The 105,135-nt window shown below is 37.5% G+C and overlaps 5 protein-coding genes and 1 long non-coding RNA gene across 9 annotated transcripts; 3 read left to right on the top strand and 3 right to left on the bottom strand.

Annotated features, from left to right (window-relative positions):
• Positions 1 to 44,537: 44,537 nt before the first annotated feature.
• LOC126371790 (uncharacterized) lies at positions 44,538 to 54,007 on the top strand. Its single transcript, XM_050017144.1, has 10 exons — positions 44,538 to 44,902; positions 45,076 to 45,285; positions 45,560 to 45,672; positions 45,941 to 46,049; positions 46,455 to 46,604; positions 47,118 to 47,235; positions 48,125 to 48,307; positions 49,089 to 49,176; positions 49,700 to 49,935; positions 50,049 to 54,007. The coding sequence occupies exons 1-10, from the start codon at positions 44,817 to 44,819 to the stop codon at positions 53,925 to 53,927; spliced, it is 5,172 nt and encodes a 1,723-aa protein (XP_049873101.1). The 5' UTR covers positions 44,538 to 44,816; the 3' UTR covers positions 53,928 to 54,007.
• Positions 53,999 to 55,280, bottom strand: LOC126371819 (zinc finger HIT domain-containing protein 3). The gene is made up of 3 exons (XM_050017185.1): positions 55,125 to 55,280; positions 54,819 to 54,967; positions 53,999 to 54,356 (listed from the first exon to the last, which is right to left on the bottom strand). Exons 1-3 carry the CDS (start codon positions 55,184 to 55,186, stop codon positions 54,175 to 54,177), a joined length of 393 nt encoding a protein of 130 aa, XP_049873142.1. The 5' UTR covers positions 55,187 to 55,280; the 3' UTR covers positions 53,999 to 54,174.
• Positions 55,281 to 56,103: 823 nt separating this feature from the next.
• LOC126371823 (uncharacterized) lies at positions 56,104 to 56,800 on the bottom strand. Its single transcript, XR_007567086.1, has 2 exons — positions 56,545 to 56,800; positions 56,104 to 56,253 (listed from the first exon to the last, which is right to left on the bottom strand). It is a non-coding gene; the product is annotated as an uncharacterized LOC126371823 (long non-coding RNA).
• Positions 56,801 to 58,105: 1,305 nt separating this feature from the next.
• On the top strand, positions 58,106 to 59,073 carry LOC126371818 (uncharacterized). The gene is made up of 2 exons (XM_050017184.1): positions 58,106 to 58,675; positions 58,992 to 59,073. The coding sequence occupies exons 1-2, from the start codon at positions 58,106 to 58,108 to the stop codon at positions 58,995 to 58,997; spliced, it is 576 nt and encodes a 191-aa protein (XP_049873141.1). The 3' UTR covers positions 58,998 to 59,073.
• A 288-nt stretch (positions 59,074 to 59,361) lies between these two features.
• Positions 59,362 to 64,014, top strand: LOC126371795 (uncharacterized). 3 transcript variants are annotated; one of them, XM_050017153.1, is made up of 3 exons: positions 59,420 to 59,560; positions 60,000 to 60,122; positions 60,701 to 64,014. In XM_050017153.1, exon 3 carries the CDS (start codon positions 60,713 to 60,715, stop codon positions 63,212 to 63,214), a length of 2,502 nt encoding a protein of 833 aa, XP_049873110.1. In that variant the 5' UTR covers positions 59,420 to 59,560; positions 60,000 to 60,122; positions 60,701 to 60,712; the 3' UTR covers positions 63,215 to 64,014. The 3 variants fall into 3 exon arrangements, with proteins under 3 accessions (XP_049873109.1, XP_049873110.1, XP_049873108.1); XM_050017152.1 differs by having other exon boundaries at positions 59,362 to 59,479; positions 60,000 to 64,014; XM_050017151.1 differs by having other exon boundaries at positions 60,000 to 64,014.
• An 892-nt stretch (positions 64,015 to 64,906) lies between these two features.
• Positions 64,907 to 100,498, bottom strand: LOC126371802 (beta-glucuronidase-like). 2 transcript variants are annotated; one of them, XM_050017162.1, is made up of 13 exons: positions 100,267 to 100,498; positions 83,120 to 83,386; positions 81,311 to 81,493; positions 72,746 to 72,915; positions 71,178 to 71,320; positions 70,466 to 70,659; positions 69,839 to 69,985; positions 69,180 to 69,352; positions 68,794 to 68,937; positions 68,203 to 68,287; positions 67,797 to 67,973; positions 66,547 to 66,685; positions 64,907 to 66,273 (listed from the first exon to the last, which is right to left on the bottom strand). In XM_050017162.1, the coding sequence occupies exons 2-13, from the start codon at positions 83,381 to 83,383 to the stop codon at positions 66,092 to 66,094; spliced, it is 2,001 nt and encodes a 666-aa protein (XP_049873119.1). In that variant the 5' UTR covers positions 83,384 to 83,386; positions 100,267 to 100,498; the 3' UTR covers positions 64,907 to 66,091. The 2 variants fall into 2 exon arrangements, with proteins under 2 accessions (XP_049873119.1, XP_049873118.1); XM_050017161.1 differs by lacking the exon at positions 67,797 to 67,973 and adding an exon at positions 67,073 to 67,249.
• Between the last annotated feature and the right edge of the window lie 4,637 nt (positions 100,499 to 105,135).

Genomic DNA, 105,135 nt, shown 5'->3' with positions numbered 1-105,135 from the left:
CTTTTATATGCTTGTTCTTTTTTTACTTTTTTTTTGCTTCGTTGTGGCCATTTTAACCCCTCTGAACTGATTATGATTAAACATCTTGATTGGTGATAGTGACAGATGATCAAAGTATTCATGCTCTATCATAACGTTGGAATGGACATAATCTCTCAGTCGGTTTTTCGAGATGCCTGGTAAAAAAGTTTACAAAAAGATTTTATGCAATAAATAGTAATAGTTTAATTTGTATTCTAAAAATATTACTAAAGTGATCTATACTGGGGACTGTATCTAAACGCCGACTCAGAGGGGGTCTCGACAACATGTTACTCTCAGAGATAAAGTTCTATCTATGAATAATTAATCATCGTACTTACACAAAAAAGAGAATAGCGGTATTTTTAGAATTAAGAGGAATTGATATATTACAGCGGCACGTGTAAGACAGAATAATAAAAAATATTACAATGCCAAAGTTATCTTGTGCATTTATAGGCCTATTTGTTATCACTAATTTGAAAGTAGTCTTCAAACAGCCTTTGTGGTCTAGTGGTTAGAGTGTTAGGTTCACGATCTGGAGGTCCGGGTTCGATTCCCGATGGGGACATTGTCGAAATCACTTTGTGAGACGGTCCTTTGTTTGGTAAGGACTTTACAGGCTTGAATCACCTGATTGTCTGAAAAAATAATTGGATTCACGTAATGTAACGTTGCACGTAAAAATACCTACACCAACCCGCAGTGGAGCAGCGTGGTGGAGTATGCTCCATATCCCCTCCAGTTGATTGAGGGGAGGCCTGTGCCCAGCAGTGGGACATATATAGGCTATTTATTTATTTTTTTATTTATATGAACCTGTCTATAGATGAATAATTACTTAAAAGTTGCTTAATTTGTAATTGTTTATATCGAAACTGGTGCCGATTCCAGTACATCTAAGTTTATTTTAAGTTATACCTGTCATTTTCTTATCCGCCGAAAAGGAAAGGGACGGGCAATCGACAGGTATAAAATTTATGGAATGCACGTCAATTTTGGGCAGAAATGCAAAAACCCTTCTAAAAATTTATATTGTCCAATAAACCGACATAATTACGTTGACAGCACAAGTGAATCGGATTGCATATTAGCGAGATGCCTATTTTATTCGCCCGCGTTATTCTTCCATTTTAAATGAACAGTTGTCAATCATCCGTCCCTTTCCTTTTCGGCGAATAAGAATATGACAGGTATAATATAACTTAAAATAAAATTTGGAGGTGTCTGCAAAGAAGCTTTCCTCTGTAACTTTATAAAATCTTTTAAATAATCTAGTCCTTTACCATAAATTTCTCGATTCAAGCAGATCGTAGAAGGGAATAGTACGCGTATCCCACAACACACAATATACCTAACATAAGCTCACGGCTATATTCTAATTGGGGTAGTCAGTGGTACATCCTTCGCAGGATGAACTAAGTACCCACACCTCACCGAGCTTTCTGTTAGACCAACAAGATAGGTGGTGAGAATATTCCACCGTTACTTTATTCCGTTAGGTTAGTTCGGTATATAATTGGGTACCTTATACTGTCGCCGAATACTTGACTGACATTGCTTATCTTGTTCACCTTGTCGCAAGGTTCGTCTATCATACGAAAATAAATTGTTGTCGCTAACTGAACCGACGACTAAACAATAACTAGATGTAAGGAATGTCTGCATTGTAGCTGTTTTACAGGTATTTCTTCATCAAATATGAGCTTCATGGGTCCAGTATAAATTATATTAGGCATTTTTTTTTGACGTGACTTATTGTAGATTTGCCGCAGATAGCATTAACTACTTGGCCGGACAAATGGGGAGCGCTGAAGGCTCTCGCCCGGTACAACGTTTAAGACAACAGGCCTGAGGGTGCCCAGTTGGGCGCGAACCTCAGCTCAGGGCGTCGTCTGAGAGGAAAAATATTTGAAAGAATTAATCGACCCTAGTGGGTCGATAGCGATAAGCGCTGAATGAGGGAAATCGTCGACCACGCCGGCGGGGTCGGTATCGGGGACCTGAAGTATATAAGGCAAAACTTACTACATCTTCATCACATTGAGGTGCTCAAGAGCTGATCGGCTGATCTGGTCCATACGACCAAACGAGGAAAAATATTTGAAAGAATTAATCGACCCTAGTGGGTCGATAGCGATAAGCGCTGAATGAGGGAGGCCAATCTCCCTGATCAATGCCCTCGCTTCACTACTCCAAGGACCAGTGTTAACACCTCCTACTTATTCAGTTAGTACTTGATAATAAAATGGCTTGGTTTCGAGACTGAAATTGACTACTTACTTATATAAGGTCGTGACCTTACAGTCAATTTATTTGTCAATAGCATGTTTTAGTCTACCACATAATTTAATAATCTTTTTTCAGATAAAGTTATCATTTTAAAATTGTTATAAAATTATCTTTCCAATTTAGTTGTGTATAATGTGTGCAGCTATTCCGATGATTGATTTAATATTATTAGTTCTACGGTTACGAATAGAGACAAAATATCTTAATGACAGATTGTCGCATTGATGTATATTGGTGCTGATTCCTGTACACACCATCTTATTTTATTTTAAGTTATACATGTCATTTTCTTATTCGTCGAAAATGAAAGGGACAGGTAATCGACAGGCATAAAAATTATGGAACACACGTCAATTTAAGGCAGAAATTTAAAAACCCTTCCAAAATTTTATACTGGCCAAAATCCGACAGAATTAAGTTGACAGCACACGTCAAACGGGTTGTATATGAGCGAGATGCCTATTTTATTCACCGGGGTTATTCATTTATTTTAAAATTAACAGTTGACAATCATCCGTCCCTTTCCTTTTAGGAGGATAAGAAAATGACGGCAGGAATCGGGGCCAATATGGTACTATAATAACGGTTACCGTCACATTTGATTATCGTGAACGTTCTCATTCCGTGGATTCTAGGTCCCGAGATGACCACCGAATTTCGTATGATAGGGATCACTAGTGTTGGTCTAATAGAAAACTTGGTAAAGCATGGTCAGTTGATCTTACGATAGACGTTCTTCTCATTAGTCCAATTGGGAATATAGTAGTGTTATGTTGCAATTCTTAAGTCACTTTTTTCAGCATGGATTTTCAAAGCCTACTTTCTCTCTATCGTTTACAAATGTACTTCCCGTATCGTCTGCATTGGAAACTGGCCAGCATAAGCCGGAAACGCGATAGGCGTAGGGGGTGTCTAATCAGAGAGTATGATTTTTGTACATTCCATCTAAATATACTCGTGACGGACCGTGACGTGCGCTGACGCAGCCCACGTCAGATACTGAATCACGCGCCGCACACGCAACGCCTTCGTATAGCCTAAGCAAAATGATACAATGACCGCTATGGAACGGTTGAGAAGAAAACATCAAGGAAATACATACATATATAAACTCACGCCTATTTCCCATCGTGGTAAGCAAAGATTATGGAAATCCATTTGGTCAAGAAAATAAGTATTAGTTTTAAATTTGTATTTAGTAACAAAAATAGCGTTTCAATTCGATAATAAGTACAACTGATTAAAAATTTAAAACAAAACGCGACGCCTTGTATCGAAACGTCACGCGTTCCAAATAAGTTGCAACCAATTACGACACTATGCGTTTCCGTGATCCTTTCATGAATATCATGGCGCTAAGTATGAAATTTGTTAGTCCCTCCTGAAGATGGAGTAGAGCGACAAGGCCAATGTGGCATTTCACTTTAGGGGTGAAGTGTTTGTGTAAATAAGTCTGATATTGTCTACTTGGTAGATAGTTATTTGCGTATCGACGTTTGTACAGGTGTTCGTTGTCATGGACTTAAAAACAAGAGAGTCTTACTGGAAAAGTAGAGCTATACACAATGTAATGGTTATGTTTATCAAAACTCAACTCAGTATCTGACGGACTGATTTTAGAATAAATTATTACTTATCATCATTACTTATGTAAGTAATATGAACTTATGTAGGTTATAACATAACAAATAGTCTATTGCACACACAGGTAATACAAAAGAAAAGAGAAAAGGAAAGAGTACAATAGGCGGCCTTATTGCTGAGTAGCAATCTCTTCCAGGTAACCTCTGAGTATATGGAGATAATGAGCATTATTTTCAAAAAAATAAAATACAATCCTGAGTAAGTACATCATAATATTATGCTAAGTTTGAAAATGTTTAAGTATGTCAAAATTGTACGCATAAGTGTACTGTACCTTCTTAGCTATCATGAAAAGTATATAATTAGATTTATTTATAATAGATGTAAAGAAATTAACACGTGTCCACGTGTTTATTAGCCGACTCAGATTGACAGATGAATTGGATATTTAATAATTAATTGGTCTATTATGGTACTTACCTAATTGTCGTTCGTTGTGAAGAGAGGTGACAGGTAAATCGTTACATCTTTTCTTTGAAGTTGGACAAAATTATATTCGTTTTTTAAGCACAAACGACCATTCAATAGAAACAAATGAAGATACATACAAATGGACATTTATGTAAGTAAGTACTTATTTAAATCGATTTTTCTGATTTTATCAAGAATAATTCGTTAATGTATTTAAGTACCTATTTAAATAATGTAGGTACCTATATTCGCATGCCAAATGCGTACTGTAAGTTTACCGTATTTTTCACTCTTTAAGTAAACTGAAAGCAGATCAAAATAAATTCTTTCGAATGGTACGGTCACGAGTACTAATATGTATACACTTTGAAACCATGTCACATTTTTTTTGACAAAATAAACCGTAATTCTCATTAAATGACAAATATGATAGTGCGATAGGGTTCTAAAGTGGGTACATGATATTTCTCATGACTGTACGCGTTTTTCAAATTATTATTTTAGGTACTTATATATGAAATAATATATGATTTAAATATGGAATTATTGCACAACAGATATAGTCGATTTTTGTTATGTTTTGAAAAATTCTGAGGACGTTATAAGAATTCGGCGTGTAATGTTACTGGATGGCATTCGGAATTTTAAAATTAACAACACTAAAATCGACCTTCAAAAATAATGTTTGGCAAAAGTGAAATATAGACAGTGCGGTGCGTACGATGCGGAAGAATTTTGATCTGCTTTTAGGAAGTATCCCATATTGTTCTCGGTGTTTGCGTTACTTCTTTACTGTTGTTATTTTAAATAAAAGATTAAAAGAATTTTAATTTAGAATATGTCGTTTTATTGCGAAAGAAAACCACAAAGAATAATGACAGCTCACAGAGATTCTATACTAGTGTTGTAACTTAAAAATTGTGTTGTTGTATGTTAAATTATCTTAGCGGTAAAGTTTATATTTTAATTACAATATTTACATAACAGGGAACATACATATAATATAATAATACTTGAACTGGAACTTCGTATTGTCAAATTTGTGTTTCCGTATTATCCTGTATCCAATAAATGATTAAAATAATTTAAAAAAACTCGATTGATCATAATTACTGAACTTATAATTCTCCACGTATCTCGTCGTCTTCAATAAATGCATCTTTTGTCTCGACTGCATATCATAAAGTAAACATGGAGAGTTCATTATCAGATAGCCTGCTCTCCAGCGTGATAATCAGACTCTGCTACAACTACTACAACTAATTATTACTTACCTATAATTATTTATACCACTGATAAATTGAAGATTACTATTATAACCAATTCTAGATTGGTTATTGTTATTACCTACTTATTAGATTTTGTGATTGGTTTTACCATATTTGGTTTATTATCGATGTTGTATCTTTTGGATAGGTGCTGGTAATCTAATATTTAGTGCTAGGGGTAGTCTGGCAAAAAATATGAAAAGAGTTTTTTTTAAATACAATTTGTTGAATATAGATGTGCCTACCACATACCTACTTAGCTTCATTTATTCGGAGATATATACTTACTTAAAGATTATCTTTTTGTGCTGTTCGGTGTTTGCTACGCATTGCAAATCTAAATGCCTGTAACACATAAGTTTGTTCCAACAAAAAGAAAGTGCATATATAGATCTTGTAAAGGAAAAAAGAAGTAAAAATCACGGGTGTATAGTGACGAGGAGACTCGTGTGCGAAGGTAGAGTGCGAAAGGCAAACGCGTTGGTCAAAGGCACGGAACCGGCGCGTGAGTCATTGTCAGACAGGACTCGCGCTCCCGGCTGCGAGGTTACTAACTATGCTCTGAACTCTGAATAAAACTTGTTACAAAGAGCAAACAGAAAATAAGACTATGTTAAATTATACTATGGTGATAAAGCCGAAAAATTATGTATGAATTCATACATAAATATTTAATGAAATGTATTATTTCATTTGAATAATGTATACTCGTATAACTTACGACATTAGTATCAGCCTATCTTCCCATTTTGGTACTTTTCCTATCTAAATAATACCTACACTACACCTGTATTGCAGGTAAGTACGTGTACAGTTTGGACCTACGTACATATGTGTGAGTATTGCAATCGAATACAATTCATCACAGATGGGTAAGTACATATAACTTTAGAGGTGATTTTGTTTTTTGGAAAACCTAACTGATATTAATAACAATTTGAAAAGTATGAAATATTGAATTAAAAAAACAAAGTGCTAAAAAGAAACCAATTCTTTAATTCTGCATTCACCGGAAGAATATAATTATTTTATGATGAATTCGATGCACGTCTGTTTTCGTGCTAGCATTGTGTACACGGTTTCAGACGGGGTGTTTAGTCACTGCGCGGTTGTCGACAGGTCTCGACTTGAAACTCAGAGGCGATCGGCCTCGGGACCCTCGCGATAACCTCTCTCATTTATATCTTGCCACTTTTATAGCACTAGTGACTTTTTCAAAAATGTTATATTATAGGTAGGTGCTTCAAAGTTTTCAACGCACTACTGAATAATGATATGACTGAGTTTGATAGTCATCATTAATTTAAGAGCCAGGCTCTTCTTGGTGTAGCATTCTCCATTCTTGCCTTCTCTTTAATTTGTTCCATGTAAGCTCTGCTTGGTCTTCCCCTTCCTCTCTTTTCTTCTATCTTCCCTTCTATGATGTTTTTAATAGATTCGTCGTGTTTTATTAAGTATCCTATAATCGTCCTCAATAACTCTCATTATTTGTCTTCTTTCTCTTACTCTTACAAGCACTTCTTCATTAGTAACCCTTTCCGTTCAACTTTTTCTATCCAGACCTTGATAATACCAAACTCTAAATTTAAGTTCTGAGTTGAGTATTTTCTATTGTGAGGTCAATGACCGATCACATCAATTCTTCTGTCAGGGGAGTTGAGTTTCAAATCCTCATTTACAGATGAGTTTTCATATGCGTTTAAAACGCTCTACATTCCGTTTTTCTTCATTTACAAATGCAAAACAAATTATTGAACATAAACACGAAGTAAATTATAATTACACACTAAAAGTACAATAAGTGGCCTTATTGCTAAATAGGGATTTCATCCAGACAACCTTCCATTTCTAAAAAGTAGGTATAATTCCAAGATTCTGCAACGTACCGAGTATCTACTATACCGCTGCTGTCTTGGTTTTTTTTTGTACATAAATTAATGCTGGATGAAAAATAACATTGTTATTCATGAAAAACTTTACAGTTTCATCATAAATATTGACACTAGGTAGTTAAGTGGTATCGAGTGAATGACCTTTAGAACAATAATTGTAGTCAAGCACATTCTCAACTGAAACAGGACTCTTTATGTGGAAAAATGTAATTTGACTAAGTTCAAACATTTAGAAGCTATACCTAATAGGTACCTACATAATATAAAGTCAATAGATATAAATATGATTTACATCTAGTGAAGTTATTTATTATATCTAATATTTAAATAAAAATGCACCTGTTTGTAAATATTTTGTCGTATAGTTAGGCACATGACGAACACCGTTCATAGAATGTCTTGAGGAAAATAAACAAGTTGAATTTTCCTTAAATAATGAGAAACGCACTTCGTGTAATTAAACATATTGCATGCGTGATTTCGTTTCGGTGTTGCGAAAGATTCCGTTCGTTATTTTTAGTTCTAGCTTTCCATTTTCAAATCATACCTAGGTGTCTACATGTCGCGGCCATGTTTAAATAAACTTCTAACTACTTTTTAAAAGTTGAGTAAGTATTTAAAGGAATATCAAATAAGGATAACTATTATTAGGAATGATAAGTATTTTCTATCATCGAGTCATGTTATTCGGAATTGGTTAATAAAGTGTTATCAGTGGCAATGTCGCAAAGTTCAGCGGTCGGTGCGCGACGGCGCGGGCGCAATCGCCGGTGACGTCACACGTATGATACACGATTGTTTCTATGGAAAGTCTGCCATTCTCACACAAACTAAACAATTTAACGATCGACACTCTTGACCTTTCGACTACAAAGCCGCGTGCCGGCAGCCATCTTGTAATAAGTGATAGCACATGGTTAAACTTGCTAATTAGCCAGACTCAAGAATAATTATGTATAATAATCTTCTTTGACAATTATTTCACAACTCTTATGATACTAGTAACTTAACGTTAGTCAAATTTTACATGTAGGAGTCAAATTACTATCCACGTTTCGCGCCCGCCACTGTTTGAAGTGCGAGTCGTATTACTTTCTTCGGCAGCCGATTGCCGATGATAATGGCCGCCGGAATTATTTATGACGGAAGGCGCTTACGTCAGAGGAAGCACTTCTTTTACCCATTCCAGCGGGCGAGAGGGACAGATAAAAAGAGAAGCGGAAATGCTCGTCCGTCTGTCAATGCGGCGACAATGTCGTGCTATTTGCGTTAAACGAGCGATTTATTTCAGTCGGTCGCGGCGTGAACGTCCGCAGCGGAATTTCGGCCGTGAGGAATCCGATTCCGTTAGCTGCAGCGAGCGAGCCGCGGGCGCAGCCGCCGCCGGCGCGCCGCCGCGCCGTGTAGGCCCAGATACGTGTTGCCGGGCGCCGCCGCCGCCACCGCCGCCGCTACCGCGTGCCAACACCCTCGTGCGACAATGCCACTACTCGTATAAAAGGAAAATTTCAGATATCGCTGACTCATCCTCATGTTTGACTCTCTATAGCAACATTTTTCTAACGACCGTCCTAAACTTCATCGCAAATTACCAATCGCGTCTAATGTGTTAAAAATTTGTCAAAACACTTTTTTGCATCCTCTTACCTTGCGGGGAGGTGATCATCCACATACGTGAGGAAACGCCACACAACGCGCGGCCGGGGCCGGCGGTCACTCACTGCATTGTGCACAGTAAAATCCGATAGTAAATCACACTGAAACGTTGGCGGCGCGGGCGGCCGGCGGGCGGCGCGGCGCGCGAACTGCGCAGCCCGAGCGTCGAGCGCGCGCTCACGGAACTGACTGCGCCGGCGCTCCATTTGGGTCACTGTCATATCGTGGTGGGGCGGATACACGTTCGCCACTGAAAAATTAGCGAGTCGCGAACTCGCGAATATGTTTCACCGACGCGGGCGTTTTCCCTTCGCCTCGTGCACCAATGCGCTGGCGGCGTTCACTCTTGTTCCCGCGGATTTCGGCGGCGGCGCAGGCGGCGCGGCGCGCGCGTCGCGACAGATCCACGGCTCTACTGTATCTCTAATGCGGCCGGCGGCTCTATCTCGTCTGCTTCAGCCTCGCTTCACCTTCGTCTCGCTACGTTACGTTTTAAATACTTACTTTTATTACAGACAGCTTTTTAATTAGTTCATACTAGAAGAGCTACATATTTAATTATAGATCTACTTTGAAATTATACCTTAAGAAGACCTATGGAATATAAAATACATAAACAGAATGAACAATCGTCAGGATCACATCAAGATTAAAAATAAGTACTTACTTAATAACAACAAAGACCCTTTCTTATAAAGTCTCGAATAATAAAAAGAGAGCGTTGAACCATTCAGTTCTCTGTAGTATGTACTTAAATGAAGTCATAGAATAATGTAATTCTTCGTATGGAATGGCAAGTTCTCCGCGTCCCACCAGCGGCTGAGCTAGGTTTACCTCACCCCCTCGGTCTTACGTCTCGGTCTTAAGATTAAACTTCAATTATACGACCGTCAGACATCACACACACAGCTGCGAGTGTACGATAACGTCAATGTGTAGTGTCTGTGTAAAATGAGGATTTTTCTATATCTAATAAGAAGTGTCTGCGGTGTGATGGGACGTAAGTTCTGGTGCAAATTACCTTACAATTAATATATAAACACAGGTATTTTGGCAGCTCTTGTCAACTTTGAAACGCTTAAAATATTTTGTCCTAATTTCATTTGGCCGAACCTCGTTATCCTAAAATTTTATAAGTAACTATTATTATAGCCGAACTGATGTTTTAGCATTAAAATTAGCTCTAATATTCAACGTCCTGAAAGCATACACTACTAATCCACTGTAATATGTATTTTGAGTCCTGAGATTTCATTAGATATTCCAGTATCTACCTAATAAACATAAAATTGTGTACCATTTATTTCTTGTAGTCCTTTGGAACATAAGTATTGAATGCAGTAACTATTTGGGCATCCATATTAAATATCTTAGCACTCACAGGCGTGTTGCCTTAAATTTTTTACCAAGTGAGTATGGAGACCTATTTCTTCGGTGAAGTAGTTAATGCCATCTGAGGCAAATAAAACTGAATCCACAAAATTACACATACCTGCATAAGAACACGTCTATTTCCTGTCAGGGTAGACAGCACTTGCTCCCATCCTGACACATCTCTTTTGCTAATTCATCATCGGTTTATACCTAGGTACTATGAACCTGGGTGTCTAAAAAGATTACATTGAAGGTATACATTTAAAAAAGCAATAGAGCAATTTGAATTTGCGCATAAAAAACTAAGTGCGCAATGTCAACGAACGCCAAATAGCAAAATCTATTGATGTATAATATGACACAGGGATTATGTCATGTCATTTCCAACAGGATGGACATTTTCTCCAATATTACTTTTCATCGTAAAGTTCATCATATCCATCTTAGAATTCCTAGAACATCCTATCAATAGTGGCTGGAAATTGTCTTTCATTGCTTGTGGCTCTGCCCATCCCATAAGGGATTACAGGCGTGAGTGTATGTATGTATTTATGTATGTGAAAAATCTTGATCATACATTCTTCTTATACCTACTACTTACATTCTCCTCATAAAGTAAGTAGGTAAGTATGTTTAATCTTCCTTCAAAATCATAACTATTCAATTTCCCCATACAAGTCATTGATCCGTCATTAGGTAGTTGTCTAGCTGACATACATTGTTAGGAGCACGTTTGGAGTTATAATTGAACATTTCCATTCATAAAATGCGGCGCCACATCGTCTCCGACTGACCGGCCGCGGTCGGAAGTGGAGCTAGGAGACTCTACTGGAGAAAGTTTGTAAACAAAATATTCAGACAAAAATATAGAACACCCCGGGCCTTATGCAGACGCAAGATTCCACCTAGTAGTACACCTATGCCATAGTCACGAAAAAAAGACAGACGTCAAACCGCTAACTTGTTGTAGTATAGAAGTAAGTGAAGTAGAATATTGATGGATGATTAAGTTGGATTATTTAAATTGAAATTTTCAAAAAAAACTCAGAACTTTTGTCAAAGTACTTACTTACCTTTAAATTTTTTTTTATAAGTTTTACACAAAGAAACTTACAAAATTATGAACGAGATGATTCTGCATAACTCTACAAAATTTTGTAAGTACTTAAAAGTACTTTCTCCTCATGCCATTTACAGTCAGCATTATTATAGCGCGTGGCTCATAAGTTACAGAAGAATATGTACACAGAGCGATCGAATACTACTTATACCTTGTATAATGTTATCATTATCAAGACAAAAATTGACCCAATGGCAAGAGTAGTTGTAATTTTGTTTCCTAACGATTTGTACAGTCACAAATCGTCACGAAGATTGTAACTCCACTAGGGATCAAACTTATCTTTCCTCCATGGCGTGAAAGTTCTATCGACCGCGTACCGGCGCGGGCTCAGCCGCGGCGATTACCGTTGTTATGAGAAGCACGTCTAATATAAGGTGATTGATTGATGATCTTGTCAAGTAAAACAGCAGCAGGATCAATGCATAAGACGTTTTTTTTTCTAGGCTATCGTATCCCACTGCTGAGCAAAGGCGTCTCCTCTCCTCTACCGCAATTACTTATCCGGATGATTTTCCAGTCCCCTTCAAAATGGCATTTTTTTTTCTTTTTGACGTGACTTATTGTAGATTTTCCGCAGATGGCATTAACGGAGTCAAAACTCCGGTCAAGTAGGTTTTGAGGCATCCAAATCGTGCCTGTGTATTGGAAACATGATATTAAAATGTTACTCAAAATTCAAATTCAAAATTCAAAAATATCTTTATTCAGTAGGTAACATAGTTACACTTTGAATCGTCAATTTTTATATAACGAACGTCTCATCTACCTAAAACAACTGCAGCTTCTCACAACCTGTATAGCCGGGGAAAAGAAGCTGCAAGAAAAACCTCTGCACAGGGCCCTAGACGTTCTTTAAAAAAATAAAATCTCTCGACTTTATCCGTGTGGAATTAGGTCAAAGTATATTAGGTAAAAGTACTCTACATCCGTCACAGGATTTCGATCTTGGGGGTTAAAAAGGCCAAATCAAAACAAAACTCGAAAAAAAAAATCATATAGCAATATTGCTTTTCTAGATGAATTGCTTTGATGCGGCTTTTTAACCCCCTTATCTAATTGTTTGGCAATTTTCACCCAAATCGGTCCATCGATTTTGATGTGTAATAATAACAGGATAGTTACTAAGTAATAGGTAATACATATTGTCAAGATGTATGTTTATTGTACAATCATAAATATAAAAAGATCTAAGTACCGCACGGTGTAAGTCTTCTTCTTATCGTGTGGGTTGTGAGGTGGAATACCAACCTCATCAACCCTGGTGTCAGGGTTATTACTGAGCCGCCAAAGGCCCCTGACATGGCTCTACATACTTACATCAGTAAGTAGTAACCGGGACCAACAGCTTAACGTGCCTTCCGAAGCACAGATCATCTTACTTTCGGACAATCAGGTGACCAGCCTGTAATGTCCTAATCAAACTGGGGATCACAAAGTGTTTTTTGTGATATGTCCCCACCGGGATTCGAACCCGGGGCCTCCGGATCGTGAGCCCAATGCTTAAACACTGGACCACGGAGGCCGTTATGTTATGATGGTGTAAGTGGTAACAGATTTTTTCGTTATGATCTCGCGATGCGGCCGAATAGAAAATCTACGACGTTGACCATGAGTATTAGTTATTTTATGTTTTTGTTCTAGCATTGTTGAGCCAACCGATGGGCGATTGATCATCTCGGTATCACTTGTTCTACAAGACAGGCCTTTTGTTACTTATCTACGGCTACGGCTCGTATTGTTCTGATAATTAGTAATTTTGTGAGGTCCATTGCTTGATTGAAAGTTTTTGAAAGGTTGGTAAGTGTTTGAAAGGTTTAAACGATGAACTGGCGAGAGACGCGTGTTTATTTTGAATAGCTTTTGTTTTTTGGCATATAGTCAAATGAGACTGAAAATATATTTATTTTTACTATTAAAAAACCTTAGATTAAGAATAAAAAAGAGGTATTATTATTAACTGATTTTGTTGAGAGCTGATGCATAAAGTAAGTTAAGTATATAACAAAGTTTGTTAAAAGCCCAATGAAAGAAGAAAAAAGAACCTTGTAATTATACGTCATCAGGGTTCCCCCTGTAAATAAATAATTATTATTATAATTAAATTATTATTATAATTAATTAAATAATTATTTACGAAATGATGATTTTGTCGCTCATCCTTTTTAGCTTGACTAATAACATTGGGACAGCAGTGGGACATTGATTAGGCTACAGAAAAAAAAAATAACATTTTATGTTATACCTAGATAGCTATACTTTCAGAAATACAAATGTGAAGTGTTAGTCTGCTAACATTTTTTTTATCTACTCTCCCTTGTGACTGAGTAAATTAATTAATAATGCCAGAAATATTTCGCTGCCAAGCAAATTACTAGTTTGAGTAAGTGAATATCATAGAATAACAAAATTCCGTAATATTATGTTTATTTCTCGACATTGGTATGTCGTGGCTACTAGTTCTTAATATAAGAGTAACAAAAGCGAATTTTATTTATAGTGATGACTGGTGCACGTTGATGTCTTTTGTATGCCACAAGAGAGCGAGTTCAATCACTCCGTGTGCTTATAACGGCCTCCGTGGTGCAGTGGTTGAGCGTTGGGCTCACGATCCGGAGGTCCCGGGTTCGAATCACGGTAAGGAAGAATCCTAAAAATCACTTTGTTGTCCTTAGAATCCAGATGAGATTGGTAATCCACCTTACAACTCACATGATAAAAGAAGTGTGTTTATAACAAATAATTTAAGTAAAGCATTTTTTATTTAATTATAGGATAATAAAAATAAAAATAGGAAATGTTTAGATGATTCTTGTTCATTGAAGAAGACAATCACGATAGTGATGGTAATGTAACACAATTTTAATTATGTTATTTATAATTAATAATATGTAAAAAGATCCGGGAATAAAAAAGTTTTAAACCATAATGATTAAATATATAAAAGTAAAACAAGGACAACACAATGTGTATAAGTAGTATGTATAAAATAATTAGCTAATCTTTTTTCACACCCATCACTATGGCAACGGGTTACAAGACAGGTTCGTGGCAATAAATTAATTACAAGTGTAGACTCGATGTCAGTCGATGGGATTACAAATTATGATATGACAACTAACACACCCATTATCTGTACCGGAGAGGCCGCATTCCAGGTACCTGCGTGACTGCTGACTTAGACATACACACACACATACACACATTCATGCCTGTAACCCCTAACGCGGTGGGCATATCCACCAGTAATCAGTGATGAAGTCCTAAGATGGATATGAGGCACCATGCCATGACAGGGAATCAGCTCGTCGTCCGTATAAGTAAGACAGTTCTTTGTGTTAGAAAATACACAATCCCTTTGTGGGATTCCATGCCCGGGATGATAGGCAGCTGAACGAGTTCTATGTTTTTTTTATGTGCTCCTAGTCCAGCGTAGAAGCTGCTGACGTATGTCCTATTCATATTATTCCAGTAAACATTCCAGTCCATCAATTGAATCCAGCGCTGGAGAGCCGTGATTGCCCAGTTGGTAGAACGCTTGCCTCTCACTTTGAGGACGGAGGTTCGAATTCAGCGCAGACCTAAACCGATGATTGCCGATTTCGTTTTCGAATTCATGTTTCGATCATAAATGATTATCACGTGCTCAACGGTGAAGGAAAATATCGTGAGGAAACCCACATTCCCTAGAAATTAATTTCGGAGGTATTCGGAGGTAGGTGCCCTAACCTGTATTGGACTGGTTTTCCCGTTGCGGGTTGGAAGGTCAGACAGGCAGTCGCTTCTGTAAAAAACCGGACATGTCAAAGCTTCAGGTTCGGTAAGCGGACCCTGTGAAAAACGGGATTATGCTAGGGTGATGATGAATTGAATCCGGGGTTTAAACATAAAAATGTATCAAACTGACAAACGGAATAACGTCGACATTTATATTGCTATTAAGTACATTAATAGACCTGAGGTATACTTAAAAATAGGTACTTAAAACGTCACTTAATAAAGTTAATTAATGCACTGTAAATTAACATTTATAAGTTCATTCAATGATTCCCAACTTTATTGTCGTGACAATGACGGCACCATATTATTTTTCTTGAATTATGGCCAATATAAATAACATGTGTGGAGTGGAAAAGTCAAAGGGAGGCTTTTGTCCAGTAGTGGGTTCGAATGAGCTCATCATTATTAATTTAAGAGCCACGCTCTTGTCAGTGCAGCATATTCCATGCTACTTTTTTAGGGAAAAATAGGGCAGTGGAATGAAACAGTGGATAATGGAGTGGTTTTGAATAAGCTAGATAAAGTAAATGGATATAATGTCGGTCGGTTCAGCTTATTTCTGATACAAATGTCTTCTAGCAGATCGGGAGGATTGATTTTGAAAGTTGGAACAAAGTTAAAAGATCTCTTTACTGCCATTGGTAGAGTATAATGAGTATAATATTCATGCTAGTGTACAAAAGTTTTATTTTCTTCAGTTTAATATATTTTATTAAGATGCTTCTAATAAGTACATAATATACGTTTAGTGGTTGCAGTTCGTTTTCAACACTTTGCGTCACATAGCAATTTGTACAAGTTACAAGTTCTTGGTAAGTACTTTGGTCTTTATTCATATATCATATTCAAAATATGAGAACAAATGAATTCTATATATTTTATTCAATAATGCATTGATGGGGCTGCCGCGTTTCTGCAGTACCTCGAGTATGTTTGCGTACGCGCAGGAAGATTGCTTCCATACTCCGCAAACGGTGCGCGGCGACGCACCGCAGAGTGCGTGCCACCACCAACAGCATCCTGGCTGTAATAGCTGAGAGATGGGACAGTAGCTTTATAAAGCCCTGGACTTATCAGTATCTAAGCGTGTGACATTATGGTGTTGACTTATTGTAGATTTTAAGTAATTTATTTTCTTTTGTTTTATCCCCATTTAATATGGATGTAAAATTGTCCGAAATAAGGAAATCAGAAATCAGAATAATTTATTCAACGTAATTATCATGGATAAACTTCTTGAAGGTGTGTATGTGTATATATTTATGAATATATAAATATATTTATTTACGGTATTTTTTAGTTAAGTTGGTATCATTATATGTTTATTGCACCATCCCGTGCTCCAATGCATAAACTTCTTTCACCCTAAGGTTTCCTCGCAGAAATTGCTGTTTAGCAATAAGGCCGCTTATTGTGCTTACATTTATTCGTATGTTTATGTCCTGTGTTACTTCAATAAAGTTGCCAGTATTCTACTATGTGTATATATCTGTCATTATTAGTGTCGGTTGAGAATGTAGTATGAAGTAATATTGATTATTTGCAGCAATAATGATTATTCGTTATTAACTAGGGGCTGGTTTTTACTTAGGCCTGTTTGCTATTGAATAGGAGTCCTTTGCTTAATAATGTACCTACCTAATGGCATGTATCGCTTTATTGATTTTGATATTTATTTGAATAAAGTTGTTCTTTTTACGAAGTTCATTGCTATTTTACAACACTTATATACATATTTTGTCACATATTTATAGTTCACTCTCCTTTCTTTTTTAAAACTTGTTTTGGCTTTTTTAGTACCTAATTATGGTTAAGTTATAGATTTCGTGCTACATAAAAAGTAGATAAACAGCTTTTGATTTCATTATGTGCGGGAAATTAAGATTTGTTTTACGATTCATCTTTTTTGGGGTTATGTATACGTTTTTACAATAAAATACCATAATATTTTAAATTTGTCAGAGAACAAATTTAAAGCTCACGTGAAGCTTACTTTATGTAAAAAAGCCTATTATAAGATTAATGATTACCTAAATGATAAAAATGTCTGGTATTGAATGTGTTCCTCTAGTTATTAAATAACTTGTAATGTACCCTCATTGGTTTAAAAGATGTGTTGCTGTTGCAGTTTCTTGTCATTTCTTCTCCTCAGCCATAACACCTTGCGAAATGACGTAAATTCAAAATGTTACATTGACCTTCAACAAGTTTATCCATGATAATTACGTTGAATAAATGATTCTGATTCTGATTCTGAAAGTCAAAATATTATTCTTAAATAAAACTATCTAAAGTTAAACAAGTTATCTTGTAAAATACATGATTGGCCAAAAAAATCGACTCAAGTTCTGTTACCGGTTATTTGGAAAAATACTCTGCGCAAATGATTATTTGTAATACTTACTTATTATTTACAATACAAATACGCTTTATTGCACCAAAATAAAAAGAAATACTTAATTACAAAAAGACTCTTAACTAAGTACATGGCAAATGGCGGCCTTATCGCTACTTACTTTAATTTTTTGACACTGGTCCACTTCCCCTTTCAAATTATAAGTAGTCATTATTTTTTGTAGACAGTTACCTATATAAAAACAGAACTAGAGTAGTGTTTTTGTCAATCAGTGTACCTAGTTACTCAGACATGCTGGCGTGTATGCAACATTTATAACTTAACTTAAATACCAGTGCAGAAATGCGTTCCAAGAAAATTACTGCAAAATGTATACGCTGAAGCAATATATATCACAGAACAACTTCAATTACCTAATTAACAAAGAAGTATAATGCAATATAAAAACTCACCACCTGTTGCCGCTGTAACAATCCTCGTTGAAATTCATGTCTCCTTGAAATAGATAGAAAACTGGTTTTAGAACCTCACTGAATGTCCACAAAAAACCGTAGGCAGCCACTAGCCGGGCCGAGCATCGCCGTGTTATGATCAATGTACAGTGCCACCCGAGTCATTGACGCGTCTGTTTGGCAACACATTAAGAATGACGCAGACTTTGAAAAAAAAGCGCGGCAAAATGATGGCTGGCTGGGCGGGGCGCGGGGCGGCGCAGGGCGTAGCGCCCTTGGTCCCGCCCCCTGACTCATGCGCCGGGTGCGACGTGCGCCCGCGCACAAAGAACCGGCAACTGACCTAATCTCACCCACATTCGACTTATTTTAATTACCTCAATACGTGCTGATAATTTTATAAAGAATTCACGTTTAAATCACGCTTGGACTGAGGCCAGGAAGAAACTATCAGGGGACCATTACAATGTGTTGCAGCTGGATGACTCATGATAAACCTGTCTGAATCTAGTCAGACACATCCGTGTCCACTTGTTGATACTCGTTTCGATTAAATGAATGTGCCCAAATTGTATTGCTGTTTGCTATAGCTAAAAGAAAAGACGCGTGGAAAAAATCGGGTAATGTAAAAGTTGTCTAGCAGGTATTCCGAGTAGTTAGTGATGATTGTTGATATCAGATTAGAATTAGAATGTCACGCACGGATAGAAGGCTTTTGGCAAGGACGAATTGATATCGCATTTAAATATTCTCCTCTTGTCTTATTTATATCTAGCGTCTATTTATTTTAATGTTAATTTTTTAAATTATAGTCTTTTAAAAAGAGATCTGGCACACAATAAAAAGAAAACACGTTTGGACGTAATAATATGTTCTTTATAATATTTTATGACATTGGAATTATTTTTGTTTGCTGATGAATAATTTAACAAGTCCGTGATGACTTATCTTGTGCTGCTGAATTACTTTGTTCTTTATTGTGAGAAACAAAGAAAAGCTGTAAGAAAATTTAATAATTGTAAATACTAAAACAAACTACTGTCTGTTGTGTGTAGTAAGTAGCCGTTACATGAGCCATGTCAGGGGCCTTGGGCGGCTCAGAATAACCCTGACTAGGGTTGGTGAGGTTGGTAACACAACTGACACGAATGAAGAAGAAGAAGGTAAGATAATATGCAGCCTACTTTTTACCGACTTCAAAAAAGGAGGAGGTTCTCAATTCGACCGTATATTTTTTTTTTTTTTTTTTTTTATGTTTGTTCGGGCATATCTTCGTCGTATATGAACCGATTTTGATAATTCTTTTTTTGTTTGAAAGGAGATATACCCAAGGGGGTCCCATGTCAAGGAAGTCAGGATCTGATGATGGAAGACCAGAGAAATCGAGGGGAATTTTCAAAAATCGTAGGAGCGACTAGTGCGTTTGTAAAGTCATATTGATCAAATCGCTCTTTAGGCTTCGGGAAAACTTCCCGACCTTCGAAAACTGGTCAGCATCAGGGAGACACCCTATGGCCTGGCAAAACTATACAACCTGGAGCAATTTTTCTTTCACGAAACGTATTTAAATCTTGATCAAATCCAAACGCCGGTGCAAAAAAACAAAATGGCGGAAAAAAAAGATGGCCGCCATACAAAATTTTGTCGATTTTGGAAGAAGCCCCTTTGGGTAAAAATAATGTATGGGTCGCTTACTCAAAACATCATGTAGAGTACGGAAATACTTTCTGGTCACCAAAAACTGCTCCGCATCAGAGAGATACTCTACGGCCTGGCAAAACTATCGCACGTGAACCAATATTTCTTTCAGAGCACTTATTTAAATCTTAGTCAAATTCCATAGCGCGTGAAAAAAAAAACAAAATGGCGGAAAAACAAGATGGCCGCCATACACAATTTTGTTTTTTCAGAAAATGTCTCGGGGTATAAAATATATATCGGGGTTGTGATCGAATCGTCATGTTAAGTATGGAAATACTTCCCGATATTCGAAAACTGCTCCGCATCAGGGTGACACCCTACGGCCTGGCGAAACTATCGCACCTGAACCAATTTTTCTTTCACGAAACCTATTTAAATCTTGGTCGAATTTAATGGCCGGTGAAAAAAATACAAAATGGCGAAAAAACAAGATGGCCGCTATACAAAATTTTGTTTTTCCAGAAAATGTCTTGGGGTTAAAAATGATGTATAGGGTTGTAATTGGAACGTCATCTTTGAAAACTGCTCCCAATCAGGGAGACATCCTACGGCCTGGCAAACCTATTGCACCTGGATTTTGTTTGTTTCCACGACACCCATTTAAATCTTGGTCAAATTCTGTCGCCGGTGAAAAAAAACAAAATGGCGGAAAAACAAGATGGCCGCCATACGAAGAGGGACAGTTTCGAATAAACAGGACACGCGAGCTGCTTTAGCAGCGAGCGAACCACGCGAAATCTACTGTATCTACTATATGTGTGCGTGAGTGTGTATGATAGCAGCTTCCACTGACAACCACATGTGTGTATGTGTGTGTGGGTGTGTGTGCGTGTGTACGTGCGCGTGTGCTCGTGTGCGTGTGCGCGTGTGTGAGTGTGTGTGTGTGTGTGTAAACATGTTCATCAATAATAATTGTGATCACTACTAATCATATATTATTATATATCAATATAAATCAGAAAATCTGTCTGTCTGCATCCTTGCTCAGTCTAACCATCACTTAAAATCGTAAAATAAAATAAATTTTTTAACAAAAAAAAAACCGACTTCAAACGCAAAACTAAAAAGCAATAAATAAATTTACTTCGCACAAAGTAATTAGTACGTATTTTCAATTAGTTAATTAATTTTATAAATCTGAAGTCGGTGCCAAGTAAATGCTACAACAACCCTACTACAATATCAAATTACAATGTACACACAATATTGTTTAATACCTAGGTATATCAAAGCAATTACAAAACAATGTCAAACAAAAAATTACAAAACAATCAGTATTGAAAAATATAAGAATCGGTACTTCGTTGTAGCATTTCCTTGGCACCGACTTCAGATTTATAAAATTAATTAACTAATTGAAAATACGTACTAATTACTTTGTGCGAAGTAAATTTATTTATTGCTTTTTAGTTTTGCGTTTGAAGTCGGTTTTTTTTTTGTTAAAAAATTTATCATAAACTAAGTTAACTTTACAGTTAATGTTCAGCGTTGATGTCTTTTGCATCTCAGAATTACCATGTAATACTTCCGGTTAATCTATCTATTGGTCCCAAAGTATTTATCATATATTTAGGCCTACAAATTAACCAGGCACTTGACAATGTAAATCCGGATTTATGACAAACATATCAGTGATTGCTTGGTCAACAGATTAAAGGCGATGTGATAACGTTATACCTATCTTTATAGATAAGACTAGATGTCGCGTGGTTCGCTCGCAGCAAGCTGCTCGCGTGTACTGTATTAGTTCGAAGCTTTGTATGGCGGCCATCTTGTTTTCCCGCCATTTTTTTACCGCGATAGAATTTGACCAAGACTTAAATAGGTCTCGTGAAATCAAAAAAGTTCTAGGTGCTATAGTTTTGCCAGGCCGTAGGGTGTCTCCCTGATGCGGAGCAGTTTTCCAAGATGACGTTCCGATCACACCCCAATACATCATTTTTACCTCTGAGACATTTTCTGGAAAAACAAAAATTTGTATGGCGGCCATCTTGTTTTTCGGCCATTTTGTTTTTTTTTCACTGGCGATAAAATTTGACCAAGACTTCAATAGGTCTCGTGAAATCAAAAAAGTTCTAGGTGCTATAGTTTTGCCAGGCCGTAGGGTGTCTCCCTGATGCGGAGCAGTTTTCCAAGATGACGTTCCGATCACACCCCAATACATCATTTTTACCTCTGAGACATTTTCTGGAAAAACAAAAATTTGTATGGCGGCCATCTTGTTTTTCGGCCATTTTGTTTTTTTTTCACTGGCGATAAAATTTGACCAAGATTTTAATAGGCTTCGTGAAAACAAAAAAGTTCCAGGTGCGATAGTTTCACCAGGCTGTAGGGTGTATCCCTGATGTGGAGCAGCTTTCGAAGATCGAAAAGTATTTCCATACTCAACATGATGTTTCGATCACATTCCTCATACATCATTTTTACCCCGAGGCATTTTCGGGAAAAACGAAAATTTTGTATGGCGGCCATCTTGTTTTTCCGCCATTTTGATTTTTTTTTACCGGCGATTGGATTTGACCAAGTTTTAAATAGGTTTCGTGAAATTAAAAATGTTCCAGGTGCGATAGTTTTGCCAGGCCGTAGGGTGTCTCCCTGATGCGGAGCAGTTATCGAAAACCAAGAAGTATTTTCAAACTCAACATGACGTTCCGATCACATTCCTAAACATCATTTTTACCCCCGAGACATTTTCAGGAAAATTGAAAAATTTTTATGGCGGCCATCTTGTTTTTCCGCCATTTTGATTTTTTATCACCAGCGATTGAATTTGACCAAGAATTAAGTAGGTTTAGTGGAAAAAAAAAATTTCTATGTTTGATAGTTTAGCCAGGCCATAGGGTGTCTCCCTGATGCGGAGCAGTTTCTGAAGATCAAGAAGTATTTCCATACTCAACTATACGTTCCGATTACACCCCCATACACAGTTTTTACCCCCGAGACATTTTCTGGAAAAACAAATTTTTGTATGGCGGCCATCTTGTTTTTCCGCCATTTTGGTTTTTTTTCACCGGTGATTGAGTTTGACCAAGATTTAAATAGGTTTCGTGAAAACAGAATCGTTCCAGGTGCGATAGTTTTGCCAGACGGTAGGGTGTCTCCCTGATGCGGAGCAGTTTTCCAAGATCTGGAAGTTTTCCCATACTCACCGGGAGGTCCCGATCACACCCCCTATACATCATTTTGACCCCCCGACGCTCCTTCTGGGAGAACAATTATGTCAGTGAGTCAGTGAGTCAAGTGAGCTCGCGTGTCCTGTATTAGTTCGAAGCTTTGTATAGATATTAACCAAGACTTAAATAGGTTTTGTGAAAACAAAAAAGGTCCAGATGCGATAGTTTCGCCAGGCCGTAGGGTGCCGCCCTGATGCGGAGCAGCTTTCAAAGATCGAGAAGTATTTCCATACTCTACAAGACGTTCCAATTACAACCCTATACACAGTTATTTAACCCGAGGCATTTTCTGGAAAAAGAAAATTTTGTATGGCGGCCATCTTGTTTTTCCGCCATTTTGTTTTTTTTTCACCGGGTTAAAATTTGACCAAGAATTAAATAGGTTTCGTGAAAACAAAAACGGTCCAGATGCGATAGTTTCGCCAGGCCGTGGAGTGCCGGCCTGATGCGGAGCAGTTTTCAAAGATCGAGAAGTATTTCCATACTCTTCAATATGTTTCGATCAAAACCCTCATACATAATTTTTATCCCAGAGGCATTTTCAGGAAAAACGAAAAATTTGTATGGCGGCCATCTTGTTTTTCCGCCATTTTGATTTTTTTTCACTCACGATAGAATTTGACCAAGATTTAAATAGGTTCTGTGAAAAAATAATCGTTCCAAGTGCAATAGTTTTGCCAGGCCGTAGGGTGTCTCCCTGATGCGGAGCAGTTTTCCAAAATCTGGAAGTTTTCCCATACTCTCCGGGAGGTCCAGATCATACCCCCATTCCCAGTTTTTACCCCCGAGACATTTTTTGAAAAAACAAAATTTTGTATGGCGGCCATCTTGTTTTTCCGCCATTTTGATTTTTTTTCATCCACGATAGAATTTGACCAAGATTTAAATAGGATCTGTGAAAAAATAATCGTTCCAAGTGCAATAGTTTTGCCAGGCCGTAGGGTGTCTCCCTGATGCGGAGCAGTTTTCCAAAATCTGGAAGTTTTCCCATACTCTCCGGGAGGTCCAGATCACACCCCCATTCCCAGTTTTTACCCCCGAGACATTTTTTGAAAAAACAAAATTTTGTATGGCGGCCATCTTGTTTTTCCGCCATTTTGATTTTTTTTCATCCACGATAGAATTTGACCAAGATTTAAGAAGGTTTTGTGAAAAAAGAATCGTTCCAGGTGCGATAGTTGCGCCAGACCGTAGGGTGTCTCCCTGATGCGGAGCAGTTTTCCAAGATCTGGAAGTTTTCCCATACTCATCGGAAGATCTTGATCACACCCCCCATACATCATTTTTACCCCCCGACGCTCCTTCTGGGAGAACAACCCTGTCAGTGAGTCAGTCAGTCAGTCAGTACATGGGTTTGTAGCTATATATAATATAAATAACTAGATGTCGCGTGGTTCGCTCGCAGCAAGCTGCTCGCGTGTCCTGTATTAGTTCGAAGCTTTGTATGGCGGCCATCTTGTTTTCGTGAAATCAAAAAAGTTCTAGGTGCTATAGTTTTGCCAGGCCGTAGCGTGTCTCCCTGATGCGGAGCAGTTTTCCAAGATGACGTTCCGATCACACCCCTGTACATCATTTTTACACCCGAGACATTTTTATGAAAAACAAAAATTTATATGGCGGCCATCTTGTTTTTCGGCCATTTTGTTTTTTTTTCACCGGCAATAAAATTTGACCAAGATTTAAATAGGTTTCGTGAAAACAAAAAAGTTCCAGGTGCGATAGATTTGCCAGGCCGTAGGGTGTCTCCCTGATGCAGAGCAGTTTTTGAAGGTCGGGAAGTATTTCCATACTCAACATGACATTTTGATCACATCCCTCATACATCATATTCACCCCCGAGGCATTTTCGAGAAAAACGAAAATTTTGTATGGCGGCCATCTTAGTTTTCCGCCATTTTGTTTTTTTTTTTACCGGCGATAAAATTTGACCAAGATTTAAATAGGTTTTGTGAAAAAAATATTGCTCCAGGTTTTATAGTTTTGCCAGGCCGTAGGGTGTCTCCCTGATGCGGAGCAGTTTTTCAAGATCGAGCAGTATTAAAATACTCAACATGACGATCCGATCACATCCCTATACATAATTTTTACCTTCGAGGCATTTTCGGGAAAAACGAAAATTTTGTATGGCAGCCATCTTGTTTTTCCGCCATTTTGATTTTTTTTCAACGGTGATTGAATTTGACCAAGATTTAAATAGATTTCGTGAAAACAAAAAAGTTCCACGTGCGATAGTTTTGCCAGGCCGTAGGGTGTCTCTCTGATGCGGAGCAGGTTTTCAAGATCGAGAAGTATTTCCATACTTACCAATACGTTCCGATTACATCACCATACACAGTTTTTACCCACGAGACATTTTGTGGAAAAATAAAATGTTGTATGGCGGCCATCTTGTTTTTCCGCCATTTTGATTTTTTTTCAACAGTGATTGAATTTGACCAGGAATTAAGTAGGTTTTGTGGAAAAAGAATCGTTCTAGGTGCGATAGTTGCGCCAGGCCGTAGGGTGTCTCCCTGATGCGGAGCAGTTTTCCATGATCTGGAAGTTTTCCCATACTCACCGGGTGGTCTCGATCACATCCCCCATACATCATTTTTACCCCCCGACGCTCCTTCTGGGAGAACAATTATGTCAGTGAGTGAGTGAGTGAGTCAGTCAGTCAGTCAGTCAGTCAGTGGGTTTGCAGCTATATATAGTATAATAATAACTAGATGTCGCGTGGTTCGCTCGCAGCAAGCTGCTCGCGTGTCTTGTTTTCCCGCCATTTTTTTACCGCGATAGAATTTGACCAAGACTTGAATTGGTCTCGTGAAATCAAAAAAGTTCTAGGTGCTATGGTTTTGCCAGGCCGTAGGGTGACCCCTGATGCGGAGCAGTTTTCCAAGATGACGTTCCGATCACACCCCAATACATCATTTTTACCTCTGAGACATTTTCTGGAAAAACAAAAATTTGTATGGCGGCCATCTTGTTTTTCGGCCATTTTGTTTTTTTTCACTGGCGATAAAATTTGACCAAGACTTTAATAGGCTTCGTGAAAACAAAAAAGTTCCAGGTGCGATAGTTTCGCCAGGCTGTAGGGTGTCTCCCTGATCCGGAGCAGCTTTCGAAGATCGAAAAGTATTTCCATACTCAACATGATGTTTCGATCATATTCCTCATACATCATTTTTACCCCCGAGGCATTTTCGGGAAAAACGAAAATTTCGTATGGTGGCCATCTTGTTTTTCCGCCATTTTGGTTTTTTTTCACCGGGGATTGAATTTGACCAAGATTTAAATAGGTTTCGTGAAAAAAATATTGCTCTAGGTTTTATAGTTTTGCCAGGCCGTAGGGTGTCTCCCTGATGCGGAGCAGTTTTTCAAGATCCAGCAGTACTGAAATACTCAACATGACGATCCGATCACATCCCTATACATCATTTTTACCCTCGAGGCATTTTCAGGAAAAACGAAAATTTTGTATGGCGGCCATCTTGTTTTTCCGCCATTATGGTTTTTTTTCACCAGGGATTGGATTTGACCAAGATTTAAATATGTTTCGCGAAAGAAAAATTGCTCCAGGTTTTATAGTTTTTCCAGGCCGTAGGGTGTCTCCCTGATGCGGAGCAGATTTTGAAGATAGAGAAGTGTTTTCATACTCCACAAGACGTTTTGATTACATCTCCATACACAGTTTTTACTCCCGATGCATTTTCTGAAAAAACAAAATTTTGTATGGCGGCCATCTTGTTTTTCCGCCATTTTGATTTTTTTTCACCGGCCATAGGATTTGACTAAGAATTAAATAGGTTTTGTGAAAAAAGAATCGATCCAGGTGCGATAGTTTTGCCAGGCCGTAGGGTGTCTCCCTGATGCGGAGCAGTTTTCCAAGATCTGGAAGTTTTCCCATACTCATCGGAAGATCTTGATCACATCCCCCATACACCATTTTTACCCCCCGACACTCCTTCTGGGAGAACAACTCTGTCAGTGAGTGAGTCAGTCAGTCAATACATGGGTTTGTAGCTATATATAATATAACTAGATGTCGCGTGGTTCGCTCGCAGCAAGCTGCTCGCGTGTCTTGTTTTCCCGCCATTTTTTTACCGCGATAGAATTTGACCAAGACTTGAATAGGTCTCGTGAAATCAATAAAGTTCTAGGTGCAATAGTTTTGCCAGGCCGTAGGGTGACTCCCTGACGCGGAGCAGTTTTCAAAGATGACGTTCCGATCACACCCCTATACATCATTTTTACACCCGAGACATTTTCGGGAAAAACAAAACTTTGTATGTCGGCCATCTTGTTTTTCGGCCATTTTGTTTTTTTTTTCACCGGCGATAAAATTTGACCAAGATTTAAATAGGTTTCGTGAAAACAAAAAAGTTCCAGGTGCGATAGTTTTGCCAGGCCGTAAGGTGCCGCCCTGATGCGGAGCAGTTTTTGAAGATCGGGAAGTATTTCCATACTCGACATGACGTTCCGATCACACCCCTAAATATCATTTTTACCCCCAAGGCATTTTCAGAAAAAACGAAAAATTTGTATGGCGGCCATCTTGTTTTTCCGCCATTTTGTTTTTTTTCCAACGGCGATAAAATTTGACCAAGATTAAAATAGGTTACGTGAAAACAAAAAAGTTCCAGGGGCGATAGTTTCGCCAGGCCGTATGATGTCTCCCTGATGCGGAGCAGCTATCGAAAACCCAGACGTATTTTCATACTCGACATGACGTTTCAATCACATTTCTATACATAATTTTTTCCTCCGAGGCATTTTCAGGAAAAACTAAAAATTTGTATGGCAGCCATCTTGATTTTCCGCCATTTTGATTTTTTTTCACCGGCAGTAAAATTTGACCAAGGTTTAAATACGTTGTGCGAAGAAAGAATTGTTCCATGTGCGATAGTTTCGCCAGGCCGTAGGGTGTCTCCCTGATGCGGAGCAGTTTTTCAAGATCAAGAAGTATTTACATACTCAACATGACATTCCGATTACATTCCCATACATCATTTTTACCTCCGAGACATTTTCTGGAAAAACGAAATTTTGTATGGCGGCCATCTTGTTTTTCCGCCATTTTGTTTTTTTTTCACCCACAATAAAATTCGACCAAGATTTAAATAGGTTTCGTGAAAAAAGAATCGTTCCAGGTGTGATAGTTTCGCCAGGCCGTAGGGTGTCTCCCTGATGCGGAGCAGTTTTCCAAGATCTGGAAGTTTTCCCATACTCATCGGAAGTTTTTGATGACATCTCCCATACATCACTTTTACCCCCCGACGCTCCTTCTGGGAGAACAACCCTGTCAGTGAGTCAGTCAGTCAGTCAATAGGTACATGGGTTTGTAGCTTTATATAATATAACTAGATAACTAGATTTCGCGTGGTTCGCTCGCAGCAAGCTGCTCGCGTGTCTTGTTTTCCCGCCATTTTTTTACCGCGATAGAATTTGACCAAGATTTAAATAGGTCTTGTGAAGAAAGAATCGTTCCAGGTGCGATAGTTGCGCCAGGCCGTAGGGTCTCTCCCTGATGCGGAGCAGTTTTTGAAAACCTTGAAGTATACTCGTACTCTAGATGACGTTCCGATCACACCCCTATACATCAATCTTACCTCTCAGACATTTTCTGGAAAAACAAAATTTTGTATGGCGGCCATCTTGTTTTTCCGCCATTTTGATATTTTACCACCAGAGAATAGATTTGACCAAGATTTAAATAGGTTTTGTGAAAAAACAATCGTTCCAGGTGCGATAGTTTTGCCAGGCCGTAGGGTGTCTCCCTGATGCGGAGCAGTTTTCGAAGATGTAGCAGTATTTCCATACTCAACAAGACGTTCCGATTACACCTCCGTACACAGTTTTTACCCCCAAGACATTTTCTTGAAAAACAAAAATTTGTATGGCGGCCATCTTGTTTATCCGCCATTTTGATTTTTTTCACCCACGATAGAATTTGACCAAGATTTTAATAGGTTTCGTGAAAAAAGAATCGTTCCAGGTGCGATAGTTTTGCCAGACGGTAGGGTGTCTCCCTGATGCGGAGCAGTTTTCCAAGATCTGGAAGTTTTCCCATACTCATCGGAACATCTTGATCACATCTCCCATACATCATTTTTACCCCCCGACGCTCCTTCTGGGAGAACAACCCTGTCAGTGAGTCAGTGAGTCAGTGAGTCAGTCAGTCAGTCAGTACATGGGTTTGTAGCTATATATAATATAATAACTAGATGTCGCGTGGTTCGCTCGCAGCAAGCTGCTCGCGTGTTTTGTTTTCCCGCCATTTTTTTACCGCGATAGAATTTGACCAAGACTTGAATAGGTCTCGTGAAATCAAAAAAGTTCTAGGTGCTATAGTTTTGCCAGGCCGTAGGGTGACCCCTGATGCGGAGCAGTTTTCCAAGATGATGTTCCAATCACACCCCAATACATCTTTTGTACCTCTGAGACATTTTCTGGAAAAACAAAAATTTGTATGGCGGCCATCTTGTTTTTCGGCCATTTTGTTTTTTTTTTCACTGGCGATAAAATTTGACCAAGACTTTAATAGGCTTCGTGAAAACAAAAAAGTTCCAGGTGCGATAGTTTCGCCAGGCTATAGGGTGTCTCCCTGATGCGGAGCAGCTTTCGAAGATCGAAAAGTATTTCCATACTCAACATGACGTTCCGATCACATTCCTATACATCATTTTTACCCCCGAGGCATTTTCGGGAAAAATGAAAATTTTGTATGGCGGCCATCTTGTTTTACCGCCATTTTGGTTTTTTTTGACCGGAGATTGAATTTGACCAAGATTTAAATAGATTTCGTGAAAACAAAAAAGTTCCAGGTGCGATAGGTTTGCCAGGCTGTAGGGTGCCGCCCTGATGCGGAGCAGTTTCTGAAGATGGAGAAGTATTTCCAAACTCACCAAGACGTTCCGATTACAACCCCATACACAGTTTTTACCAACGAAACATTTTCTGGAAAAACAAACTTTTGTATGGCGGCCATCTTGTTTTTCCGCCATTTTGATTTTTTTTCACCCACGATAAAATTTGAACAAGATTTAAATAGATTTCGTGAAAAAAGAATCATTCTATGTGCGATAGTTGCGCCAGGCCGTAGGGTCTCTCCCTCATGCGGAGCAGTTTTCCAAGATCTGGAAGTTTTCCCATACTCACCGGGAGGTCCCGATCACACCCCCCATACACCATTTTTACCCCCCGACACTCCTTCTGGGAGAACAACCCTGTCAGTGAGTCAGTGAGTCAGTACATGGGTTTGTAGCTATATATAATATAATTCTTACCAAATGTATGTGTCTTGTCATAAAAAAGTAGTGCCAAGGAAACTGTTTAAACAATATTTTGATTATTTAAAGTAATCCCTAGTTTGGTTAAGACATTGCAGATCACTCGATAGTCCGAAAGTAAGGGAGTTATAGGTACCCTAAGTGATTCGTACTTCAAAGGGCACTTAAGCAGACGATGCTCATATTTACTTAAGTACGTATGTAGTCGTTACATCAGCCATATATATTCAATATTCAATATTTTTTATTTGCATATTATGATGGTGATATCAAGGGTCAATGACCTCACAACGTGACACGAGAGTAGATGAGAAGAATATAACAAATAATCTTCTATTGAAGAGAGGCCGTACGGAACTTACTAGATTATAATTTGGCAGGCAAATCAACCTCGTAATACATACGGGAAGAACTTTCTAAAATAATTGACCATTATTTGGGCGATGAGCTGATGACCAGTGACCATACAGTTTACTATACCCATCCAAGACTTACTCGTAGTACCAAAAGTGGATTGAAAAGATAATTTGTGTCTCTGCCCACCCCTGTAGGGATTACAGATGTGAGTTAACGTACGTTTGCTATATTATACAGGGACAGGTTACACAGTTCCAGGCTTAATGAGTGGGAGGGGAACAGGAGGAGGAATCGACCCCTCCCATTACATCAGTTAAACCCTTTGTAGTTAAATGGCTACATAGAGAACGTTCCAAAGAATATAGATAGAGTGATTTCAGAGGTACTTATTTACTTAATTAATAAAGTATTGTGTTCGAAGACTGATGTAATTATATAAATATAATTATTTAATAAGAAAAGACAGGGCTCCCGTTGATGTCGTTTATATGAAGATTTAACAGTTTATCCATAAATCACAATTTCTTTTTTTAAGTGTGGTTCAGATCCAGAATAGTGTGTGAGTATTTGTTTTTTTTAATATCGATGCACACGGAAGTGGTACCGCGGCGTTCTCTTAGGGCCCTTTTTCACTAGGGGGTCGATTACCGGAAGTCAAAACACATTACATCCATATATGTTAGTAAAAAAGTACTGATGTAAGTGAGTAGTCGTTATGTGAGCCATGTCAGGAGCCTTTGGCGGCTCAATAATAACCCTGACACCAGTGTTGATGACGTTGGTACTCCACCTCACGACCCACACGATAGAAGAAGAAGAGTAAAAAAGTGTCTTATTTATAAACTATTGTTTGTACTTTAATAATCATCTAAAAGTGAAGTAGTGAAGTGGAATGCAAATATCCAGTCAAAACTTTTACGTAAGTATGTCGCCAATGCACGTAAGTTCCTAATAGGATATTTGCAAAAGACAAAAGTTTCTTGGATATTTTTAGGACACCATGGTAACAAAGTGCTTGAAGTTGTATAAACGCTTAGGGTGTCCTCGCTTATCGGCCCGTGGTGGAATAAGCAGTTACCACCTGTATAGACTTCTAATTTTAATATCACGGTATCGAATATACTCCCTTTGTGTTTTATGTATTGTTTGTTCACTAATAAAGTTGGCTCTACCATTATAGACGGCGATACGGCTCACGAGATGTACATCGCATGATGAATAAAGTACCATTATTCATCATGCGATGGATGTACCTCTGACAACCCCAGTTGGGATATGGTCGTGAGCTTATATGTTTGTGAGTGTTTTAGGACAAGTTCACGTAATTTTACTTTATACTTTATTGCACTTAACAACTAGTTACATCACAAACATGAAATGGACGTTTTCAAGGTTCAGTTTGTATTACTTAGATATTTTCTATTCATTACACTTTCTAAATCATCATATGTATAATAAGTAAGTAAGTAGTAGCACGTAATAGCACTACAAATCACATGCTTATAACTACTTATCATTTGATAACTATGTAATACTTTAATGATATAAATAAATAAATAAAAAAATAAAAAAGTGACTTATTTCAAGTCAACTATGTTTACTACACTACACATGTTTACTAAGCCGAACTTCTACAGATACTGTAACATATTTGCTTCAACGTAGAACATAACACCTAATAAAAATAAATGCTGCATCTTGCCATGCACAGGTACTTATTTAAGATTTTTTATATGATTTATTGTTGTAAAGTTCGAGATAGTTCCAGTCATAGACTTACATCTAAGTCTATGATGGTTCCCTCAAAGATAAACCTATACTACTTACTTAGGGTAGTATTAATAAACTAATCTCAGCTGAGACTGACCTCAAGATCCTGCTTAAGAACTGTCACATTGACATGATCTTGAGAGCAGTCTCGAAGCTGAGATTAGTTTATTAATACCACCCTTAGTTACATTCAAAAACATCAACATTTCGATTAAGTTATAATATTGTAGTGGAATTATGATACAGTTTCAAAAAGTGGTTCGATCGAGTCGACTGAGAGATCGCGCGCCTACTGGTGAGTCATGCGCTGGCGCAGGACGTGCTAGCCTGCGTGATGGTTGACGTCATTCTAGGCTTGAGCATAGAATAAGGAATAATACTACGAATAGAACGGCAACTCTCTGCTCCCCGCCAGCGGTTGAGCAAGGTTTACCTCACCCCCTCGGTCTTACTTTATAGTCACATGTGCGTGTACGATAATATCAATGTGTAGTGTCTGTGTAAAATTAAGTTTTTTGTATGAAGTGTCCGAGGTGTGGATTGAGTCCCCAATCCGAGGCAAAACTGTGTAGTAGCTGGTTGCCTGGGAAAAGATTTTTTATATTTTTCACCTCTTCAACACATAAAGGATGCTTTTCTTGCGTAACAACAGTGAGGAAAAGCGCGTTTTATTACGTGCTACTAAATATCTATTTAACCTATAAAACTTTTCTCGCTGGTGCAGGTGAAAAGTTGTATGATTCACACGAGGGCGAATAGGTTTTGTCTCGTGCATTTAAATGACTCGCTGTGCTCAGTACTCTATTTTAGAATCACTCACTACGCTGCGCCCATTACATTATTCGATTCTAGACTATTTTCTCAGTACCTGATTGAATGTTGGCAAAAACCAAATTATTTATCCGACTACGTAGTTATAGATAGATTATTGTCTGAATATGTACTGTTGTGTTACCTTGCTTATGAGTGTGTATGTGAAATAGAAAAATAATTCGTATGGTAGAGTCATTAATAAATTATTTGATATTTGTTTCCAAATTTAAACCTAAATAGGTCTTCAACCCTAGAACGAAACGGTTGGTTGTCGGTCGATTGGTTTTGACGCGAATTGTCACTGGTTGTTTGATGAGATTGTAGGCAAAATTCCTTTATTTTTTGATGTTACTTAGGTATGTTGGTATGCCTCATATGGCATTTAACTACATGGCCAGACAAATGTAAACCAGCTATTTCTCTAAACATGGAAAAAAAATATTAACATTATTATACCAAATATCACCTCGAGGTGACTTGAGCAATTTGTCGTTGTATTAATAAATAAGTAAGTACAGTTTTTTTTCAGTGATACCATAAAGTGATCGCCTCTTAGTCTGCTAGCTCTTAGGCTGACCGCGGTTCTGCTTACCCCAACAGTGGGCACGGGTGTGAGGTGTACGTGCAGATATTTATGCTTTGGCTGGAAGCGTGAAGAGAAAGTACATATAAGTAGCGCGAGATTACATACAAACTTCTAAGTGGTTTCTACAACATTGGTAGGTACATACTAAATCTTGAATAAAAAGTTCAAAGGTTAATCTTTCCAGTTACCGACTCTTACACAGATTATTTTTTTCTTTAAGTGAGAGTGAATAACCATTTTATACCTATTTGATTTTGCGCAAAATATTTTCTATCGGGAACCTATTCCCGATTAAGGTCCTTAATTACTTTAGGTCCTAACCTAAAGTAATTAAGGACCTTCTATATAGGTAAGTGGGTTAGGTACCTATATAACTAACTAGCTGCATATATTTGGCTTATAATTAGCAAATTCTGGAAGCTTGCTAGTTTATTCATTGCTGTCATTAAACAGTTTTAATTCAAACGTTCAAACACAAAATGTGAATTGTCAAAATGATGCATGCGTCGGGGCTACGACCGCGGCAAGGTGAACGACCTCCAAATCGCGCCAATCCGCCATCTTGGATTCGTCACGGAGCGCGCGCATTATGTCTTCTGCGAGGGCGCACTTCCCGCCAAAATATTTTAAGTATTGACTTGCTCATGTCACAAATGAATATTGGAAGAAGGCACTTCACTTGCCTTGGCTTACATAGGTGTTATCTACTTATCTCCGTACCTGCTTGTTGGTTGAACATTTTTGCAAAGTTTTTAACTGAACATAGTAAGTACTACCTACTGTACACTAATAATCAAAGTAAGATCTAGAATCAATTTAGCGAATCCCATCGGTTAGCGAAACACATAAAGTGGACATATACAGCGCGAAGTCGAATAAGTATTGATAAAAATTATACTAAGTTTGAATGACGTATCTTCTTCATCTTGGAAATTTCCAGAAAACTAACTGCAAGAAGATACCTATTATGTTTACTTCTGTAAACTTGCTGCTGTATGATGGATGATAGATAACTTTTCCAAAAGAAGCGGCCAAAGGTTTTACTGAGGTCTTACTATATTAATGGGTCCATAGTCCATACCATCATGGGCCAAGTCACAGGGACTGAACCTGGAACCTGACAGAGGGCAGCAGTAACTTTCAGTACTATTCAGAGGCGGAGGACAGGAGTCCTAGTATGGCTTTGTAATAGACTAATCTTGCGTCAGACAGAGTACTGCGGGGCGGAAGGCACCAGGGAAACCACTGCCCTATTTTTCCCTAAAAAAGTAGCATGGAAAATGCTGCACCGACAAGTACGTGGCTCTTAAAATGATGATGAGTCCATAACATACATCGACTTGATCATATTTTACTGGACAGTCGAAATGATAGCACGACTCCCTATGCGACATTTTTCATATCATAAATCGCATATTATATAATCATTAAAGTTCATGAACGGGTGTGAAAGGAAAAAACATGTTACTTTTGTGACGACGCATTAATTCAATGGTTAAACCAAAATGTACCTACAAATTGACCCCGAAATTGAAATCGGGTCGTAAGTATATGTACATTATTGTGATTTATTCAGTAAAGTACTTGAGGATGATTTAATATCCGTCGGATGTAGGTGCATTTTTTATTTTCCTTGTTTTATTGAATGGATAGGGAATGGGACATTGAGATTAAATGTAACGGCGAGAGCACACGCCGCGCTGTGGCTTCGTTGCGACGACGTTTCAGCAACAACGCCCATCTGGGGGGTTAAAATGGCCACAACGAAGCAATTCATCTATGAAAGCAATATTGCTATTTGACATTTGTTTGCATTGCGCACTTACTTTTAAATGTCAAATTGCAATATTGCTTTCATAGATGAATTGCTTCGAGGTGGCCATTTTAACCCCCCTGTACGGCATATCTAAATAAATTAGAAACTGAACGTAGAACAATGTATCTTCACAATTAGCAGTGTAATCAGAACAGTCAGAACTAGCAACAAAACAAAAACAATGTATAGTCAGAACTAGAGTTGGTTGAACATAAATATGTTTTTATTCCAGTATGAACAACTATGTTTATTAAGTTATAGGTCAATTAAGTAAGTACTAATTAATTATTATCTTAAATCTATCCTACTTGATCCCACTGCTGGACAAAGTCCTTCAATCTTCTCGTCTCTGCGTGTATACAGCGCGTGCGTTACAGAAGAACGATTCAGTTGGCAGTGGATCTAGATATTTATTACTTATTTTACCATTACAAACTTACACGTTTAAGCCTAGACATTCGGATACAAAAATTTAATGCTAACTAAAACCACAATAACACTGTTGGCTCGACCATTATATACGGCGGTCAGCTTATGTTATGTTATATTAAAACTACAATAAAGAATTAGCCTTCGAGGTTTTACAACATTCTCTTCTCACAGGAGAGGAGAAGTAAGTAGGTAAGTAAGTACCTAATACACGTATCAACAAGAGATTGGTTCTTATCCTCTTTTTGTTGATATTTATATATTGATAAACAAAAAAAAACACACTTTTCAATATTATTTTAAGAGTCTTAACTCTTTGTATGGCGTATGGTTTACAATAAGTTTACAAAATCAGCTGGTTCCATTCAGGATATTGCGAATTTTGAAATTCAATTGAAGATATCAATTTTTCAAGAGAAGGCACTTCGATGAATAAATTTTAATATAAATACATTCGTGTGATTTAAGTTTTTGAATTTCGTATTCTGATATTTGGCCATCATTGGCCTCAATGACGTGTGATTCATAATATGAAGGAATGTAAAGTTATATTTATAAGCTCTAACAACCTACAAACTATGGGCTACAGATTCTAATGGCCTTATTTCTCTAGGCTGCGCTACCACGTGTCTCTCAGACGACGCCCTGAGCCGAGGTTCGCGCCCAACTAGGCACCCTCAGGCCTGTTGTCTTAAATTTTGTACTGGGTGAGAGCCCTCATCATTCCCAATTTTTCCAGCCAAGTAGTTTAATGTCATCTGCGACAAATCTACAATACATCGCGTTGAAAAAAATGCTACGACGTCTTGTTTTTAAAAGTTTGCTGACAGAAAGTATTTTATATGTGTGTGTGTGTGTTTTTGTCTTGGTAAAGCGGTAACTGAAACTCATTTACTTAGTATTGTTTTAGTTTTTTTATTGGTTTATATTCTGTTAATCTTGCTAATAGTTTTCTTGATTTTTACTCTAGGTCTCCAATCTATTCAATACATATTCGAACACAAATATATAATTTTATTATAAATAAATGTAATGCATCCGAATGTCTCGGGGACTAGCTCCACGGTGGCTCTAAGGCTTAATTTTGTAATTTTGTTGGTAAAATAAGTAATAAATAGCTAGATCCACTAGCTACTGAGTTTTTCTTCTGTAACGCACAGAAAAAATTGTATACGTATAAAAAGTCCCCCTCTCCTAGTTGCGCAAGCAAGTTGTTGCCGGCAATCGAATCCCGAATAGTCTCTAAAGCAGAAGCATTTTAACTAACTTCTTATTTGCTAGGGACAAATCCGATTTTAATGATGATTTTAAAATAACAATTTAGAACCAAATAAATTGTAGATAAATAGATAGATCGTTTATTTGCATGAACACAGTACAATGGTCTTAATAAGTAATATGTATGTCCTTAGTGTATTCAGCCTGCTTGCAGGCGTGCAAATATTAATTTGCAATAAAAAGTATAATACAAATTTAGCTTGAAACAATTGGCATGCACTCAAAACATAAAACTTTCTAAAATCAACAACATTAAAATTTACATTTCCAAAATATCGTGTCATGTTATAACAGGTCAAAATTAAAATTTTAAAAAAGAAAAGTCAACGGTTAATAACTAATAATAAGTTAATAACAATGTAAGCAATTATTTATCTTTATAGTCTAAAAACTCTCCTACACTATAGAACCCTAAATTACTTACCCATTTTGTTAGAGCGGTTTTGAATATTTTGCCGTTTAATAACTTTAGAGAGTTAGGGAGCTTATTATACACCTCAATGTAGCAAAAGTGTCTACCATACCTATACACCGACTCCTCGCCAGCTATGTTTTAAGCCCATGTAATAAGGGGCGAGCTTATTGCCTGTTGTCTCCTATTCAAAATCATGATGAATTCAGAATCTATAAAATAAAATCCAACCTTTGAAAGTGACAAATGAGCATGTTTAGCTAACACAGACATGTTATCTACGTACAAGGCTCACGTGGTGACGTTAGCACGCGCGGCAGGTAATATTCTCGTATAATATAAAAACCCTCATAAAGTTGCTACCCACGCGACGGGACATTTCAGGACTGGTCCCGCCACATTCGTACTAGCCCTTACTAGTACCGTTGTTGCTAGACGAAGGCTGACCGCCTGGTATTTGGTCTAGATCTACGGACAAGGGCATTTGGTTATAGCCTCGATTACTAACAAACTCTTCACGTTGGGTAAAAATCAAACGTCAGACAGGTTACAAAACCAGGTATTTCTTTACCCCTTTAATAACCCTTTATTATTTTGTTTTTTCATGTTTTATGTTTACCGGTCTCCGTGGTCTAGTGGTGGCTCAATAGTAACCCTGACACCAGATAGAAGAAGAGTGGCTAGAGCGTTGGTCTCTCGATCTGAAGGTCCCGGCGTCGATGCCCAGTGGGAATATGTCACAAAAGTTTACTTTGTGGCCCATGGTTTTTCACCTGATTGTCCGATGGTAAGATGATCTGTGCTTCGGAGGGCATTTTAAGCAGTTGGTCTCGACTACTATTTATTGTTTTCGTTACATGAGTGACATGACTATGTCTGGAGCTATTGACGGAACCATAGTAACCATGACACCTTAATGTATCTAATTTTCACAAAACTCTCCGACTCAATTTAAATATCTAACAGCATTAGTCAGAGGGCGTTTGTTTGCACGAGAGAGACCACTAGCTGAATGTCACAATGATGCAATTCCTGGACCCCATGACTCACGCACCCGCTCGCAGACTCAGAGCACTGATGACGAACATTCTACAGAAAAAAAATATAGAATTGTATTTTGTAATGTATATTTATAGTAGGTATATTTAAAAAAAAAACACCAGGTAGGCGCCGCCGTTGTCTATTTTAACATTTTTTTGACTTGATTAACTGCTATCGATATTTGCCTGAATCTAGCTAGTCCTAAGTGAAGAAGAGAACAATTTAGGACGAAATAAATCTAAGTCTTCATGAGAGTTAATATGCAATCGGATGGATATTGTTAGAGATGAAAATAGCAACTTAAGGATAAATGATTAAAGGTCGAGTCTTGACCAAAGTGTCTTCTGCTGTCTGAAGCTGTGTGTGTTCTGTGCTTAATTAAGCACATCAATAGTACTTAATTGATTCTGCCGTTCCTAACTACACCAGCTATTGATAAGCAGCCATATCTAGATTATTGATCACTTCACTATTCAATTTTCTTGGCCATGAAGGTAGTTTGTATCATGCCTCATTATCAATTTATCCCGCGTTGGTAACCATGTTTTGACCAGTTTTGTTTGCATTGCGCACTTACTTTTATGTGAAATTGCAATATTGCTTTTTTAGATGAATTGCTTCGATGTGGCCATTTTAACACTCCTGCTATAATACTCACTGTTACAAAACATTTATCTTGGTTTACTATTGTTTGAGTTCCTCTCGCTATTATGCATTACTTATTCTATCTCCCATTGATATGGGTACTTATAAAAAATGAATATACCCAAAAGATGTTATCAGAAAAGGTAAGGTGGAAAATAAACCAATTAGGGAGTACACTCATGAGAGTATAAAAGGCGCAAACGATGTCACAGGATTGTGGCAAGGGTAATATCCGTATGCCAATCTTTAAGTACCCACACATTTTAGAGCATTTGGCAATAATTTAAAATCTTTGAAAATGATGGTGTGATCTTTTGATAGAGAATGAGTTACTCTATAAAATTGATGAATTCCACAAAAGTTTTCCCATAATGACTCAAAGTGTCTTCTGCTGTCTGAAGCTGTGTGTGTTCTGTGCTTAATTAAGCACATCAATAGTACTTAATTGATTCTGCCGTTCCTAACTACACCAGCTATTGATAAGCAGCCATATCTAGATTATTGATCACTTCACTATTCAATTTTCTTGGCCATGAAGGTAGTTTGTATCATGCCTCATTATCAATTTATCCCGCGTTGGTAACCATGTTTTGACCAGTTTTGTTTGCATTGCGCACTTACTTTTATGTGAAATTGCAATATTGCTTTTTTAGATGAATTGCTTCGATGTGGCCATTTTAACACTCCTGCTATAATACTCACTGTTAAAAACATTTATCTTGGTTTACTATTGTTTGAGTTCCTCTCGCTATTATGCATTACTTATTCTATCTCCCATTGATATGGGTACTTATAAAAAATGAATATACCCAAAAGATGTTATCAGAAAAGGTAAGGTGGAAAATAAACCAATTAGGGAGTACACTCATGAGAGTATAAAAGGCGCAAACGATGTCACAGGATTGTGGCAAGGGTAATATCCGTATGCCAATCTTTAAGTACCCACACATTTTAGAGCATTTGGCAATAATTTAAAATCTTTGAAAATGATGGTGTGATCTTTTGATAGAGAATGAGTTACTCTATAAAATTGATGAATTCCACAAAAGTTTTCCCATAATGACTCAACGGTTTTGATAGACTAACGATTTATTGACAAATTGGTAACGTCTCTAGTAACGGTATATTTATTGGTAGACCACTTACACACAGAAAAGTACGAAGCTAAAACCTTTTTGAAAGTAGCAACTTAACATTACACTTACATTTAGAAACCATTACGGTTGGGGTCGTAAACTACATTAAAATAATCCACCGGAGAGCGGATCGCACACCGTGACCAGTAACTGGCGTTATTTTTAATTTAAAAAAAATAATTAACTCTCGGCATGTCATGTCGGTTAATTAAAAGAATATTCCTCCAACAATCTTATCTGCACTAGAACGATAGAATAATTCAAGTTGACTACAGTTCCGATGTAAATTGGAAACAGCTTTCGTATCACAATTACTAAATGAAAGTTAACATTTTTATAGTAGATTGCAGAGTATTGTATAGGTAGAGCTGAAAAAATATTTTACATATTGTGTTAGAGCGCTTACAGACCAACGACAATGGTAGTATAGTAGATAGTAGTACATATATTATCCCAGCACATTTATTTTTTCAAATCAAAAACTTTATTGCTTTCCATGTTCGTCGGACATATCAGATAAAAACCAGCTCCAGAATTTCCAAAACTCTTTATACCAACCGAAACCCTTTCGTCATAAGATCGCAATGAAGTAACAACTTCCCATCAACTCCATAGAAACAACGGTGAACGAGCGAGCTACGAATCAACGAGCCTGCAAGGCCGTATAAGGGATTAATTAGTTCGGAGGCTAGTCAGGCGAAGGCAGCCGAGATTAAAGCACAGACGTGTGGCCAGACGTTTGTGGGTGCCGCAGGAGGGGGGCCGGGGCTCAGGGGACGGCGGGGAGGGGAGGAAGGCTATGTTACGTCACACCGCATCCGGGTTCGTGGCCGCCGCACGCGCCGCGCGCTATTGTCCAAGATCGAGCTATGCAGGCAGGTGGACCTCTCACTCTTATGAAAGACGTCTCTGTAACAAAACTAGAGACTATGGTTTCAGAAACTCGTTACTTTATTTATAAGCTTTTCTTCTTATAACATAACACTTAAGAGGTCTGTGATTAAGATCCTGTCAACCTATTATAGTGGTTGAGACGATCTAATGACGGTTTCGGAGAGAATGTTCCAGAAGTGACTGATACTGCACACATGTTGTGTATCTGTGATGGATGATTCATAGATACTGAACCTCGTATCCTTTCTTTAAATTCTGTATACAATTCTGTATACGTAATACAGGATTACCTATAGGAGCTTAGTCCAAAATCTGGTATTAATGGTGCCTTTTATTGACTCTATCAAGTTAATATCCCGTGAAGCCATTACGGTGCGCGAGCGCACGGCTGTTGCTAGGTCGTCGTGGCCGTGGCAATCGGAAATTGTCTAAATTCTAGGCCACGCCGCGACTATCAGTGCTCCGTCTCACTTGCACTGGCTCAAACAGCTATAGGGAAAACGAGAAAAAGCTTGTGCAATAGACGTCACTTTGAATCATCCGCGTTGTTTTGTGTTTCATGTTGCTTTGCAGCAAAAAGGATGTGTCTGAGAGAATATAAAGATCATTATAAATAATCTTATAAGAACTTTGATTCTCTTCTTGATAATCAGCAGTGGAATGAAAGGTTAGAGTGGCACTGATGGACCATTCCGGGTGTTGATAATAAAGCTGTAAAATCTTGACATATTTTATGCGTCGGCGCCACTAGGTTACATTAAAAATCGACATGTATCCCCAGAGACATCGGGCGATATCCCGACGACATCACTATAATGAGAAAGTCGCGAGATTACTTAGATGTGCGAAGTTTGGCGATGCCATCCGATATATATATTTATTAAAAAAATATAATAATCGGTCGGTGGTCGGATCGATGGTATATGGTCGGTCGGTCGGTTTGTGTGCTAAATTAGTATTGTAATTAAGAAAGGCTTATTGAATAGCTGAACAAACTGAACACCTTTTCTTCTCAATATCATTTACACGTTACTTTCTTTATCTTACATCAACGTCATTGAACTCACATGAAACTATTTTTATGATACCTCTACATCGGAAGTGACTTTCACAATAATGGAACAATGTTTAAAAGCAACAAAATCGTCAGACACGACTCTTTTGATAACGTCACAGTTTGCTTCGCATGCAAAATTTAGTAAGTATTTTATGTCGACCGCTGGGATTATCTAAACTGGCACCGTTCCAAGAATGCATTTTTTTTTTGCTAATACAGCGGACCGATTACCGAAAGTTGCTCGGGCGCATAACGGCACGAGGCGGCGAGAGGCGCGGGATCGGTCGTGGGAAGCGCGAGTTCCGGCTGTGCCACTTGCGCCACGCCTTTCACCGCGCAAGGTCGCGCCGCGTCCGCGCCACTTTCTTTTATATAACCGCTTGCTGCCATGCGCCCGCACGCCCGCGAGCGCGACCGGAATGCGACACCCGAATTTATGACGGTGACGTCACGAGGTGATTCACTGCACTACCAGGGCCCAGTTCCTGAGCCTATATCAAACGCAGATTATCATATTTGAGCAATCAAGCTCCAAAACGGTAGCCACGAAATGTCACTGGTCCATACATAATGTTCCTACATCCTGGCAGAGTGTGGACTCTGCGACCAAACACAACATTTTACTTTTCTTATTTAGGTAGGTATGCAAATCTACATTTAAGTATTGAATAAGTGAGGATCTGCGTATATAAGTCTATAAATAAACGCCGCTGACCTCATTTACGTAATTAGAAATCAAATGGAAGGTCTATTATACGGCAAATCTTAAGTTGAAACATAACCGATTAACTTTATTGACCAACACCGCAAAATTCGACGCAAAAAATTAACAGTAAAGAAACTAAAGAATCACTCACCAGAGATTGCCAAATAAGCCGAAATAGTGCTGAACCGGAGCTAGACCGCTAGAAAGTGACAGGTAGTCAGGTAAGCACTTCCGGGCAAATCCGGAACTGCCTGCGTCTTGCTTGCGCGACGGAATGTGGTTACGTAATGTCATCGTGTGGGTCATCAACACTGAATGCTAGTTTCAAAACGAAAATTACCTGATTTGTCATCAGTCAAGCGTTTTTAAAGTTAAGCGAAACTCTGGACTCTAGATTTTTTACTCTAGCTTCTAAAAACTATAGTTTCGCATAGCCTATAGAGCACTTATGAGGATTCGTTATATACGTTATATATATTATACAAATAAACAAATTGATTATGTGTAAGAATTTATGCCTAACATACACAAAGGCGGCGGCACTGGAGCGATGCGGAGTGGAAGGTTGTATAAAACCGTGTTGATAAATGCAAATCATAGCAGTAGAAACCGCATGCAAATCCATTCAATGGTCCACGAGATTAGCCCGAGCACCGATTTTATTTTACACCACATATTGATGATTAATTATATTAATTATTATAACATCCTGTGTAGTACTACATAGCCATTATATAGTAAGACAATTTTACTGATACCTAAAGCAAGCTTCCCTTGCATTAATACCTGTTGCACACAGCGCGACTAGTGAGCTAAGGAGCGGGAAATTTTATGAAAAGTACACAATTTCATTCACCTGGCCGCTTGACCCCCCATTATAGATGTTTTTTTATATTATGGTAATGGTAAGTTTGTAAATGTCGTGACATCCCTGATTTATCAGATACCTTGAAAACGAAGCTTGAATAGTTATATATTATTATGTCACGTGAAAACACACCTAAAATTGTTTATTTATAAAAAAAATAGAAGGCATTACTTGCATAGAAAGAGATAACGCTATATAAATATTGCCCTTTCATATTTTAACTTGACAAGTATTTGCGTAAAAAGAAACACGCAAAATCGCGCGCATGCGTATTGCGCGTGGGTCCACCATTTCAATATTGTCAACGGTATTGTCAAATGTGTCAATGTCAAAGGCTTGTAATATTTTGCGTGGTATTTTGCAACTTACTGGTTAGAATATTCTTTTAAAATTGAGTATAATGTTTGAAAACTACCGCTGCTCATTCATATAAATTATACTATTCCAAAAAAATCTTAGAATAAGCGGTATCATACTTGAAATAAGAAGACAACCGCAACAGTTGATATACAATGTGCAAGTGACCTCATCTCTCTAAATTAAACAATTTAATAATGTTTTGAAGCTGACAAATTCAATACGTACATGCAATAAAACATGGACCGAGCAACGAGTCCCAAAAAGAAAGTCAAAAGTCCGACTCTTGACACTGCTTTCAATTTCAACTTTAAAACCTCTATCACGTAAGTAGCTTACTATAACTACTTAATTTTACCCTCCAGCATAAATAGTATTCGCTAATTATTAATCTTAAGAGGTAACATATTAGTATGTAATTAATATAAGGTTAAAGGGTGAGACTAGACAAAATGCTCTAGTGCTATAGATTGCTATAGAAAAGTTCCTTGTTTTACAGATGCACTAATGTCCCAGAAGTTCTATTAGAAGGTAATGCTGCTAAAAAACATTTTAGCAAGTTTGGCCGAGTGCAAAAGATCAGATTGTATCCAAAGAAACGGTCAATTATTGTAATGTATGATTTGCCGATGTCTGTAGAGAAGGCCGTACTAAATGGTGGTGCTTATGATGGCTTCATGTTCGACGTCACAAGAACAAAAGCAAGAGTGTAAGCATTTAGATATGTTTTATTTATATTTTGATTACATAACAATGTTATCAATATGTATACTATAATTAGTGACTTAGCTCTGCTTTGTCTGTCTGTCTTAATAATAGAGAACTGCAGAATTTGCACCTCATAAAAGTAAAAAGCAATAATTTACTATTTTTAATTAAAAAAACCTGATTTCATATGTGATACTTATAAAACCTTGTGACATATTTTACCCTCTGTGAGTGGTTGTAAGTACAGTGTTGGTAAATGTTTGGTTTGCACATAGGAGGAGACGTAGCAAGAGGGAAGAGGACCCAGACTGGGTGCCAGACTCTGAAGTAGAACAAGAGTTGTCAGCCATGAGCGGGGCTCCCACTTACAGAGTCACTCGGCAAAAACGTAAGATATATTGTATTTATTTAATTTTACGAATAATACGGCGTCACATAAAACATTGATTTCATGAAACTATAAAGCTGAGGCAAAAGTAATTTTAAATTGAATACCTAGTTTTGTTTTTATTATGTTTTCTGTAATACTGTTTGTTACTCACAACTCATATTTTGTTGTTGTTACAGTATTTTCAATATTTCATATATTTACAATTTCTAGGTTATGAGTTATCGCTTTGATAGAAAATATTATAGAAAAAGCCTTTCAATTTCAGCAATGGAACTTGAATCTCCAAGTACAAGCAAGCCAAAGCTTGTAAAACAGGTAGCAAGACCGCCAGTACGCAGCAAGCTTCCTGTATGGGAAAAGAAGCCTGTGCCTCCGTAAGTTAATGTCCCATATTATATAATGCATACATACATAATTATACTGTCTCGTAGGACAGTTGTGCTGTAGCACAACATTCCATTTATCAACAAGAAACAGTTGAATCTATAGCCTTTTAACATTGATAGATTGTAATTGTAATAGTTTTTTTTATTCTCTGTGTTTGATTGACGGAATTTTAGTATAAATAGGCAATAACAACTACCTAGTGATGAGAACCATGAATTGTGCGCCATTTGCTCCCAATTTGTTCGGCTAAGTAGTTTACGCTATATGCGGCAAATCTACAAAAAGGGAATTAAAAAATACATATTTGTTTGACATGACGCACTTCGTCTTATGTGCGCAAATGTCAAGTGAGGCGCCTTTACAAACCTATTTTCTTTCTATTTATTGGACAGGCCAACATCTAGCGGCAGAGAGTCGCCAGTGGTACCAACAACACAGACTAGCATGAGCACGGTGGAAGCGGCTGCTGAACTAAACCAGCTACGGTTCCGTGTGTCCGTGACCCCTGACGAACAATGGCGGACGTTGGATGCTAGAGACAGGTAACTAATAATGCACATTGATGTAGACTATTGTATGAACATGACTTTTAACAAAGATAGTAATCCCTATTACTATCTTTTTACTATCTTCACTGGGTCAATGATAAATTATCAAAAATACTAATCTAGAAGAAGCCAGTATAAGATGATAAAAAAAAAGTCACATTTAATTTGACTAGTTTGGCAAGTAGCTTATTGTCAGGGAGACACTGAAAAATAACTTTAAACAAAAAGTGGGTCGAAAGTAAACCTTTTAAGGCACAATCACTATCATGTTTTGAATTTATGAGGCTGATATGATCACCCAGGTCTTTCTTTAGAGTTCAGTTATAAATTACAAATAAAAATAATACTTGAATATGATGTGAGTGTGGACAATCTTGTTGCCTATTGGACAGATTTGTAGCAGTTCGCCGAACACTACGGACAGAGGAAAGATGGAGGGGAGGCCCAGCATAGGGTCGAGATAACATGTTAATCTTTTAATGAAGTATGTTTGTTGAATGTTTCCAGGATTCTAAGGGCATGGGGTGGCGCGGGGTCGCGACTGAAGATAGGCGGCGCCACCATCGGCACGTGCCCAGACATGTGCCCAGAGAAGGAACTGCTGCACCGACAGGCCGAACATCAAGTATGTTTTATTGTAGATACTTACTTGAAGTTGTATGTATTTAATATATTAATGCATTTATTTATGTCATCCCGTTCTTTCCCGGGGTCCGCTTACTTAACCTGAAGATGACAGGTCCGGGTTTCACAGAAGCGTTTTGTGCTGGTTTTTTGTGTTTATTTGTGTATGTGTCATTAGTCGTATTTTTTATACTAAGTGTTCCTTGAACTTTTTTGCACTCAAATCAAATCTACTAATACTTCATAGCACGGAACTTAATTTTAACAAGGAGACGTAATGCATCGATACAATACAATTGGGCGGCCTTATTGCACTAAAGCAATTTCTACCAGACAACCACTACCAGGAATGACTCACACTCGCTGGTGGTCATCTTTTATAATTTTACTTAGTTTATGGTTGCCTGGATGAGATCGCTTTAAGTGATAAGGCCGCCAATAGCCTTGTACTTAAATACTCCTCTCATACTTTAATTCTATGGAAATGCGTCTCATTGCCATTTCGTAAAAAATATCTCATTTGACTAAGTAGTCATGTTGTTTCTCAAACAGGAAGCGCCGGTTCGAACCCTGGTACTGGTCTTCCACAATTTATTTTTCACTAACACAGTTGGCTGGACCATTATAGACGGCGATACGGCTCACCACCCACGTTGGTCTAACAGAAAGCTTCTGAAGTGTGGATACTTAGTTCATCTTGCGATGGATGTACCTCTGACTACCCCATTTGAGATATAGTCATGAGCTTATGTTATTTTTTTGGTTGCCTGGAAAGCCGCCATTAGCCTTGTACCTAGTTACGATTTTCTATAGATGTGTGTTCTGGTTCTATGTTTTATGTCTTTAAAAGTTTGACAAAGTAGTCATGTTGCCTGTCTCCCTGACCGCAGGTGATGACCCTAGAGACGGTCCCCGAGTCAGACGGGCAGCTGGAGCCATGGCGCGCGGTGAAGCAGTACAGCCGCAGCTCGGCCGACCAGGAGATCCCCATGTGCTACGAGCTGCGGCCCGCGCGCGTGCTCGTGCGCACCTGCGCCTACCTGCTGCATGAGATCGCTGATACCCAGCGACAGGTACACAAACGTAACATAAACAGCCTATATGTTCCACTTCCTATGTTCTACTTTTGATGAGATGGGAAGGAAGCGATAGTGGTGTGTCAGAATCGTAGTAAATGGAATTCGGTGGCTTCTGCCTACCCCATCGGGAAATAGGCATAATGTTATGTATGTATGTCGCAATTCCTAGAGAGGAAGACATACGAGGACTGGACATACTCCTGTCCTCCGCCTCTGAATAGTACTGCCAGTTACTGCTGCTGTCAGGATCCAGGTTACAGTCCCTGTGACTTTGCCAATTATGTAATACAAAATATTTCCTGCCAGTTACTGTTGCCCACTGTCAGGTTCCAGGTTAGAGTCCCTATGACTTGCCTTTTTCGTCCTCCTTTGCCGTATCGACGGCTCCCATCTCCGCCTTTGACTGTTGACGTCTTCACCCGTATCCCTGGGCAAGGGGTCTACGTTATACTCCGTAGGTCTGGGTACCTATCCGAACTCAGCCACCATCTCACTCCCGCTTATTGAGTAAGAGGCGCCCACCCCTGCGGCAAGGGCGCGTTGAACAGTAATCCATTGGAGGCTAGAGAAAAGAAAACATGACTCTGCCCCCTGGGGCCGGGACTTGTATGAAACCAAAACCAAAGGCAAAACAATACATGAGGTTCCTAAAACTTCGGGATTTTGTCTATTTATTTAATCAGCACCCTATCGTAAGTCAAACGGCTATCAACCTAAAACAAAATTCAGTTTGTGTCTGTCAGATCCAGCACTAATAAGTGGGTGATGTTTGCAGGTGTCGCTGGCGGACTGGTTCCACTTCATGTGGGATCGCTTGCGCGGGATTCGTAAGGACATAGCACAGCAGGCTCTGTGTTGTGCCGGTGAGTTGTTTGAGAACTGTCTGTACAAGCTTTTTCATTTAAGATTATCTTTGATGTTTATCCTCAAACGTCGAATATTACCTATATTTATTTGTACATGGGGCTTAAATATAGCTGGCGAGCAGTGGATGTATCACCTCTGCCTAGCCCTTCGGGGATACAGGCGTGATGCTGTAATGTTATTTATTTTTTGAAAACCAAAATAATTCTGAAATGTTACCATAAAGGACTCTATAATAACCCAAAAATACCAAAGCCTGTGCTAGGGTTATATACAAAATTTAAATACATGATTAAGCAATGTGCTCTCAGTTTGCTGATATGTGGTGTAATGTTACAACCCATTAATCCCTGAATATTGACTCATAACCATTTGTATCAGACTCCACTAAGGAGTAGTCAACCAGCCTATTTATGATCAAATACTTAAGATTAGGGTATGTAGGGTGATATTGTTTAAACAAGTCATTACATTTCATTTCAATGCTAACAAAGATAGTTATTCGACTTATACATTTTCCAGAATCGATTTGGCTTGTAGAGATGTGTGCCCGCTTCCACGCGCACTGCGCCGCGCGCCTTGCAGACCTCGAGCACACACAGTTTGACCAGAAGCTGAACACTGACAACCTGACCAAATGTCTGCAAACATTGAAGCACATGTACGCAGACGCCGGCACCGACATGAAGCCGTGCGAGGCGGAGTTCCGAGGCTACATCGCTCTGCTCAATCTTGGTGACGCCAATTTCTGGTGGGAGGTATGCAAAAGCATTTTTTTTTCTAAAATCAACTGGGTAGTCTTTTGTACGCATTGTACAATGCTCTGTCCATTCACTCACTTGATTTAATGTAAAACAATGCATTTTTCCAGATTAAACAACTGCCGTTAGACATCCAAAAATCAAGGGATATAACTTTCGCCATGCGAGTATTTAACGCATTGGACAACAACAACTATGTCAGATTCTTCCGCCTGGTAAAGGAACAAGCTACATACTTGCAGGCCTGTATTCTGTTGAGGTACTTCAACGATGTGCGTGCTCGAGCTCTTGCAAGAATCGTCAAGGCGTACGCTCCCAGAGGTGGCTCTAAGTATCCTGCTGAAGATTTGATAAAATCCCTCAGCTTCGAGTCCGTCGAGAGTATGAAAGCTTTCATAACACACTACGGCTTACGTATAGCGAAAGACGAGTATGAACTCTCTGTAATACTTGATAGAAATCAGTTCATAGAAGACAGCGAGCCTTACCCAATCGCACGAGCGGTAAAACTCATAGAATCAAAGCGAAAAAGTACCGTCGGTGAAGTGATAGCTGGCGGAAACTTGCCAAACTATAATTATACCAATCACACACTCTATACTAGCTTCCACAAAGATGGTAAATTGAAAGAATCTGCTCTGATTGCTGAAGAGCAGGGATACGATACGCGAAATGATAGTAACAAAGATGTCAAGTCGTTAAAATCTGAAATCCAAAGACTTGCGCAAGGTGGAAGAACGTTTGGAAATATAGAAAGGACTATAGAAGTTAAACCTACTTTTAAGAAACCTGATGCAAGTCCTGGAAAATCCGCATACATGTTTGCAACGCCTGCGGCGAACGATATAACGGTACAAAGATCTTTTTCGTTCAAGCCTGCTATTCAAGTCGCTCCGACTGATGTCATTAAAAGCTCACCTGAAAAAATTTTTGGGAGCGACATCAAAAACGTATTTTCATTTTCTAAACCTCAAGATACAATGGTGTCAAATAACATATTCGTAGCAAAAGATACAGGAAACTTGTTCAAGCCTCCATCAGGGACTAACGTATTTGCTGCAAAACCTCAGGAAAGCGATAATTTGTTTATGCGAAAAAGTAATGAGAACAAAGATCCTTTTCCAAATACACAAAATTTATTCAAAAGGTCAGAAGAAGTAAATGTTTTCAAGAAAGCTGATAGTAGCAAATCAATATTTGGTCAAGTAGGCATTGAAGCCAACAACGGAGAAGTTAACAAGAACTTATTTTCAAATGAAACAAGCCAAAATGTATTTGGAAATAAAATTTTTGCTAAAGATAATGGAGAAGTCAGTCATGAAAAACATATTAACATATTTGCAAAAGCTGTAAATTCTCAAGAAAATGCCACAAAAAGTAATTCATCAAACATATTTGGTGTCTTTAATAAGCCTAGTGCTGTTTCTACCACTAACAGTCTTTTTACCAAGCCAGATGATGCTGCTCAACCAAAATCGATATTTGCAGCAAATGGCGACGTATCGCCAGGTACGCTGTTCAAATCTGCAATCAATGTAGAAAACAAGACTTATTCAATCTTTCAAAGCAAAAATAAGACTCCATCTGTTGCAGACAATATATTTAATTCCGTAAATGCTCCTCAAAGTACTGTATTTGAGTTCAATCAGAATGATGATGAACATAATGTGCCACTAAAACAACAGGTTGCCAACGAAGAATATCTCAAACAAGAATTAGAGAGAAAGCTTCAAGAACGACTGAGAGAAGAGGGAGAAAGAATACAGGAATTAAAACGTCGAGAAGAAGAAAGACAAAGAGAGGACGAGAGACGAAAGGAGGAGGAACGGCGGAAAGAGGAAGAACGAAGAAGACAGGAGGAAGAACGCAGGAAGCAAGAGGAACTCAGAAGGCTCGAAGAAAAGCGACGTAAAGAGGAAGAAAGAAAGCAAGAGGAATTAAAGAGAAAACTTGAAGAAGAAAGAAAAGCAGAAATCAGAAGGCTAGCTGAAGAGGCAGAAAGACAATTCAAGGAGAGAGTTGACAAAGAATCTGCGGAACTTACGGAAGAATTAGCTAAAGAAGTCAGTGATGAAACTGTCAGACAAATACTTAAAGAAGAGATGGAGAAAATGAAGAACTTAATATCATACGCCGGTGAAGTAACAGAAGAAATATGGATAGAATTGTGTGATGAAATTAGTTGCTCTGAAATAACAGCTGAAAAAATCTGGACAGACAAATTAAAAAAGAAATGGTTTAATGTTTGGAAGGCACAGTTTCATAGAAACTTTAAAAGAAGATGTCTTTTGGACGATACCCCAGTATGGTTAACTGATAAAACTCCTGTTGAAGAAGCGTTAAGATTACGGCGTTCAGTAGAAAATGCAGCCTTGAAAAACATGAATGCCATTCACAGGGGTTATGTATTTACTGGCGAATTACGACAATTACCTGCCCAGGAACCATATAACGTCGTGGAAATTATACGCTCTCCGCTCTTGAAGGGCATGAAACTAATCAATTATCCATATGACAAATGCTTTTTTTGGAAAGTCACGTTGGTTTCACCTGGCGAATCGAAGTGGCTCAATAAAAAGATAGAACTTGAAAAGTGGATACTTGATGCCTTTAGTGACAAAAAGACACACATATCTGACAATTTGATTCGTGTAGAAAAGCAGTCATGGAATCATTTAATGGATTTTGCTATATCGGTCAGTATAACAAGTCTTCAAAAGAAAAACGATATTGGTGATGCCTTGGAGGGTACTAATGGAATAGTATTTTACACTACAGAAACTGATAACAACTTCATTCATACAATAGAAGAAACGTTAAAGCAGAAGTATCCTTATCATGTTGTACCAGTAACAGTTATAATGCCGAAACTAACAGACAGCGAGATTTATAACTCCATTGAACAGACTTTGACTAATCTAAAAGCTAACTACATTATTTCAAGTTTCAAGATATTTATATTGGATTCTCAAAATATCTATGGTTCCTTGAATGCAAATACGAAAAGTGCACTGAAATGGATAGCAAAGAAATATCCACAATGTCCGCCACTTGAAGTAGATTATTTGAAATCAATTTGTCAAAGGTACCTTGGGAATGAAATATGGCACAGACTGAAATCAGAGACTGATGGTCGAATTAATAATGTTTTAAAAGATTTGCATAAGCTTGTAAAGTGTTACAACCTTGCTGTAGACAAACTGACAGAAGTGATCACAAATGAAGATCTGTTCAATTACCCTGCCTTTCCACTGGAATTCAAAGAATATCTTGACCACACAACGCCATATCCTAAACCGTATGAATTCATACCTACAAATGCGAGAAACTCTGACAATACGTCGGCAATCAGGGATATGATGAATAAATTGAAACTCCCAAATCCTGTGTCAGAATTTCTACCTGTGGATGTTCCCAGTATGCAAAATGAAATGCGGAAATATTGTAATCAAATAGGATGGTTTGAGAACACTGAACAGGTTGTGTGTAAAGTTGTCGCAAAATTACCAACACCATTTGCTGAAGTTGGCATGCCATGCGAAGAATTCACCAAATATTTTGAGCATTATGATCTCATAGACTTTCTGAATATCTTGGTATATGAAAAAATTAATAGATTACAAAACTTTGACAGCAGATTTGTTGTGTATGAAAGATCATGTTTAGAAATTTATCGAAACATGCTCTGGTTATTGGAAACTGAAATAGTGTCCACTATGAAACACAAAGTTGTGGAATATGAAGATGATTTAGATGTGTTCATTGAAAACAAAAGACGTAAAATAGCTGCAGATTCAATGGAATATCTCATGTTAGAAGATAATGATTGTACAGTAGTTGAAGAAAATATAAAAGCTGTTAATAAAAGTATATCAAGATATAGTGATTGTAAGGAAGCTGTGAAACAGCTTGAGGAACAAATTGATTTAGAAAGACAGAAATCACTGGAATTAGAAAATTTGTTAAAAGCTGCCCTCTCTAATGTGTAACACATTCTGTCACAATTCTATTTTTGTATTGATTGATAGCATGGATACTTGTTGAAATAAAATCAAAAATATTGAATTTATTTATTTTCTTTTATTAAAAATACACTGGGGGAGGCCTATGCCTAGCAGTGGGCGTCATATGGCTGATGTTGATGATGAAAAATACACTAAGACACAATTTAAAATTGGTGGCAATATCATAAATAGTACATTTTAATTCTTATAACTACTAAACATAACTTGCTTGTCACCCAACTTTATCACCTTGAGGTTGGACAACCTTTAGGCAAGCATCAACAAATTCTGTAAATATTGGCTCCAGCATGTATTCTTGCATTAGTTCATCTGGGTGCGGTGATTTGTCTAGAATACCTAGTATAGTTCTTACATGTGGATTCTCTAAACATTTCTTTACATCTGCTGATTGATCTGGAAAAGTAAAAACAATGCTTCATGAATAGGTAGCTAGGAACGAAAGTAAAAGTAACATAATAGACATAGGCAATCAATTGGTCACATGTTTATAGGGTGGTACTGCATGTGTGTCTTCTGCCTAGATACATATATGTACTGTAATGAGGATTACAAATCAATAAAAGCAGGTCCTGGATGACAGCTTATGATACATATGACACTAATCTAGCACACAGCTAACTAATGCCGTCCTTCATTTGTCCGTCCTTCTTCCAAAAGAGTTGGAGCTAGTTTTAGTCCTGCCAAATTAAATTGATAGTTGCCCAATTTAGCATTTTATAACACATACAAAGGGTGCTTTTCCTTTGATGTGGGGTTTGCTAATCGAACCGTTGTGAACCACAAGAAAAAGAATGCCTTTTGGAGTAAAGTTTCATCACAAACCAACAATGTTTGTTATGCATGAATTTTACCTACCTAATAATGATAATTTCTCTGGTGACACTGTGTCTTCTGTGGGAAAATCATAACTGGTGATGGATTCTTCTTGAAGGTCAGTCTTAGGTTCGGGCGGCGGGGCAGCGCATGGCTTCGATTTGTGTTTCTTCCAACAAGGCACTGAGCAGCTGGAAGTCACTCATAATTATTGATGATTCTTATAGTTGAATTATAGGCTGAAGAGTTATTTCTGGTTTATATGAAATAAATATAATGTATAATTTATACAGAAAACCAGTTAAAGTATTAACTGAATATAGTCGATACAGAAACAAAATAACTTACTATGGTTCAACACAAGTGGGGCACTTGTATTTTGATAATTCACTACATTCTACACAATTCATTTTGATTAAATAAAAAAATTATAAAAGTTAGAGATGTCGCTGAAACAATACAAAACACCCAAAATACAGCCATGTGGTTTTGTTGTTGTTGTTGTTTAAATTCGCCATGTGGTTTTGACATTGACGTCTGGCACTTTTTTTTTTTTTTTTAATAATGGCTTCGCAACCAAAGACCTTGTATAGAATAGACGGAGCATATTTAAGACGAAAGAAAAACATAGGTTTTGTCTTTCGCACTCATGTGAGCCGTCATAAGTTAAAAAGAGATAAATATACTATCGTCGTAACGTCTTTTGTACTCGTGTAGCGGGTTTGTTATAGAAACGTACCTATAGTATATGTTTTTGTATCAGAACCACTAGTGCCGTTCCATGTCTTTATCGACATTATTATTGGCTAAATATTTCATGTTAGTCCAAGATCTAAAAAAATATACATTACAAATTGAATGATTAATTAAATACAGAAATAACGACCTGAGATCCATACCTGGGTGGGTAGAACTACAAGTAAATTAGTTAAAACGATACCTATTTGTACCCTGATAGAAAGATACCTAAGAAGAACCGTACGTTGCGGTGACAGATTCAGAACCACTTATTCAACGTAATTATCATGGACAAACTTGTTAAAGGTCAATTTATCATTTTTGAATCTATGTCATTTCGCAAGGTGTTATGGCCGAGGAGGTCGAGGACGGTCCATCTAGTCCACATATACTATAGTATCATTTTAATACGACATTGCGGCCACCCTTTGGTTGCTATAAATCACATACCTACCCTTTTATAAAAATTAAATACACGTTTTTCATTGAGTTGACCGGAAATCGAATCGGCTCTCGATACAAGAAGTAGACGACCTTCTAGTATATTTCGGGGATTATCTCAATGCGATTAAAGAATAAAAGCAAATACTTCTTTATAAGATTTTTATTCAATATAGTTAGAATACAATGACTACGAAGCACTGAACAATTCCGACTTTTGGTGATAAAAAAAAAATATTTCCTCTTGTTCACTTTCTTTAGAAGTGTATAGTGTCGGCTCTGGTCGTTATAACTTTACCTGCAAGAATGGCACATATTAACGTGGAGCACACAAATACACAAGCATTGCATGTTTACACATTGCACATAGAAGGAATAATCACAGGTAATTACAAAAATAGTTATTCATACTAATTATTTATAGAAGGAATAATCACAGGTAATTACCTAAATAGTTATTCATACTAATTATTTTGTGCAATAGAGAATATTTGTATTGTATTGAAATATTTTTTCCATGCTAATGTAGAATACAAAAACGAAATAGCTGCAAATTTATCTATAAACTTATAACTAAACTTAAACTCACCTTATGTGAGATATGTGAGTGAATATTGTTGGTACTGCATCTCTATGTAATATTATTGTTTGGTATCCTGCTCGATAGAAAGCAAGATACATCGAAATGTAATTAGCACAGGCTTAAATAAGGAGAAGGCGTCCTTCAGAAGAGAGAATTATCTCGTTTCATGGTCTGAATCTAATTGTTTCTTAATTTCTTGTTTCGTAAATTAGGATATTTAGGAAATCTGGAAAATACAATATCTTTATGTAATCTTCATCCAAATCGGAAACAGGTCGAAAAATAAATTAAACGTGAATAGAATAACGCAACATGTAGATGTTACATTCAAACATAATATTATGTTATCGATATCAAAGGACAACACTACTTATAATACTTTGGGTACATGATCTGTCAAAGCTGATTAACGTAAAATGTGAAATCAATTATTTGTACAAATGTGACGGCTTTGCTGAAAATATGCGTCTGCATCGTGTTTAGGGCTCAATAAACTTTACAAAAACCAGACCAGGTAATGTATTTCTTGCACACAAACATGTATTATGTGGTCGATAACTTACCCATGGTGAGACATTGTTTGATCGTTCTCCATTATAACACCCATTCTACTCTCACAACCAATAGCTACGCAAGCCATGGTTCATAATGAATAACTATTTCACAGATTGTTTATATAAAAAGTTAAAATAATGTCCCAAAACACCAAAAAACTAACGGCAGGTTTGGTATCCAGCTGACTACCACAACATCTCAAAACGGTAAACACTGACGTTCTAGACAGCGGTGTTTGTCTATGTTTGTTTCTTTTTTCCACAGAGATTGTTGCCATAGGGAAGAAAGAGAGCTGTGATAGTTTGATCGTCACTCTAAAATATTATCCGTCTATTCTATACAAGGTCTTTGTTCGCAACGCATTTAGCCAAATACAAGAAATGAAAGTTAGGGAAACGTGGATATGGAAAGGAAATACGGTAATAAAATGGAGGGAAACAGGATTGGAATTTGGGATATTCTAGTTAGATATATACATGTTATTTACAATTACATATTTACAAATACATACTTTTATAAATTAATATCATTTTTATCAATATATAGGGCAATAGTTTTATATACAATAGAACAATTTAAATAAAGTAAACAAGAAATAGAAGTAGGGAGCGGAACTTGGATATGGAGTTTGTTTTAGTTTTCCCCGAAGCAAAGACCCCGAAGGGCAAGGCAAAGGGAACTATGCCCATACAGCCATGTCTTATGTATTTTTTTTAATGATGATCAATGAATTAATGAAAGGTGATTGTTGTGAATTAGTTGTAGTGGCAACACTAGCATTTATAAAAAAAAAAAATATAGATTGTCAGACTGACGGATGACAATTGGCTTTTCTTTTTGAGACCGGGCTGCTCCGAACCCCGCAAACACGATAAGATTTCTGTAATATTATATTAAATAGTAAATACCAAATAAATGATAATACAAGTGAAAGTAAACGAGTTTAATTGCCGAAACACATAATCGACAACAATTGGCGACCGAAGGAATTTTCTAATCTGCAAATTACAATATGGATTCCAAGGTAGATTCCAAGACAAAGGAACGTGATCAAATGAGAAGACAATTCACAAGGACATCGAAAAAACTCGAAGACTATATCAAAAACACGGAAATATCATCGGCGATTATAGAATACGAATATTTGAAAGAATGTACAGAAAAAATAAAAATGTTAGACAACGTGATTGCGGAAAAAATGATAGATGGCGACGAACACGTTTATAACGAAGAGTGTGACCAAGCAGCAAACTTTAGGAAAATCTACCTAACACTTAAGTATAAAATGGATAAATTAATCCAATCGAAATTCACTAAGGAAACAACTACGTCAAATTTAAATTTACCAAAAATTGAATTATTAAAATTTGATGATGACCCACGCAAGTGGATTGCGTTCTGGGGTCAATTTAAGAAGATACATGAATCGAACACATTGCAACCTGAAGACAAATTCCAATACCTGCTACAAGGGCTGAAGGAGGGCTCTAAGGCAAAAATGTTAGTCAGCAGCTTTCCATCATCGGCAGCCAACTACATAAAAGCAATTGAAGAATTGAAGGATAGGTTTGCAAAAGAAGAGGTACTGATACAAGTTTACATTAGGGAACTTTTAAATTTAATATCAAGTTCGAAAACCTTTAAATTTGACTTGTTAACGTTATATGACAAATTGTCTACTTATATATTGGCCTTAGATTCTTTAAATGTAACCAAAGATAAATATGAGGTAATTTTATATCCAATTGTGGAATCCATAATACCAGAAAACATTTTGATTGCATATAATAGGTCAAATTTATCTACAAAACGACTGGCACATCTTCTAGATTTTCTTAAACGTGAGGTTGAATCCGAGGAAAATATCCGTATGGCAAGGGCTAATTACACTTTTACAGATATGACAACATCTCAACAGAACACGAACCAAGAATTAATTCCAACGGCGGCGTGCATTGTCTCCAATGTAAGCAAAGAAAGGCATACACAAGGTAAAGATACTATATTGTGTTGCTTATGTGGCAAAAATAATCATGTTATCTTTCAGTGTACAAAGGCAAACAGCATGACGTTGGAGGAGAAAATGAACAGCATCAAAAAATCTGGTTTTTGTTTTATCTGTCTCAAGAAGGGTCATTTAGCAAATAAATGCAAAACATTTACAAAATGTTTGTCTTGCCATAAGAGACATAATGTAATCCTGTGTCCCAACGTACATAAAACAGAAAGTACCCTGTTTACTAAACATAATGAAACTTTTTTACAGACATTGATAGTAACAGTCAGCTATAACGGGAGAAACATGAAAGTTAGAGCGTTGTTGGACAGCGGTTCGCAAAGGTCGTACGTCAAGAGTTCGGTAGCAAAAGAATTGAAGCTAGAGAAGGTAGGAACAGAAAACATTAAACACACATTGTTCGGAGGTACCACGGGACCCGCTCGAGTCTACAATCAGAGAAAGTTAAACGTAAGTAATATAGATAACTCATTCTCTTTTCAGATGTTAGTACTGGAGCAACCAAACTTGTGTGGGAGCCTACCTAGTATAAAGGATGATGCAACTTTGTTGCAAGAATTAAAAAGCCATAATATTCAGATCAATGACAAAAACATTGAAATAGGGCTTTTGATAGGTTCAGATTACTTTGGGTCCATAATGACAAATAATTTGTTTTCCATTAATAAAAGCTTGCTAGCAGTGGAGACAAAATTAGGATGGACAATACAAGGACCTACACAAATGAATGATTCCACCGTGAACAATGTCAGTGTGTCATACGTGTCACAATCAGATATTTGTAATTTATGGAATATTGAGCTGTTAGGCATTAGAGACCCCTATGAAAAACAGGAAAAAGAAGTGATCAAAGCAGAAATATTAAAATGTTTTAATAATAATATTTCAGTAAATGAAGATGGCCGCTATGAAGTATCTCTGTTATGGAAGGAAGGGTGTCCAGAGCCTGACGCAAACTACGACGTAGCGCAAAAACGACTGCAGAGCACTACGAGAAAACTTATAAAAACAGGTAACCTTCAATCATATTCTGATGTTTTTAAAACATGGCAGAGAGAAGGTATCATTGAAGAAGTGATAGTGGACAATAAGAATGAAGGCCACTACATTCCTCACCACACTGTCATAAAGCCGTCTAGCACGACCACGATGTTACGACCCGTGTTCGATGCGTCGGCTAAAGACTGTAAAGGTTTGTCTCTGAATGACTGCATAGATAAAGGCATTAACCTTATTGAACTCATACCTAAGCTGTTAATTTTATTTAGAAGAGGAGCTTATGGAGCGATTGCAGACATAGCTAAGGCTTTCTTACAAATCTCAGTCTCGAAGAATGACAGAAAGTATTTAAAATTCTTGTGGTGGAAGGATTTTGAAATGCAGCAAGAAGTAGTTACTTATCAACATAATAGAGTTATGTTTGGGGTGAACTGTAGTCCCTTTCTTTTGGCTGCCACAATTAATTTCCATTTAGATAACTGTGGTAACAAGTATAGAGAAACAGTTCAAAAGTTAAAAGAGTCCTTTTATGTGGACAACTGTACAGCCAGTTTTGATACAATAACACAACGTGATAACTTCATTTCACAGTCGAGAGAAATAATGGCGATGGCGAAATTCGACCTACGTGGCTGGGTTACTGCTCCTGAAAGAATGGAAGGAGCTGTGAAAGACACCCACGTGCTGGGATTAACGTGGAATACCGAAGAGGACACTTTATGCTGTAACATCAATTCTAATGAAAACTATAAAGGAAAAATCACAAAGAGATATTTACTGTCCGTGACACAGCAAATTTTCGACCCTCTAGGAATCGTCTGCCCGGCGACAGTTGTACCTAAGCGCCTACTCCAAAAAGTATGGAAAAGAAAATTCGACTGGGATGAAGAAATATGTCCAGAGCTAGCACGTGAATTCAAGATATGGCAAAGTACAATACATCTACTAAAGAAATGCAAAATACCTAGACGGTTAACAGCAGCACCAATTAAGAAGTGTAATAATAGCATCCACACTTTTTCAGATGCAAGTGAAGACGCATATGCGGCCTGTGTATACCTGCGGACTGAACAGGAAGGCAAGGTGCATGTACAACTCATAATAGCTAAAAGCAGAATCGCCCCAGCGAATAAGAAGATGTCTTTGCCACGGTTGGAGTTGATGGGGGCTGTGATAGCCTCGCGACTGTATAGAGAGGTCATTGACAGTGGACTCATGACACCAGAAACAAATTATAATTCTTATTTTTGGACAGATTCGACCGTAGTGCTTGCATGGGTAAAACAACAGCGTCAATGGAAACCATTTGTAAGCAATAGAGTAAAAGAGATATCAAGAAACTCAGATATAGACTCATGGAATCATATATCGGGGGATTGTAATCCTGCGGACCTGCCTTCTCGCGGTTGCAATGCAAATGCGCTGCTCGAGAAGCGTTGGTGGGAAGGACCGACGTGGTTGCGTAACAGGCAGGATTGCTGGCCCATATCAAGTTCAATACAGGCTAAACCAAATGAAGAAATTGTAAGAAAAGAAGAAAAATCACAGTCTCACGTAAACATGTCTGTTACTGAACCTCTGTTTAGTAAGAGGTTGTTGTATTTTTCAAAATACAACAAAATAATCAGATTGGTAGCATGGTTACTTCGTTGGAATCCTAAGAAGGAGGATTTCGCCGGGGGACATTTACCAAACAACTTCAAGACACGACAAGGCAGCGACGGTGTACTTAGAGTCAAGACAAGACTGGAACTAAGTCACGAACACAAAGATTTCGTAAACCCGATACTGTTATCTGGAAAAAACGAAATCGTGAGACGGTTCGTACGACAGCGACACGAGATTCTACAACACGCAGGGACACAGACTTTAATGTCTAGCATCAGAAATGAATTCTGGGTTTTAGGCATAAGACGTCTCGCAAAAAGAGTTGTTTCAGAATGTGTCATCTGCAAGAAGTACAAATGTAAACATTACGAAGTTCCAGAGGCACCCCTGCCCACAGACAGAGTGGAAAGTGTGACGGCCTTCCAGACTACAGGCATAGATTTTGCGGGACCGTTGGTTCTACGAAATCAGACGAAATGTTGGATCGCTCTATTCACGTGTGCGACATATAGAGCAGTACACCTCGAACTAGTGGAGTCATTGTCAACAAACAGCTTCATAATGGCACTACGAAGATTCATTGCTCGAAGAGGACGAATACAAGTCATATACACGGACAATGGAACAAATTTTCAAGGTACTGCTAACTTGTTAAATAATGTGGATTGGAAGGAAGTCGAAGTTACCACAGCCGTACTACCACAGCCGATAAAATGGAAGTTCATCCCGCCCGCTTCTCCTTGGTGGGGAGGATGGTGGGAACGTCTGGTGCGCGTCATGAAGGAAATGCTACGTCGGATATTGGGAAAAGCGTCATTATCATGGATAGAGCTGACCACCCTGCTATGTGAATGTGAGTCGGTTATGAATAACCGTCCCTTGACGTATATAGCTACAGACGACGACACGCCACGCCCCTTGACACCCGCTTTATTTTTACAGGGACTATCCACGGCAGAGACACCTGATTTAGACGTAATCGATGCTCACAATATGAACATCAGATTGCGGTACCTGCAGACCCTGCGGACGGAGTTTCGACAGAGATTTAGAAATGAATATATTTCGTTACTTATTAGCAAGAACAAAGGTAAGTCGAAATTCCCGTCGGTAGGCGACGTTGTCTTGATACAGACTGATGCAGGTCGTCTCTATTGGCCTCTTGGCATAATAAAAGAATTGGTTACAGGTAACGACGGCATAACAAGAGTCGCGAAAGTACAGACTGCGATGGGAGAGAAGATAAGAAGTTGTCAACGCCTCTACCCATTAGAATTGTCGGCAGTCACTGACGAGTGGCATACACCTACTGTCCCTAAGCAAGGTGAGCCCGACAGTGCTGACTTGCGGGCTGGATCTAGCTGTGTTCTAGACCCAACTGCAAACTCTCACATTGACGAGACACCCGCGATAACAGTGGGTGATGAGTCACACCCCTCGTCTACCACTACAAGACACGGTAGAGTCGTTAAGCTCCCACGCAGATTTTTGGACTGAATATGTGGTATGTAGATCCCTTTCTAATGTGTAATAAGCATATTGACTTGCCTATAAATTTGGTAAATAACAAATTTGGTGAATTTGGACTGTGCCAGTGGTTTTTGTTCTTGAATTGTCTACGTGACGAGTGAATTTGGAGAATCTGACATTTATATTATGTGTATGATCTTTAATTTCGAATGGTTAGCCTATTGGGAAAATTTATGACATGTTTACAAACGAATAATGACCTAATGACTTAATAATGAATAATTTGAATGCTATAGATTTGTAATTCAGTACAAACACATTGTGAGATTTGTTTATTTTAACAATTGTGACGTAGAATAGTGTAATATGTAAAGTTCTATTTCAGCATAGGAAGACATGTTGCACTAGCTTTTCTTTTGTATGACGTAACCTCTTAGGATGGTTGATTTGTTTACCTTTACTTAACATGTTACAATGTACTTGTAGCTATTGTTTTGATAACTTTGTACTGATGTATTACAATTTGTAATTTAATATATTTTTTTGACAATTTCAATTTTGTATTGTAATCTAGACTTGAATTGTTAATTGTAAAATGGGTCTTATTTCGTCATATTCTGCAGTGGTTTTTTTTATTGTTTGTTATTGACAATGGTTCGGAGTTGCCTACTTATTCCTTTCTTATTTCGTGGTTTAGAGGATGTTGTGAATTAGTTGTAGTGGCAACACTAGCATTTATAAAAAAAAAAAATATAGATTGTCAGACTGACGGATGACAATTGGCTTTTCTTTTTGAGACCGGGCTGCTCCGAACCCCGCAAACACGATAAGATTTCTGTAATATTATATTAAATAGTAAATACCAAATAAATGATAATACAAGTGAAAGTAAACGAGTTTAATTGCCGAAACACATAATCGACAACAGTGATGATGATGAATGATGAAATCTAAGCCCCCACCCTTGGAGCAGACTCCTACTCCGAATTCCAAATGAATTAGCTCAATAGTCCGCATAAACTTTTGAGTTATGAAGCGGCTTGTTGGCACGAAGCGAAAATAGACAGATACAATTTGTTTATTGAATATTCCGATATAATAACATTGTCTCGAATGTTTTCCGACTAACTTAATGCGATCATTCACCACAAAACACTTGGTATTATATAATTACTTAGATTATTCAATGAAGAAAGCAACTGTCCCGTTCCCGTTCCCGCCAAAAAAGCCGCACTGACAGACAGTTCTCTTTTTCAATTTTTTAAATGGTTTTGGATTCTTAGTCATTTAGCCGAATATTACGCGAGTGAGAAGCGCTTGCTGGACCGTGTCTCGGTGACGTAGAATTAGTTTACTAGAATAAGAAAATCTTACATGTATATACGTATTAAAAATTCTTCTTGACTGTAGGCTTAGTTAGACAGGGTGTGAGGGCGGACGCCTAAAATCATGGCGCATACACCATTAGTAGTGTCCGTAGCCAGAGACGCTTACGGGCGGCTTAAAATTACTGGCCTATTTAGGTACCTTCATCCTTCTGGTGTCGGTTGAGTGTAGGGAAGGCTTGTCCCTAGAAAACTTCTTGTATGTGATTGTAAAGGTAGGATAATGGGATCAGACGTAATTTATTTATTATACCTTCTTAATAATCACCTAACTAGGTAAAAGTATTAGTGGGTAGGAAAAAAAGCAGGTTATTTTAATAATAAAACAAATCAATTGATTTCTTGTTTGTTTAATACTTTACCTACTTAAATACCTATTTACAAATATGAATTACGGTTAATTAACTTACATGCTCTAATGTATTAATTTGATAGGTCGGTTCCCTAATTACACTAGGTACCTCACGCATTCAATGTCTCTCACTGTTGTTTTTCGATGAGTTATAGGTATACTGTTTCCATTGTAATTGCATTGCATTGTAAATTTGTAATACAATTTTTTACATAACAAACATATTTTAAACTAAGGCACAAGTAAATAATAAGTATTGAACATTTTAACGGCGGGGACGGAAATGCATGGTGCTTAGATACTTAGAAAACTTTTGAAACATTTAATAATGTAAGTACCTATTACTTTAATTAATCTAGAATACTTAAAGTGGTCCGCTTACCTAGGTACCTACCTACTCAAAATAGCTACAGTACTTTTTGATCTTAGAAATTTATATTGTTTATTATAGTATTTTGAACTTGGAAACCTACTCAAACAAATACTTACAGTTTGGCATAGTTGCTACTTGTTAAGTATGTTACATAACTCAAAACGGCTTAAGAGGCGGAACCTAGATCTTACTTTAGCTATGATTTGGTATAATGATCATGGCATTCAGTTCATCAGCTACATTTCGTCACAGGACAGGTGTCATCTTCATTTTTATATACCTATTAAAATCATCTCCAAATGTGGTAGAGTTATCCCATTTTATGGGGGTCCTCTTAGCCTAGTGACTTAATTACATCGTAAGGACACGGGTTCGAATCTCGGGTCAGGCTGTAAATCACTGATTAAAAGGTGAACATTAGTCTAACAGAAGGCTCGGTGAGGTGTTGGTTGTACCTCTGACTACCCTAATTGGGATATAGTAGTTATAAGCTCATAAGCTCACGATAGTTTTTTGCAAAAGCATACTATAAACTGGACTTATACATGATCATTTTGCTCACAATAAGCCTTGAAATGTACTTCGTACTTCTCCGAGTGTTATAAGATTGGCCTGGGTCCAGTATTTATTTGGCTTTGAGGAAACTAGGACACGGCACCTCACTGGAAAACATTTTGTGCAAAGATTTGTAAATGCCGCGATTTAGAGTATATTACCCTGAAAAGACAAATGGTACTCTGATTGTCGATCAAATCAAACCCTAGTAGGTACTTATTAATGTCACGCAGTTATATTTAAAGTTCCTCGTGATAGGCGGGTTTATTGTCGCTGATGTAGTAGGCGGGATCAGGCGCCGTTTGGTCATTCTCAACGGCGGCGATGGCGTGGTAGCGGGCCCGTAGGTGGTGCGCCGACGCCTTGGGTTGGCGGTTCCGTGTGAATATGCCCTTCCTATTGCCTCCCACCCGTGTGTATGCTGTGGACCAAGTTAACCAGTTAAGTACTAACGAAAAGTAGATATGAAAACTCGTATTCCGGAACGTCACTTAAATAATACTAATCTTGTAGCTGAATGATTTTTTGCAGAGTAGGTGTACTTTTCTTGATTTTTTGATGTCTAATATCAATCACAAGATGCTATGGATATAAAGGTGGATTATTTCAGAATTCCACGTAGTTGCTACGATAAAGTACCTACTTACTTATAAAGTGAAAGATAGTGAGGTTAAAGTGATAAAATATTGCTTACTCTGCGCAGTCTTGAAGTCCGCGAAATTCCAAATGAATTCTCCGTGGAAGAATCCCATGCTTCGCAGCTTATCAAAAGCCTTGAAATGTTCGGACATCAGCGCTACTTGATATTCTTCTGACCATACGAATTCTGGAAGCTGCAAAGCATTCATTTCTATTACTTTACTTATATATGGGGAAATTATATTTCTTATAGATTAGAATTATAATATATAAGAGCTACTGTCTAGTTTATAATTATGAACTGCAATTTTAATAAAAACCTCCTCAAATAGTCTGAAACTGTTTCATCTTAAGCCCGTACGAAAGCTTAATGTCATGGAGATAATAGTCGATGACTCTGATTCCATGTCGGTCATTTTGGACCTGCATTTGGTAGATCCATTAACAGGTCGGAATTAAGTTACTTGCAGTAACTGATTTCGAACTACCGGCGTATTTGTGGTTGCTTGCGGAGCAGCATCATCAGGTTCCTTACAGGAGTCTCTTTCATGTACAGACCTAATTAAAAATACGACACTTACCAAATGCAAGCCAGCGATGGTGTCAGCCCCGTATTCAGACATGATAACCGGCTTGTTATGAGTCAGTCTCCAGTTCATAGCTTCTTCAACTACATTGTTCTTGATGTTCAGCAAGGATCCAGCCTCGTGATACCACCCGTTATACCGGTTGAAGCTAATCACGTCTAAATGCTGACCCTGTGCGGTTTACATAGAAAATAAAAGAAATAACAAAAGAGAAAACAGAAAATAACATATACAGAAAATGTACGTATCACAGCTTAACACCGGCCTTCCCGCAATCAACAGAAGAACAGAAAGAAACAGATAACAAGTCTTTTAAGGTGCGGCCTTAAGACTAAGTTACAAAATAGGAAGTAAGTATGTGAAATGAAAGATGGAAGATGAAATAGTGAATGGAAGTCAGGTCATCAGCACTTAGATGTGGTTAGCGAAACCGAATCAATGATGAAGGTTTTACTTACTCATATGTTGATATCAGCTCCATAATTCATAGCATCTCAGTAATCTTTGACCACTTACCGTTCAGATGGATGACACAAAGTGATTTGAAGCCAGCTGATCCATGAAGAGCAGAACACGAGCAGAACGAGAGCAAAACAAGAACAAGAAAGAGGAAATAACTATTTATCAAACAATCGAGTATCTAATTACGTTCTGGAGCTTCTTGTCGTGTCCAAGTTTCAGTGGGACGAAAAAAACAAATTTTACAACGGAATCTTACCAAATGTAGTCCCGCAACTGTGTCAGCCCCATATTCGGACATGAGGATGGGTTTCTTATGTCTCTGGTACCAGGATGTGGCTTCAAGCACGACGTTTTCGGCGATGTTGAGAAGGGACCCCGAGTCACTATACCAGCCGTTGTATCGGTTGAAGCTTATCACGTCTAAGTGCGGAGCCTGGGAGTATGGGTATTGTTAGAAAATGATTAACTTCGGGAGTTACATGATAAATGATCGCGTAATATAAAGGGGCTCCTAAGACTTGTCATATTGCTTTCATTAAAATTTATTGCCTAATTTTGTTAGCAACGCAATTACATTCACGTGTTTACGTTTATTCATAATAAGATGGATGACATACCTAATGCATACTTAAATAATTATGACGAATATGTCAAATACTCACGGCTCTGTCGATGTTGTAGCCTTGAGCAATGGCAATGGTAACTGGTCGTGAAAGATCCATTGCCTTTACATGTCGCACAACCTCCCTGTAAAATATTTTGATATTACAACCTAAGCCCAAGAAAGCTGCAAGAAAAACCTCGGCACAGGGCCCTAAAGAACGTCTAGGGCCCTGTGCCGAGGTTTTTCTTGCAGCTTCTTTTCCCCGGCTATACAGGTTGTGAGAAGCTGTAGTAGTTTTAGGCGGATGAGACGTTCGTTATGTAAAAATTGACGATTCAAAGTGTAACTATGTTACAAACTTAATAAAGATATTTTTGAATTTGAATTTTTGAATTTGCCCAAATATCATAGGGGCTTTTGGGCTGATCATTTGTCACTAAACTGTTCTAAACGAAGTTAAGACATATCTATATGTTATAGATATGTCTTAACTTCGTATCAAAAGTCACTGCTTGTTGTCTTGTGATAATTTGTGGCTATGACCACTCCTTTGGGACTCACGGACGTGACATAATTTTGCAGACCTCACGTCAGTAAATGTATTCATTTAAACATAAATTTACATAATAATAAATAACTAGTTACATACTCGAAATAAGCATCAGCTTCTTTCTTGGCAGACCGGGGCTCGTTGGATATGGACCACATGATGACACTGGGGTGGTTCTTGTCTCGGCGGATCAGCTCCGTCAGAGACTGCTTGTGTTTCGTCAGTAGTGCGTGGGTAAAGAAACTGCGGAAATTGAACTTAGTATGTGATATTTTCTTGGTCTGAAACAATCTTTTAAAATAAATCTATTAAATGCTTCAACTCTAACCCGGTGGCCACAAACCTTGGTTTCAGGAATTGTTGCTCATAGTGATAAGAGTACAATATTCAATCATAAAGGATAGTAGGTAGTATTTATCTGACATTCCGTGGACAAAACACTTTTAAAAGGTGAATATACCATTTCTCAATGAGTTATGACTCACTCAGTATCCCCGCTAGGACATTCATCAATAATCATGATTCCTTGCTCGTCAGCCAGTTGGTAGATCTCTTCTGCGTACGGGTAGTGAGACGTCCGGAACGCATTCGCTCCAATCCATCTGATCAGATTGAAGTTCTTCACCCATAGCACTGGGTCCCAACCTTTGCCTCGCAACTGGAAGATGATATCAGAAGGCATCTTTATCTTCTTCTACTTCTTCTGTCGTGTGATGTCAAGGTAATGAGTCGCCAGAAAACACATACACACATACATAAACTCACGCCCGTATGCCCCGAAGGGGTGGGCAGAACTACAAATAATCAAGAAACCAGAAAAGCTCCTGACATAGCAATTAATACTCTGTAATTAGACGGGATCAAAGAACTCGATGTGCCTGGCATACTTTATTACCCAAGTTAGACTAATTACATTATGTAGTAGGAAATTAGCTTTTTCAATCGTTTTGGGTATGTGGATATCGTTGAGGTGGATCATGCGATCAGGGGTACTCTGCCGGTATTCTGCATCGAAGTCGTTGGCTCAGCGACGATAGCCTGATACTTTTTATAATGTGGATTGTAACTTTGGCCTTAGAGGCTCCAGAAGACAAAAATACAATTGTGAGTTTTACTCTTCCTTATGAACTATCGAAAGACTTACATCAGAATCCTCATGCATTCCAAATCCTCTGAGGTAGATTGGTTTCTCGTTGAGGTAGATGGTTGTATTGGTCCATGTCACCGTTCTGATGCCAATTTTTTGGCTGTATGTATCTACGACTTCTCCCTTCGGTCCTAGGATAGAGGCCTGCGAATAAGAGATAAATGTTACATAACACGTAAGTACTTAGGTACTTACGTACCTACGTGTGTTTAAGTACTTACGTGTTATGTTATCATAACTATGAATGGTAGGTAATCATATAGTATGGGAGTTGACACCCGTATTGGAGTTGGCAGAGCCACATGTAATCAGAAGACCGCTTACAGTCACTTTTGATGCGATGTCCTTAGGATAGATGCGACGAACCATACCAAAATGGTGTCAGGTGATTAACCTATTGTCCAGTTATTGGTTCATCGTGTTAGAAAAGACACGATCCCTCTTTCGGCTTTCACGACACGCTCGGATAGATAACGGCTAAATGTGTTTTTTTATTCGATCAGTCCAGGATCGGTGAGCTTCTATTAGGGTTGTGTGGTTAGTTATTATTGCATCTGTTCTTATGAGGCTTCTGACATGGATCATGTACCGACTACGTATTTACTTCTGTAAGTAGTAGCTTACCTTGAAAGTGTACAAGTATCCCGGCTCAGGATGCATAAGATACGGCCACCAGAAGTAGGCGTTAGGCACTTCCAAGAGACCAGCGCAGTCTTGCAGAGCAGTCACTTGTACCTCACTCTTGTCAAACAGTTGGACTAGGCACTGCACGTCGCCAAAATTGGGTCCTTTGTAGGTCACGTTGTACACCACGAAACCTGAAAGAATTTGACAAATATTAGGGCATGGCAGACCAAGAGCAGCGGCGACGCACTTACTAATGTTTATCATAATGTGCAGTTTTCTCCCTACCAAATATCGGCTAGTGGCGCCTCAAGCCTACGCAAGCAATTTTCGTTGTCGAAAAATGTTCTACTTTATAAAAACGGTTATAAAGTAAACAGTGTTATACCATAGAATAAGGAATAATACTACGTATAGAACGGCAACTCTCCGCTCCCCACCAGCGTCTGAGTTAGGTTTACCTCAACTCCCCTCGGACATAGTTTAGTCTTCAATCGTATGGCGTCAGTCATCACACACACAGGTGCACAAGCGCGTGTAAACCGAGGTGTTATGTATGAAGTGTCCGGGGTGTGGTTATACCACTGTTTTAAAATATTTAGAAATTTGTGATGAGAAGGTGGGAAACTGGTTCATCGTTATCTGGGGACGTTCGGGCAATAAGGTTGTGCCATCTGGGATGTGTAAAAGTAGCCTTTTTTAAAGTAATCACCTGTATGACCCTGTATGTCTGTGTTGACGATGACGTCATCGATGTAGAGCTGCGGCGTGGAGTATAAGAACACAGTGCGGTGGATGCCGGCGTAGTTGAAGAAGTCGAACGTATACGACTGCTCTTGTCGGGTCTTGTTCTGCCTGGAAGGTGAACGAAACGATCATTATAGTGTGCTGTCAAGAGAAATATCATGTACCCACTTTAGTACCCTGTCGGACTAACATATTTGACATTTAATGAGAGTTATAATTTGTCAAAAAAGTTAATGTGACATGGTTTCAAAGTATATACATATTAGTACTCGTTATCGTACTGACTATCAATAGAGTCTACTGTGGCTAAATAGTAGATGACCGCACTTCGTTGGAATGTCTCAAAATGTATACGTACCTAGATATATTTTTCTTTGAGCTGTTTTTACTAGAAACAGTTTCTTTTTTCACATATGTTCGTACTTACTCAGCTGTTTCCTTGTTAACGGGAAGAAGGATTGTATTCAATTATTAGGTATATTATTAGGGGGCTAGGGGATATAACATAAAAATTATAGAACCAGAATCATTAATTGAAAAACCGACGCGAACCAAATTCCATGGTTCTTGTTAGTTGCGGCCCTAGGGCGGTGTGAGGTATGCAACCAAAATCAACCAACACTGATTTACCTTTAACTCCATCGGGTTAGATTGTGGCCACATAAAACTCATACCGGGTGGCCGTAAAAAACATTTTTAAAAGATTTAAATAGGTAAACTAATCGAAAAATTTTTATTTTTAGGTTTCGGCATCACCTAAATATTTTGCTAGGGCTGCCACTGGTGTCAGCCTTTTCCAGTAAGTATTGCCTAGGAGGTGTATATGACCGCATTTCGATGGAATATCGCAAGTGAATGTACCCTATATTTAAATCCATTTTGCTGTTTCTTTTTAAAAAAAAATTGTATCTATAATATCTATAATAGTATATACAGTAATTTTTCAATGTTATCAGAAAGTGATCGGCACGCCTCTGTCCTTGGGCTGCGCTTATCCTAACTTTAGCCGTTGTAAACAACGTTTACTACAGAATTCAGTGCATGAATCAACTGCTTGGGTAAGTCTGTAGGGGTAATTGATCTTAATACGGATGTGGATATTTAGCCGGCTCACGCGCGCTTGCTAGCACATGAAGTAAATATTTTGTCTTAATTACCTACTTAGTGTTTAATTGCAGTATCTGGGAAACCCCAAAAGGTATAAATAAATAGTTTTATGACTCGTTTTCATATGATCTAGTTAGGCACTGTATACAACGCAGCAGGACCTATACGAGACCTCACACATGTTTGTGTATTGAACGGATGATTCGAGTTTCGGAAGACACGTTAAGCCGTTGGTCCCGGTTACTTCTTATGTAACGGTTACTTCTGATGTAAGCACGTAATCATCTGTCTCATGAGTCAGGCGCCTTTGGCGGCTCAATAATACCCGATACCAGCGTTGATGAGGTTGGTAATCCACCTCATAACTCACACGGTAGAAGAAGAGAAGAACACATCAAATCAAATATACTTTAAAATTATACATACCCAACGTAGAAATCTTTAATAGTCCCCTGCGGCACGGTGTCGCTGAGCAGCGTGTTGTCGACGGCCACGGTGAGGAGGTTGCTGGAGTTGTGGTGGACCACATCGGTGATTTCCACCTCGAACGGCAGGTGCCCAATCTCGTGGTATGTTACCTGCTTGCCGTTCACCCACTGGAAGTGGAGCGGTTATAATGTTAATCATCATAAGCCTCATAATATCTGTTTTACACGGTTCATCACTATCATTGTCGCAAGGTCATGCACTTTTTAAATGGTTGTGCAGGCCAATTCTGGATTATATTTAACATAAAATAACATAACATCTCGCTCGGTTGGTGAGTATTACACCCACACCTCGCCAGCTATGTTTAAGTCCCATGTAATAGAGGTGAGCCTATTGCCATGAACCGGCCACAAATATTGGAAACCGCGTAATGTTAATTATCTGTGATCGAAACACAAATTTCCAACCCATAAAGTCAAATTGGTTTAGAGTCCGAGCCGGGATTCGAAACAGTACCACCACCACCACGATACCACGATGTAAATCACGTGTTCTCCGGACTGCGGTATCATGGATCCTTATAATATATTTGTACACAATATAACAGACAAAAGAAACATACAAAGAAAACAAACAGTACAGGTAATCTCTAAGAAAGAGATTTCATCCAGCTGAGCTCGATGACAAGGAAATTATACAGTGTATACTATAGATAGACACAGGGATGTTAGGGGGCTCCGTAACCGAAACTATCGGATATCCGAATTAAAAAATCATCCGTAACCGTAACCGAATTCGAAATATTAGTTTCGGACAATTTCCGATAAGGGCAGAGCCTAATTGAGACACGTTATGAGAAGTTGTTTTGGTCAGCTGGCCGCTGCCTGTGCCGAAACACAAGTCGCGCATTGCTTGCGTTTTTTCTTCTTTTGTCGTCATAACATAATAACTTGTCGTTATAACTTTTGTCGTTGTCAATAAAACCAACTTATATGTTTTACTTTTGAAATTCGTTAAAAAAATAATATCTGTAATCAAAATTATCCGAAACTAGCGGATAGTCCGAAATAATTTATTATCCGTATCCGTAACCGCATCCGGTATAATAATCATTCTTAAATCCGTATCCAATCCGTATCCGAAATTTCATATCCATAAAATCCCTGGATAGACATACCTACATATGCGTACAAATTTCATGAAACAAATATACCTACCCATATAAAACTAGGACATAAATTATATTATATTTCTTGTCGGACATTTGAATAGGTTTACTGTGATAAGCGTTGAAGACTTTACCCCGGTGTAAAATTTAAGACAGCAGGTGTCCGCACAAGTTGTCAGGTTTTTTATTTAGTTCTACGTAACGGCCCGCTACCAATTTATTAGGCACTTTTATCGTGCCGATGATACACGTTCACGACCCGATCTCATGAAAAACAACATTTTAATAGTGACTAGTAAACACTTGACCAAATTTACATCTGAATATTAAACGGAATTATACCTACATCCACATTTGCTGTTATGATATCATCTTCATTTAATGCTTGCAATAAATTCCGCAAAGTCATGTTGAAAACTTCTAAGTGTTGTTGTGAAATAATTACTTTACTATGGGAACAGGCTATGGGGACGTACAACTTTGTAACAAAACTCTTTCTAAACGACGGTGGTGATTGTGTCACGATAACATTCGACCTCGGGTTTCCCACAATGGGTTCACATAAAACTGCCATTGCTTCTTTGGTATGAAATTTTATATGTAGACTTCCTAGAAATTACGTAATGTACATTATTCAAATTCGTACATTCGAAACGGCCATGCAATGTTCCCTAATATGAGTAAAAATATGATTTCTGTAATGTTCCATTTTCAAATTTGGTTATATTAGCACCAGAGTATAATGTCTTTCACTTTCATTCGATGTTTTCATTAGCCTTTTATGGGAACCTCGCGTGACTATGCTGGCTAAAATTTCAGCATGATTCACGGTAGTTAGCATGTTATGGATAAACATGGTGAATTCTATGGACTATATAGTTTAAAAAGGACTGAACCTGTGAATCTGTGAACTGCTAGCTAGGAAAAACGATTGACTTATGTATTCATGAAAAACCACACAAAACACTTAAAACATTACCTCACAATTGTATTATAAGGAATCACATATTTAAATGTTTTATATCTATTTGTAACTCTACATTTTACTTCAGCATTTTGTTAGCAATAGTTACTCTAATCACCAAGTAGTTAAGTGTAGTAGTTTTGTAATGCAATTTTTGCTATCTATATAGGTACCTTTGAGTATTTGCTCAATTACTCAATACTCACATACTAGGTTATCTGGTACTCAGCAGGTGCTATGTTTATGGACAGATATAAGTATTTGTGTATGCAACTATTGCTTAAATGTGGGTTCATTAGCCATAGATAAAAGGTAAGTAGGTACGTGAATCCAAAAGTTACTTCCTAACTTGCATACCTACTAAAATGTATGTTAGACAAAGAAAGCATGGTTTTGCTACATCTTAATGGGGTAGCACGTAGGCATGATTATGGCGAATTCCCTTTTTATCTTCTTTTTATTTCCGTGGTGTCCAGGATTTCAGACAATAGGCAATGGGCTCGCCTTCTATTACATGGGACTAAAACATAGCTGGCGAGGAGTGGGTGTATATACCATATAAGTACTATACAACTTTATCTCTGCCTACCCTTTTTGGAATATAGGCGTGATGCTTGTTATGTGTTCTTATCTAATAATAGCTACTTTAGTGTAGAAGGGATATTGTGTTATTTATTTTGTTTCAATAAAATAAAACGAAACCTTAAAAATAATAAGAAAAAAGACAAAAATACAAAAAAATTAAAATAAAAAAGAGAAAAAAATAATATTATTGTATCCTCAATGGAAGAAACCAAATCTTCAGTACAATAACCCCATGTAGGTGTAACGAAATGATACGTAAGTAACTGGAATTCTTATACAACCAAATAAAGAACTGGCGTTATGTAAGTACATTATGATCATACCATACTACGCAATTTTTCTACATTGATATATCAACCCCTTAAACGAGCATTTCTTGTAAATATGTATATGTCGTGGCCAGATCTTAGAATTGATCACTCCATGATACGCTCGATCATTTCATGAAGTGGTCATATTCCATAAAATAGAATATAATTCGTTGGCCACAACATGATGTAGTTTGGGCAGATCAATGAACACAAAAAGTTTAACGATATGAGCAACTAAATGCATGATTACTTCATGATATGGCCAAACTTTGGCAATCATATCGTAAAATTAATAACATTATCCAGCGGTACTAGCGCTGGTGTCGATTATATTTAATACTTAATTGATATTATAAATGATGAATTAATTTAATTGTACAATTTTCCGTATCGATAGTATCGATTACTTAGGTAAATAATTTTGCACCTAAGTAATGAATCGACTATTCGCATTTTTATTACACCACATAGCATGTACACTGCATTGCCTACATTAACGATATGTTACGATTGTGTTGTTAACGATGTGTTGAAGTTTCAACGATATGGTCAACTTATGTTGGTTATTTCAAAAAATATGACCACATCATGAAATGATCAATTGTAAGATCTGGCCACGTCATAATATACGTTGATATGTATCTCGCTCATAGAGCTACACGGACCATCTCTCTCGATTTGGAACTTGTAATTTGAGAAGGTTTTGTTTATCAAGTTTATGGGACCATCTGGTATCTACCCAAGAGAAGCAAAAATTTAATACTCCTGTTTATATGGAATAGGGAAAATGGTCGTGGTTTCATATAAATGTATATCCACTTCGTTACAAAACCCAATATTCCGACGTATTACTGTTTTGCGTTCCCACACGTTTATCCTTTTAAACTAAGTTGTTCAATAATGTGTAACGAAAACAAGTATGCAATACAATTGTTTTGACAAGGTGTAAAATTGTTTTGTTATGTACCTACTTCACAAGGTTTTTTAACAATGGATGGACAAGTCTTTAGCTTTGAATAACATCCATGAAATGGCATTGAACTTTTAACTAAAAAATATGATGTCAGTTTCGGCAGCCATGTAATTTGTCAAACTACTGAGACAAAGACAGTAACTTCTGGATTTGGAATAGTATAATCGGTCTGAAAAATACCTACAATTTCTTTGATGACAGCTGTATCTACTCCTTAAGCGACTCTCTACGTGTACCTTTTCGTATAATTTTACTAATAAGTTTTTGGTTGGATCACAGATCATTAACTACTAACGTAATACACATAATTGCTAGCTCTGATCAGACCCATTCTTATTTTAGGATCGTAGGCTCACTTTTAAAATCCAAACCCCATTGTTTAGCTATTGTGTCTGGAAATCCGGGCTTTACAAGGTTAATGAAGTTATCTCACCTATTTTGAGTACCTGCTTCAAATTATGCACAACAAATCAGTAAGTACAATAATTAAAGTTAATAATAAATCTTGATTATGAAGATTAAAGGGTTACGGAAGTCAATATGTACTTAATTATAAAATTAATTTATTTTTAGGCACAGAAAAACATTTTTAATTTCAAGGGCAATGTTCTACCCATAAATTAAGAAAGGGTGGCGAAGCGAAACGCAGGGGAAGTTGAAGTTAAACCCGATAAGGTTACTGCCACCCTGCATAGTTCGTAATCTAGCCAAATGTCTCGATACGCGCAGGACGTTGCTATTTCCAGAAGTCTTGAGAGCCCACAGGGCAGTACCTACTATAACTACATACACATTTGATTTTAGCACCTTTATTTACAAATGCACAATTTAAATGAATTCTAACTATCGTCCTTGTTGAATCTTTTCAGTTAAAAAGCGCGAAAAGTCCGTTACAGGATCCTGTGGATTTTTCCAATCTTATTATTAATCGGTCCTGACAGTAGGTACTATTATTCTGTAGTAAACAAAGCTGACCCCGTAAATATTCATGAGGCTTTGTCTGATTAGTTTAGTGGTGATCAACGGCTGCGTGCTGAGTTGCTTTTGGAAAAGGTGCTACGTAACATCCGCCTGAAACGTAACACGTAAGAAAAAGTACGAAAAAAGCTCTGAATCTAAGGTGTAACCATCCTAGTAACAGCATATATACCTAGGTAGATACGACCTACGCGTGTAGTACTCATAATCATAATAGGTATCTATAGGTGTACGTATTAAGTAACTATTTAGTACTTCCATTCTACTTCCCTCATTATAAGTACTTAATCTGTGCTTTAACTCTGTTTTAGAGCGAGTCAAAGAAGTTGGTAGTAGGTATTTACTTATGAATCTGCCATATTTTAAGAACAAAAGAAGTTTTATGTAACGTTTTACAAATTGTAGCCGCATTATCTTAGATATCTTACACGAGGACTCTTTGTTATTTATATTGTGGCATATTTTAAACAAGCGCTTTCATATCTCAGTATATCAAATCAGCAGAATGCGACAGGGCGTTAATCATGAGAACTCCAGCCTTCAAAGTACTAACACGTAGGCGGTAGTCACGCGTTGATGTTATCTATTTTTATGATCTGTACGGTGTCACATAATATAGTGGTAATTAATTAGGCTTGATAGTAATATTGCGATTTGAATACCTGCTTGGGATGTAAAGTTGTTTGGTAATACTGAAGATTACACTATTGTCACGTTCGATCCCTGTCTTCTGTACTAATATCTACTTAAGTACCTATATTTAAAATTGTCCCAGTTTTAGGTTTATGTAAACTTCTTTTTCTTTGCGAGTCGATGGCGATCGATACTAAATTTTTGCTGACCAATAATTGGCCACGCTTACGGCATTGTCAGTGGCTTCGTAAAGGTCTTTAATAGTGCAGGTGTTAGGGCACTTAGGACAGCACAAAAGGTGAGCCATAGTTTGTGGTGATACTCCAACACGTGTAAACTTATTCTCCGTATTCATTAGTGATAAGAGTTCGGACCGACGATCTGGTGAAGGTCGCGGGAAGCCGCTGTATGCGGGCAGCGCAGGAACGATCGTCGTGGAGATCCTTGGGGGAGGCCTATGCCCAGCAGTGGGCCTCGTACGGCTGATGATGATGAAGAGATCGGAATAAGCATGTATAGGTAATTAACTATGTTATTGCGGCCGACCGTACCTAAATTAAATTGGAAGTAATCTGTTGTCTGACATAAGGTAATGTTGCTTTTATCTGTAGTAATAATTAGATTTTCGTTCTTAACCTAGAACATGCTGTACAATCCGAAGCTGTGGGAATGTCCGCACAGGTCAGTAGGAAGCTGATTGAGTAATGTCGGTTAAGCGAGGTCAGTGATTCCTGCCCTCTGGTCCGCAATTGCAAGAATGATGTCCGAATGTGACACTCTCCTACCTTAATGATACTGTAACATGCAATTTTGGTGACCTGTAACCAAGTGGGTAACAACATTTTCGTCACGTTTTCTATTGTTCCGAGGAAACTCTAAGAATTCTGTCGATAAGTTGTCTTAGTACCTCAAGGAGGTATTCTTGGGCTGCAATTATAATTAGTTTTTCAACAATGTTGGATTAGATTACATTTCACGTATTAGCAGGAGACGAGCTTATTATGAGTGTCTCTTTTGCTTTCAAATCCTTGTCAGGTCAGCCCGTGGCCTGACAAATTGGCCAATTACAGCGCAATTGCCTAGCGACGGGCACCTCTAGTGTGAGCTGGATCGATGCCCTTACCGCATTGACAATCCTGATTTCACCGGCATAAGAGTATCTAGTTTAGTTCATAATTGCGAGATTTACGATCGTGTTTTTTTGGATTCTAATAAGATTACCTGTTGCTTCGCCGATAGCGATAATGGGAATATTGGCTGATTATTTGACTATTGTTTTATACTTACATAGATACTTATGAATGACCCTTTCAGAAAATGTCCACTTTCTAACTGACATTAAACAGGTACACAAGTTTCGTAATTCAAGCAAAATCATTATTATCGTGCGTTATACTATTTGTAAACATACTTAACCTTATTTTTGTTATTATACGTATAAGTAAAAAAACGTTTTTGTCTTATTCATCCGACGGAGGCCGGATACGGTAGCCAAATTATAATTATTAAACGTTCAGACTATAAAAAAAATTAAAGATGTGAAAAACAAATGTTTTGTGTTATGCAAAGTTACAGTTTTGTAGATACGATCGGAACAGGATACGCAGAACAATGACGTAACTTGACTATTTATGGTTAAATATTATAATCAGCTTGTCTTTTACTGAATTACATAAATAATTAAATAGGTACCAACATACGTACAACTTTTGTATGAGAATCACTACATAGCATAAAACAAAAGTCGCTTTTTCTGTCCCTATATCCCTATGTACGCTTAAATCTTTAAAATTACGCAACGGATTTTGATGCGTTTTTTTTTAATAGGTAGAGTGATTCAAGAGGAAGGTTTATATGTATAATTACATCCATTAAATAGTGGAGAAATACTGTTATTTTTGTGGTTTTGTGATGTCGTAAATAATTCAATTTTTTCCTCAGCATTGCACCCGAGCGAAGCCGGGGCGGGTCGCTAGTTTACTGTATATAAAACTAGCTATTTTATTGCTCGCGTTGTGGATGTGGGATTGTCAACCAGAGAAAGATATTAAACAGCCCGTAAAGTAACCGCGGTGTGATTGCGGTAGAGGTAAATATAACATCCTCTACAAAGAACAACGAACACATAATGTCGATGGAGCGCGTAACGTAAAAATGTTGTTTCATATCAGTACTTAATATTTGTAAATGTAAGTACAAAGTTTTGATAACTTGCACAATGCGTTATCGTTACCAACCCGCAGTAGAGCAACGTGGTGGATTGTGATTCTTTTACGGAGGTCAATGTCAAGTCTTGAAAGAAATTGCTATTCAGCAATAAGGCCGCCGATTGTACTTCTCCTGTCACATTTGTAATTGTTGTTAGTGTTGTGTTTATATTTGCAATAAACCGTTTTTGTATTGTATTGCATTGTATTGTATTGTCTTTCATTACTTACGACTACAGACAAAATCGTAGGTACCTATAGTAATTATAGCGATAAATTGTCTTTAAGCTAATATAATCTCACAGACAGACGACCTCGAGAAATTGGCGATAGAGGCCCGACGTTTTTCTTATCAGCGTTTATCGTTTTACTTATCTTAGATGAATAAATATTTTAAACTAATTTGGTCAGTACTCTAATTTTTGTCAGTTAGGTATAAGTTTTCTTTAAAGGGAATCTGTTTTTCCTAGTTTAGGTTGTCTCCTTTGAGCTTCCACTTCGTGTTGTCAGCAATCTCGCTGCATTCCATCTCAAATGCGTCCACACATAGTATTATGCCTGTATCCTCGAAGAAGAAGGCAGTGGTTTATAGTATCCACACCTCGCCAGCTACAAACGAAACACAGTTTAACTGTTTGTGTTTGTTGTTGTTGTGTTGTTGTTGTGTGGTTGTTATGTTGTTGTGTTGTGTGTGTGTGTGTGTGTGTATATGACGAATCTTAATGCAGATACAAAACACTTACCACTTGAGCTGCATAGTGGACACTGCTGAACCGCAGCCACACTCGCTGCTCACCCCGCAGCCACCACGGGGGCACGTGGAACCTCCGGTCATACCACACCAGCCCGACGTGGTCGCGCAATGAGGCATCTTCTCCGATGTCGTTGTACGATGATGGCACTGGCATTGGTATTACTGGTCCCGTCTGAGGAAATATTTGTTTACTTTACCCATACAAAAGAATAAAATAATAAGTATGTAAACAGTTTTGCTAATAAAAAATATTTCCATAGGGTGAGTTAAATATTGAGTCGTTACAATAGTATTTAGGCTTACCTATTAGATAATTAGGTAGTACAGTCATGAGCAATATAATATACCCACTTTAGAACCCTGTCGCCCTACCATATTTGAAATTTAATGAGACTTACGGTTTAATTTGTCAAAAATGTTAATGTGACATGGTTTTAAAGTGTATACTTATTAGTACTCGTGACCGTACACGCACATACGTTATAATGAAAATATATACTAAGTAATTTTGAGAATTATTAAGTATATAGGCTAACCACTTAGATCGTTACTGTGATTTACAATAGAATGATTAATAGAAATTATAAATAAGTACTTGAATAATTAAAATGTTTTGTGACGTATGATCGTAACAACACGTTGAAGAAATCCGTGAAACTAAACAACATTGTGAATTTTGTGTACCATAACTCGTTCATGTCCGAGTTGCATGAACTTGTGAACCTGATAAAGTATAGGAATAAATGTTATTCAGTTTCATTACTCTTACACAATTGAACATCTTTATGAGGTTTGCTAGTTTATTACATAAAAAATGCAAGGCGCAAAGTAAATAGTGCATCACACACATGCAGCAAAACCATTTCACTTTTGATTGATAGTTGCATCCATTTTCTGTATTGCTCACTAAACTGAGCTACTAGAACATGTAGTAAGTAATGTTACTTCAATGTGAAGAATTCTGCGATATTATTTTGCCAGTTGTTCAGGAGAGTAAATACATTTTTAGACTGATCAAATAGACGTCAAGGCCGATTAGTTGCTATTTAGCTTGTCTCGGTATTAGTATTTCATTTATTTGAATTTGTTAACAACAGTACTCAATTGTGTCTAAGTCAATAGAAGAGACACGTGAATAGGCCAGACATTCTGTTAATTCTTTGCAAACGATGTGACGCTTACGTGCTCACAAAACGGGTGCCGACTTCATAAGCGAAGCTAATTGACGAATTGATGATATAAGAAGCGAAGCCAATTGAGAAACAGAAATTCCAAAACAAGTAAATCAGATGTCAGAACCTGATGCAGGTCTTTTTGAAACCAGTGTTCAAGGAAGCCGCGTTCGAATTTTTCGTATTTTTGGAAGATGTTAAAGATGGGCGGCTGCGTACTCAAGATCCAGTGCTCCAAGCTTTGAAGCCAGCACCCCGTGAGGAGCAGGTTAAATACACAGCACACCGCGCTGATGATGGCATACGAGTCTTCATGCGGTAGCCCGACGCACGCGCACGACGGTATCACCTTTGACAGTGCATAATTGCAATTTGGTGACTTACGCTTGTTATATATATTATTGACTTACGAATAATTAAGATTCCCTTAGATTCAAAGTTATTTAGTAATGCAAATACGCCACTGATGGTGCAACGGTTTGCCTTTTCATGCTCTATAGCTATTTGCATCATCTGATTATAAATTTAAGAGCAGTTTTGCACCTTCAATCCGTTGCATAGAAATATTACATCGCTCTTAAAATTGTAAATAGACGTAGTTGTCGATTTTGTAATTATGGATTTACCTTATCTAGGTCCTGTTCAAACCATCCATGTTTGAAACCATATTCAGGATCCACGGGGGATTTTCTGAAGTTCCATATTCCATTAAGAGTTCTGAGATCTCGGGTTTCTGTTGTTTGAGGGTAAAGGGCTCCTCCTGTGTTGAATGCTCGTTGTTTTGGCACTACACTTATAATATTACCAGATGTTGGACTGGGGATTAACGCGTTAACCATGCATATTGACAGGACAGCCAGCAATAGTAATTTTGTAGTCCATGCCCGCATTTTCTGTAAAGAAGAGAAACATATTCATATTTTAGTCTGCTGGAAGAGATTTCTACTAGAAATAAGCTGAACCGTTTGTCTGTCTTGTGTTACTCTAATTGTTTTATATCCTGTTCTGTGTACAATAAACTATTAAATAAATAAATAAATAATATTTAGTATAATAAACAGTTAGTGTAAGCCGTTCGGAAATAAGATCATCTTTTCCCGCGCGTGTACCCAGTTTTTATTCCAAGTTCCGTTTTTGTGACTTATTGTAGATTTGCCGAAAACGTCATTAACTATTTTGTCGAAATATTCCAAGTTCCGCTTAGCTAAACAATTTATTAAAAAAGTTTTACGTGAGCAAGAAGACAAGAAATTTGAAGTTTATCCATGTCTTGAAAGTGAATTTGACCCACTGTCCTATATTTTGTTACGTAGTAAGTAAAGAAAAATCTTTACTTTTGTTTAATACTTATGTTTATGATGTTTTTATCATTATTAATACTTAAGTATTAAACATTATCATTTGGTATTATTATAATTATGTTATTGATGTTATTTATTATAAAACATTTTATAGTCCTCCTTGTCGTATCCGAAAATGGTGATCTCAGTCTGTTCTCTCGTGCTCCTTTCGAATGTGACTGTCAAATCCAAACTTCTTCGCCAAACACGCAAGGAACCCAAACTCATATACACTTTCAACTCGGATGGACAGCTATTCTGGCTCCAATGTGACCGGGTGTTCAAAACAAAGTGTAAAACATTAGATCCTATACTTATGCACGCGCCCTATAACCCCTCGAACCCTTTTTTAACTAAGTAAGTACCTTATTTGTTTAAAGCTTTTGACCGTAGATTTCAACTAAGTATTTTTCTTTTGACAGAAAAGACAGTGATCATTTTATGAATATAGCTGGATAATATCATGGCTTAACTGACATGTTGCGCCACGGATAATGAGCAATTTCTCATTTTTTTGCCGTTGTCTAATCGCAATGAATTTATAGTAAAAGTGAAACAGTTAAGACACGACGCGTCGCAACCGTCATGTCGCCCCGTCGCGTGTGAGATAATTATGTAATTAATCAGTCAATCATATGAGAATATAGCAGCATGTTCCGTTATAAGTTCAGTTCAGGTATAAGTTTTAAGTTTAAGTACTTACTGGTGCTAATTCCTGTAGACACCATCTAATTTTAATCTGTCAAAATTTTTGCATTGGCTAATAACAGAATTAAGTTAACAACACACGTCAAACGGTTTCCATACCAGCGAGATACCTTTTTGATTCGCCAAGGTTATTCATTCATTTACTCATTCTTCCTAAAATTAAGAGCTGTCAATCGTCCGTCTCTTTCCTTAACAGTGGATAAGAAAATGACAGGTATAACTTAAAGTAAAATTAGGAGGTATTTGCAGGAATTGGGGCCACTATGTAATTGCATTTTCAATTCCTGTATGACACGAGACAACGAAATGAGTGAAAAAGGTGTGTTACTTAGTATCAATTTAAGACGGGGTTTTTGTTATTTTTGTACGATGGGAAGAAAAAAATACATATTAATATTGTGGAAATGAACAAACAAACAAATACATAAACACTGTAATGTATATGTACAATTACAACATCGTTGGATAACCCACTTGAAGTGGAATCGGCATCCATCGATCGGAAAACGATAGTTACGGAACTAATTAGTCACCAGACCTTTTGCTGGAAGTAAAATCGATAAATGCACCATTGTTCGCTTTCTTCTTTTACTTTCGAAAGGTTTTTGTATGTAACATGTAATTGACGGTACAATTGGTTTACAAATTGCAGAAGAGATTATAACGATTCCAACAATTCCGTGTACAAACAGGGACTGTACGTGTAAAATATTTGACGCGCTACTATCACCCCAGGTAAATTTTAATGGAAAATAGAAGCGGCACCGCATGAGGCGTTCTGTCGCTTCTACCTATAAAAAACCGGACTTATCAAATCTTCAGGTTAGGTTAGGTGAAAAACGGGATAACGCTAGCAACAAGCTGATGGCCACAAGAGACGTTTCGGGCAGGGAATAGGGGTATTTTATCGACATTATCGGGTTGCATGCACGCGTTTTATAAAAGTTCGCCGAAAAGAAGGTGTTGAAGTAATTGTATGGATTTTAAGGAATTCCATTTCACTGAGGCGCGGTGCATTGTCATGCAATCCCGTATGCAGCATCGGTACCACGTCTGTGTGTAGAACTTCAATCGTTGAAGACGACTGGGGATCACGTCACAGATCATCGACGTTGCACACGATACACGCGATGGGTTGGTGACCTGTCACGTATATATACAGTTGTTCATATTATTTACCTTAAAACCCCAAGGGGCTGCGAGCGAGAACCTACCACGGTATTATGCACGTAAGTTTAGGTACATACTTACTTATGTGTAAGTCGATAGTAGTAGCGAAAGTGTAGCATCTAGTGAAAAAAAGGAATGTACGTTTGATAAGAAACGGTCATATTTTATCTATTTTAAATTGATAAGTTGTAATCAGCTTTGTAATAGATTAAGCTAGAGAAACGGAACACTATTGTGTAAACATTTTTATCACATTACAAATTATTTAATTTAAAAATATCGACTAAGTATTGCTGTATTCTCATATTTCTGCCTGCTGCGATTTATAAATTGATATAGATAGATCGCTTTTGTGGTACACTACTGAACTGGAAGCGGTCGCCTCCGATTACATTTCTACAAATTGTGATATGATTGTAAATACTTATGTTGTAAACCACCTTCGAAAGCGCAATTGATACCTTAACCACGAACCATATTGGATTGTGAGGTGAAAAAATGGCGGCTTGAATGTAGGCGTATGATTAATGATAAAAGTCTTTTTGGTATGTAAGTACGTAAAAAACCGACATTTACCGACCGACCGTTTTTGATAGCCAAGCTAAGTATATCTAAGTTTGTATATGTTTTTATTTACATACGTTTAAGACAAGCTTTAGAATGTAGAATTCTATTGGTCACACTAAAACGTAGTCGGTTTGGTCGTATTCATTCGTTGTGCTAATTGAAATAAATAAAATGGTGTTAAAACATCAACAAGTCATGAATCAAATTACTTACACACTTTTACGCGCAAAACTGTTGTTTTAAAACAATTGTAGTCTTTAAACAGAGCGCATAACCGCATAAAGCAGTGTAATAGTGTTACGAACAACAGATGCGCGTACATAATAATGCAGATTACATGCATTGATGCGTACGTTACAAAACCGTGCTTTCTACGGCGAGGAACAAAGCGACTGATCAAAATTCTGCGGCGATGGGACCGTCGCAGTCGGAATGCAGATGGGATTACAATGTTGAGATAGATATCAGGTTTATGGTAAAAGTAGGGTAGGACTGTTGATACAGAACGGGCAGGACGTATGTGAAGTCTTTGCCAAAAGTGAGCGCGGGTAGTGGCTTTTTATGCTGTGAAGTGCATTTTGCTCGTTTAAGCTTGTCTTAGTGAAGAACTTATAATGCTCCCTGAAAGAATATATGTAAGTAGGTAAGTTGAGAGGAATTTGATATCGTACATTGTTTTATTTTCAATTGACGGCTAAGATTTTATTTGAATTCCATCCTAGAAATCTATGTCTTAAAAGTGTCCATCACCACCTCAAAACGCAATAAAAAATTGTCATGGATGCAAGCAATTATTGATTATTGAAACTACTAGCTCTTTCTATTTGATTGAAAGCTTTGGCCGTATACCATGTTGTTTTGACACAAACCTATGCCCACAGAAACCCGAAACCTGCCAATCAGACATGTTATTTGGCTCTAGTCCAGAGGCGTCGCGTTGTCTGCCATAATATTTACTTTTCAGACGCTAATGATAAAGGAAGGTCATTCAAGCACAAGGTAGTGGCCCTTTGTAAAACAATGTTCTTTTTGATTAAAGGTTAAATGTTGCCTCTCCCGTATGACTCTTCATTGTGTTCTATTAACGTAATTTTAATTGTAGTAAAGCTCAAATAGGTTAAACCGCGGCTGGGGCTTGTGTGACGTCATCACCTAAACATAACGTAAGCTCACGACTAGATCCCACAGCTTTCTGTGTTTGTTGTCTTGTGTTTCTGTGTTCTTTATGTTTCTGTTATTATGATCTATTATTTAGTTATTAGCTACGGCCTACCGTTCTTTATTATTTCATAGAATGTTTCTTTTATTTATTTAAGTATTTATCTATCTATTAATCTTCTTATAGTATGGGTTGTGAGGTGGAATACCAGCCTCATCAACCCTGGTGTCAGGATTACGATTGAGCCGTCAAAGGCCCCTGACATGGCTCATGTAACGATTACTCACTTTCATCAGTTAAAAATCTATTAATGACAACTACTTTTGTTCTAGGTAGTAAACGTTGTGAAGGTGAAAATAGCTTTTTTTGAATATATTATTATATTATATTAATTAAACTAATATTCATATATTTACTTTGGAGTAGGTAAGTAAAGCTAATTGTCACAAAATGGCCATTATAAACGTTGGTTGAATAGCGGGTCTTTTTAATTTACGTAAATATGATCAGAAGATGGTAGGAATAACTAGAAAATGATAATTTATTGAATATTATTATTAATTGTGGTTCCTTCTCGGTTAGTAGATATGAATATAGTTAGCAATCTGCATCAACAAATCTATAGTCTAGAACCACAGAATAACAAAAGCAGAATCAAATAGTAAGTGGGTAAATTGTTATTTTAAGCAAATTTTTAAAAGTTTCTAACGTGTGTGTTTGAATCGCATATTATAATTACACAATCATATAAGTAGTAGTTATATGGTAAGTGAAGATTTCGTTACGGTATAATCGCCATCAGCCAATGGCTTACGTAGAAATTAGCAAACGGGTTTACCTTTTGGATCTGCAAACATGGTATAGACCACATGCCCACTTAACTATTCTGGGATACGTAATATACACATGCAGCATGTAGGCAACATTATAATTTATTAAATCAATAGATGTACAGTCGTGAATAATATCATATACCCACTTTAGAACCCTGTCGCACTATCGTATTTGACATTTAATGAGACTTACGGTTTATTTTGTCAAAAAAGTTAATGTGACATGGTATCAAAGTGTATACATATTTACTCGTGACCGTATACGTGTTAGTGGAACAAATATGCTACTGCGTCGGAAACAACTAACTTGTCTACTAACTAATAATTAGGTTCCTTACATTTCCTAGAAAAGACCGCTTTAGCGTGATAGTGAAATGTATTTTTTATTATTTCTAATAAATATTATACTTAGGTACTACTATCAATAAATTCTTTGTTTATCAATGATATGTTTATAAAATGGCCTTGTAAAAAAACGTTATTCTCATCAAACACCGTGAAGGTAAATTGGATTGTTTTTTGTGATAACTTACTTATTATTAATATTTTCTTTTTGTATCACGGTATATTTAAAGTATTTTATTTATATTCATAATATATCTTTGCAAAAACTCCTCGACTTTGGTTGATGAAATCTTTGAATCTTTAGATTAGTTCAAAGAACTTATTAGCAAAACCTTACTGACATAATAGCAGTTACACCAAAACTTGATTGAATATTGTGAAAATATAAAAGCCATTAATAGGTCGATGCCATAAGTGATGTAATACCATTGGCAAAAAATGCCAACAGCAGTAGGTACAGTTACATAATATTGCTATGTTAGAGCTGCCCGATAAACTAATAGACAATTAGGTAGATAATTGCTTGTTTTATATATTATAACAGCAATGATGGCTAGAAATTTAACTGAACTGTGGCTCTAGATGCACCTACTTATATGTAACTACCTATATATGTATCTATAATAATGTTAGTCAGAATTAAGAATAATAAGGATCAGACCTTTGTTTTCATTGGCAGGTTATCAAATACAACTCTATGATGTTATTCTTAAGCCTACAATTCTATTGATCATCGTAACAAATGGCAAACTGACAGCCGTATGATTACAGGACCGCCGCGTAAGACAGCTGTAGGCAAAACAGTTCGATAACATCGCATCGCAACAACTTGGCAGCGCAGATAAATGATCGATATGTTTATATTGAAATAAATTATTGTGGCTTGTCTTCTTAACATTGCTTAACTACAGATTTCTTTCAAAGGAACCATTCCGTCTTTGAACTCTCATAGTATACTTAGAATACAATGTAAACACGCATTTAGGAATGTTTGTCACATATCTAGTGATACGTTTTTGGGACTTATGTAGATTTGCCTCTTGCATTAACTACTTCTGAACAAGACTAGAATCAGCATTAAGAATATGTATATGTCGTGGCCACAACTTAGAATTGTCATCTTATGATGTGTTCGAACATTTCATGGAATGGTTATATTTCATGAAATAGCCAACCTAAGTTGACCCTATCGTTGTAACGTCAACGTTTAATGATATTTCAATCAACTTTTGGCCATATAATTAATAAAGGCGGTGTCTATGCTATGTGGGGTAATAAAAATGCGAATAGTCGTTTAATTTTTTAGGTTCCAAATTATTTACCTAATCGATATGGACAATTGTACAATTACATTGATTCATGGATTATAATATGAATCAAGTTTTAAATATAATCGACACCAGCGCCTCTACCGGTGGATAATATTACTAATTTTACGGTATGATTGCCAACGTTTGACCATATCATGAAGTAATCATGCATTTAGTTGCTCATATCGTTAAACATTCTGTGTTCATTGATCTGGCCAAACTACATCATGATGTGGCCAACGAGTGATATTACATTTCATGAAATGGTCGAATAAATCATGAAATGATCAATTCTAAGATCTGGCTACGACATATACAATTGTGTTAAACGCGAGAGAATGAAGGGAGAGTATTCTCAGTAGTTAGTAGGAGAGAAGATAAATAGACGATGGTAACTACAGTTGTTCACGATCCCTACAATTTCACGCAAATTACAATTCACAACAACTTTGTTGCGTAGTATTACAACAACTATGGCACTATGTATGTGCAACTCCGGAAGCCTACAACAGAGAATGTCTATGTGCCATAGTTCTGTCAGCAAGCTTATCTGAGCCATATTTCCATAGCCCATTAAAATTCCCAACCCTTCATCCCACTAGTTGAATGCACCTATTGTGCCCTCAGGAATGCTTTATCGTAGATCTCTTTTCATGTAGGCTTGGTAACAAAAGTGTTTAGAAGTCATTCGAAACTTCATTACAGAGGAATAATCGTAAAGTTGTTTTGACCAATGCAAATTAGGAATGTGAGTAAAAAAGTATCCTTTCTAGAGTTCTTGAAGAAAAAACTTTAAGGTATTAAGGTACTTTTAGCGTTGATTTGTTATAACTGTAACTGACTCTGTTCTGTTGTTGGTTATATTAACTAATAATTTTTGTTAAACGTCTTTAGTGGTACGAAAAGTTTGTATTGTTTTGCAAATGTAACTTTTCTGTCTGTTCATTGCCTTGATAAAGTTTACTCTACTCTCCACAGCTTAGCTTCACAGTAATGACAGTTGTGTATCCGAGTGTGCATGTTGTTGGACGAGTCTGGCATCATTTAGCAAAGTTATCGTGAGATCGTGCGCCTTTACCGACTGACTATATGCCTGTCGAGAGCGAACACCATCTACATCAACACAACCATCTCACGCCACTACCTATGTATTACCACCAACAATTATGGAAATCGACATAACACACAATCAAGTAAAACAACAGTCGATGCAATCACTAATTAATGTGCACTGTGCATGTGTTGTGTTGTTGGAAAGAACCTTTCCGCAAAGGTCACGGAAATTTTGCCCCGAACACGGATGCAATTTGTTTTGACATTTGTAATCCTTTTGATGATATTCATAAAAATATTTTAGTATTCAATTTAATTGTTTTGAGACTCGATCTAATCTCAAAATTACGACTAAAACCAATTAATAAAATTTATATTTTTGCGATTTAAAAACAGATTTTATAAATCACACTTTATATACCTATTACGTATTCAGAATACAAGTAATATTTATCAACGAACATGGTTTTGTAATAATCAGTAAAGCCAGCGCGGCCTAGTAAAGTTAATTGTTTAACAAACTACCTTTTAAATATTTCAACCTTATTATGTACCTTCGTTAAGCCACAAAGCGAGTGGCCTGGATAATTAGTAAGTCCTTTGTCCGCTGATTCCCTGTGCATTGCTGACGATGTGACCCGTTAAGCCAAATTAAGTCAATGGGCTTAATTACTTATGGAATACGGGCTAATGTTTCCGCATCGCATTGTATCTCGGCTTTTTTCTGAATACTAAACTAAGGTAAACGCTCCTATTACCGCCAGGTTAAGCTATGTTCTGATTACCTCTCAGAAATTAAGTACTTCTGTATTTGCTAGTGCAGCTTATTTATTTTATTTGTATTGTTATGACTGTCTTCTGCTAAATACATCAAGAATTTTTAATTTTGAGTGAATATTTTGGATAAAAAATAATTTTATGTCCGAAAACTCACTTTCCTCTATTACCGCCACATAAATTGCGGTTTCTTTCTATTACCGCCTTTGCTGCATCGAATACCTCCAACGAGATATCTAACCAACTATTCAGGTACAATAAAATACTTTATTTAAAAAAAAGTTGTTTTTACCACTGTTAATGTAGTTAATAGATAATTAAATTGGGAAGGCACTGTCTCTCAAAATACAGGTTCACCTAGTTTGAAAGACAGCGTTCCAACAAAAACTGTAAACGAACTGTTTTCAATAATCATCATCATCAACAGCCGTATGACGCCCACTGCTGGGCATAGGCCTCCCCCAGGGATCTCCACAACGATCGGTCCTGCGCTGCCCGCATCCAGCGGCTTCCCGCCACCTTCACCAGATCGTCAGTCCACCTTGTAGCGGGCCTACCCACTGAGCGTCGTCCGACACGTGGTCGCCACTCCAGAACCTTTCCGCCCCAGCGGCCATCGGTTCTCCTCGCTATGTGTCCTGCCCACTGCCACTTCAGTTTTGCAATTCTCCGAGCTATGTCGGTGACTTTAGTTCTCCTGCGGATCTCCTCATTTCTGATTCGATCAAGCAGGGAAATACCGAGCATAGCTCTCTCCATTGCCCGCTGAGCGACACCGAGCCTCCTCACGAGACCCATAGTAAGCGGCCACGTCTCACTGCCGTAGGTCATCACTGGCAACACGCGCTGGTCAAAGACTTTCATCTTGAGACACTGGTATTTTGGACGAGAAGATATTCCGCAGCTTCCCGAACGCTGCCCATCCGAGTTGGATCCGACGAGAGATCTCTTTCTCGAAGTTGGACTTACCTAACTGGATTATTTGTTCTAGGTAAATGTACTGGTCTACAACTTCGAGTGTAACGTTCCCAACCTGAACTGGAGTGGGTGCGACATGGTCGTTGGACACAATTTTTGTCTTTGCCATGTTCATGCTAAGACCCACTCGTTGGGATGCGTTACTGAGATGCTCGAGCATGGTGTTCAGTTCTTCCAGGGTCTCAGCCATTATATCATCGGCAAATCGAAGGTGCGTCAGGTACTCACCGTTGATGTTGATGCCAAATCCTTTCCAGTTCAGAAGCTTAAAAATATCCTCCAATGCAGCAGTGAACAGTTTCGGAGAGATGACATTTCCCTGTCTCACTCCTCGCTGCAGTTGGATCGGATTAGAGCTCTGGTTCTGTACTCGAACTGACATAGTGGCATTTTGGTAGAGGTCCCTTAGCTTTTCGATGTACCTATGGTCCACTTGGCACTTCTGAAGAGACTGCAACACCGCTCAGGTCTCGATCGAATCAAAGGCTTTCTCATAGTCCACAAACGCCAAGCAAAGTGGCAGATTATACTCTTCAGTCTTCTGTATAACCTGCCGCAGCGTATGGATGTGGTCTATGGTGCTAAAGCCTTTTCGGAAACCGGCTTGTTCGGGAGGCTGGAAGTCGTCAAATCTGCAAGCGAGACGATTCGTAATGACCCTCGAAAACAACTTGTAGACATGGCTCAGAAGCGAGATAGGTCTGTAGTTCTTCAGTAGGGCTTTATCACCTTTCTTGAAGAACAGGACCACCTCGCTTCCGCTCTATGCCCTCTGCGTTTTGCCCTGAAATATGACGGAATTGAAGAGCCTCTGGAGGGCTTTGAGTATTGGCGTTCCGCCCGCTCTCAGAAGTTCTGCTGTGATTCTGTCATCTCCTGCAGCTTTGTTGTTTTGGAGCTGTTTGAGGGCCATCCTAATCTCGTACAGGCTGACGTCCGGGATATCTTCAGTGTAGTGTCGGGTAAGCTTGGCTCGAGGGTCTCGAGCCTTGCTTTCGCCTGATGTTTTCGTGGAATATAGCTGTCTATAGAAACTCCCAATCTCCCTCAGGATTTCGGGAGTCGACGAAATGATTCTGTATGAGGAGTTTTCAATAAACTTTATTATTATTGTTATTTTTTTATTAAATGAATTATGACATAAACTACAGAAAAATCTTTTGGTTTCATAGATTTATATACATAATTGACGTCTGTCTCTGTCCATCCGTCTGTCTCTGTCCGTCCGTCTGTCCATCCGTCTGTTTCTGTCAATCCGTCTGTCTCTGTCCGTCCGTCTGTCCATCCGTCTGTCTCTGTCCGTCCATCTGTCTCTGTCCGTCCGTCTGTCTCTGTCTGTCCTTCTGTCTCTGTCTATCCGTCTGTCTCTATCCGTCCATCTGTCTCTGCCTGTCCTTCTGTCTCTGTCTGTTCTTCTGTCTCTGTCCGTCCGTCTGTCCCTGTCCGTCCGTCTGTCTCTATCTGTCCGTCCGTTTCGATCTGTCCGTCCGTCTGTCTCTATCTGTCCGTCCGTTTCGGTCTGTCCGTCCATCTCTGTCAGTCCGAAGAATAATGCATCACCCTGTCTATAAATCATAAGAGGGAATCTATGGTGGCGGTAATAGAAACATGTATGTAATTTCTGTGTTTCAATTTCCGCCACATAAAAATTAGCCTTAAGAAAACAAATAAATATTCAAAATGAGAGCTACGTATGTAATAACCAGTTTCAAAGCATATTTTAATAAATATATAAAGTATTTAAATTAGAAATTCATAATTACTTCAACTACTTGTTCATACATTTCTTAAAAAAATACATTAACTTATATGCAACACAGGATACTTGAATTCCACCAAATGTGTGGCGTTAATAGATTTTAATATAGTTCATGAACCATACTATAAAATAAGATGATAACATTATGAATGATTGGGCATGTTACCTTAAATAACTAAAAAATACAAATATCATACAAATATCGATCGCCGCCATAGGTGGCGGTAATAGTAACCAAACTGCAAATGTATGCTTCTATCACCGCCACATTTTAAAACTCAAATTAATCATTTAAAACTAACACAAATATCAAATATAGCATGCTTTCTCAGTTCTTAAACGTATTAACAAGTAGTTATAATTACTAAAATGAAGAAAAATATGTTTCATCGGACACAAAAACCTTAAGGAAAAAATGTTGTATGCTTATGCATTTCAGTAGTGGCTTGTATGGAGCGCGTTGCTTGAGCGGACACTGCACACTTACAGACCAATCACAAATTAGACTGTTGTTGCCCACGCTCAGGGGTATGTTCGTTTCATGGTCAATTAATACATGTATCTTTTGACATTTGAATCAATTTTCTATCTCGGACACAATTCAAAATATCCGCAATTTAAAAAAGGTGGCGGTAAACGATGTCGATTTTTGGGTGGCGTTAATAGGAGCGTTTACCTTATTACGTTTTGAGGTAACGATGTTTTTTTGGAAAAAGAGGTCAGCGGTCAATGTTGATTTGTGAACAATCTTATGTTTTGGGAAAAACAAAGGTATACTTAGTCAAGATGATTGTTTAGCAGTTTATCTCGCTTAAGACTTCCTGTAGAAGTAGAAATTGAAGAGTACAAATAAATCCCACGCGGAACGCTCCCGGTAGCTACCACCTCTGTGTGAATTGAGACTATAGACATATTACATCAAACCCATAATGTTCGTTGGCGCGTTTTCTCATATTTTATCGACAGCACTGCACGAGACGAAAACGTATCGCCCTGTCATCAGCACTTAATTGCGTGTTCACCAACAGTGATGGATGAGGTGTGGATTGCCACTGCTATATTAGTCTTTAGATCGTTTTCCACTCGGAACGCAGCTGCCTTACGAATTATGGCTGCTTTGCGTCAACAAATCTGTAAAACTTAGTAGTTTAAACCAGATATATTTAATTTGATTTAATATATGTGACCGTGACCATGCATTTCGTTAGTACGGTCACGGCTATAGAATTCTTAAGATTAACTTTAAGGTGTTTAAATCCCTATATATAACCTCTATTTCACCTTCTGTCTGAACTAAATGTTGACAAAGATTTGGGTTATAATTATAACTAAGAGCTCAATTTGACAACAGATATGTACCCATTAACTCTTTTACTGTTTGGAAAGAATATACTTTACAATATACAACATAACAAAGCATCACGCCTCTATTCTCGCAGGGGTAAGAGGTGTATTCTATTTACACGTGTTCTCTCGGTTATTGCAAATATAATAGACATACAAGCTAAACAAAAGTAAGGCAGCAATTTCTTGCCCCTACCTTTACAATTTTTAATACAGACCGCTACATTGTTATTTTAATGAGTATAAATATTTTCATTTCATACACCTACTTTATGAAAGGTACCACCTCGCACACGCATGTTTTCGTCATTTTCGTGTTGGTGTCGTTTGGGAATTTTACGTGTCCAGAAAGGTTGAGCAGGGCAATAACATGACCTAGTTTCAAGGAAGGTAAACACGGGGCTGTTTGGAGGCTTTGAAGCCAAACATTGCTGTTTCACGGCACTGTCGCAGGCGATATTAAACATCTTAAAAACCTACTAATTACGTAATTGTTAATTGGTTTGAGGAATAAGGGTTGGGGTTCATAATTACAATTGTAAGTACTTAATACAGGTTCTTAGTGACATCGTACTGAATACTGAGGGGATGATTTAGACCATGATTCTGAGTTAATATCAAGTGGAATTTTCTGTCGCAAAATTCATGTCTTTTTGTTTTTTTTTTAATTATCTTCAATTCTATACTTTTGCGATGGAAAATTCCACTTGAAATTATTATTGCTTATGGCAATAATACAACCACTCACCACTTGATATTGACTCAGAATAATGAGTTCAATCATCCCCCTCAGTTTTCGTTACGATATCACTTACACCCCGTAGAAGTAGGTATAGGTAGCCATGCATGGGTGTTAGTGACACTGTAACAAATACTGAGGGGGATGATTCAGAGTTGATATCAAGTAGAATTTCCTGTCATAAAATCAAAGAAAATGTGTTTTTTTTTAATTATTTTCAGTTCCATACTTTTGCGACGGACAATTCCACTTCATAACAACTCAGAATATTGGTCTGAATCATCATCCCTCAAAGTTTTCTGTACGATGTCACTAACATCCTGTATAATTGATATATTGAAGTTTTTAAATTAGTTACATTTTGTTTATTTTTTGGTACTTTTTTGGTTTGAATAGATTTCATACAATAGACCATCACTTGATGAAAACTGTCACAAATACTCAAGAAAATATACTTTGACAATATGTAATACGTAAATACTTAATATATTTTATTCGTATATAAGATACGATGTGATTTTCCCAGTCGAGACCTCTAAGTAATGTGTACAATATCAGAGACGCCAGCTGGGAGCTCGGATCACGTTTCAGTAATAGCATTTGTAATAAAAAAATTCCAAGAAATCTATTATTCTTTTATTCAACTTTATCTGATATTTCAAGCGTCACAGACAAACGGTATTACCTTATAATTTAGACTTGATTTACTGTAGATTTTAGACAAATATGTAGACGAAATGTCAAAAAAGCCTGTTTTCTGACTGCTCTAATAGGGAATTTGGGCGTAAATAGTATGATTATGTAGGTATGTATAAGTAATCTACTTTATCAACAAGTAAACTTTATTGCACAGAACTTATTTATTAAGTACCTTATTATTGTTTATGACGAGGTTAACCTTTTTACTTTACGTAGTAAAGTAATGTACTTACACTGTTTGCGTGGTAGACTTCAATAAAGATTGGGCTAACTGACCTATAAGCGTTAAAAAACGCTGTTACTTTAAGTGAATTCCCAAATTGATCTTCATCCATTTTAAGATATCTATAATAATAATAATTTACACAATACAGTGGCTATAATAGCCTAGAACGAAGAATGATTCGTTCATTTTGTTAATATATAACAGATGTGCCTGTTCGTAGATAAGGTACATGTATACTTTGCACAAAGAATATGTGTAGATAACTGGATAGTAGATAAGTATACCTTGTTAAAACATTGTTTAAGTACCTAAGTATTAGCTTTAACTCCTAATATTTATTTCTTTTAGGACTTACCAAATTGAAAACCTGTATTTTTTTAATAACAAAATGAATACGTCGTTTTGTTTAATAGTTCAAGCACCAATTACAATTAAAAATCAATTAATATCGGTCACGGAAATGATTCTCTTTTTAAATGATATTAAGTACATTTAATTTTATTTTAGTAAAAGTAATTAAGTGCGTCCATAACATTAGCGGGCAATTGTATTACAGAATATGATGATTACAAGAATGTGCGATTACAGAAATTACAAGTAGAGCGTGGGTAACGCTAATATTTTCAGGTACAGAATTACAATTTAAGTTATTTTAATATTGTGAAATTGGTTTTGCCTTGCCAATACAAATGCAATTTTGTATTGACCAACGAGTAACTGATCCCATTGTGTATGTATTGGATTTTAGTATCAAATTGAATTAGTTATAAATCAAATAATCATAATCCTTTAATATCTCGAGGGAACTATGCAGTGAATTAAAGATAAGCATTCTAAGAATTATCCCCTAAATTATCACAAATAAATAAATATCTACCTAGTTTTGATGCATTTTAAGGGAACTATTTAGAAAAGTACTTAAGTACCCATATAAAATCATAAACTTGTAATCTAATGTATATAATATTATGTAATAAGATTGTCATTACATTAAAGATTTTTATTGTGTATAAATTGAGGTACAGTTATAAATAATACTTAAATTACGTCTCACAAAATTTTGCCTTTAAATTATACACATTTCACACAAGCAATGAAATATAATAGAGAGTACAAATATAATCTGCGTTCTAACGGGTTACAATGAAATTTTATCTCAATCAATATGAAAGGGAAACTAAGTACATTGTCCTAATTATCCATTTGAAACAGGTACTTACCTGGTGGAAATTCCTAAAATATGTAATTCGTAACAAGGAAAAACGGAACATGATTTTTTTTATTTGAAACGAAATACCAATTCGCCGACTTCTCTTAGCCGAGAAGCACGGTTAGTTATTATAAAGCCCGATAACAAACGGGCGTTCACACTTTATTGATAAAACTACAATAAAAAAAATGAAATGGTTATGCTATTTTATTATACTGCTAATACAAATCTGAATAATTAAAGCACATAATAACGGGTTCTTACCGCGTTTAAATGGGCATATGAGACTTTAATTATGATAATAACCGCGTAAACTTAAAACAAATCTGAATACTCTATCAATATCAATAATATAGGGATATCGTCTTTTATTTTCCTTATTCGCAATGTACAACTGGGTAATACCTATTTAAGACAAGTAGCTATGAGTATTTAGAAATAAGATATAAATATTAATTAATAGACAGCATGATTCATTTACTTTTTAAATCCAAATTGGTTTAATTTGACTAAAATATATTTGATTAATTTGACACGAGAAAAAGCGCGTAAAGATGCAGAGTAGGTAGATAAGTAGTTTTATCAGGAAATGACAAATAATTTGTAAATAAATTTTATCCCAAGCACAGAAACTTCATCAAAAGACAAACCTGCAACCAGATTTATAATAATTTATAAGTTAGGTATTATTCGTCTAAGTATTTATATTGCGGTCACATACCTACATGACATGGTTAGGATGATAAGCAATAATATAATAATATGGATTTCCAGCTTTTACTGTGTCACAGAAAAATCAAATTAAATCTTATGTACTTAATAGCGTCAACGACTTTATATACTTATACAATAATATTTGCTTACATTTGATATCATAGGTCACAGTACTTGCCGTTATATGTTATGTTTGAGTAATATACGATTGTCTAATTTTCCGCTAATACGCTGATAAGTGATATGGTAAAAGTAAATAATACTTTGTTTACGGAAAGAACTTATAGGTCATAGTCGTAATAAATTTGTCGCTCAAGATTAAAATTTCCATAAGATTCGCGTAAAATATTAAAATATTTTTGCAAAAACCTCAAAAATAAAAAATGATTATTGTTATTTATTTACATAATGACCATCGATTTTAATGTGATTTTTTACGTCAAAATTAATAATTAAATACTTATGTTCTCATCACACTGTAACACAAGAACACCATATATTATTACCTATACCTACCTATCTGACCGAATGTATTTGATGCAAACATAATAAGCTAAAAGCCTTGTCCGTTGTAAAGGCAATATATTTGTTAAATTGAATACGCTTTGTAGTAGGTACTTATACAAATATTGTGAATTTGTGACCATTCTGCTCGAAAAAGAGTTTGTCAAAAGTTCGTTTATTTCTTCTATAGTATTTCAGCTATCTACTTCTGCTATTTCTTACGAAAATAAGCAAACAAACATTAAACCGGGTAAAGCATATATTTCGTACTACCTATTGCATAGAAACAGATAGGTATAATTTTTCCGAGATATTTATAATTATTGTTCAATACTTACAAAATCTTTCTTCAGACGAAAGAAGTTTCAGTGTTGCAGTTTGTTTATTCACCCGCGGAAAGCAATGAAGCGCGATGTTCTATTGTTTTAGTAGTTTTTAAATTCCTCATGTGATTCCAAGGAAAATTTCAAAAAGTTTTCTATCTTTTCATTCAATATCATCAACGTATATCGTAATGTTGGCGCGTATTTTGAATTTGGAGTAGGTACAAGCGCGTTCCCCGCCAGACGCGTGCCGGCAGACTGGCTGGATGAAAAATTTCGTTGTCAGATCGGAACGCACCGGCGTTAACCAACCAAATCGACAGAACATTAATTGACTAATCCTCCGACCAACAAAGGAGCTATTCAACTCGGCCGGTTGTTAGCTATTTCACTTTCTAGCCAAGGCGTGACTACACCGCTCCAGACTAGGGCAATAAAAAATAAGTAGGCAACTGATTAAGTTAGCTAATCAACGTAAAGCATTGTGTTGGTTACCAGTTGATAACCTCACGTGACAATTGAGGAGCATGTTATTGACATAACCGAATCTGTCAACCTCCTATCAGCGGTAATATCAAATTCCAAGAATTATTTAATGTTTATTGTGGATATCCATCGTGGTGTTGTTGATACAAGAGCAATACATCAATTGTGGCAATTTCATAATGAATAGAACATACTTAAGTACCTATATATATCCCAATTGGGGTACTCAAGAGAGGTACGCCCCTCATAAGATGATTTAAATACCCACACCTCACCGAACTTTCTAGGGCTTTCTTTTTTATATTAGCAAAAATGAGGGACTGATCAAAATAACAATGCGTGGAAGATGTGTTGTGCCTGGATATATAATAGCAAGGGACATCATTTACACCCAAAAACAAAGATAAAAGATGCTTATGTCTATTATCCATGAATTCACAAAGTTAACTGAAGGCAAATCTGCATAGCGCCATCTACATTTTTTTGGAGAACGTAGCCTAGGAAAATCCCTCATTGTTGCAATTTAACAAATCTAGGTCTTTCCTCAATACCTGACTGCAAGATTTAAAGCTAGACGAAATGTGATGTAGACAATAAGATTTCAGTTTAGCGAAAAATTTTTGTAATGGATTGCAAGTTTTTCGTCGTTTATCGGTTTCTCTATTACTTACAGCCCGATTTTGCAATTAAATCTAGGCAATTTGTTCTATACTTACCAGTATTTATAAGAATATATGGGTGAATATCAAAATTTCAAGTTTGGTGGCGAAATTTCATATTATTTTTTCGTGAAAAATTGGGTTCCGACATGAAAAAGATCCAAAAGGATCCTGGGTTCCGACATGAAAAAGGATCCAAAAGGGTCCAAAAGGATCCTTTTTCATGACGGAACCCAATTTTTCACGAAAATATTATATGGAAGTTCTCCACCAACCTTGGCATATTTTGATATTCACCCATATACCTACTTATAGTTAAAAATCCTACAACATATGTACAATAGTAAATAAGTCAACTTTGAAGGTGAAACAAACCCCCCGTAATGCCTCCGACCAAAGGTGACCATAGAGACCATTCCACCTTTGGAGGCTCAATAGTAACCCTGACACCAGGTTTGATGAGGTTGGTAATCCACCTCATAACCCACACGATAAGAAGAACATACACTTCTCATCAAAAAAATCGAAACACCTTGCAAGTTTACGTTTTGTCAGGATTATCAGAAAAATGTGTACATTTAGGAATAAATGTTAAATGTCGTTTAATAGTGAGTAATATGAGCTTATCAAATCTTAATGTTAATGTTCTAAATTTAAATGAATTTTTCATAGGTTTCGTATTTTGTTAAATGAGTCATTTTTATTCCGTATGGAGTATAAAGGAAATGGATAAAACAACACACGTAAATGAAAAAAAAAGCTAAAAAACGTTTATTTAATAACTTGTATTCCCTCCCCGAGCTCTAATTACTGCTTTCATACGGTTCTTCATCGATCGGATGAGAGTCACGATCACATGCTGTGGTATATTGTCCCATTCCTCTTGGATTGCATCTTGCAGCTGGCTAAGTGTTTCTGGGGCAGGATCTCTTGCTCGAATTCGTCTCTTTAATTCATCCCACAGATGTTCAATGGGATTCATGTCCGGGCTTCTTGCTGGCCATTCCATAATAGAGATATCGACTTCGTTAAGATAATCTCGTACGACGCCCGCGGTGTGAGCCCTAGCATTGTCGTGCATGAATATGAAGCCGTTGCCAATAAAATGTGCATAGAGCATCACATGAGGCTCGAGACACTCTTCGACGTACCGATGACAGTTTAGTGCAGGCAGACGTGGCCCAGACACGAAAGCAAGCTCTGTCTTACCGTCGGCGCTGATTCCTCCCCAAACCGTCCACGAACCGCCACCATAGCTGACCTTTTCTTCAATGCAGCATTGTGCATAGCGTTCTCCGTCTCTTCTGTAGACCTTGTTTCTTCCGTCGTTACCATACAGCATAATTTTACACTCATCAGAAAAGAGAACTTTGCTCCACTGTAGGTATGACCAATTTAGGTGCTCACGTGCAAAGTTAAGGCGCGCTCTTCGATGGTCTGCAGTTAATTTCGGCCCATTTGCTGGCTTATGCGGTACCAGTCCACGATCCTTCAACCTTCTTCTAATTGTAGAGTCACTTACAGCCACCCTTCGTACAACACGAAGCCGCTGCTGCAGTTGAAAAGCGTTAAGGCGTCGATTTCTTAAAGAAGTTGTTACAATAAATCGATCATCTCGCTCAGAAGTGACCCGATTCCTGCCAGATCCTGAACGGCGCGTGAACAAACCAGTCTCCCAATAACGTTTATAGACTCTATGAACAGATGACAGGCTTAGATGCAGTCTTGCAGCCACAACACGCTGACTAAGGCCAGAATCCAGCAATGCCACAACTTGGGCGGTTTCTGTGGGCGAAGTATCCATACGTTTTAGAAAAAAAACCTTTTTTCACACGTCCCAAAGTCACAGTATTGAAATAAAAAACAAAAAGTTTAAGGATAGGCGCCAATTTTTAGTTTTTAAACGCTAAATGTACTCCAACCCTAAACACACATTTGTCTCAAAACAGTGATTCATTTCGTTTATAAGATAAACAAATGAAATTCTAATTTTGAATTTAGAATTTTCGCTTATTACTGTAATGGCCAAACTGCCAGCTATACATTTATGTATTTTTTTTCATCGTATGAATTCTTTTTTGTGTTAAATTCGGACAGAAACAATGAAAACGGAAGTGTTTCGATTTTTTTGATGAGAAGTGTAGTTCTTTCAAGATTAATGACTCGTTTAATAAAGAAAACTACGTTTATGTTTAGAAGTAAGTTTACAATTTCCAGTGTTGGGGTTTCTTTTAAGTAACCAAGGTACTTGTAGTAGAAACCCCACAAATACATATATAGTTATATAACATTAAAACTTAAATATAGTGAGTCGGTACTTGCTGTGCAATGGGTTCTCCGCTAATTACATTCTAACAAGTTATACGTAGACCTTAGGTACGTACTCAAGGGTATTCTACATTGTATTCTATGATCTGTGTTCAAGGCTTAGATAGGTAGAATAATATTAGGTTGGAACACTTATTTAGTCTGGAGTTGAAAAACTATCTTATACAACATATATTATATAATAAGTAAGGTAATGGTATTTTCATCGCCTCCGTGGTCCATTGGTTGAGTGGTTGCGTTGGGCTCACGATCCGGAGGTCCCGGGTTCGAATCCCGGTGGGGACATATCACAAAAATCACTTTGTGATCCCTAGTTTGGTTAGGACATTACAGGCTCATCACCTGATTGTTCAAAAAGTAAGATGATGCGTGTTTCGGAAGGCACGTTAAGCCGTTGGTCCCGGTTACTACTTACTGACGTAAGTAAGTAGTCGTTACATGTGCCATGTCAGGGGCGTTTGGCTTCTCAAAAATAACCCTTACACCAGAGTTGATGAGGTTGGCAATTCACCGCACAACCCACACAATAGAAGAAGATGGTATATTCCTTAATAAGTATTTGAAATACGTAACAAACGAAATGTTTCACAATTTTTCTTATTTATAGTTATGCCTAAACGTTTTAACAAAACCACAATTCTCCATGTTCATCATGGTTGTAGGTAACAGGCATGTATTTAGGGAGTGCCTAGAACATCGGCACTTCAGAGCTCTTTTAACTTAAATCCATCTTATGTCATCACTAATTTGTCGGTGTAGCATTCTGCATGCTACATTTTAGAGAAAAATAGGGCAGTGGTTTCCCTCTTGCCTTCCGCCCCGCAGTACTCTGTCTGACGCGAGTGTGATGGCGCCCAGAGTAGTCTATGTCAAAGCCGTACTACCATCCATCCATCCATCCATACTATGCATGCATGGCATGGGTATGCCATCTATCCTTATTAATCCTTCAATATATTGGCGTCAATTCTGGCAGACACCAACTTAATTTAAATTTGTCAATTCTAAAAATAGTTCATAAGCTCATGACTATATCCCAATCGGGGTACTCAGAGATACATTCATCACAAGATGAACTGCTGCGGGCTGGTGGCGTCAAAAAAGACCCAGTAATAGTGGCTGCAAGTTGTTGATTACAAGTGGCTCTGACCGCCCTTTTACCGATTATGGGCGTGAGTTATCTATGTATGTGAATGGGTAGTTCTACTTACTTACCTCTTTTATGCACATATCGTAAAAGAAGACAGAAGAATTTTAGAGCTGTCAAGTTAAATTAAAACTAAGGTTTGACTGCCAGAATGCCAAGGAAACAATCTCATGTAATCAGAAGCATTTTCTCAAAAATAAAAAAGGTCTAAGTAATACGGAAAATACCGAACATTCCGTATGTAGCGTGATTAAAATTGTGTTT

Source organism: Pectinophora gossypiella, chromosome 13, assembly GCF_024362695.1.
Source record: "Pectinophora gossypiella chromosome 13, ilPecGoss1.1, whole genome shotgun sequence".
Lineage (NCBI taxonomy): Eukaryota > Metazoa > Arthropoda > Insecta > Lepidoptera > Gelechiidae > Pectinophora > Pectinophora gossypiella.
Note: the sequence above shows the minus strand (reverse complement) of the source record. Positions and strands in the feature narration are given on the sequence as shown.

Coding starts and splice junctions, on each gene's coding strand:
- LOC126371790 (XM_050017144.1), top strand. CDS start 44,817: ATGGACCGAGCAACGAGTCCCAAAAAGAAAGTCAAAAGTCCGACTCTT. Junction 45,286..45,559: donor ACAAGAACAAAAGCAAGAGT/GTAAGCATTTAG, acceptor GTTTGCACATAG/GAGGAGACGTAGCAAGAGGG. Junction 46,050..46,454: donor GAAAAGAAGCCTGTGCCTCC/GTAAGTTAATGT, acceptor TTTATTGGACAG/GCCAACATCTAGCGGCAGAG.
- LOC126371819 (XM_050017185.1), bottom strand. CDS start 55,186: ATGAATTGTGTAGAATGTAGTGAATTATCAAAATACAAGTGCCCCACT. Junction 54,968..55,124: donor CCCACTTGTGTTGAACCATA/GTAAGTTATTTT, acceptor AGTGACTTCCAG/CTGCTCAGTGCCTTGTTGGA. Junction 54,357..54,818: donor AGAGAAATTATCATTATTAG/GTAGGTAAAATT, acceptor TTACTTTTCCAG/ATCAATCAGCAGATGTAAAG.
- LOC126371818 (XM_050017184.1), top strand. CDS start 58,106: ATGGATTCCAAGGTAGATTCCAAGACAAAGGAACGTGATCAAATGAGA.
- LOC126371802 (XM_050017162.1), bottom strand. CDS start 83,383: ATGCGGGCATGGACTACAAAATTACTATTGCTGGCTGTCCTGTCAATA. Junction 69,353..69,838: donor GAATGCATGAGGATTCTGAT/GTAAGTCTTTCG, acceptor ATCATCTTCCAG/TTGCGAGGCAAAGGTTGGGA. Junction 68,938..69,179: donor TGTCCTAGCGGGGATACTGA/GTGAGTCATAAC, acceptor CAATTTCCGCAG/TTTCTTTACCCACGCACTAC.
- LOC126371795 (XM_050017152.1), top strand. CDS start 60,260: ATGTTACGACCCGTGTTCGATGCGTCGGCTAAAGACTGTAAAGGTTTG.